Source organism: Schistocerca americana, chromosome 7 (genome assembly GCF_021461395.2).
Source record: "Schistocerca americana isolate TAMUIC-IGC-003095 chromosome 7, iqSchAmer2.1, whole genome shotgun sequence".
Taxonomy (NCBI): domain Eukaryota; kingdom Metazoa; phylum Arthropoda; class Insecta; order Orthoptera; family Acrididae; genus Schistocerca; species Schistocerca americana.
Window position 1 is genome coordinate 631,735,542 of NC_060125.1, and position 133,673 is coordinate 631,869,214.

Here is a 133,673-nt window from a genome sequence, read left to right on the forward strand (position 1 = left end):
AGTGGGCATGCGGGAGGCCGGGTGGACGTACCGCCGAATTGCTCAACACGTGGGGCGTGAGGTCTCCACAGTACATCGATGTTGTCGCCAGAGGTCGGCGGAAGGTGCACGTGCCCGTCGACCTGGGACCGGACCGCAGCGACGCACGGATGCACGCCAAGACCGTAGGATCCTACGCAGTGCCGTAGGGGACCGCACCGCCACTTCCCAGCAAATTAGGGACACTGTTGCTCCTGGGGTATCGGCGAGGACCATTCGCAACCGCCTCCATGAAGCTGGGCTACGGTCCCGCACACCGTTAGGCCGTCTTCCGCTCACGCCCCAACATCGTGCAGCCCGCCTCCAGTGGTGTCGCGACAGGCGTGAATGGAGGGACGAATGGAGACGTGTCGTCTTCAGCGATGAGAGTCGCTTCTGCCTTGGTGCCAATGATGGTCGTATGCGTGTTTGGCGCCGTGCAGGTGAACGCCACAATCAGGACTGCATACGACCGAGGCACACAGGGCCAACACCCGGCATCATGGTGTGGGGAGCGATCTCCTACACTGGCCGTACACCACTGGTGATCGTCGAGGGGACACTGAATAGTGCACGGTACATCCAAACCGTCATCGAACCCATCGTTCTACCATTCCTAGGCGGGCAAGGGAACTTGCTGTTCCAACAGGACAATGCACGTCCGCATGTATCCCGTGCCACCCAACGTGCTCTAGAAGGTGTAAGTCAACTACCCTGGCCAGCAAGATCTCCGGATCTGTCCCCCATTGAACATGTTTGGGACTGGATGAAGCGTCGTCTCACGCGGTCTGCACGTCCAGCACGAACGCTGGTCCAACTGAGGCGCCAGGTGGAAATGGCATGGCAAGCCGTTCCACAGGACTGCATCCAGCATCTCTACGATCGTCTCCATGGGAGAATAGCAGCCTGCATTGCTGCGAAAGGTGGATATACACTGTACTAGTGCCGACATTGTGCATGCTCTGTTGCCTGTGTCTATGTGCCTGTGGTTCTGTCAGTGTGATCATGTAATGTATCTGACCCCAGGAATGTGTCAATAAAGTTTCCCCTTCCTGGGACAATGAATTCACGGTGTTCTTATTTCAATTTCCAGGAGTGTATATGGGAACCAGTATACTGCTCCTCCATGTATGCGGCATTCTTTCTCCTTTCCAGATCTCTATTAGGATTTGGTCTGCCCCTAGGGCCTTCCCATTTTTCATTTTCTTCATTGTGTGTTCGACTTCTTCTGTACTTATGCTTTGGGTCATTTCTTCATTTATATCTCCATTGTCATACTTCTCTCGTACATTTTCCTCATTCAATAACCTTTCAGAGTATTCCACCACCTATTCAGGATTATCTGCCTGAGTGATGTTATGTCCTTGGTCGCCTTATCGCTTTAGCAATCCGTAGGAGTTGCCTGCCATTCTGTCTTATTTCCACCTCTTCGTACGCGTCTTCCATTGCCTCAGCCTTTGCCTTTGCCACTGCTCTTTTTGCCATCTTTTTTGCAGTCTTGTAGGCTTCCCTACTCTCCTGTCTTCCTGTTAAGTCTTCACTTTTATCGCTTTCTGAACCTCCTCATTCCACCACCATGCCTCCTTATCTTCTGGCGGTCCCTTTCGTGTTGTTCCACCCAGCTTTTGTAATTACATTGCTATTGTAACTCCACCACTCTTGCACATCCTCTGGTAATTTCACTTATCTTAATACTGTTTCCGTGAATTATTCTCGCAACACCTCTTCTTCCAGTTTCCACCACTTTATTCTTTGTTCTCCTCGCTTGATACATTTACGTCTTTTCCCCACTACCGTTTCATAATCGGCCAATACAAGTTTGTGTTGCGCAGCCACAGTTTCACTGTATATAACTTTGGTATTCTACATTTCCTTTATGTGTTTCCTTCTGGACAACAAGTAGTCTAACTGACTTTTATGGTCTCCACTCCCGTACATCATAAGTTGTCTTCTTCTACGACTGAAGTAGGTATTGGCGATCATTACATCAAAAGATACAGCGTGTTCTGCAGTCTTGTGCCCTGCTGCATTTCTTTCTCCATAACTCCATCCACCATGAATTCTGTCTTCTCCAATCCTCCTCTCACCAACTTGTCCTTTTAAATCTCCCCTAATTATCACCCTTTCATTGTCTGGTATTTCCATTGTTACTCCATCTAGAATTTTCCCAAATTCGTCCTCTTCCTCTGAACACCCTGTCTGGGGTGCATACACACTGTGATGACATCTGCTCCAATAGTAAGTTTTACGCTCATGATTCTGTCATTGATTCTGTCCACTTCACAGACTTCCTCTTTTAGATCTTTATCCACAATAATCTCTACTCCATTTCTGAACGCTTTGTCTGCACGGCTATAAAACAACTTGTATCCTTCTGCCAATAGTTTGGCTTTGTCACCCACTTGGTCTCTTGTAAGCACAGGATATTTACCTTCCTTCTTTGCATCATGTCAACAATCTCTCGACTCTTTCCCTTGTTTAAAGTTCCGACTCTGATTTTGCCCTTCATTCCTTCTTTTGCACCTTCTTCCTTTGTTGGATTCTTCACAAAACGTCTCTCCCAAAGATCCGATTGGGGGACTATTACTCCAGAACATTTACTTTGAGAAGTATCCATCATTGTTTTGGTTTTGGCCGGATGCCCTTCCTGACGCCATGTCAGTGCTATATGGCGATCTGTACAAAATAGTTTTTTGCCGCTGAATGTCTCGCCTGGAGTAAAAAAAGGCAGACAGTGCTTCCACTCTGGCAGCATCAGTAGTTTGGCGGGTTTCATTCACAAGGCATCCTTTGTGCTGGGGCTCAGGATCCTCTACATAGTGGCGAGAACGTTTGCATTTCAGAGATGTTTGTTGAAAGGATTTCCGGGAAGGGTAACATGTGATTGAATAGGGTGCCTTGTCAGGACCATCAGGAAGAATGCAATCGGTGTTATCCGGTCTATTTTCGTGAACAGGTCCTGTTAGGGCAAGAATTTCGATTCAGACAAGCCGAGAAATCACGGAAGCTCTTACAAAAGCGATCGTTAACTATTTCTGCAGCACTTGACAATTTCCCAGAGGTCGACTTAGCTCTTATTTTACATAGCCATGTGATGTCCGTATAACATTGAGAACCTTTTAGATGGTGAGTCGGCACTCGAACATTTTGTGGCAATGTGTCAGTAACGCTGGGCAGGTATACACACATGCACAGCTAGAGGCAGCTCGCTTGTCCCATTAGGATCGCTAGGAACAATCCAGACTGTGCTATTCTGGGAAGCATTGGAACAGATTTCAATAGCATGACCCATTACGTCAGTATCCATAGGTAGAGAGGTTTCGCACCAGCAATGGTAAACACACACACGCAGTCCAGAAGGTGACTTGGCTCTCATTTACATGGACATGTGCCGTCAGTATAACACTCAAAGAACTCTAACTTTATACTTGAATATAGACGCGGCTTTCATCTGCTGGCTGTAGGTGACAGCGGCGTGAGGGCGGTTGCTCGCGCCCCAGCGTTCGTCACCTCACGGGAGCCGCCAGTGCTTCCTGACTCCTGGCAGTGTGCCCCGAGTTGGCAGCATTGGCGAGGGTGCTGGCTGGTGGGATGTCTTTTTTACTAGCGATCTTTTGTTTAAACTATATTCCATCCATTTCCCCTAACAATACGATGCTGGGAATTAAAAAAAAACTACCCTATATATGTGAAGGATATCGATTCAATTAATTTGCATAAATTTTTTGTATCAGCGTGGTGTTAGCTGTACAATAGTTAAGGGGAGGGTGTGGGTGGTTGGATGACATGGGGCATAGCAGCAGCTTAAGTGCAGAACACAAGGTTAATTTGCATAATTAATGTGCATAGTTTTTATGTAAAATGTGGTACAATAGTTTAAGAGGGTGGGAGTGGGTGACAAAGGAGAGTGAGCCAGAAATGGCTTTCAAAAGCGAGTGAAATTCGAAAGTGGTGGGAAAACATAACTAATAACTTAATATTGTATCAAAGGCGGTACAATAGATTAAGGGGATGGAGGTTACATGGAAAGCCACTTAACAGAACAATAGGTTAATTGCCGACAAAGGGCCAAACATTTGGTTAAGACAACCGGACTACAGTGCTGAACATTAAGTTATGCAACATGTTTACCCCATGTAATTACTTCTTACAAGACTACATCTTTCCAGACAGCTGAGAATGATGAGCAAGAGATCTCCAACCCACGAAAACTGAATCTTTTATAAATAATCAATATACCCTTGAATTTCCTGTTACGAGATCCTGCCTCTCCACCACAGAACCACAAGTTTCCATATATTCCGTACATTGCCTTGAATCCCATAAATTGTTTAAATAAACAATATTCCACATATTGTCTAAATTGTTTAAACAATATTCCATATACTAAAATCGAATTCCCTCCAAATGAGCGATCAACTGAGTCTTTTTCCCGCCAATTTCAGGGAGGGAGGATGTGAGTGGAGGGGATTTACCAGAAGGGGAGACGTTAATTAACTGATGAATTTAATTAAGCAGTCAATCAAATTGATAAGAGTGAGAGGGGCTATTTCAATAACTGAGACCTGAAAGTGTACCTGTAGCAGCGAGGGGGGGGGGTTTCCTAAAGGGGAAGGGAGTGGGGGTGGGGGAACAATAGGTTAAGTGCCTGTCAATCAAAAGGAAGGATCCTTTTATCAGAACAATGGGTTAAGGACATGTGAATCAAAGGAGAACAATAGGTTAAGTACCTGTCAATCAAAAGGAAGGATCCTTTTAGCAGAGCAATAGGTTAAGGACCTGTCAATCAAAGGAGAACAATAGGTTAAATACCTGTCGATGAAAGGAGAACAATATTTGAAGTACCTTTCAGACAAAGGAGAACAATAGGTTTGTTCCTGAGTGCATACCTGCCCCTGATATAGGCAACCTACACTAACAAAATGGCCCATAACTAACTTTGTTCCACTACTGATACATACTAAACATGGTTATAGGAACAGATAAATGTTTAGATAATATAACGATAGCTGCGTGAACTGTAAAATATTAGTTTAGAGAATGCAGTATATGATTACTAAAGTGCCACTGTGGCTGTCTAATGAAACACTCTACTGTTAATCCTTCTCTCCAGAATCGAAAGTACAGATACACCTGCAAATAGAGCTGAAGGCAGCTCAATAGGGAGACAGATGACTGCCACATACATTACTCCAGAATGAAATTTTCACTCTGCAGCGGAGTGTGCATTGATATGAAACTTCCTGGTAGAATAAAACTGTGTGCCAGACCGAGATTCGAAATCGGGCCCTTTGCTTTCGTGGGCAAGAGCTCTACCTTCTGAGGTCTGCAGGAGACGTCCTGTGAAGTTTGGAATGTACGAGATGTGGTACTGGAGGAATTAAGGCTGTGAGGGCGGGTCGTGAGTCGTGCATGGGTGGCTCAGATGGTAGAGCACTTGCCTGCAAAAGGTAAAGGTCCCGAGTTCGAGTAGTTGGCAACACTGTCGCATCGTCCAGCGCATCAGAATGTACAAAGATACACGTATCACCCAACACCACTGTACCAACCGTCGTACCTGTCTGAGTAGACTGCTGGGACATCAAACCCACGTCCACCATGGAGCTATACTTCGAATCATTTTCTCATCTTTTAGACGTGCGTTCCTAGTTTTCGTTATATATAAACAGGACACCATTTTGTCACATGAAAATAGCCTATCAAATGACAGTGGATTCCATTAAACCGCGCGTATGGTCTACTAACCACGCAGTGCACAACCGTATCTGGTCCTGACAAGTTCATGTAGAGCGCCTTCCCGATGGATAAGTCGATGTGCTTTTGGTGCCGGGTGCATCCGATAACCAAGCTGCTTCTGCTGCTCGTGCGTATGCAACACATTACTCTCAAAGACGCCATCCCGCTAACAATGCTGGAGCAAAGTCTTCGGGAAATCGGTAATCTTCGTCCACAAGCAACGAACAGAGGTCGTACAAGGACTAGACGTACTCTACAGACAGAGGACGTGATTCTTGAAACCGTTCGCCAGTCACCTCGGTGAAGTACCCGTGATATTACAAGGCAGTTCCAGGTATTTCAAGGACTGGTTGTTGAAGTGTTGCATGATGAACAATTGCATTTCTAACGCTGCACGTTAACTCAGCTTTCGAAATGTGGTGCTACAGAAGAATGCTGAAGACAAGGTGGGTAGATCACGTAACTAATGAGGAGGTATTGAATAGGATTGGGGAGAAGAGAAGTTTGTGGCACAACTTGACTAGAAGAAGGGATCGGTTGGTAGGACATGTTTTGAGGCATCAAGGGATCGCAAATTTAGCATTGGAGGGCAGCGTGGAGGGTAAAAATCGTAGAGGGAGAACAAGAGATGAATACACTGAGCAGATTCAGAGGGATGCAGGTTGCAGTAGGTACTGGGAGATGAAGTAGCTTGCACAGGATAGAGTAGCATGGAGAGCTGCATCAAACCAGTCTCAGGACTGAAGACCACCACAACAACAACAACGTTAACTCAACGCCAGCGGCCAGAAGACCGCATTCGACGTGTACAGTTTTATGAATGGCTTTTGCACCAAGTGGTAGACAACGAAAATTTTATTAACAACGTGATATGGACTGACAAATCTTACTACACTCGTGAAGGTATTTTCGATCTTCACAACAGCCATTATTGGTCGGAACACAAGCCCCATGTTACCTGTGAATGTGGCTTTCAGGCGCGCTTTCGCATAAACCTGTGGGCTGGCATCGTGGGAGGAATGCTTTTCGGCCCTTGCCTGTTGCCGGACAAATTGAATGCGCCCCTTTATCGTATGTTTCCTTACTATACTTTGCCTGACACATTAGAAAACATTGTACTTGGTGTTCGTGGCAGTTACGATTTCAGCACGATGGTGCACCGTCACACTTTGGTATGGATGTGCGTAACTATTTAAATAAATCGTTTCCAGGTTAATGGGCTGGTCGTGGAGTTCACTGTTAATGCCTCCATGTTCCCCGGACCGAAGTCCACTAGATTTTCGTTTGTGGTCCGCAGCTCGTGGTCGTGCGGTAGCGTTCTCGCTTCCCACGCCCGGGTTCCCGGGTTCGATTCCCGGCGGGGTCAGGGATTTTCTCTGCCTCGTGATGACTGGGTGTTGTGTGATGTCCTTAGGTTGGTTAGGTTTAAGTAGCTCTAAGTTCTAGGGGACTGATGACCATAGATGTTAAGTCCCATAGTGCTCAGAGCCATTTTTTGTTTGTGGAGACACTTAAAGGAAGAAGTTTATGGTACTCCTCTCATGGATGTTCACGACCCAATAGTTCGCGTGCATACCACTTGGTGCTTTAATTAAAAAATATATGTATATTTGAAGCGAAGGCGACTGGAATATCGGCGAATCTGCGTGTGCGTTCCTCACGGCATTGCCTCGTCTCACCGAGGTAATGGGATACCTCCGGCACAGTACAGGGTTCATGCTACCTGTTCTTGGCCACGCTGCACGCAATTGCAGCATTGCCAGAGCGTCGTTTTCTAAATCGCATTTCTGTTAAACCTGTTGGCGGAACTGGGTTTTGCTACATATACTTTTGTCTTGAATTTGGATGAGGAATCATATGGCCACCGCCAAGTGCGACATTTTTTTCGTCAGCCTGTACAACTGTTTCTTAACGCTGCAGTATTTTCGTCGCTGTTGGCAATGTCCAATCAGCGATTCGGCGGAGAGGCGGACAATGGTTGCTATAAATTAGAGAGAAATTTTGTAATGTATTTCAAGTCTGTATTCAGACTGCAAGAGGGGGCAGGTTCTCCCTCTCGACCGCTCCCTTCCCCCCCCCCCCCCCCCACACCCTTCCCCGCCCACCATTAACTAACCCTATACAAATGAACTATCCTAAAATTAAAATTTTTTTATGCATTGAGAAACTCAGAAACGTAAAGCGTGGACTGCTGCATTGCAAAGATGAATAACTCATTGATACTGGTATGTAATTACTTCTTAATTTACTTTGATAACGATTTATATCTTGTGTACAAAGATATTTTGTATATACATCCTCGAAAAGAAGTTGGCTGATAATATCAAGAGTGATATTATGGTATTCTTTCATACCTCCATATCTCATCACTAGTTGTAGCCACTTCTGCAAGCATTGCGCGCACACACACACACACACACACACACACACACACAGGCACACAGAAACAGAGAGAGACATCCGCTGACATCGGGTCGTGTCGATAGTGCTACACTTCCATTACATCCTTCTTGATGACCCGCTTGTCTGTTTGAAAAGAAAAAAAAAAAAAGAAAAGAAAAACTGATCAGCATCCCTCGATAATGAATGAATGTGCAGCTCACAGTGACAACTGGACATTGTCATTATTTATGAGAGATCGCGAGAATTAGTCTCTCACACGTTGCGTTGTATTATGAAAGATATTTGTGAAGTTCAGAGGCTTTCAACTCTTAATTTGAGTTATATTTTTACCAGCCCCCTCTCTTAACTGTCGAAATAATCAACTACTATATAACACGCATTATTTAAAAGATATACGGTAAGTATCTTTAGTGGTTTCTCTCATATCTTTATTGCAATTGGTAAATTTATTCTACAATTCTAATCTTTGGTACGATACACTTTGAATGTAAGTGTAGTTTGGTACTCCTTTCAGTATCAAAGGGACATCTATCTCATTCCACAACAATTTGATAAAAGAATCATTCAAATGATCTATGAAACATGTAACTAAGTGATCACTCTAATAATGGTAGAAGTACTCTTATTCCTTAAACAGTTAATAACACCACAAAATAGACTTTTGCCCACGTTCCACAATAATGAGAGCTCCGATTTTGCGACACGAACAACTACTGGACAACTGCTTGTCACATGGGTATGTTCCAGTGAATCAAAATACCACAGCATCTAACAAGGTAGCACCCTAATTGATTTCATACACTGAGGTGAAAAATACGTCGCACTGGGCACCATTATTATAGTAAAAAGAAAAAAATACAGTATAGAGAAAAATAATACTTTCATCACTGCATAGAAACGGGGACAGCAACGATTTTTAGTAAGTGCTGTTCCCACTGATAATTACACTCATGCTTCCCAAACTGGATGTGTCGGTATATGCAGTCTTTTAAACTAGCGCAGCCTGCAGGCAGGTATTGTTCTGCCTCGGGCGGCAGCTTGTGCTGACACCTATCCAGCCGGCAGTTTGTGACTCTTGGCCGACGTCCTACTGATGCGGGCTCAAGCCACCCGCCCCTTGGAACCGCAGGCAGAGTCTCGACATAGGCCGCGCTGGCACACCAGCTGCTGGAGATACCTCAGAGCCTATGTCGAGTCTGCTTCCGGCTTTATGACGGTGTTTTCCTGTGACAGTGGGCAGAAGCTTCATTGGCCCACACGTCACCAGTTAAAAAGCTCGAGGCTCGGTCCGGCACACAGTTTTAATCTGCCAGGAGCTATCAGTAAATTCATCTATCATTTCTAGTTTCTCTCTTCCAATTCTTAGTCTTAAAAGTTCGTACTCTCCTTCAGCACAGCTTATATAGCCTATGTCTGTCTGAAGATTCATTTAGAAGAACATGTAAAAATTGGAAGCAAATCGATCAAGGACTTTTCGAGTTTTTTGATAACGACATTAACCCTTCATATATTACATACCTCTTTATATATTACACACACAATACATACAGGGTGATCCATTGATAGTGACTGGGCCAAATATCTCACGAAATAAGCATCGAACGAAAAAACTACAAAGAACGATACTTGTCTACCTTGAAGGGGGAACTAGATGGCGTTATGGTTGGCCCGCTAGATGGCGCTGCCATAGGTCAAACGAATATCAACTGCGTTTTTCTAAATAGGAACCCCCGTTTTTAATTACATATTCGTGTAGTACCTAAAGAAATATAAATGTTTTAGTTGGACCACTTTTTTCGCTTTGTGATAGATGGGGCTGTAATAGTATGGTATCACGTAACATTCCGGCAGTGCGGACGGTATTTGCTTTGTGATACATTACCCGTGTTAAAATGGACCGTTTACCAATTGCGGAAAAGGTCGATATCGTCTTGATGTATGGCTATTGTGATCAAAATGCCCAACGGGCGTGTGCTATGTATGCTGCCCGGTATCCTGGACATCATCCAAGTGTCCGGACCGTTCGCCGGATTGTTACGTTTTTTAAGGAAACAGGAAGTGTTCAGCCACATTTGAAACGTCAGCCACGACCTGCAACAAATGATGACGCCTGAGTAGGTGTTTTAGCTGCTGTCGCGGCTAATCCGCACATCAGTAGCAGACAAATTGCACGAGAATCGGGAATCTCAAAAACGTCGGTGTTGAGAGGAATGTCGTTACACGTATTGCCAAATGCACTGAGGTTGATGGACATCATTTTGAGCATTTATTGCATTAATGTAGTATTTACAGGTAATCACGATGTAGCAGCATACGTTCTCAGAAATGATAAGTTCACAAAGGTACATGTATCACATTGGAACAACCGAAATAAAATGTTCAAACGTATCTACGTTCTGTATTTTAATTTAAAAAACCTACCTGTTGCCAACTGTTCGTCTAAAATTGTGAGCCATATGTTTGTCACTATTACAGCGCCATCTATCACAAAGCGAGAAAGGTGGTCCAACTAAAACATTAATATTTCTTTACGTACTACACGAATATGTAATAAAAAATGGGGGTTCCTATTTAAAAAAACTCAGTTGATATCCGTTTGACCTATGGCAGCACCAACTAGCGGACCAACCATAGCGCCATCTGCTTCCCTCTTCAAGGTAGACAAGTTTCGTTCTTTGTAGTTTTTTCGTTTGACGCTTATTTCGTGAGATATTTGGCCCGGTCACGATCAATGGACCACCCTGTATATATATCCCGTGTTCGTCCAAAAGTTCATTACAATCTTGTGTCAAAATGGAAATTAAATCGGTCAAGAACTTTTCGAGAATTTTGGGGACAACATTAAACAACGACTTATCTTTATGCAACAGTATGGAGTTTAGTATTCTCTTTTAAGGTCGTCGTTCTTAATGTGATCCAATTTGCTACAACCATTGATTCCTCTCAGAAACTCTGTTTCCGTGGCCTGTGCTTTTCTACTGTCGTTTAGCATTCTGTTTCTGTACTTCGCACAGGCTGACCTAAAGTAAGTAAAAAAAAATAAACTTTTTACTGGCGTTTGAGTATTTCCCAGACAGCCGTCTACGTAAGGCATTTATGATCACGTACAACCGATAAATATACAAAAGCACTTCGATAAAAACATACACTAATTATGATGACTCAAGAATCAAAACAAAGTCGAAAGCAACTCGAAATAACATTTAGTTTACGTGAGTTAGTTCCTCTCTCTCTTTTCGCATCCGTTAGAAAGAAGTAAAGTTCTTCGTACACTACAAAGTCTTTGGTTGCCAATAATGTTGGCACAGTTGATAGTAACTGTTATTTCTTGCTAACAAGATTTCTTAGCAAAGTTGATGTGAGATTCCACCAACTGATGCGTCCAGAAATATGTGATTCCTAGTTTCCACTTATTAGCAGTGACTTTTTTGGTACCACGCTTGCCGCGCGGGGTTAGCCGAGCGGTCTCAGGCGCTGCAGTCATGGACTGTGCGGCTGGTCCTGGCGAAGGTTCGAGTCCTCCCTCGGGCATGGGTGTGTGTGTTTATCCTTAGGATGATTTAGGTTAAGTTGTGTGTAAGCTTAGGGACTGATGACCTTAGCAGTTAGTTAAGTCCCATAAGATTTCACACACTATATATATATATATATATATATATATATATATATATATATATATATATACCACGCTTATGCGGTGTAGGTGCTGTGCATATCGACAGTGTTTGGACTTTTGGACTTCAGCCGTGCTACGGTAACTGCAAATTTCCGTGAATACGTAAGTCTGTGCTATCAAGGACTGTTTGGTAGGACTGGAGTTATCTACGTATCGTATTTTCCTGAAGTTGTCTAAGAAGCTTTGCCATTCTTCGTCCCACTCGGCCCTAACATTCCTCCTGCAAATAGGTAAGAGATCTTCCGCTGGAATGTCTATACAGTCTACTATACCTGAGGTCAACGCTTTCGTAGCGTGCTTCAATCCAATATATAGAGATGCCGCGAGCATTCCCTTCCAGTTTGTCTATGTACGCTGTTAACTCGTGGGCTGTGGTTTGCATGGCTTCGCTGAAAATATTTGAGGAGAGTGAGCGCAGATTGATAGCCCAAAAAGGTAACAATGTTTCATCCCCCCCCCCCCCCCCCCGAGACTGCACAGCGGTACTTAGGGCTTCCTAGATCGTTGTAAGCTCTGCCGTCATTATTGTCATTTCCTTTGACAGCGTGTGTTTAAATCGTACTTACGCGCAACTATTCCAGAAGGCTCAGCCTGTTCCCTCGTGGTTCTCTGAGCCGTCTATGCGGAGTATCATCGCCTACCAACATTTGCCTCGGAGCTCGAGCCAGGCATGATTTGAAAAAGTTGAAGAAACAGGCAGAGCAAATCGCAAAATGGTTCAAATGGCTCTGAGCACTATGGGACTTTACATTTGAGGTCATCAGTCCCCTAGAACTTAGAACTACTTAAACCTAACTAACCTAAGGACATCACACACATCCATGCCCGAGGCAGGATTCGAACCTACGACCGTAGAGGTCGCGCGGTTCCAGGCTGAAGCGCCTAGAACCGCTCCGCCACACCGGCCGGCAGCAAATCGCACATCAGGTTCGCGACAGTTCATGAGTAACTTCCTTCAAATATGGGCAGTCGTTGTACGGAGGCGGCTAGTCGAATGTCCTCTGCTGCCTCTGTATATTCCTTTGTTAGTGGAGGCAGATGCTTACACAACCGATGATAACTAAACGTGTTAACAAATCGCAGGAAGTTTTCCGATGCAAAGTAACGGGGCGTCCTCTGAAAATAGCCCTCTTGAGTAGGAACTTTGTGCTTTACATAATGACGGCAGAGCTGGGCTGCAAGTGTAGGTCATGTTCGTTACTTTCCACAGATAGGGCGTTTGTTTGGTTTGACTTCATGACACCAAGACATATTCCAAGTGCTTTTATTGTACAAGCAATCCTGTTGGAAGAACATCCGCAACTGAGCATTATAGCAGAGGTTGAAAATAGCGCTTCAGTTGTAAATTACTTTATTTTCACACGACCGGTTTCGTACTGTTATAAGCCAATCCCCAGGTGTCGTACTGGAAATAGCAAAAGACGAGAGATAATTTTCACACGCCGCAATACACATAAAAGACAGAAAACAAATTTTTTTCTAAAAAGTTTTGAAAACTTTTAAGAAACATTTGAAAACCGCCGGTCGGGCTAAGTGCTGTGAAACCTATGTCAGTGCGCAAGTGGCACCAGACAGTACTACGGACGGCTTCCTGGGTAGGGAATATATACAAATGATATCACAACACTTAAAACTTACGTGTCTTATTGGTGTGTCTGCAGCTGAAGTGAATGTAACTATTTAAAAACCATCGTGCAATGCTTCACCGTGTCATTTTATGACATGTCTTAACGTCCATTGGGAAAAAGAACTTTTGCTTCAATGATTACTAATTCCTATTACACAGAGCATACGGCTGTGCCTTCGACATCGGATCCCGTAAAGTGAAAGAACTATACTGAACTAACGATCCCACTCGGCGCCGCACGGTGAATGTGGTGTCTGGCGGTGACACCACATTCCTCCCCACGGCGGGCGGAAGCCTTATAACACGACCGTTCGCCGATTTGCGGGGGAGGAATGTGGTGTCACCGCCAGACACCACACTTGCTAGGTGGTAGCTTAAATCGGCCGCGGTCCATTAGTACATGTCGGACCCGCGTGTCGCCACTGTGTGATCGCAGACCGAGCGCCACCACACGGCAGGTCTCGAGATACGGACTAGCACTCGCCCCAGTTGTACGGACGACGTAGGTAGCGATGCACACTGACGAAGCCTCGCTCATTTGCAGAGCAGATAGTTAGCATAGCCTTCAGCTAAGTCAATGGCTACGACCTAGCAAGTGTGGTGTCTGGCGGTGACACCACAGTGAATACTAAATATCTACGGGCGGACGAAATGTCTGGCGTGGAGGTAATAAATTATTCAGGATGTTAAAAAAAAGTGTCGAATATTTTGGGAGGTGGTTGTACCCACCAAAACAAGAAAAAAATAGTCTAATAGACCGGAAAATAGTCTAATAAAAATAGACCGGAAACGCATACTTTCTGAGATCTGCACACTTCTGCATACTGGCTGAAAACAAAAGTGTGCATTATTGTGAGAGGTGGTAGTACAGAATATGAAAAAGAGACCATCGCCCATGGGTGCCGAAACGCATACTTTCTTGCTACCTATTCACTTGTTGATTGGAGAGGTCTAATGTGACATCCATTCGTGGCACTTGCTATAGGAGGTGCTCAACGTGACTTCTGTCCATAGCAGTACATCCCTCTTCCCTTTTGCGTAAGGGATTACACACTCTTTTAAATACACCCAGTTCTTGTTGTAAGTGCTGACATACATTCAAGACACTATCCTGCAACGTCTCGACATCGTTGACTGCGGTGGCGTGGACTAATGCCTTCAGACGTCCACATACTCAAAAATAAAGGGCACTGAAATTTGGGGGACGGGGAGGCCAAGATGTGGGGGCCTCCTCGACCTATCCAGCGGTCCTAGAATGTCAAGAGTCAGAAGATCACGCACGTTGCCTAGGAGATGTGCTCCTGCACAGTCATGTGCAATCCATCTGCAGCTTTTGCTAACATGGCACATGCTCCAGCAAGGAAGGCAGTACCTTAACGAGTAACTCATGCTAACGAACGACATTTAATCTTGATGGTAGGATGTATAGTACTAGTAATTTATCACGAAGTACGCCTGGCTATATGACGATGGAGAAACTGTGTTAATGCCCTCTTTCTGCAACTGAATAGGGATTTTCGTCAGCGTACGCATGTTGGTTATGAAAGTTCACAACACTATTTCTTGTGAATTCCGCTTCGTCAGTGGTGTACGGGAAGGTGTCGTCATTGAGTGACTGTAGGAGGATAGAAGATGACTTGGACAGGATTTGTGATTGGTGTAAAAATGGCAGCTAACTCTAAATATAGATAAATGTAAATTAATGCAGATGAATAGGAAAAAGAATCCCGTAATGTTTGAATATTCCATTAGTAGTGTAGCGCTTGACACAGTCACGTCGATTAAATAAACACTGCAGAGCGATATGAAGTGGGACAAGCATGTAATGGCAGTTGTGGGGAAGGCGGATAGTCCTCTTCGGTTCATTGGTAATATTTGGGAAAGATGTGGTTCATCTGTAAAGGAGGCCGCTTATAAAACACTAACACTACCTATTCTTGAGTACTGCTCGAGCGTTTGGGATCCCTATCAGATCGGATTGAGGGAGGACATAGAAGCAATTCACAGGCGGGCTGCTAGATTTGTTACTGGTAAGTTTGATCATCACGCGAGTCTCTGGAGGAAAGGAGGCGTTCTCTTCGTGAATCGCTACTGAGGAAATTTAGAGAACCAGCATATGAGGCTGACTGCAGTACAATTTTACTGCCACCAACTTATATGGCTTGGCTCTGAGCACCAAGGGACTTGTCAGCTGAGGTCATCAGTCCCCTAGAACTTAGAACTACTGAAACCTAACTAACCTAAGGACATCACACACATCCATGTCCGAAGCAGGATTCGAACCTGCGACCGTAACGGTCGCGCGGTTCCAGACTGAAGCGCCTGGAACCGCTAGGCCACACCGGCCGGCCACCAACTTATATTTCGGGGAAGACCACAAAGATAAGATAACAGAGATTAGGGCTCATACAGAGGCATACAGGCAGTCATTTTTCCCTCGTTCTGTTTGGGAGTGGAACAGGGAGAGAAGATACTAGTTGTGGTATGAGGTACCCTCCGCCACGCACCGTATGGTGGATTGCGTAGTATGTATGTAGATGTAGATTAAATAAAATCTTCAAGGAAAGCAGCGGATCTGTGACACCCTTCTGCAAGAGCCACTGACAGAACTGCAGTGTGCTACGGTGGTTCTCTGACCTTAGTTTCTACAACCGCGGAAGATCGTATGGATAGAGCAATTGTTCCTCTAGCACCACCTTCTGCTGCTGTCAGTCGTAGCACACTGGTTCCAGGCCTTTCCTCCAGTAAATGTAGTACATGCTCCTCAATCTGACGTGTTCGACTAACTGAGGACATCCACCTGTGTCCCTGAGACGCTGAAAAAGTACCCCAAACAGCTTATCTGCGGCGTGGATATTTTTCCGCGTTGATGGTACAGGCTCGCAGGTAACTTCCATTTTCTAACCCGTTGCAGAGAATCATATCCACCATATCACTTGAGCTGTTCTGCGCTTGCGTTGCTAACGGAGGGGGGGGGCGAGGTGGGGGGGGGGGGGCGACGGAGGGGGGGGGGGCGGGGGAAAGAAAATATACTGAACCATCCGTGTACAGGAGAGTACAAACGTCACAAAGCAGTAAACATAACAATTAAGCCATTCACCGCAATGTCGGTTTTGGAAATGCGGCTCTGGCTCCCGCAATTTACCTTCACAGTCGGTTTCCGGCTCCATGTAAAAGCTCTAGCGCATCTGAGTCACGACTGCCATGTTGTTACTTACTTCCTAAAATGTTGCTTTGCTTTATACAGACGAAGTGAATTCGTGTGTAGAGATGGAAAGAAGAAGAATTCATCTGCCCAGGAAGTTATTCATTTCTTTAATTCAACTGACGAGAAGAACGTATTATATATATATATATTCTGTGTGGAAGCGGACTGGATACACTAGAAGGTTTCGGATGGATTATATAATGGTAAGACAGAGATCTAGGAACCACGTTTTAAATTGTAAGACATTTCCAGGGGCAGATGTGGACTCTGACCACAATCTGTTGGTAATGAAGTGTAGATTAAAACTGAAGAAACTGCAAAAAGGCGGGAATTTAAGGAAATGGGACCTGGATAAACTCAAAGAACCAGAGGCTGTAGAGAGTATCAGAGAGAGCATTAGAGAACGGTTGACAATAACGGGGAAAGAAATACAGTAGAAGAAGAATGGGTAGCTTTGAGAGATGAAATAGCGAAGGTAGCAGAGGATCAAGTAGGTAAAAAGACGAGTGATGAAAGGAGAAAATATAAAAATGTAGCAAATGAAGCAGGCGAAAAGGAATACAAACGTCTCAAAAATGAGATAGTGCATAGTGGCTAAGCAGGGATGGCTAGAGGACAAATGTAAGGATGTACAGGCTTATCTCACTAGGGGCAAGATAGATACTGCCTACAGGAAAATTAAAGAGACATTTGGGGAAAAGAGAACCATTTGTATTAATATCAAGAGCTCAGATGGAAACCCAGTTCTAAGCAAAGAAGGGAAGGCAGAAAGGTGGAAGGAGTATGTAGAGGGTCTATACAGGGGCGATGTACGTGAGGATAATATTATTGAAATGGAGTGGACGTAGATGAAGATGAGTTGGGAGACACGACACTGCGTAAAGAATTTGACAGAGCACTGAAAGATCTAATTCGAAACAAGGCCCTGCGAGCAGACAACACTCCGTTATAACTACTGATAACCTTGGGAGAGGCAGCCCCGACAAAACTCTACCATCTGGTGAGCAAGATGTATGAGACAGGTGAAATACCCTCAGACTTCAACAATTCAAGAATAATAATTCCAATCCCAAAGAAAGCAAGTGTTGACAGGTGTGAAAACAAGTCACGGCTGCAAAATATTAACACGAATTCTTTGCAGATGAATGGAAAAACTGGTATAAGTCGACCTCAGGGAACATTAGTTTGTATTCCGTACAAATGTTGGGACACATGAGGCAATACTGACCCTACGACTTATTTTAGAAGATAGATTAAGGAAAGGCAAACCTACATTTTTAGCATTTGTAGACTTAGAAGAGGCTTTTGACAATGTTGCCTGGAGCACTTTCTTTCAAATTCTGAAGGTGGCAGGGGTCAAATACAGGGTGCGAAAGGCTATTTACAGTTTGTACAGAAATTAGATGGCAGGTATAAGAGTCGAGGGCCATGAAAGCGAAGCAGTGGTTGAGAAGGGAGTGAGACAGGGTTGTAGCCTATCCTCAATGTTATTCAATCTGTATAATGAGCAATCAGTAACGGAAATAAAAGAAAAATTTGGAGTGGGTATTAAAATTCTTGGAGAGGAAATAAAAACTTTGAGGTTCGCCGATGACATTGTTATTCTGTCACAGACAGCAAAAGACTTGGAAGAGCAGTTGAACGGAATGGACAGTGTCTTGAAAGGAGGATATAAGACGAACATCAACAAAAGCAAAACGAGGATAATGGAATGTAGTAGAATTAAGTCGGGTGATGCTGAGGGAATTGGATTAGGAAATGAGACACTTAAAGTAGTAAAGGAGTTTTGCTATTTGGGGAGCAAAATAACTGATGATGGTCGAAGTAGAGAGGATATAAAATGTAGACTGGCAATTGCAAGGAAAGCGTTTCTGAAGAAGAGAAATTTGTTAACATCGCGTATAGAGTTAAGTGTCAGGAAGTCTTTTCTGAAAGTGTTTGTATGGAGTGTAGCCATGTATTTAAGTGAAACATGGACGCCGGCCGAAGTGACCGTGCGGTTCTAGACGCTACAGTCTGGAACCGCGAGACAGCTACAGTCGCAGGTTCGAATGCTGCCTCGGGCATGGATGTGTGTGATGTCCTTAGGTTAGTTAGATTTAACTAGTTCTAAGTTCTAGGGCACTAATGACCTCAGAAGTTGAGTCCCATAGTGCTCAGAGCCATTCGACAAAAAATCCGTTAATTCTTTCCGCTTCTATATTTTCTATCCATTTCAAGTGTACAAAACATCAACCCACTTCGCACTTTTTTTCTGAACCGCACGTATGGGAGGTGCGTAATAAAAGCATCGTGTAAAGAAAACTTTTAAAAAATCTCTGCTTATACAATTTCCTGCTCCTTACGAGTTCACTGGCAATCAGAAGGATATCTTATTCTCTCTACATTGAAAAACATTACGAAAGTGTAAACAACGTAAGTTTATCGTGCTGGCGTAGTCGGAACAGCTGATTTATAGACAGACTACCATTCACATAAAACAACTAAAGCTCGGGAAACTGATATTTCATCAGACAGTGATAATCGAGTCACGTTTAACATGTAAACAGCCGAGGGAAAATCGGTTTCCGAAAATAGCTTTTCATGCTACGCGTGTACGCGTGGCCCGTAAAGTGGAGCGTGAAGCAGGTAGCAGACCTTGACTCTGTTAGTTGTGAAGGCCACTTGGCCGGCGACAGATGTTGGCAGCCCTGGCTGGCGGCCGCTGGCGTGCCTCGCCGCGACTCGCCAGCAACCGACGCTTCAGTAGCGCGGCGGGCGTTCACGTGGAAGGAAGGGAAGCAGAGAACGATGACGTCGCACGGGGGCTTCGACGTGGACTCGATGACGCTGACGCGGTTCGTGCTGGCGCAGCAGCGGCTGGTGCCCGGCGCCACGGGCGACCTGACGCAGCTCCTCACCTGCATACAGACGGCCGTCAAGGCCTGCAGCTCGGCCGTCCGGAAGGCGGGCATCGCCAAGATGTGAGTGCGCTCCCTCGTCGCCTGCTCGCCCGCTGTAGCACTGTACAGGAAGAGGTCATACAATGGACCCCACTTGAGCACATACTACCACACGTCTTTAGCTCCGACGACACGGCTTGAACCTATTCATCACACAATTTTTGAGTTATTATGTACGCGGTGGTGGTTAAGGTCCTATGGGACCAAAATGATGTGGTCATCGGTCCCTAGGCTTACATACTAACGTAATTAATCTAAGTTAAACTAACTTACGCTAAAGACAACGTACGCACCCATGCCCGAGGGAGGACTCGAACCTCCGATGGGGGGAGCTCCGGGAACCGTGACAAGGTACCCAAGACCACGTGTCTACCCCGCGTGGCTATTATGTATGCCCAAAAAAAAGTAATTTGTTTCATGGAACTGTACACAAAGTGCGAAAGAAAAATTGTGCTTCTAGTACGCGCCCCCATGGGATAAATTCAAAAAATTACAAGAAATGCACTTTCATTAAGTCAAATAGCCGGCCGGAGTGGCCGAGCGGTTCTAGGCGCTTCAGTCTGGAACCGCGCGACCGCTCCGGCGCAGGTTCGAATCTTGCCTCGGGCATGGATGTGTGTGATGTCCTTAGGTTAGTTAGGTTTAAGTAGTTCTAAGTTCTAGGGGACTGATGACCTAAGAAGTTGAGTCCCTTAGTGCTCAGAGCCATTTGAACCATTAAGTCAAATATTTTTATTGTACAATGTAGAAATCTTCTTGAAGGCCGACTCCGATTTTTTCTGCATTTTAAGGCGCATTCTTTGCCTGATAGTGACTTTAAACCCATTATCATGTGTCGTTTATCTCAAGTCTTTCATTTTTTTGTTTTCTCCTAGTCGTTGACTCTTTAGGAGGCTTCTGCATCACAAAATTGCACATACGTTCTGTAGTCATTACAATTTGTGCTCTATTGTATAGGTTGTCCCAAGAGGAATGGTCAATATGGAGGGACAGGAAGAGCCATTTGGAGCAAAAAAGTCTAGTAAACGTGCATACCTTGAGAACTACGAGTATTTCTTCATCTTCAATATCATGAAACAAACCTCTTCTACTGTAGGCTCTTTCGCTTCCAAATTTTAGTAGGAGGCAGTATGAATCAAAACACGAAAAAGTTGTCTAGGAAACTAGGACTCTAAAATGCATACCTTAAGTGCTATGAGCACATCTTCAGCTTCGATACTGTGAAACTGATCTCTTCTAATGCAATCGCTTTGCTTTCCAAACTTTGTGAGGAGGTAGCATGAATCAAAACAAGAAACAATTGTCTAGTACACTAGGGCTCTAAAATGCATACCTAAAGGGTTATGAGCACTTATTCATCTTTGATACTGTGAAACAAATGTCTACTACTTCGATCTCTATTGTTTCCAAAGTTTGGGAGGAAGTAGTATGGATCAAAACAAGACAAAGTTGTCCGTAAACAATGGCTCTAAAATGCATATCTTAAGAGATATGAACACTTATTCAGTAAAAGATATGTTTCACAGCAGCGAAGATGAACAGATGCTCACAGCTCTTAAAGTGTGCATTTTAGAGCCCATGTTTACGAGACTTCTTTGCTTCGAATCAGCATGCCTGTCATATCCCGGAATACTGACCATAATTCCTGCGGCGCCCTGTATTGGGGGCTGATATTGTCAGCGCCAAAGGGGCTCATAATACCAACACTTCCATCTTTGTAAACAAAAATTTATCATCGTCTAGCGTTAAATACAAAGTAAAATATTAATAGAGCAACACAACGCTTGATAGGTGTGTAATGCAAGGAAAATATCATAATGAGTATTTACGTAGGTATAGCCGCAGCAATGTTGGCACAAACCGCTTCATCTAAAGTGATCCTCGCTGTTCACTTTAAAACCAGCTACTACGTCGAGGGTCTCCACTAGTAATTGATACGTTTATCACCAGAACGCACGACTTTATTTCTTAGACATTGAATGGACCCAGATTACTAGCAGGGGCCCACGACGCCGCCTTTAGCCCTGTAAGCCCCTATCACACGAGCCACTTTCCTTGTCTGCTGCAGCACGCCCCTCACGTACCATTCCTGTACCTAGACTCCCCTCGCCACGAGAGATCGTTTCTGTTTACAGGTCTGCGTCAAAATCGTGAATCTTCTGAGAGCTATATGATGTGCACTTTGTGCGCTTGAATGGCGAAACTGAAGATATGAGGCACTGTCCTTCCAATGAAAAGTCGGAATATAGTAACCGTATTAAAGAACTACCAACGATAACACGCACTATTAATGACCAAAGCAAAACTTGTAATGGATGTCGTTGACAAAGGTCGTATGATAAATTCAGCTAAAGTTAATTCACGTCGCTTGTTGTTGTTGGCAATTCGTTACCGTTGGTCGTAGCCAGTCGGGCAGTAATATACGGTACCCAATGACAATCACTATGTTACGCGTATAATCTTGATAGTTTCAAACATCTGACTTATTTCGGAATATATCGCGATTTCCGAAGTGTTAGGGTCGGAATTGGTAGTTAAGATTAAACAAAATACTAGTACCCCCATTTACGAAGCAAAGGAAATCACGAGCGTGCAATGTCAGTAGCTGCTCACACCCGCCTCGTGATTCGTCGTGTTCGCTTCCCATCACTCATCGCACAAACGGTTACCAGCTGCAGCATGCAACGAAAAAACCGGGCAACCCGTTAAGTACACTTTTACCGTAAATTCTCCACGTCTCTGAGAACTGAATGAATAGGGAAAAGGACGTCAAAACATCAACATTTATTTGCTCGAGAATACAAACACATTCAAGCACACAAAACAATATTTATAAAACTGTGTATAGCATCTTTTTAGTTTATCCTTTGCAGCTTGTTTTTCTTCTAAATACCAAAACATTTCTTTCTACTTCAATAGACCAATATTTTTCACTATTGAAACAAGATTCGTAAGAAACGGTTTTCATCTATTTATACTCATATTTATACACTATTGAGGCTCGCTTCTTTGTTCACACATTGTAAAAACATAATAACGTTTTTCTTTCAGAGACCACTCGTAGAAAAAGCAATTAACCATTAATTACCAAATTTTTTTCTTCGATCCACTTTTATTTCTGTGCTGCCTGATTTACATAGAGATGAGAAAAACGAATATAAAACAAAAAAATGCAATAACCTTGAAATAAACTATTTATTTTAATCGATTCCTAAATGGGGAACATGGCACATGCCACTCTCTTTTTACATTTTCTTTTATTTTTTTGTGCCAGACAACAAAACAATCAATGTAGAGTCCCCCATTGCACACAGAACACTGTTTCCTCATATTTTTCTTACAAATTGTACGTTTTCTTTGTTTCCCCAGTGTTGTCCATTCAATCACATGTCCGTTTCCAGAAGTCCTTAGTTCAATTGGAATTTTGGGTGTGATAGACGTCCTGCCCTTTTCGGATCAGAAGCAGCAGATGATTGAACAAGATAGGCCCTTGCCATCATCCTCCGGAATTGAAGCAGTGGAATATTTTCATTCGAGAAGCAGTAGATGACATGCGCTTTGAGCAACGCTGCATCTAAAGCATTGGTGAACAGTGGGAAGTACCATTTCTTACCTCGAATGCTCACACGATATTTGTGCACAGTCCAGTCCAGTTTGTCCACACCTCCCATATGACTGTTATATTCTGAAACCATTCTTGGCTGTGCGACTTGCACTTCTTTGTTCTCTGCTCTGCTCCATCTCTTTACTTGGCTGGATCCACTGTCTCATAGTTTAAGAGCTTTACACAACTGTTATCCTTCGATATTACTGCCATTGTCTTTGTGTTCTTGTCAAATCTATAGTCATACGCTCCTCTTCGTTTCTTCTTCATGCTGTTCCATTGGACAGTTATTCATTTGGTTCATACGGGCAGTTCCATCTGCCCTTACTCTCATTTCTGAGAGCTCTTTCTTGAAACGGAAGCTCACGCAGAAGTTATCAAAACATATTTTGTGAAATTCAGGAGTCTGCAGAAAAGAAATCATATTCAACACAACTGATACGCCAAGTCCCAGGATTGAAACATCACTCGTATCCTTCGATTTTCCTCCATAGACTAACATACGGTTACAGAAACCGCTTTGAGAACAGCACATGGCCCACTGTTTGAATACAAATCTCATTGGTTTCCCGCGAATGAACCGTTTTAGGTGATGGTATCCATAATATCGTACCATTTGCTCATCAATGCTCAGGCTGTCGGAAAAACTTGAAATTTCATGAAATTATTATTCAGTAAATCCATCAACGGACGAATTTTAAAAAGTTTACCGCTTTCGTCAGGTGGGATTCCATTCAGACGTGTGTTATCACTGAAATGAAGGTGGCGCTTTATTTCCAGATATCTGTTGCGATTCATGCACTGTCGTACATACCTTACATCAAAGTCTTCATCTTCATTCCAGTATAGCTTTTCCTGTGGAACAGAATGGGATCCAGTGAAGATTAGTATATCTATGAACTTTTTTATGCATCCATTAGATAACTCTTAGCTGTGATTATTGTTCTGTGTTATGTGTAGCACTTTTATTGACAATCAAGTTCCATAACTGTTCATCAAAAAATTCTTCAAAGAACTCAACAGCAGATTTTCCTTTTAGTGCTGCTACCAAAATGGATTTTCGCTGTTCAATTTCTGCTGTATCAAGATGCGTTTTAGAGTAAATCGCATCTTCTGTTGTCCAATTAGAAGTGATAATAGCTTTCACTTTCTTCTTTAGTTGTTCTGCATGTTCCTTATTTTCGTTTTCTCCACTGGCATGAATTTCCAAGGAACCTGGCACATCAGATGGGACAGTATTTTCAAACATGTTTTCGTCGGTATGTTCACAGTCAGACATCTCATGTACACGATCTGGAGGGAGCTCGACAATGTCAGTGGGCTCATTCACATCACCATCATCACCAAAAGAAGCCATGAATGTCGGGTCATATACAATTTCTTCAATTTTCCTCATAGAAAGTGCTTCATAGTGATTCACTGTGCCTGAGGAGCAAATAAAAGCAAAATAAAGTTTTACGTGGAAACTGCTATGAGTCCCAAATGGGGCTAGAAGGTCAGAAAGGTGTCATACAGAAATGAAATAGGTCCTTGAAATAAATGATCGATAAACATCTACTCAAACCATTAGAGAACATGCCTGTGCACAGAAGTCGGAAGTTATTTACATAATAATATAATTTACGCTGTTTTGAAAATGTGCAACTCCTGTAACGCTGAAAAACGTAGCTTCTTCACAGAAATAAAAGTGTACAGCTCAATTGTTTAAGAACAACTGACGAAATTTCAATGCAAGCGTTCGACAAAGGTCTGGACAACAATGGGGAATGGTAGCATTCGCTGCCAGCATTACTAGAATTGCAAAATTTCCGTTACAAAGACAAATCCCCAAATGGGGATCATAGCACTTAATGGGTTAAGTCCTCGCATAAAGTTTGCAACATGCCACAATTACCAAGCCAACAACGAAATAAAGATCAAGAAGACACATAATCCATTACTGTATTGTCAATTATGACGGCGCTAATGTGAATAAACCACGGTATCCAGTCCCCGAGAGGAGAAAATATCCGACCGGACCGGGAATCCAACCCGGGTCCCTTCTGTTAGCTATCCGCCGCCCTGACCTCGCATCTACCGAGGCGGATCTCCACATACGTAGGTATTATGCAATATACGAGTACCCTGAATTGTAGAATCCTCCATTACGCACAATCAGTCGACCATTGACGTCACCGAGCCACTTGTGACGTGTCTGGCGGGTGATTGATACTCTGGCATGTGATGCGCGCCCACGACGAGTAGCCGGTTTTGACCAGAAGTGTCGCTCCTTTGTAACTAAGGTCGCGTCATAAATTTTCCACACTGCTGGTAACTGAAAGAATAGCAAAAGTATATGCGACTTCAGTCTTTCTCGGCGTGTTCCACTGATTATTTCTTCTCGGGTTATAAGCCGAGTGGTGGCGTCGTCTTGTCGCAACGTTTCAATGAGTTTCGTACCCGTCATCTTCGCCAGACGAATTCATCAATAGCAAAAGTGTCGTCCAGACATTTCGAAATATCAACTTCCGGACACTGCAGACTACTGTGTAGTGCATGACAGAGAGTACTTTTCGTTACACCACATACTTGTATACTCTAAGACAAAAAAAAGGCGCACCACTAAAGAATCATGGTAGACGTGAAGCACATGTACAGACGAGCAAATGATTACAGATTCAGAAAACTTGGATGATTTATTCAAGAGAAGGGCTTCTCAAACTGACTAAGTCAGTAACGTTTTGGTTCTGCTCTGACCTTACGCAAGCAGTTATTCAGCTAGGCATTGATTGAAAGAGTTGTAGATGTGGTCCTGCTATGAAACGGAATGTCACTCCAGAGCATCACATCTGGCTGCCTGCCGCATGGTGGCTGACAGGTTGGTACCCCACCGCTGCCCGTGGCGTCTCCATACACGTCTTCCCTAGTCACTGAGACTCGGTTAGAAGCGGGAATCATCAATGAAGACAGTTCTAGCCCAGTCATTGAAACTCCACTCTCCGCTGCGTGGTTAGTTCGGCCGGTCTACCAGGCAAACGCGACACACTTAAACGAAGGACTGACAAGACACCTGTTGATTACTGCGGTTTATAGAGACCGGATCTTAAAAAGTAGTTCGCGGTCATAGCTAATAGAATCGTAATGCATTGCGTAAATATCGTGGCGATTAGATCAGAGAAAGTGAGTTGTGGCAGTACATAAGACCTCGTTCCTTGTTCTCATTTCGAGTGGAACAGAAAGAAAAGTCTGCTATATAGAGACAAAGCATCTAGCCTCAATACAAATAGCGATTTACAGAGCGGCACTCTAGAACTAACTAGCAACAATAGTAATTGTTACTAGTCGTATTAGATAGTGGACTTCTTTTCGTCGTTGCGATCAATCTGGCCAAGAAAGGAAGCAATCAGGGACCGTGTTAACATCTTCTTCCACATCACAGTTTGATTATTTTTTGCGGTGTGAATCAGAACTCCACCAACAAACTTTCATGGGTATTCCTGATACCCTCTGAGCACTTCAGTGACACACAGTCTCCGGCAGCTCATTACACAGCAACGATGTATTTATGATTTATTTGGTTTGTTACCGCAGTCACCCATCTTTCTATGAAAATACCTTCACAACTGTGAAGGAGCTTGTCGTAAGCAATGGCCAAAAAGTACGACATGCAACACAAAGTAACGTAACAACCCTGAGACGAAACACATAACCCTTATATCACAGTGTGTTCAATCCGTTTTTTCAGTGTGCGGTACAGCGCGTAACAAACGCAGAATTATGTATTCTCTAAAATTTCGGCCAACGCGACCACTGCACAGTGCACGGTTTCGCAGCGTCAACTATCTTACACGCTCAAGAATTCCAGTAGTTCCGGTCTTTACTTCTGCGGCTGCGGTAATGCTAGCAATCGGAGTCTCATAAATAAATGCAATGGAATATCTGAGACCAGTGCACACAAGCAATCTCAGTAAAATGGAATTGACACTTACTTCACCCAAAGAAATAGAATCCATCATAAAGTCCTTGAAATCAAAGCACTCTAGTGGCTATGATAACATATCAACAAAGTTAATAAAAGAGTGTTCATGTGAGCTTAGTCATATCTTAAGTTATTTACGTACTCAATCACTTGTCAAAGGTACATTTCCGGACTGGCCAAGAAATGCCGTCAAATTACCGACCGATTTCACTTTTGCCAGCTTTTTCAAAAATCTTCGAAAAGGTTATGTTCAAGCGCCTACTTACGCAAAAAAAAGTTCAAATGCTTGTGAAATCTTATGGGACTTAACTGCTAAGGTCACCAGTCCCTAAGCTTACACACTACTTAACCTAAAGTATCCTAAGGACAAACACACACACACCCATGCCCGAGGGAGCACTCGAACCTCTGCCGGGACCAGCCGCACAGTCCATGACTGCAGCGCCATAGACCGCTCGGCTAATCCCGCGAGGCCTACTGAAGCACCTTAGTGAAAATAACATACTGTCAAAATCACAGTTTGGGTTTCTTAAGGGTTTTGATATTGAGAAAGCTATTTACACTTACAGCGAAAACGTCCTTAATTCATTGGACAACAAATTAGAGGCAACTGGCATATTCTGTGACCTGTCAAAGGCGTTTGACTGTGTCAATCACAGCATTCTTTTAAGTAAATTAAAATATTATGGCGTCACTGGTAGTGCTGCAAAGTGCTTTCAGTCATATCTTACTAATAGAAAACAAAGGGTGTCATTACATAACACTTCAGCAGTAGGCAATCAGTCATCATCTGACTGGGAAGAAATTTACATGTGGTGTTCCTCAAGGTTCCATACTAGATCCGCTACTGTTTCTTGTGTATATTAATGACCTGTCATCTGTTACATTACCAGATGCCAAGTTTGTCTTATTTGCAGATGCTACAAACATTGCAATAAATAGTAAATCAAATATAAATTTAGAAAGGACAGCTAATCAAATTTTTACTGACATTAATAAGTGGTTCATAGCCAGTTCACTGTCATTAAACTTTGAAAAGACCCACTATATGCAGTTCAGAACTTCCAAGAGATTTCCTTCTGGTGTGTGTATAAAATATGATGACATGGAAATTCTTGGGATTACAACTTGATAATAAATTCAGTTGGGAGCAACATGCTAACGAACTGCTAAAGCGCCTAAACAAGTCTGTATTTGTAATGCGAATGATGTCAAACATAGGAGATATAAATATGAAAAAATGGCATATTTTGCTTATTTTCACTCCATTATGTCATATGGTATCATATTTTGGGGTAACTCCATAAACAGAGAAGAAAAGTTTTAGAGGACAGAAGCGTATAATAAGAGTAATGAGTAGTGTAAATCCAAGAACATCATGTCGAAACCTATTCAAAGAATTGGGTATATTAACCACAGCTTCTCAGTATATTTATTCCTTAATGAAGTTTGTTGTAAATAATACATCTCTTTTTCCAACTAACTGCTTAGTACACAGTATCAATACTAGGAATAAGAACAATATACATAAAGATTTAAAATCACTTACTGTTGTCCAGAAAGGAGTCCAGTATTCAGCAACGCACACTTTCAGTAAGTTACCAGCAACTACTAAGAGTTTAGTTTCAGACAAGGCACAATTTAAACATAATTTAAAAGAATTTTTGGTGGCCAACTCCTTCTGTTCCATCCATGAGTTTCTCAACGAGTGCAGTAGACCATTTTAATGAAAATTTATTATACTTTAATTTTTGACAATACTTGGTTGTAACAGCCAAGTAACTACCTACTGTATGAATAATGGATGTATGGAAAGCAGAAGTAAGTCTTAAGTCTGTAAAAAGTGGAAGTTTAACTTTAAATCTTGTACATAATCTGACTGTTCTTAACTGAGGATCACTGAAATGAATAATTTACTTTAATTTTTGACAATACTTGGTTATAATAGCCAAGAAACTAGCGAATGTCTGAATGATGGATTTAATGAAAGCAGATGTAAGTATTAAACCTGTAAATATTAGAAGTTTAAATTTAATTCAAGTACATAATTTTACTGTTTATCGATTGAGGATCATTAAAATTAATGAAACTCAAGTTTTTCTAATTACATGTTTGTAATGTGTTTATCTGACATGTTCCACACCCAGGAGGATTCCCTTTTTTATGGGTCTACGGAATGAATAATTAATCTAATCTAATATAGCCTCTTCACATGCCCCAGATGAAAGTGCCCATTGGTGTCATGATTGTCGACTCATCTGGTCATGGAACAGAACCATCGCAACCAATTCACTGGCGTCCTAACGAAATGCTGTAACTCTGTAACGAGCCGCCGTCGACCGTAGAGTCCCTTGTACCAAAATACTACTTTTTTAACAACGCGACCCCTTCGTTCGTCCCAAGAACAAAGTAGTCTACGGATACTAGTTAATTAATGCTGGCCGCTATTTCTACTACACATGAGACTGGATTTTTCCCATACGTTGATCAGGGGGCTTGACGTCGGCGTAGTGAACGGCGAAACTGGTCGCATTAGTAAAATAAAATTTGAAATATAGACGGCTGAAGGTGTTTTCGATTTGACGTTTTGTACTGAACAGCCGAAATCCCTCAACCATAAAGATGGACTTACATAGAAATGCATTGTCTGCTAATGTCCAGATACTTGAGAATGGAATAAGACAGAAACTGTACAGTAGTACAACAAATAAAGTAAAATTGACACTTGCAGGCGAAATACATTAATTTGAACAGTTTCTAAACGCATTTAACTCCCACAAAGATTTGACATAGAGCCAGATGCCGTTTTCAGAACTTCCCTAATCACAACTTATTCAAGCTTGTGCACTGCAACTGAACCGTTTGTCAAACAATACTGTATGAAAAGGGTGTTCATACATTGTTTATGAAATGTGGAGCTTGCTGAGTATTATTTGCAGTTGTCGGCGACGCTGTTCCCGATTATTCTGCGCCAGCTTTTCACGCACATGTTTCAGTTAAACCTACGAACGATGTTTCGATAGTACAATACTTCACATATTTTTAGTATGGAAACTCGAGCTTATTGGAGATAAGCCGCGAAAGTGTCTGAAAAAACGCGAGAAAGCCTTCAAGATACTGATAGAATATGTATTTTAGCACTGTAAGATTCTTTTCTGTGCCAAGAGCAACCAGATAATATGTGGTCACCGTCCTGTATCTCCCAACAGTCGCAATGTGTTGGCGGTGGTATGACTGACTTCCATGGAAATGTCGGTAGTGGCCGTGGTTGAATTACTGCCTGGCAGTGGTCAACACGAATCGCCTATTGTTCCCTCTGCCGCTAGAGTAACGCTTTATATCCCGCTTGTCAGCATACAATTGACGACATGGGCGGAAAAACGGGCTAACCTTCAAATGTAATAGCTTAGAGATGAGTGTTGCCATCTGTTGCTGGGTACGGGAACTATCAAAATTGACATTGGTCTCACCCCTAAATATCACATTAGGATATGCTTTCGGTGTATGCGAGTCAATTTGTTTGTATCTGGTGCCCCTGTGTCTGTGTTCTATCCGCTTCTGGCCATGTGTCTGACTACACCAACAGTTCCCCATCAGAAATGCCTCTCTCTTGTATTCCATTCTTTGCCACTTGGTGGTCCTCGTATTCCATAGTTCCGACAAACCTCTTCGTCAATTTCAGAGACACTTTTGCAGCACTTCTTCGTCGTTTTGATACAGTAACAGCCATTCGGCATGGCAAACAGCAGCTACCCTTCAGCCTTACCAGCGTATGACAGATTTATAACGTGGAGAGCGAGTCAGTTATTATTAGAATATGCCCAGCTTAGATCGTCGTACTATGTATATCATAGGGCTCATTCAGTAGCTAAAAGTTCCGCTGTAACTCCACTTTCGATAGACGAAATAGTTCGCTCTTTTCTTTTTTGGTATCATTAGCACATCCAAACCGAGAGGGATAGCGCAGTCGTTAGCACAATGGACCCTCATTCGGAGGAGGAGGCGGGGGGGGGGGGGGGGGGGGGACAAGAAGGTTCAAACCCGCGAACGGCCGTCCTGATCTAGGTCTTCCGCGATTTCCCTAAATCGCTTAAGGCAAACGCCAGAATGGTTCCTTCGAAAGGGCACTGCCGATTTCCTTCCGCATTCTTCCCTAATCTGAGCTTGTGCCCCAGCTCTGGTTCAAATGGCTCTGAGCACTATGGGACTTAACATCTGAGGTCATTAGTCCCCCGGAACTTAGAACTACTTAAACCTAACTAACCTAAGGACATCACACACATCCATGCCCGAGGCAGGATTCGAACCTGCGACCGTAGCAGTCGCGCGGTTCCGGACTGAGCGCCTAGAACCGCTAGACCACCGCGGCCGGCGCCCCAGCTCTGATGACCTCATTGGCGACTGGGCGTTAAACGCTAATCTCCATAAGCACATCCAAACGGAGTTGTCATATTTTGACGCATAGGTACACGAATACACATCTTACGGCCGTTTCCGGAGAGGTCTTGGTAAACTGCTGTCATTAATTACTGGGTTGTCAGAGTTTCTCTCTCTCTCACTCATTCTCTCTCTCTCTCTCTCTCTCTCTCTCTCTCTCTCTCTCTCTTTAGTCGTTCAATCGATTCCGACTCCCCGTGACCCCAATGACCCCATCTTCTTCTGTCCTGCATTATTTCCCCAGTACCTTCTAGGTTGGAGACCATTACTTCCGCTATGCCATCGATTCGTCACATCCTTTGCAACCCTTTTCGCCCTGAGTCTTCAATGTTCCCCAGCATTAAGGGGTTTTCGGGCGTATCGTGTCTTCTCGTCGTGCCCAAAGTAGATGCTTTTTTGTTTGAGTATCTTACATTCCAGGAGCGATCTGGTTTTACTTGCTGTAACACGTACCTATTCGTTCTCTTTGCATCGCACGGAACTCTTTAAGAGTTTCCTGCAACACTATAATTCAAAGAAGTCTGTGCTACAACGTTCTGCCGAATTTCACATCCGTACATGACAATTGGAAAGACCACAGTCCTTACTGTTCGAACCTTTGTTATTAAACCTACGTCTCTCTTCCTTAGTGTCCGCAGCTCGTGGTCGTGCGGTAGCGTTCTCGCTTCCCACGCCCGGGTTCCTGGGTTCGATTCCCGGCGGGGTCAGGGATTTTCTCTGCCTCGTGATGACTGGGTGTTGTGTGCTGTCCTTAGGTTAGTTAGGTTTAAGTTCTAGGGGACTGATGACCATAGATGTTAAGTCCCATAGTGCTCAGAGCCATTAACATTATCTAGCTGGGACAGTGTCCTTCAGCCATGTAACAAGCGTCTCTTGATTTCGTGGCTCAGTCACCATAAGCTAAAATCTGGGAGATGACATGGTTGAAAATAGAAACTTGCTCCATTGTTTTTCCTCCTACATGCGATGCAGTAGCTATAATTTTCGCTTGGTTGAAATTCCACATTAATCCAGCCTAGGACTTCCTTATTTCACGTTCGCTGAGGAGATACTCTCAATTAATAAGAACGACCAATACCTGGGTTTCCTGCAACACTATAATTCAAAGAAGTCTGTGCTACAACGTTCTGCCGAATTTCACATCCGTACATGACAAGTGGGAAGACCACAGTCCTTACTGTTCGAACCTTTGTTATTAAACCTACGTCTCTCTTCCTTAGTGTCCGCAGCTCGTGGTCGTGCGGTAGCGTTCTCGCTTCCCACGCCTGGCTTCCCGGGTTCGATTCCCGGCGGGGTCAGGGATTTTCTCTGCCTCGTGATGACTGGGTGTTGTGTGATGTCCTTAGGTTAGTTAGGTTTAAGTAGTTCTAAGTTCTAGGGGACTGATGACCATAGATGTTAAGTCCCATAGTGCTCAGAGCCATTAACATTATCTAGCTGGGACAGTGTCCTTCAGCCATGTAACAAGCGTCTCTTGATTTCGTGGCTCAGTCACCATAAGCTAAAATCTGGGAGATGACATGGTTGAAAATAGAAACTTGCTCCATTGTTTTTCCTCCTACATGCGATGCAGTAGCTATAATTTTCGCTTGGTTGAAATTCCACATTAATCCAGCCTAGGACTTCCTTATTTCACGTTCGCTGAGGAGATACTCTCAATTAATAAGAACGACCAATACCTGGGTGATATTTTCGCGCTGCTGCTTAAAATAGGCCAGCAGTCGCGTTTTTTAATGAGATTCTGAAATTAACTTATCGTTCAAAATCTCACCACGTGTGGTGGTTGCGATTCATCCATCCAATACGGGTGCTTGTAGCAGTATCTTACGGTAAGATCGGAAATTTTAGGTGCGAGCTCATCCCCTAAAGTTTTGTTGCTTTTTCACAAAAAACTTTTCTTATGAGGTACTTTCTGCGTATTGGTGAAGGTGCTGATGGTACCCAAAAAACGCACGTCACTGAAAAAACGCACACCGGTCGGGGCAGCGATTTTCGAGCGTCGCGGCGAGCGCTTTCGAGGCTACTCTACGGAACCGGTCTTCTCGGTCGCTGTCGAGAAGTCAGAGAGGGCTGGGAATGTTGCCTCCGCCAGCTCTGATAACACGGGCCAAGTCCGGAAGCCGGGGTCCACTGGACGCTTCGTCAGTGTGTATACGCCAGCAGTTATTCGAAAACATTTAGCAGCATTTCCAGGTGCGCAGGGAAATCGGCCGAAAGAACGGTTATTGTTCAACGCGCCTTCAAGGTCAACTAACTGGAGGGGACGGTCGACCAGACAAGACTTTGTCGAAGACATCCTAACGGCACACGAACTGATGTGGGGGAAATCATAAGAAAACGTACAACCATTTGTAATTTATTAATCAAGGTTCCCGTCAGAGCTGCAACTAATATTTTTATTAGTGACTAGTTCCGAACGTTTTCGTTCATTCTCAAACCATTGCTTATACTAGAAGGTACACTGTTATTAACAACAAGACCGCCTTCGGCCATTATTTGCGAAGCACAAAACATACAGCAGGTCGTTCTGAGAGTACTGTGAAAATTTTGCACTTGGCACCTAAAGGAATGAAGTTACACGTACTTGAAGAATGGGAAATAACAAATAAACAGAATATGAAGGAGCCGGACAAATTGATTAACGAACAGTTCGACTTAAAATACAAATTTTTTTGCTGTTTTCAAAAATAATTCATGATTCAGTAAAGCAGTTACCTTATGACATATCAGTAATTTATAAAATAGTGCGATAATGTCTGTGACCTTTATGATTACAGCATCTGTGTGTTTAGTGGTAACATTATGATCTCTGAGAGACAGAGCATATTTACGCTAACAAACAACTGAAGGCGCCTATCGACTTTTGGGTATAAACAGCTAAAGACTCCATTCGAATGTATCAAGACAACCGTAATACAGGGAAGTAACATTTGTTGCATTGATCTGATGTAAAAAGAGGAATATTACGTACCGTTAAACATTAAAAATTCTGAATGTGGTACTTCATTTTTTGTTAATAACATTGTCGCTTCTAATATAGGAAACGTTTTGAGAATGATCGAAAATGTTTGAAATTAGTGACCAATAAAAATATTATTTTCAACTCTCACGGGAACCTTAATTAATAAATTACAAATATGTATGAGAATGCGGGGTGTGTCGGCGAATTCCAATGATCAAGTCTTATTGGGTAATCAGCCGAGTCGAGGCGATATTCTACAGCAAAGCTTCGACAAGTTTCGAACTCGTTATCTTCAGCAGAAGCAACGGGTTCATGTTCAGATGCGAGCTGGACGTGAACCCGACACTTCACCTGAAGATGACAGGTAGGAAACTTGTCGAAACGTTTTTGTATGTTCAGCCTATTGACTGGAGATCTTGGGGACCACGCCCCTTCACTACTGTAAGAAAACGAAAAGCCTACAACCGTCTCTATGACGTCATTTATTGTGTAGCCACCGTTTCGGCGCTTCAATGCGCAATCTTCAGGCCGTAGTTGTTGCTGAAGGGGTTATCACGATCCATATATACACTCCATCAGTGGGCAACGTAGCTGGTTCACGCTGACTATCTGTCCCTGTGGTGTCAGCACTCCAACCATCAACTGCCGACTGAGTCAATTGGCAGTTGATGGTTTGGAGTGCTGACATCACAGTTACCATGTACAAAGTATAAAAAATCGTTTAACATTGTCAAAAATTCCCATTTTCCATGGGGAATGTGAGACTTGCGACTTTTGTATCGCGACGGTCATGAAACTCCAGAAAAATGTCGCGGAACAGCCCTGAAACTTGCTCCGGGGATCGTGTGTTCGGCGGCTTTTGTCGTTAGGTGTGTACTAGGCTTTAATCCTCTATGGTATGGTAGTACACACTTGAGGAGTATTCCAGGATGGGTGGCACGAGTGTCTTATAAGTAATCACTTTTGCAGACTGCCTGCATTTTCGCAGTATCCTGTGAAATAAACCACATTACCTGCGACTCGGCTTTTGGAAACATTCCATTTCACATCTCAACGAATAATTACACCCACAAATTTGTATGAGTTGGCTGATCCCAATCGTGGCTCATTGATATTGCAGTCATTGGGTAATACGTTTTTTTTCGCTTTGTGAACTGAATGTTCAGAGGTATATCTTTGAGGATTTAAAGCAATTTGTCAATCTTTGCACCAGTTTGAAATCTCGTCAAAATATTACTAAATATTTGTGCAGATTTTTCAGACAGTAATTCGCTACAGATAAATGCATCACCTACGAGAAGTCTGAGGTTACTACTGTCAGGGAAATTAATACGCAACACGAACAGTAATGGTCCCAGCTCTCAACACATCTCACCAGGGCAGTTTTTAAGCTACACCATTCGTCGATAACTCTCAGTCGAATATACTATATCATGCTGTGTCCTCTGTACCATGAAACCCCAATCAAAATTTTCGTTTAACACCCCCATATGCTCGTACTGTCCCACTGTTCTGATGAAGTCCAATGAAAGCTATCACATGGATTACACACACACACACACACACACACACACACACTCACACGCAGTTTAGCCACGCTTATATTTCCTAATTTAGCGCTATACAGAAGCCAAATTTTGAAAACAGATTTAACTGCGGCGATGCCACCACACAGCCACGCCCGCCAAGCTCCGAGTGTTTTCGTAGACGAAGCAGCGACGCATCCGGCTTATCGTATCGACAGGTCAGCGGTCGCAGCTGGAGATAGCTCGGCGCTCGGGACATGTTACATAACACCTGTCCCAACGAGCAGTCAACATGTTTACGTCAGCCAACTGTGGAACGCAGTGAGGCTACCTAGTCGTTCACTGCTAAGGCCGTCCGTTGTGTGTGTTCGCCGTGCCACAAATGGACGTTAAAGATGGGGAATCTGTGTTCCGGATGTAATACCGCTGTAGCTTTGAAACTTGTAGCCTTTGGCTTAGCATGCGCTAGCCAGTAAGCCTTAACCTTCTAGTGTTGCTCGTTGCTACGCGTCTTTTCTGGCTGTTGGGGCACTGTCGCGTCGCTCCGACAATGTCTGCAGGAGCGAGCACGCAAAGTCAGCAATTGTTTTGGGAGAAGTTCAGATCGTCTGAGTTAACATCTGGGGTAGAATCGCTTGAAGTGGGCACGCGAAAGTTAGGTTGGGAAGTGTTTCAAGACAAAAAAAAAAAAAAAAAAAAGTCGAGCGGTCTAAGGTGCTGCAGTCATGGACTGTGTGACTGGTCCCGGCGGAGGTTCGAGTCCTCCCTCGGGCATGGGTGTGTGTGTTTGTCTTTAGGGTAATTTAGGTTAAGTAGTGCGTAAACTTAGGGACTGATGACCTTAGCAGTTAAGTCCCATAAGATTTCACACACATTTGAACATTTTTGAACAAAAAAAAGTAAAAGAAAAGCTCACCACGAAGGAACTATCCGAATGGGATGGAAATCGGTAGATGTGATTTACATGCACAGACAAACAACTGATTGCAATTTTAAAAAATTGGATGAATTATTCAGAGAACGAGCGTCACAAATTGAGCAAGTCAATAACGCGTTGGCCCACCTCTGGCCCTTATGCAAGGAGTTGTTCGGTTTGCCATTGATAGATAGAGTTGTTGGAGACGTCCTCCTGAGGGACATGTCAGATTCTCAATAAAATGTTCTCAGGTTTCCAACCGCGTCAGTTGCTTAAAACTACACGAGCTTTCGCACTCCTTGGCCATTGTCAAGTGATATGACTGCCAGTGGGCTGTTGGTGCGCCCTCATATACGCTAGCTGCCGGCTGTGACGTCACTGGTGCCCGTGACATTGCCATATACGGGCACTTTTTGAGTCGGATTTCGATGTGCCCTCTTCAGCCGCGCGATAGCTGGATCCCACGCAGCGCTGAGCTGCAAGTCACCGTCTCTGTTCAGGGTGTTTGCGGTAATTTTTATTTCAAGAGCTTCCTTTATTAAACTGTGCCAGAAGCCGTTAGTGCGAGCCACGACAGAGGTATCGTCAAATTTTATGTGGTAACTCAGATTTCTCTGGATAGCGTAGGCGATAATACTCTCATGTTCTTTCCTGCATTGTTCCACAATGCGCACTGTTTGTCCGATGTACTTCTGGCTACACTCACAAGGTATTTCGTAGAACTACATCGGACGAACAGTGCACACTGTGGAACAACGCAAGAAAGGACGTGGAAGGTATTATCGCCTACGCTATCCAGAGAGCATGCGCTAGAAAACGGTCAGCACATAAAATTTGACGATACCTCTGTCGTGGCTCGCACTAACGGCTTCTGGAACAGCTTAATAAAGGAAGCTATTGAAATAAAAGTTACCGCGAACACCCTGAATAGAGACGGTGGTTTGCAGCTCAGCGCTGCGTGGGATCCAGCTATCGTGCGGTTGAAGAGGGCACATAGAACGCCGACTCAAAACATGCCCGTATATGGCAACGTCACGGGCACCAGTGACGTCACAGCCGGCAGCTAGCGTATATGAGGGCGCACCAACAGCCCACTGGCAGTCATATCACTTGACAATGGCCAGGGAGCGCTTTGCCGAAAGCTCGTGTAGTTTTAAGCGATTGACGCGGTTGGAAACCCGAGAACATTTGGTCCCATAGGAACTTACCATAAAGTTTCAAATTTGCACTATGAAATATATTGTGTTTATAGAACAATTATGGAACATATTTAATGCTCACGGATTTTTCGTTGCTGTAATTCAAATGCTCGCTGAACATAAACACACAGGACACAGCCAAACAATGAAATGTATCGTGTTTATTGTACAATTATGGAACATGTTATATGCTCACGTATTATGCGTTTTTGTAATTCAAACATGACCTCTCATAAATTAGTTTGGATTCGCCAAACACATATCAAGTGATGGTTCTACTGGCTCTGAGCGCTATGGGACTTAACATCTGTGGTCATCAGTCCCCTAGAACTTAGAACTACTTAAACCTAACTAACCTAAGGACATCACACACATCAATGCCCGAGGCAGGATTCGAACCTGCGACCGTAGCAGTCGCGCGGTTCCGGACTGAGCGCCTAGAACCGCTAGACCACCGCGGCCGGCATATCAAGTGAAACTCAGCTCACATGTAAAGGTAATTTAGGAGTGGCCCAAGTAACTATGATAAGGCCACTCTGTTTACCATGTACATCGGCTGATGAAAGAAAAATGGAACACCCAAAAGACATAGTCAGCTGCCAGTGTAACTTGGTAGTACCATACACACCGTCGATGGGCATGTAAATGATTAGAGCGACAGGCATAAATTGGAAATTTGTGGTAAGTTCCTATGGGACCAAACTGTTGAGATCATCGGTCCCTAGGCTTACACACTGCTTAATGTAACTTAAACTAACTTACGCTAAGGACAACACACACACACACATGCTCGAGGGAGGACTCGAACCTCCGACGCGTGGACCTGCGCGAACCGTGGCAAGGCGCCTCAGACTGTGACGGGTAAAACAGCCACCAGAGTGCATTAGTGTTGTTTCCAGACCTGGTACGATAAACAATGGACGTGAACAGCGTCAGATGTAATCACACGGGGGGTGATGCTGCGTACTGCGACTGGCGTGGTGCCGTGAAGCGTGCTCTGCTGAGGAGTGGCGTCGCACTTTGTTTAGAAGTGAACAGCTGCTCTTCACTGCCCCAGATGGCCATCACGAGCAAGTACTGTGGTGAGCTATGGAGAGGCCAATTCTGCCATGATCTTGAGATGCACAGCACAGCGATGTTACTCCCGGTACCACGGTGTGTGGAGCCATCGGGTATGACATCACGTCATGGCTGGTAGTGATTGAGGATACTCTGACGGCACAACAGCACGTCTCGCTCGTCCTGCGTTCTCATGAGTTTCCTATCATTTGAGAATATCGTAGTGCTATTTTTCAACACAACAATGCTCGTACACAGCCCTTGTGTCTACAGACTGCATGTGTGGTGCTGAAGTACTTCCGTGGCCAGAGAGGTCCATAGATCTTCCCACAAATGAACCTGTGTGGACCACCTCAGGCTTCAACTCCGTCCCACTGCGAGTATTCAGGATATCAAGAACTGGAGATAACAGTTGTGGGTCGGCTTGCCTCAGACGAAAATACAACGGCTTTATGACATCCTTTCCAGCGGAATCAGTGCCTGCATTCAGGCCAGAGAGCATGCAACGTCATACTGACAACTGAGCTCGTACTCCCAACTTCTTTCTAAATTTGACTCGATTTTGTATCTCTGCAACATCACACGTATGAAACTCAATTTCATGTAAGTTTGCAGGCTTTCGTGGCCGTTGCCACTGAAGTTAAAATCTTCTGGGTTATTAGGCCGAGTCATATTTTTACTAAAATGATCGACGTTTCGACCCCTCTGCTGGGATCTTCCTCAGGATCTTCCGGTGTCCAGTGTGCTAGAAAACTGAGACGAGTGTCGCGTCCTCTTGTAACGGGGAGTTTTCTCGCGTTCGTGCTGGAGAAGTGATAGTATTGTTTAAAATTCATGGTATCCACAGGAGATTAGCCAATAACGCCCCTTCTTCTACATCAGAGCGGGAATATTAGCCTATGACTATGGCCCAATGGTAGCCATATGAATATTAACCAATTGTAGAGTACTGTTCATCAGTCTGGAACTGTCATCAGAATGAATTAATAGAAAACATTGATGCGGTCCAAAGAAGAACAGTGTCTTTCGTCACAGCACGGGAGCGTTGGGGGAGATGCTTGGCAATCTCATGCAGAGATATACCAACCATCATTCTGCCACGCACCATTCGCAATTGGAAAGGGGCAATACTTAGTGGACCAGAAGTCCCCTCCGCCACACACCGTAACATGGCCTGTCTACAAGTAGGGTGGGAGAAGTGATACGCATAATTGCTGTTCAGTCTTGATTCACTTGCTCAACTGTTGCACGTCTATTGGCCCACACACATCTGTAGCCGTCACGCAGCCCGTGGTGCTCCACAGTTCCCTCAACGCCAGTTTTGGGTGAAGCCACCTTGTCATGCCCAGTATACTTTTAACCATGGCAGCATGTGAACAGTTTGCAAACCTAGCCACTTCATAAATGCTTCCACGTTTTGCCTGAAAGACGATGATCATACCCTTTTGGACGTCAGCTACGCCACTCTGTTTCCGCATTACAACAGCTGCCCTCTTTTTTGCGCACATATACCCTCCACAGCTAGTGCTGCCACTCGCCGACTGTGAGTGGCTACTGCACCCTTAGATCGAACGTAGGCGTTGATGACATTATATGACTGGCCTATGTATAATGAAGTACAATCTGAAAAAAAAAATTGCTCTAGTGTTCAGTCAGATCCTGGTAAGATTTCAAATTAGTGCAAAAACTGGCAACTTGCGTTAAATATTCATAAATGTGAAACTGTGCACTTCGCCGGCCGGAGTGACCGAGCGGTTCTAGGCGCTACAGTCTGGAACCGCGCGACCGCTACGGTCGCAGGTTCGAATCCTGCCTCGGGCATGGATGTGTGTGATGTTCTTAGGTTAGTTAGGTTTAAGTAGTTCTAAGTTCTGGGGGACTGATGACCTCAGATGTTAAGTCCCATAGTGCTCAGAGCCATTTGAACCATTTTTGAGCCAAACTGTGCACTTCATAAAATGGAAAAACGTAGTGTGCAGTGATTATAATATCAATAAGTCACCGGCCGGTGTGGCCGAGCGGTTCTAGGTGCTTTAGTCTGGAACCGAGCGACTGCTACGGTCGCAGGTTCGACTCCTGCCCCGGGCATGGATGTGTGTGATGTCCTTAGGTTACTTAGGTTTAAGTAGTTCTAAGTTCTCCGATGTTAAGTCCCATAGTGCTCAGAGCCATTTGAACCATTTTTTCAATAAGCCAGAGTAAGAATCAACCTATAAAACCCCCTACCAGCCGAGTGACAGTATATCGCTTCTCTGGTGTCTGCCTGCACGCGTCCGAAATCTGAAGGGGTGTCGAAGGAGTTGCCTATCTCACAGGCACCTAAGAATCAGTGCATGGTTGTCCCGGTACTGTTACATTTTTAAAGTGCGAAAAAGGTGCACGGGTAGCACCAAGGATGCTAACGGATTGGAAGGGTATTAGAGGGACTGCTAGCCGTTTTAGTTATACCTGTGTTAACGTGTCAATTTCGCATCCCCCCCCCCCCCCCATTCCCCCCCCCCCTCCCCATGTTCACGGCACAGGTCGGTGCGAAATAGTAGGTTAAAAAAATCATGAACACTCTTTCATTTTTAATTATTTATTTGTTGCCAAATTATAGACCTGTTACCTGATGTTTAAAACAGGTCGTACACCTTACAATTTTCGTTTTTCATCTTTTTACAGTTTTCTTTTCTTTTGTTTTATCTACTACATATACAAAAAATGATACTTTTCAAAATAACAATAATTTAAGGTTGAAACATAAATAAAATTTTGTTGTTTTTTAAGAAGAATATAAAAAGGTGATAGGATAGAGGAGAGATTTGTTAGTTCATCACCGAACACTCTTTGTTGCTGCGGATCATGTTCAAATGTAGCCGAATGGTCAATAGTGGTTCCACCCTGTACACCAGAGCAAAAATTGTCGCCGTGTTACGCTTCATTGGATTGAGGTCACGTTGAATGGGGGTGCAGCCCCGTGATGTCCTTAGAGGAGGGTTGAATAGTCTGGAGGTGTCAGCAGTGTCGAAGACTGTCAAGAATGTCCTCCTGTTGCACTCCGCACTACAAACTGGCGTTTCCGATTGTGAAATGTGTGGAAACGAATGCCACAAAGGAAGGTGCGCTTTCATTGACGGACTTTATGTCACCTCCTGAGGCCTTTTCGTGTCGATTGAGAGCAGCAATGTGTCAAATTTTCTTCGGCCACCCGTAAGACAACCGTGTGATTTCAAAGCTAGGCGTCGCAGTTATGATCTCCAGAGGCGCCGAGAAAGGTGATGAAATGAGAGAAGGAGGCGGAGTGACACGTTGACGATGATGTTTGGCGGAATTGTGGTGAAATTTAGTGCCATTTTGACGTCATTAACCCACCTTAAACCTCACATGGACTTCTGAGCTATGGCTTCTTTTTTTTCCGCATGAGTGAACGCGATGGTGTTTGAAGCGTCACCGAGATCGAGGGAGGCTGTAGGCACCTTTGAGCGAGATTTTAAACTTCTGCATCGCAATGGAAGAAAATGGCGGCGTTTGAAAACAGTGACCCTTTAATTCCGTTTTGCAGTATATGTTGGCATAACAGTTTGTTGGGATGTGAAGCGTACTGATCACAAGGACCCAGCCTTAGACGAGGCAGGTGGCAGACTCCACGCAGTCAATCTACAAAGGACGCTGCTTACTATCTTAGAGCGTTGTTCAAGTTTGAGAACCCATCCCGGACTCCCTGGAGGGACTGATGATGGTGATGTTTGGTTTGAGGGGCGCCCAACTGCGCGGTCATCAGCGTCCATACAAAGTCCCAATTCTTTCACAGTCCAGTTTTTTACGCAGTCCAATCGAGCCACTGACGAATGACGATGATGGTGAAATGATGAGGACTACACAAACACCCAGTCCCGGGGAAGAGGAAATCCCCAACCCGGCCAGGAATCGAGCCCGAGACCCCATGATCCAGAGACAGCAACGCTGGCCACTAGACCACGAGCTGCGGTCTGGAGGGACTGAACATGGACGAAAAGCAGCATGCATTATCAAAGGTGTGTTTGACCCATGGGGAAGAGTCATAGAGGGTCATGGGGATGCTGAAGAATGGGACAGCTAGACTCCAACTAAAATTTACAATCAAGAACAGCATTAAGCCAGGAATTTAGGAATGTACCACAGTCGCCTAGGTTTCTCTCCCATAGGGACTGTGAGACAAAATCATACGTACAAGGTGAAGAAAAATTCGCTCACTCGGACTTCGCAGCGCGATTCCTCACATACAGGCAATACAAAAATGTCTCTCTCAAAATTTCGTCTTTCGCATATTTCTGGCAGTAAATGGACATTAAAGAATGGCAGTCTGTGACACTATAATAACAATAAGACAACTACCTCTAGTCAGCAGATAGAACAGTGCTGTGCATTTCGTGCAGTGGACAGTGTTTTGGGTTGGCATGCAGGAGGTCAATGTTTCAACTCTAGGTTGAGGCATATTTGTTCCTTATTTGCTAAAAGTAGTCTGCTTGGTACGGTATCTGGCGTCTTAATCGTCAGTGGTCAGCTTTTAAAGAAGGGTTTTGCATGTCGTGGACGCGAGTTGTTTCATACCACTGCATCTACTAGATTCAAACCTGTTTTCTGTGTGCTCTCCCCCAATGGTCCCATCGAAATTATTTGCAAAGCACTTTGTTAGCCGTCCTGGTGACGTAAGGCCTTAACAGATTGTAATGGCCGGCCGCGGTGGCCGAGCGGTTCTAGGCGCTTCAGACCGGAACCGCGCGACTACTATGGTCGCAGGTTCGAATCATGCCTCGGGCATGATTAGATTAGATTAGATTAGATTAGATTAGATTAATTCTAGTTCCATGGATCATGAATACGATATTTCGTAATGATGTGGAACGAGTCGAATTTTCCAATACATGACATAATTAGGTTAATTTAACAACATACTTAACTTAATATAACAACTTTATTTTTTGTTTTTTTTGTTTTTCTTTATTTTTTATTTTTATTTTATTTTTTTTATTTTTATTTTTCTTAATATTTTTGTTTTTTTTCTTTTTTTTCTTAATTTATATCTAAAAATTCCTCCATGGAGTAGAAGGAGTTGTCATTCAGAAATTCTTTTAATTTCTTCTTAAATACTTGCTGGTTATCTGTCAGACTTTTGATACTATTTGGTAAGTGACCAAATACTTTAGTGCCAGTATAATTCACCCCTTTCTGTGCCAAAGTTAGATTTAATCTTGAATAGTGAAGGTCGTCCTTTCTCCTAGTATTGTAGTTATGCACACTGCTATTACTTTTGAATTGGGTTTGGTTGTTAATAACAAATTTCATAAGAGAGTATATATACTGAGAAGCTACTGTGAATATCCCTAGATCCTTAAATAAATGTCTGCAGGATGATCTTGGGTGGACTCCAGCTATTATTCTGATTACACGCTTTTGTGCAATAAATACTTTATTCCTCAGTGATGAATTACCCCAAAATATGATGCCATATGAAAGCAATGGGTGAAAATAGGCGTAGTAAGCTAATTTACTAAGATGTTTATCACCAAAATTTGCAATGACCCTTATTGCATAAGTAGCTGAACTCAAACGTTTCAGCAGATCATCAATGTGTTTCTTCCAATTTAATCTCTCATCAATGGACATACCTAAAAATTTGGAATATTCTACCTTAGCTATATGCTTCTGATTAAGGTCTATATTTATTAATGGCGTCATACCATTCACTGTACGGAACTGTATGTACTGTGTCTTATCAAAATTCAGTGAGAGTCCGTTTACAAGGAACCACTTAGTAATTTTCTGAAAGACAGTATTGACAATTTCATCAGTTAATTCTTGTTTCTCAGGTGTGATTACTATACTTGTATCATCAGCGAAGAGAACTAACTTTGCCTCTTCGTGAATATAGAATGGCAAGTCATTAATATATAATAAGAACAACAAAGGACCCAAGACTGACCCTTGTGGAACCCCATTCTTGATAGTTCCCCAGTTTGAGGAATGTGCTGATCTTTGCATGTTACGAGAACTACTTATTTCAACTTTCTGCACTCTTCCAGTTAGGTACGAGTTGAACCATTTGTGCACTGTCCCACTCATGCCACAATACTTGAGCTTGTCTAGCAGAATTTCATGATTTACACAATCAAAAGCCTTTGAGAGATCACAAAAAATCCCAATGGGTGGTGTTCGGTTATTCAGATCATTCAAAATTTGACTGGTGAAAGCATATATGGCATTTTCTGTTGAAAAACCCTTCTGGAAACCAAACTGACATTTTGTTAGTACTTCATTTTTACAGATATGTGAAGCTACTCTTGAATACATTACTTTCTCAAAAATTTTGGATAAAGCTGTTAGAAGGGAGATTGGACGGTAATTGTTGACATCAGATCTATCCCCCTTTTTATGCAAAGGTATAACAATAGCATATTTCAGTCTATCAGGGAAAATGCCCTGTTCCAGAGAGCTATTACACAGGTGGCTGAGAATCTTACTTATCTGTTGAGAACAAGCTTTTAGTATTTTGCTGGAAATGCCATCAATTCCATGTGAGTTTTTGCTTTTAAGCAAGTTTATTATTTTCCTAATTTCAGAGGGAGAAGTGGGTGAGATTTCAATTGTATCAAATTGCATAGGTATGGCCTCTTCCATTAACAGCCTAGCATCTTCTAATGAACACCTGGATCCTACTATATCCACAACATTTAGAAAATGATTATTAAAAATATTTTCAACTTCTGACTTTTTGTTCGTAAAGTTTTCATTAAATTTGATGGTAATACTGTTTTCCTCTGCTCTTGGTTGACCTGTTTCTCTTTTAATAATATTCCAAATTGTTTTAATTTTATTATCAGAGTTGCTGATTTCAGACATGATACACATACTCCTGGATTTTTTAATAACTTTTCTTAATATAACACAGTAGTTTTTATAATTTTTGATAGTTTCTGGGTCACTACTCTTTCTTGCTGTCAGATACATTTCCCTTTTCCGGTTACAAGATATTTTTATACCCTTAGTAAGCCATGGTTTGTTACAAGGTTTCTTACGAGTATATTTAACTATTTTCTTGGGGAAGCAGTTTTCAAATGCATTTACAAAAATGTCATGAAATAAATTATATTTTAAATTGGCATCAGGTTCACGGTACACCTCATCCCAGTCTAACTGCTGTAGGCTTTCCCTGAAATTTGCAATTGTTAAATTGTTGACTGAACGTACTACTTTGAAGGACTGTTTAGTATTGCTGAATGGAGCTATGTCATATATTGTAACTAACTGTGCACCATGATCAGAAAGACCATTCTCAACAGGCTGAGCATTTATCTGGTTAAACTTATCTTGGTCTATAAAGAAGTTATCTATCAGTGAGCTGCTATCCTTTACCACCCGAGTAGGAAAATCAATAACGGGTGTCAAATTGAAAGAACCGAGTAATACTTCAAGGTCATTTTTCCTATTACCCTCTTTCAGAGAATCTACATTGAAGTCCCCACAAATAATAATTTGCTTCCCCCTGTCTGACAGATAGCACAACAAGGAGTCCAAATTTTTCAGAAATAGATGAAAATTTCCTGATGGGGATCTATATACAGTTACAATTATAAATGTGCCTTTATTTAATTTAAGCTCACAGGCACATGCTTCTATATGTTTCTCTACACAAAACTTTTTTGTTTCTATACTTTTTGCACAATGATAACTTTTGACATATATGGCAACTCCTCCTTTCTCCATATTTTCTCTCATTACATGTGCAGAGAGCTTATAACCACTTACATTTACCTTATCCATATCAGTAACAATGTGATGCTCAGACAGGCATAGTATATCTATTTCATTCTCAGCTTCTAAATCTTCCAAACAAACCAGAAGCTCATCTACTTTATTCTTTAAACTCCCAATATTTTGCTGAAATATACTTACATTATTTTTAATTATACTTTTATGAGAACCTTTCCTTGTTCTAACATTTGCAGTACTCTCCTGTCTGAGTTTCTCATTGTGCTTAGGCCTAGTTCCTATACCAGTGGTCACATGGTGTTCAGAGAGGCAGATTATGTCAATTGGGTTGGGTGACTTTAGTTCATCAATGCAATTACCTAGGACTGAGATACAACTTGGTGGAGATAAAATTTCTGGTGATTGGTGAAAATTTATAATTGATAGCTGTGATTGGTGATCCAATGTGCTAGAATTGTGCTGTTGAATTTCTTTCCTAAACTGAAGATTTGTTTCAATCCTGACCTCTCGTAGAACTTGATATCTTTCTGTCTTACCTATCCTAAAAAAGGTGCTGCTCCAACACCTGTAACCACTGGTATTTTACCATTCATGGCAGTGCCTCCCCCCCTTAAATTTCCTGCTATTACCCCAGCCAGTTTCCCCTTCCCTTTCCTGTTGAGATGTAGGCCGTGCCTGGTATAGTCCCACCTACTGAGATAATCAACAGGAACCACACCAATATGAGCCCCCGCACCCGACACAAGCAGCCGTTCCAACTCCAAATTAACTCTCCCAACAGAAGAGTTCAGATGAGGCCGGTCATGGCGTCTCAGGACAGATACAAATTCAACATTGGTGTGTCTCGATGCCGACGCAATCTTTACCAGGTCACACTCTATACTGTACCCAGGATCTCTGTCGATGCTGTTCCCTGGCCCTCCCACAATAACCACGGTGTCTTCCCTGGTAAATCCTTTACAGAGTGAACCTAAATCCTCTGTCACCTGATCCAGACTAGCACTTGGTTTGAAAAAATTTGTGACCTGGTATTCTGTGTATGTGTATGTGTGTGATGTCCTTAGGTTAGTTAGGTTTAAGTAGTTCTAAGTTCTAGGGGACTGATGACCTCAGATGTTAAGTCCCATAGTGCTCAGAGCCAGCCATAGATTGTAATGGGCCTGAACGTGACGAGAATAATAGTGGGTACTAATCGATGGGACCATTGGAATCTAGTAGATGCAGTGGTGCGAAACAATTCGCGTCCACGACATGTAAAAGGTTTCTTTAAAATCTGACCAATGAAAACGATTGTATTTCCATTTCTGTGTTCGTAATATGTAGCTGCAAATGTTTTGTAGAAGACCTACTGTAATTGCTATATGACGATTAAGGCGCCAGATACTGTACCCATGCAGACTACTTTTAACAAATAAAAACAAACAATACACGACCAAGAATCGAACCCTGCTATATACTGACGGAGGTAGTTGTCAGATTGCTAATCTTAAACGCCCATTTGCTGCCCAAAATATGCGCAGGACGAAATTTTGTGACAGACGTTTTTGTGTTGTCAGTATGTGAGGAATTGCGCTGCGAAGCCCGAGTGCGCGAATTTTTCTTCACCTTCTATATAATTTCTCAAATCAACATCGATTTTACTCAACACATCTAATCGTAGTCATGAGCAAGGTATTGTTAGAAAGGTTTTTTAATCGGCTTCTGACATTGAATACCAATTTTGCGCTAACACTTACTATATGTGGCAAACTTTTAACATAAAACGTACTTTTAACTACCCTAGGCGAATGGGCACCATGGATACTCAGCTTCGTATCTGTATTTCATGAAGCTAACTTATTAATCGCGCGGTCGAAGGCGCTGCAGTCATGGACTGTGCGGCTGGTCCCGGCGGAGGTTCGAGTACTCCCTCGGGCATGGGTGCGTGTGTTTGTCCTTAGGATAATTTACGTTAAGTAGTGTGTAAGCTTAGGGACTGAGGATCTTAGCAGTTAAGTCCCATAACATTTCACACACATTTGAACATTCATTAATCGCAAATAATAGGTTCCGTTTTCATATTATCTTATTACAAATACCATTTTATTTGTTTTAAAGTATACATTAACTGGATAATTTGTATACAGGATTGCCAAAGATAATAATGGTGTCCACTGCAATAATCCAGTAACTTTGCCTGTTGTACAAGTTGATTTTTTTTTTTTTCAGAAATATACTTTCCGTAACGACAAACATTTCTGTCATTATCGCCTGGAATTGTGATTTACCTATTGTTACTACAGCCTAACGTACTTACCATAACTGAAAATGTTTCGATATAAAGTTATGGTTATGTGGCTCAACTGACAGTCCCTGGTCTCCGTCCATCGTACAAGCCAGGACAAAAATTCCGAACGCAAAACACATTACTGAACAAATTTTTGACACGAATATATATCCGTAATTGTTGCTTCTCTAATGAACTTACGTATTGCAACTACAACATAAAGAATGAAGCGCAATTAAGATCTCAAAATATAGTGAGAGGTTATTGTGGCGTTAGTGATATACCAGGTAAGAAGCGAACATTACATTCTAATCTACACATTCCGCAGAAACTAACGCTTCCAAAAACCGTCCTTCCTCACGGATAATTTTATGTACCCTATTCATAATAACTAAATCAAAAAGTGTACGAAGATTACATTCTTGCGTCAAATATCGTTTACACCGAGATAATGTAATGCTCTGTAAAGAATTTTGTTCAGAATGGTTCAAATGGCTCTAAGCACTAAGTCCCTTAGACTTAGAAATACTTAAACCTAACTAATCTAAGGACATCACAGACATCCATGCCCGAGGCAGGTTTCGAGCCAGTGACCGTAGCAGCAGTACGGTCCCGGACTGAAGCGCCTAGAACAGCTCTTCTACAGCGGCCGGCTCAAAGTTATGTGCTTGGATATGTTTATAGATGGTTGTATCATAAATTCATGATAATTATTTTCACGTCGCTCGGTACATTTTTAAAGATATTCTCTCTTCATTCCGATAACCATCCTTATCCCAACCACTATATTTATTCCAAATACTGTCATAACTTAAAACTATAGAAGTGCGAAAATTTCTCGCGGGCCCCCTGTTCAGATAAATGCAGCGCACTTAAGAAGCATGTAAACAGTCGTCCTTCTCGCGGCCCATGCGCGAATGGATAGGTCTGTTGCCCTTACGTGCAGCACAGTGAGAAGTACAGGAAGGTTATAATTAAACTTTAGCAACTTTAGAGGGCCCCCATGAAAAATAAGTGACCGTAGGACAATGAAACTTCATGGAAACATTTGCAAGGACATGCGGTGGAGAAATAACGAATAAACCATTGAATGAAACACACTTTACTATCCATATTGAGAGGGTAACATTTGTAAAACTGCTTACCGTGTTTACGATCTAGATTACAAACGTCGCTCAGTGTCACGACCACTTGCATCCACGACAGCCTGGAAAAGCACTGGAGATTGCTTTATGCTGCCCGAAACATCTCAGGTGGGACGGACCGAGGAATGTCCAGTTGTCGTGACACAGCAACAGTAATTTCTACAATAATGTATGGCACACTGAGCAGTCAGGCCCTCCCGGAAGCAATTCCCAATTCGCCAGTTATTTCCAACTTCCGAATCGTGTTCTTCGACCTCGATGCGGTGAGAGGACCTCTCCGTATTCCTCTAACGCGTCGATACCCGGTAAGAGCAGCGGCACTATTGTCGTTGTTTTGATAAACACGGCTTTACCTGCCCATCTTGTCTAGACCAATGTTGACTGACTGCAACTGTAACGCATTCTGATTGCTGCTGTTCGAACGCTGTGTCACCGTACCAGTATCGGCGCATAATGGCAAGTCACGGCAGTAACACCACTAACAACGCAAATCCTGCAGAGAGAAGCCTGAACATCATTCCTATAAAGGTGGGTGTCCATACGGTAAATACAGGTAGTTTTCCGATAGTTTAATTATAACCCCCCTGCGTTTCTTAAATGAAAGTAGCAGGCCCTAACGAAAGTTGTTACGCAGTGTCAAACAGAAGAGAATCAAGATTTTAAAATCTACAGACATGCCGCTTTTTCAGACACCTGGCTACTAGACGGAGCAACGGAGTAAATAATGTCAGTGCAGTCGTAAGAAAATCTCCTGTGCCAAAAGGAGACAATAGACCACAGCTCAAAATCCAGTTTACGTTCATATCAGCAGAGATGTAGTAGTTGGAAAACGACAGAGGAAGAAATCGTCACAGGCCTAGCTGAAATGATGCTGAAAAAATGTTTGACTTCGGCATTTCAGACTACCAACACTGTTTTTGCGGCGGAGTACTCATTTATTTTAGTAATTAATGTGGTCCCCTCTTCCACTAGTCATTCTTGCTTTCTGGAAGTTCTTCTAGAAAAGTGTGCATTGCTGTCACGGAATATCCTTTGATGCTTGGACCAAACCAAAATCTTCTGAAAGAAACTTCTGTGTGCCCTGGAAGTCTTCGTAAAAGGCAGTTAGCTTTCGGATCAAATGAAATCACTAACTGAGTAAAAATTTCTCGGTGTACATGCCGCGTCAAATCAGGATAAATCTCCAAGCTTTCGACCACTACCTCCATGGTCGTCGTCAGGGCTAAAACTGACTGTCGTGAGCTAGCGAGGTTCACACTTGTTCAAGTGTGAACCTCGCTAGCTCACGACAGTCAGTTTTAGCCCTGACGACGACCATGGAGGTAGTGGTCGAAAGCTTGGAGATTTATCCTGATTTGACGCGGCATGTACACCGAGAAATTTTTACTCAGGAAATACGTCGCGAAAGACTTCGTAGCCGAAATCACTAACTGCTTATGAGTGCTGAGGGTTAATCCACCAGAGCCTTGGAGCATACTAGATCCATCTTGCATGGAGGAGCTAGTGAACGCCTAATAGTCTCCATGACAAGAAATTACGCTCATGCCTTGGCAATCTCGTGCACGAACCTTAGTGTACGTAACGGGACGTGCCATCCTCCCTTCCCTCACTCACAAAAAAAAAAGAAACTCCGGAATGATAACATTCCGTACTACGAACTCATTCACGCAAGGCTCACAAATGATTTTTTATAAGCGGCTCTCAAAAATTTCGAAAGATACTCATCTCGTTCTGAAAACAGCTCTGTTACCATATTTAAAAACATGACTCTCTTAAGATAATGCTCCTGCTGTGTCATAAAACAGCAAGTGTTTTTTAAGATAAAAGTTCTCCCGTCGCACTGTGAAAAATACTGTCTCGAGAGCAGAATGACTATTGCTTGCCTCTGCGGTAAAGGAAGTACTGAAATACATAGTGTTGGACTGACAGAAAAGGTTAGTGCGAAGTGGTACGTGGAACAATCTTGGCTTCTCGTCGTGGAGACGTTCAGAACTATCTCTCCAAGACAGAGACTCTTTACTGTCCGGCTGGTCCCGGCGGAGGTTCGAGTCCTCCCTCGGGCATGCATGTGTGTGTTTGTCCTTAGGGTAATTTAGGTTAAGTAGTGTGTAAGCTTATGGACTAATAACCTCAGCAGTTAAGTCCAATAAGATTTCACACACATTTAAACACAGACCCAACCGTTGACCGTTGGTTCTAAGTCCTTCATTACTCTCTCTAGATGACGGATTGTCCCCACATCCCTCCCAAGTGACTCAGCATCGTTTCCAAGTTCAAATACTCGGCTGAATCGACGGAGGTTTCCTACAAATGAAGGTCTCCAGCAGGTGTGACGACATCGTAATGAATGGTGAAGCCATCATGTGCGTGAGTGATTTTTACCAGAAAAATACTAGGGAAGTGTAGTACATCCACGAACGAACTCTGATAAAACCTTGCCGGCCGGGGTGGCCGAGCGGTTCTAGGCGCTTCAGTCTGGATCCGCGCGACCGCAACGGTCGCAGGTTCGAATCCTGCCTCGGGCATGGATGTGTGTGATGGCTTTAAGTTTGTTAGGTTTAAGTAGTTCTAAGTTCTAGGGGACTGATGACCTCAGATGTTAAGTCCCATAGTGCTCAGAGCCATTTGAGCCATTTGATAAAACCTTCATAACACCATTTCTTCATTGCTGTTAGTAGGTCTGGCCATTAGCCAAATTATCTAAACAAAGGAGACAGACAAGGTCCAACGAAGAGTTGCGCGCGCTATAGCGGCTTTTTAGTCTGTACGGGAGCGTAACAGAAATGTTGAATAGATTCCTCTAGGAGACGCTTTTTTCATCGCACAGAGCTTTATTTTCAAGGGGGGAAGGCACTGACGAAGGGAAGGGGGGACGAATCATGTACGCTCCTAAACACTTCGTGCGAGATGTATACACTGTGTGATCAAAAGTATCCGGACACTCCCTAAAACATACGTTTTTCGTATTAGGTGCATTGTGCTGCCACCTATTGCCAGGTAATCCATATCAGCGACCTCAGTAGTCATTAGACATCGAGAGAGAGCAGAATGGGGCGCTCCGCAGAACTCACGAACTTCGATCGTGGTCATGTGATTGGGCGTTACTTGTGTCATCTGTATGTACGCAAGATTTCCTCGCCCTTCAACATCCCTAGGTCTACTGTTTCCGATGTGATAGTGAAGTGGAAACGTGAAGGGACATGTACAGCACAAAAGCGTACAGGCCGACCTCGTCTGTTGACTTGCAGAGACCGCCGAGAGGTGAAGAATGTCGTAATGTGTAATGGGCAGACATCTATGCGGGCCATCACACAGGAATTCCAAACTGCATCAGGATCCACTGCAAGTACTATGATAATTAGGCAGGAGGTGAGAAAAGTTGGATTTCATGGTCGAGCGGCTGTTCATAAGCCACACATCACGCCAGTAAATGTCAAATGATGCCTCGCTTGGTGTAAGGATCATAAACATTGGACGATTGAACAGTGGAAAAAAGTTGTGTGGAATGACGAATCTCGGTACACAATGTGGCGATCCGATGGCAGGGTGTGGGTATGGCGAATCCTGGTGAACGTCATCTGCCGGCATGTGTAGTGCCGACAGTAAAATTCGGAGGTGGTGGTGTTATGGTGTGGTCGTGTTTTTCATGGAGGGGGCTTGCACCCGTTGTTGTTTTGCGTGTCACTATCACACCACAGGCCTACACTGATTTTTAAGCATCTTCTTGCTTCCCACTGTTGAAGAGCAATTCGGAGATGGGGATTGCATCTTTCAACACGATCGAGCACCTGTTCATAATGCACGGTCTGTGGCGGAGTGGTTACACGACAGTAACATCCCGGTAATGGACTGGCCTGCACAGAGTCCTAACTTGAATCCTACAGAACACCTTTGGGATGTTTTGGAACGCCGACTTCGTGCCAGGCCTCACCGACCGACATCGATAACTCTCCTCAGTGCAGCCCTCCATGAAGTACGGGCTGCCATTCCCCAAGAAACCTTCCAGAACTTGACTGAACGTATGCCTGCGAGAGCAGAAGCTGTCATCAAGGCTAAGGGTGGGCAAGCACCATATCGAATTCCAACATTACCGATGGGGGCCACCACTAACTTGTAAGTCATTTTCAGCCAGGTGTCCGGATACTTTTGATCACATAGTGTAAGAGGTCTGCTCAAGAAATTCAGGAACTTTGTCCACAAAATTTTTCTTCGCTTACCTTTTACCTGTTGTGCATGGTCTCCTTCGAAATAGTCTCCTCCACAGTTGATACACCGCTCCCAACGACGTTTCGACTTCCGGCTGCTGTCTTCAACGACGGGTGTTCATCAGAGACAGGGATATCGTCTGTAGTGTAGCACGGAAGTGTGACAGGACCGCTTTGATTCTTTATATACATAAATGACCTGACGGACAGGCTGAGCGGCAGTTTATAGCTGTTTGCTGATGACGCTGTGAAGTACAGGGAGGTGTCGAAGTTAATTTAGTGTAGGATACAAACTGACTTAGACAAAGTTTTTAGTTGGTGTGATGAATGGCAGCTTGCACTAAATGTAGAGAAATGTAAGTTAGTGCGTATGAATGGGAAAAACAATCCTGTAACGTTGGAATACAACACTGATAAGTTGCACTCAAACAATGGAAAATCCAGGATGGAATGTAACAATATTATGAGAAGGAAAGTTGCTACTCACCTTAATAGCGAAGATGCTACGTCGCAGACAGGCACAACAGACTGCTGCTCGCAGTATGGTTTTAGTTGCCTGAAACTGCAGTCGTGTGTGTGAGTTGCGTTTGCATGAGTGTGTGTGTGTGTGTGTGTGTGTGTGTGTGTGTGTGTGTATTGTTGGAAAGGCCAATGGCCGAAAGCTTTATTTGTGAGAATCTTTTTGTTGTGCCTATCTGCGACTCAGAATCTCCACTATATGGTGAGTAGGAACTTTCCCTCTATAATACTGGTAATCTGAAGCTTGACACAGACAATTCAATTAAACACCTAGGCGTAACGTTGCACATGAAATGGAATGAGCGCTTCAGGTTGGCAGTAGGGAGGGCGAATGTTCGACTTCGTTTTATTTGGAGATTTTTGGAAGTGTAGCTCTTCCATAAAGGAGACGGGGTATAGAACGCTAGTGCGACCCATTTTTGAGTATTGTTTGAATGTTCGGGGTCCCCACAACTTCTGGTTAAAGAAATACATCGAAGTAATTCTGAGGCGTGCTGCCTAGATTTGTTACCAGTAGGTTCGATCAAGTATTACGGAGATGCTTTGTGAACTCAAACGGGCATCTCTGGACGGAAGACGATGCTCTTTCCGAAGGACACTATTGCACAAATTTCAGAACTGGTTTTTGAAGCCGACTGCTGGACGATTCTACTGCCGCCAACGTACATTTCGCGTAAGAAACACTAAGGTAAGATGCGAGACATTAGGGCCCCTACGGAGCGTCTCAGGTCGTCGTTTTTCCCTCGCTCTGTTTCCAACTGGATCAGGAGAGGAAATGACTAGTACAAGATACCCTCCACCATGCACCGGACGGTGGTTTTACGGAGAATGTGGATGTAGATATTCCTACGGTCGTATTTTGTTCATTAGGCATCAGTGCAGAACTATGTCGAAGCCATTGATCTCTCTGGTGACTGCAGTTGTACGGGCATTAGACCGTGGGGTAACTCTTATTTCTGGTTCTAACGCTTCTTCTCCTAATGGAGGAGACACCATCGGAGGGCCGGCCGAAGTGGCCGTGCGGTTAAAGGCGCTGCAGTCTGGAACCGCAAGACCGCTACGGTCGCAGGTTCGAATCCTGCCTCGGGCATGGATGTTTGTGATGTCCTTAGGTTAGTTAGGTTTAACTAGTTCTAAGTTCTAGGGGACTAATGACCTCAGCAGTTGAGTCCCATAGTGCTCAGAGCCATTTGAACCATTTTTTGAACCATCGGAGGCTATAAACACTCAGGCAGTAGTTTGAAGCTCAGCAAGCCAAACTGGTAATACAAGTCTACGCAAGGCTCTTTAACAGCCTACCGCAGGAAAATTACTTTGCCCAACGATAGGCCTACAAATACCGGCCGTGAAACCTGCATTGTATGACCGATCCGCTGGAGACCTAAATCGGCATGGCTGGATACAATTTTCGAAAACCGTTACTCCAGACAGCGAGTAACCATCATAGCACGTCACACGCTGACGTTAACCGATGTACACTGGGGAATTGGGAGATAATTCACCAGTGTGGTCCTCCCTCAGGCAAAGTTCAGTGTTATCTGCGGGTTGGGTGAGCGCCAGCTTCTTGTCGTCAGTTCTCTCCTCCGGGGATTTTCTACCAGCGTTACACGTCACTCAATTTAAAATTGTTGCAAGAAAAGTCCATACAGTCGCATCAATATCCCAGAATTAACTAGTTCATGTATATGTTAACAGTTGCTTGAATAACTGTTTACGAAACCTGTCAAGAGAATGCAGCCGACAGCAATCAGAAATTTCGGTGCGCAGGGAGAATCGCTTTAACTAAACTATGAATATATATACTATAGATCGATACGTACTTTAACGTGATTTGCAGATGTAGGTAGGTATGTAAGCCAACATTATCTAAAGTCTTTCGTTTTACACATTCGTAGCTAGCGCCTAGGGACTTCCACTAAGTGTACCTTTCTCGTTGCAAGCCGAGTCCACGCAGAATAGAAAAGTTATTTATGAATCGGACCTCTGGTCAACTTATTTTCGTTGCCACCGCGCTACAGCTTGACCTATTCACAGGTGTTTTGCCACCGATGAAGCACTTGCATTTGCATCAGCAACTCTAGCGCAATGCTAGATGATACGTCCTACGAAAGACAGTTTAAGCGATCACAATGCAGTTTACAGGTTCATAAAAGCACTTAGATATAAGTAGCTCGTGTTTATTGACAATTATCTTAGGTTTATCAACGTTCACATATCGTAAAACATTTGCACGTCGCGAAATACTTCCTTGCATTCATGAAAACACGCATTACTTTACTGGGAACACGGCTGGCAAAGATGAAAGTCTCGCAAATTGCCAGAATTATTTTCCTTGGAACCAGCAGTAGATAAAATAACAAATCTTTGGACTTGTATCCACAGAGTCACACGCATTTTGTACTCTAGAAATGAGGGACAGAAGCTGAATAATATTTACGATAATTTTATGACGACAGTTTTGTGAGAACATGAAAAATTGTTCTTAGAGTGCCATAATCTCCCAGAATTTTGCCAACCTTTGTGGAAAAACCTGTTATCAGCAGTCGCGTGTCAGTACTTTTGAAGGTGAATTACTGTCCAAGATTCAGCAATCACAAGACTTTCTTCTGCCGCATCAAGATCTCTTCCCATTTTTTCTTTGTTGAGGAACTGCACGAAACTGTACGTCTCGCTTCGAAAAAGTTGCTACTTTTCTCCGTCTACTAGCGATAAAGACTTTCACTTTTTTGTACCAGGATGTTGTACTTCGTCACGCAATCTGCTCGCCTGAGTTTACATATTCGGTGGCACATCCACGTTATAAACACAAGTCACCCGACTCATAGATGAAGTATCTCTCTCTCTCTCTCTCTCTCTCTCTCTCTCCACACACACACACACACACACACACACACACACACACACACCATAAAAAAGTCGCTGAAATTGTTCTGGAAAGCGTAACAACTTGAAAAAGAAATGATGTACTGTCCATGGAGATTAAGTAATTGAATCACTAAATTTGTATTGTTTTTAGTGTATTACTTAAACGATAAAAATTATAAGAACACAAGCTAAGAGTGCCAACCTCAAGTGTTAAGGTGCTTAAAAAGTATCTGTTCAGGATAGAAAGATGACTGTGTTCGATTATTATCGCTCTTGCACACAGATCACATTGTGTAGTGACTCTTGAGCAGCAGATTCCTTCAGCTCTTCAGCACTTCTCTTAGAGCGCCTGCCTTTCTACATGTATCTTTCATTTGCTTTCGCAAATGATCACCCTACCTAAAAGAACAGCCATTTCATTTCTGTGAGCAGCTAGATATGCAAATGTGTTGGGGATCTGCCCAGAGCTAGCAGATGTCCCACGGAAAAAAATGGTATTTTGAACGGTTCCAGGGACTTAAGAGGTAAACTGAGGGTAGCGGAAATCAAATTCTTTTAAGCCTGTGACCGCTTCATGTAATAGTTAGTACACTACTGGCCATTAAAACTGCTACACCAAGAAGAAATGCAGATGATAAACGGGTATTCATTGGACAAATATATTATACTAGAACTGACATGTGATTACATTTTCACGCAATTTGGGTGCATAGATATTGAGAAATCAGTACCCAGAACAACCACCTCTGGCCGTAATAACGGCCTTGATACTCCTGGGCACTGAGTCAAACAGAGCTTGGATGGCGTGTACAGGTACAGCTGCCCTTGCAGTTTCAACACAATACCACAATTCATCAAGAGTAGTGACTGGCGTATTGTGATGAGGCACTTGCTCGGCCACCAGCGACCAGACGTTTTCAGTTGGTGAGAGATCTGGAGAATGTGCTGGCCAGGGCAGCGGTCGAACATTTTATGTATCCAGAAAGGCCCTTACAGGACCTGCAACATGTGGTCGTGCATTATCCTGCTGAAATGTAGGGTTTCACAGGGATCAAATGAAGGGTAGAGAACGGGTCGTAACACATCTGAAATGTGATGTCCACTGTTCAAAGTGCCGTCAATGCTAACAAGAGGTGACAGAGACGTGTAACCAATGGCACCACATACCATCATGCCAGATGATACCCAGTATGGCGATGACGAATAAACGCTTCCAATGTGCATTCACCGCGATGTCGCCAAACACGGATGCGACCATCATGATGCTGTAAGCAGAACCTGGATTCACCCGAAAAAATGACGTTTTGCCATTCGTGCACCCAGGTTCGTCGTTGAGTACACCATCGCAGGTGCTCCTGTCTGTGATGCAGCGTCAAGGGTAACCGCAGCCATGGTCTCCGAGCTGATAGTCCACGCTGCTGCAAACGTCGTCGAACTGTTCGTGCAGATGTTTGTTGTCTTGCAAACGTCCCCATCTCTTGACTCAGAGATCGAGATGTGGCTGCACGATCCGTTACAGCCATGCGGATAAGATGCTTGTCATCTCGACTGCTAGTGATACTAGGCTGTTGGGATCCAGCTCGGCGTTTCTGAACCCACCAATTCCATATTCTACTAACAGTCATTGGATCTCGACCAATGCGAGCAGCAATGTCGCGATACGATAAACCGCAGTCGTGATAGGCTACAATCCGACCTTTATCAAAGTCGGAAACGTGATGGTACGCATTGCTCCTCCTTACACGAGGCATCACAACAATGTTTCACCAGGCAACACCGGTCAACTGCTGTTTGTCTATCAGAAATCGGTTGGAAACTTTCCTCATGTCAGCACGTTGTAGGTGTCGCCACCAGCGCCAACCTTGTGTGAATGCTCTGAAAAGCTAATCATTTGCATATCACAGCATCTTCTTCCTGTCGGTTAAATTTCGCGTCTGTAGCACGTCATCTTCGTGGTGTAGCAATTTTAATGGCCAGTAGTGTACATATGAAATTTTGGTAGTGTTATTTACCTCTTGACGTGGCCGGCCGGAGTGGCAGTGCAGTTCCAGGCGCTACAGTCTGGAGCCGAGCGACCGCTACGGTTGCAGGTTCGAATCCTGCCTCGGGCATGGATGCGTGTGATGTCCTTAGGACAGTTAGGTTTAATTAGTTATAAGTTCTGGGCGACTGATGTCCTCAGAAGTTAAGTCACATAGTGCTCAGACCCATTTGAAACAATCTCTTGAAGTGGTCATAGATCAAGAAGGATTTTACTGAAGTTGACTCCGATCACACAAGCCCATACTGAACTAATCCAAAGAAGTAAAATAAATGGAGGAACAATCTTTATGATGAGCCCAATCTCCCCACCCCCCCCCCCCCCCTTTCCCCCCGTGCACACACACACACAAAAAGATAAAAGGAAAACATGCACCACGAAGGAATTATCAGAATGGGACAGAAATTGGTAGATGTGATGTACGTGTACAGACAAAACAATTATTACAATTTCAGAAAAAATGGACGATTTATTCAAAAGAAAGAGCTTCATAAATTGAGCAAGTCAGTAAATCGTTGGTCTGCCTCTGGCCTCATTCAAGCTGTTTTGCTGTTTTTCGGTTTGGCATTGATTGATAGAGTTGTTGGATGTCCCTCTGAGGGATACTGTGCCAAATTTTGTCCAGTTGGCACGTTGGATCATCATTCTCAATTGGGGAGATATCCGGCGACTTTGCTGGCCAAGGTAGGGTTTGGCAAGTCTGGCGACAAGCGATAGATAGTCTTGATGTGTATGGGGGGCATTATCTGGCTGAAATGTAAGGCCATAATGGGTTGGCATGAAGGGCAACAAAATGGGATGTAGAACATCGTAAACGTATCAATTTGCCGTAAAGGTGCCAAGGATGACAACCACAGGGGTCCTGCTATGTAATGAAATGGCGCCCCAGACCATCACTCCTGGTTGATAGGCCATATAATGGGTGACAATTAGATTGGTATCCCACCACAGTCCGGGGCATCTCCATACGCATGTTTGCTGGTCACCAGTGCCTGGAACCTCAAAATGGGATGTAGAACATCGTAAACGTATCAATTTGCCGTAAAGGTGCCAAGGATGACAACCACAGGGGTCCTGCTATGTAATGAAATGGCGCCCCAGACCATCACTCCTGGTTGATAGGCCATATAATGGGTGACAATTAGATTGGTATCCCACCACAGTCCGGGGCATCTCCATACGCATGTTTGCTGGTCACCAGTGCCTGGAACCTCAGTAACTGGAGCAGAATTGTCTTCGGTGGTAAGCAGGCTTTGAACTGAACCCCAATGGCCAGAGAAGATGTGTCTGGAGGTGTGCTGGGCAGCTGTGAGGAGCCAACCTGGCTGTCACCCATCACATCATTTCATAGCAGGACCCTTTGGTTGTCATTCACAGCACCCTTACAGCACAGCAGTACATGGACGATATTGTACGCACCATTTTGTTGCCTTTCATGGCAAGCCATCCTGGGCTTGCATTTCAGCATGATAACTCTCACCTGCACTCGGTGACAGTTTCTACTGCTTGTCTTCATGCTTGCCAAGGTCACCGGGTCTCACCCCAGTTGAGAATGCTAGGAGCATTGTGGGTAGGGTCGTCCAGCCAGCTCAGGATTTTGACAATGTAACACACCAAGTAGACAGAATTTGGCATGATGTCTCTCAGGAGAACATCCAGCAACTCTGTCAGTCAATGCCAAGCCAAATAATTGCTTGCGTAAGGCTCAGAGGTGAACCAATGCATTATTGACTTGCTCGATTTGTGAAGCTATTTTTCTTGGATAAATCATTGAATTCTTTCTGAATCTCTAATCAATTTTTTGTCTGTGCATATATGTCATATGTACATCTGTCCCATTTGGATAATACCTTCATGACACATCCTTTTCTTTTCTCTCTCTCTTTTTTTCTTTTTCCTGCACCTTCCCTTGAGAGGATAATGGAGAGAAATGCTTGAACGACACTGGACACAGGGTGTGGCACAACTTCATGTTTTCAGATGAGTCCCAGTTATGCTTACAGTGTCATGACGGATATATCTGTGTGTGGAGACTCTGAGTAAAACTTGTAATGTTGGAAAAATTCATTTGTCATTGTCATACAGATCTAGTACCTGGAGTTGTGTGGGTATAATGTGCCACTAGGTACACAACATGATAACCACTAGTTCACATAGCCAGTAATCTGGAGAGCAGGTGTTACACTTATGGCGTGCTGAGGCCACAAGCTGTACCCTATCTTTAATGTCTGCTTGACATTATCTTTCAACAAGGTAATATAAGACTGCCTGTTGCTCGTGCTGCTCTGACCTACTACCTCTGTACAGGGGGTGTTTGAATGTTGCCCTGGCCAGCAGATTCTCCAGATCTCTACAGGACATCATTGCAGAACTGCAGTACAGATAATTGTGTGCATGGTGAGTTCCTCGAATGCTCACACTTGACATGAAACTGAGGAGTTTGGACATCTGTCAACAATTCCTTTTGTGTTTTGAGCATGAGATTCGTGGGTTCCTGAGCAACATGATGGTAGGTAATGAAAGCTGAGTTCACCATTCTGACCCCTAAAATAAGAGAGCTTCAATGGAGTTTCACCGCAATGGATCAGCAATGCCAAAATAGCTCAAGACTAAGCCATAAGCAGGCAAAGTCATGCTGTCAGTGTTCTGGAATGTTTAAGATGTGGTGCATTTGGAATTCATGTTTAAAAGCACCACCATAAACTCTGTGGGGTACTGTGAGACCCTCAGAAAACTGAAAGTATGAATTCAAAGCATTCGCCCCACATGGAGCACCATCTCCTTGAGCATGACAATGACAGACCACACACGAGCACTGTGACATCTGTCAATAATTTGACACCTTAGGTAGAGTGTTATTGGTCATCTTCCATATAGTACGAGCTGGCCCCCATCTGATTTTCATCTGTTTCCAAAACTTAAAGAACACCTTCAAGGACTTTACTTTGATAGTGACAAATTGGTGCAAGCAGAGGGGAGGTTGTGGCTCCGTGAACAAAGTCAGACATTCTACAGTGATGGTGTCAACAAACTGGTTTCTCCTTGGGAGAAATGTGTTCATCATCAGGGTGACTATGCTAAGAAATAAATATGGAGACACAAAGAATAAAAATGTAGAATGTTAATAACCTAATAATAATAATAATAATAATAATAATAATAATAATAACTTTATTCAACATCGAATGGTACACTGCACATGTACAAAGAAACAGTAATGATTAAAGTTATTTGTACAATACACAAGACACATTCTTCTGAATACGTCATTAATTTACAACAAAATTACAATAAGGTGTTTACTTATTTCTGTTCACATAATTTCACAAAGCATTTGTTGTTCTTCATATAATTTTATTTAAAAGACTTTAAGACTTTTTACATAAAAATTTCAGATGCTTTACTTTACAGCATACCTTCATAATTATATAAGAATGTAATTTAGGATTATTGACTCAAGAAAGACATCATTGATAATCATGTTAATAACATGAAAATATCTACTTGGCATATGTTAATGAAATATAAAACTACTGAGTGGAGAGCTACCACTCCTTTGCCATACAATTAATGTTCCGTGTCACTCACAAAACCTAATACTTGGGTTAGCAAATTCAGATATCACTTGCTGGGGACACTGCAACTATAGTACTCAGTATGCAGATGAAACAGCCACAGGCCAAGCAAAATTTGATTCATTATTACTGGTTTCACTTATCAACTGCCAGCATCATCTGATAATCATTACCCTGGTGAATGGGCATCCACAGAAATCTTTCCAAACAGGGGCAAACTTCAAAACTTGCCAATTTTGATGTAACTTAATCAGTGAGAGTGAAAATATATCATACCCAAGGAACTAAAAGTAGCAATACATACACAAAACTTAACTACATGGTTAACTACATAGTATTTTAAGATTTGTATTTTGGTAACACAACAATAAGGATATTTCAATAGTATAAGTAAGGTATATATTTGTACATTATTAATAGTAATATGGACGTCATTTTCACAGTGCAGTGATCACTTATCAAATCCTCATGTGATTAAATACAGGGTATCCAATGACTTATGAAATAAATCTAGCAACAATTTACAAAAATAGTTATTCATAGTCCTGTAATGTTAGGTTAAAATGGGAAACTAAAAGTATGAAATAGAAAATAAAAGTCAGAGTGATAGAGAAGACCCCACTGGACACCAACAAAAATGCCACACTTATATCTCTGAAGGATTATTCAGCTTTGATAACATCTATGAGGTCTGTCTAAAAAGTATCCAACCTTTGATTTCCCGTGCAAAATAGAGGCAATAGCGCAGTGTCACTGTACACAATAATGGAAGAGACCTTTATGAGCATATGTGAATTTTGTCCCCGCCTTGCAGCATGTCAGTTGCTTCCTGTTGGTCACTGAGTGAGGTGCTACACAACATGTTCATCGGATTACTGATTCTTCCAAGATGACTGAACGTGTTGAGCAAAGATACAGCGTCAAATTTTGTGAAAAGCTTGGTGATTCTCAAAGCAAAACAATTTGTAAGATTCAGCAGGTGTTTGGAGAAGATGCAATGGGTGTAACACAAATTAAGGAGTGGTTCAACCAATTCAAAAATGGCCACACATCAGCGGAGAGTGACCAGCATTCTGGCAGTCCCCAAACTGCTTGAAGTGCAGCTGCTGTTGAGAGGGTACAAAATTTGGTGATGGCAGATCATCATTTGACTGTGCAGGAGATTGCCCTAGAGGCTGGACTGAGTGAAGATTCTGCATATGCAATTTTGCGTGATGATTTGAACATGCACCGAGTTACTGTGAAATTCGTGCCCAAGTTGTCGCCGGAACGAAAGGACCTCCATTTTGATGTTGCACAGGACCTTCTGGACACCACCAACACTAATCCTGGGTTTCTGAACGCCGTGATAACTGGATATGAGTCATGAGTGTACGGGTACGACCCAGACACAAATAGACAATTGTCGCAATGGAAGCATCCCGAGTCTGCAAGGCCGAAGAAAGTGCAGCAGGTGTGAAGCAAAATCAAGGTGATTCTGACAGTGTTCTTTGATGTCTGTGGAATTGTGCATCACAAATATGCACCGGAAGGACAACAGTGACAAAGGAGTACTATTAAGATGTTCTCCAATGGCTCCGTGATGCAGTTCAGCACAAAAGACGAGACATGTGGGCGGCAAAAAACTGGCAACTGAATCATGACAATGCCCCCGCACATTCATCCCACTTGATCCAAAATTTCTTGGCCAAACATGGAATAACAGCCATTTGCCAAACTCCCTACTCTCCAGACATGGCTCCTTGCAGTTTCTGGTTGTTTCCAAAATTGAAGACGCCATTGGAAGGATCCCATTTTGAGAGAAGAGAAGAGATAATGCAGAACACGATGACGTAGCTGAACACCATTCCTAAAGAGGACTTCTGGATGTGTTTCCAGCAGTGGAAGGATTTGTGGGCTAAGTGTGTGCAAGAACAAGGGGCCTACTTTGAATGGGATTAGGGTCGCAACCCCATCCGGTACTCGAAATATTTTTTTTTTTTTCTGGCCAAAGGTCAGATACTTTTTAGACAGGCCTCATATAACACTTCATTTGCTTATAAAACTTCACATCTATTCACTTCAATTGTGTTGTTGCCTTACTTTTGATGAGTTCTATATTTTAGTGTCAACTGGCATAACTGAAGTTAAACAGAACTGCTAGTAGAATTAATTTTTATCAGCCTGGGACTGCACGTAGTTAATGCTCATCTCTCTCCACTTTCATGTTATTGTGCAACATGTCAACTGGAATTCAGAATTCGTACCTCTGTGAATTCATGTGGTGCAGTGTTGTACTCATGGATTTTGAGAAGATCCAAATCCTGGAGAGCAGTTTTTTGTTTTTGCTTCAAATTTCTCGTTTTCCCCTTCTCTTCTTGTGTAGAAAGTGATATTTTCCATTTTTGTCTGGTGTGTTTGGAATTAAGTACAGGTACAGACACTGACAATATAGCATGGCTGTGTTCTTCAAGTGTACTAAAGTAGTACTGTTGTGTGTGAGGGGGTGGGGGGGGGGGGGGGGGTGGGGGACATGACTTTCACATATGTTTATGTGTTGGGGAATCAATGATGGAATCCATGTGCCAGGGTGTTGCTCCAGCTCCTTTCTACAGACCCGAATGAGGAATTGGCCAAAAAAGACCGAAAATTTTTTTTTTGGCACAATTCTTTAAAAGTGAATTTGCAGTTCAGTGGCGAAACTGAAACTGCAATCATGACAAGGAATTGGCATAATTTCTCATGAATACAGTGGCAGTTAAGAAAACCAAAGTTACATGGCAGTTGATAAACCTGAAGAATTTCTTGTCACAATCCACAATGTTAAATCTATAGTTTAAGGCAGTTGCAGACAATGATTGTTACAAATTTGACAGAATTCTATAGTGAAGGAAAACGCTGTACCCAGATTCTAGAAAAATGTAAATGCCCTCTCATGCTCTCTCACACACATGTGTGTGTTCTGCTAGAAAAATGTTTGGGGCTTAATAGTACCATCAGAATCACAGTCAAATCAGGAATGTTAGTATGAATCAGAAATGAATGTGTGCAGCCCTACATGACTGTTAACATCTCGCTAGACAGCATACCTCTGATAATGCTGTAGAAGAAAGGGAGATATTTAGTCATGCAGAGTGTTGAAAAAAAAAAAATCTTGGATCATGTTCATGGTAACCCAAGCGAGTGGGCTTAAGTGATGCTACGAACAACAGTGCTAAAACCACCACCTGTCTGAAATCTAACACTACATACACTGTAAGTTAAACACATCATTGAGCCATGGGTGCACTCAAATTTTTGTGGTTCAGATTAACGTGTCCATTGCATGCAGTCCCCTTCACACTGTTCACCTGGAAACTGGTTTAAACGTATCTGCTTCACTGAGAGCAGCATTTCCAGGTCTGAAACCAATTGTCATTGACAAAGGTGTTACACTCACATCTAGTCCCTGTTGGTTAGGATCTTTTTTATGATTGCTGTTGTCATGCCAAATTACATGGCTGGGAGTGGTACACTATTCCTTGTAGAGAGGTTGGACAATCCATGTTGATACACCAAAAAATCAGGTACTGTTATGCACATTTAGTGACAGACATGTCCCAATGCAATAGTTACTTTCTGCCATTCAGTCATGGCAACCCATCTTACTGCACTGATTCCATACATCTGACTGGTACATACACACCACTTCATTGCTGTGACTTACATCAGTGGTGGAGAGGGTCACGTGACTGCCTGGAACCAATTCTGCACTGCCTGCAGTATTCCAAAATGACCAGTGTTTAAGTCTTGTTTGAAGATGGATGACCAGCTTCTTTTGAGGCAAGTTCATCTTTGTGATGTTTTAAAATTATCTTCTTGATAGTAGCAATTTGGACCTCAAGTGGATTCTTATCAACACCTTCTTTGTTGCAGAGCATAAACACATTTCTTAGAGCAAGTTCTGAAGTTGTAAAAGTACTGTGCTGAGGTACTTCTCCCACTTTTCTGAGCTGCTGCATTGTTTTACTAACTGCTGGTCTGCTTTATCGCCTCCATCCACTGTGTTATCATATGGTATTAACTTTGACAACTCTCCACCCTGTGCTTACATTATTCTGTACATAGAATGGCTGTTATGAAACTTCTTAGCTGATTACAACTTTGCAGTATGAGGATTCGAACACAGAACCTTTGTTTTTGCTGCTGCTGAAGTTTGAAAAATAGGAGAGATGTAAGGTGGAAGTAAGGTTGTGAGAGTTGTTCTCGGCTAGCTCAATTGGCAAGAACATTTGTGTGTCTAGATCTGCATACATAATCTTCCAGCCATAGTGCGGTGCATGGTAGAATGTAACCTATACCACTACTGGTCATTTACTTTCCTGTTCCACTTGCAAATAGTGCAAGGGTAAACATCCATCTGTATGCCTCTGTATGAGCCCCAATTTCTCTTATCTTATCTTCATCACCCTTATGTGAAATGTACAATAGCGGTAATAGACTCATTCTGCAGTAGCTTCAATGCTGATTCTCTAAATTTTCTCAATACTGTTCCTTGAAAAGAATGCAGCACCTTCCCTCCAGCGATTCTCATTTGAGTTCCCAAAGCATCTCTGTAATACTTGCAGGTTGTTAAAACCTACTGATAACAAATCTAGCAGCCTTCCTCTGAATTGTTTCAATCATACCTTATGCAGATGCTAAACACTCAACCAATACTCAAGAATGGGTCATACAAGTATCCTAAGTGTGGTCTCATTTACAGATGAACCACACTTTCCTAAAATTTTCCCAATAAACTGAAGTCAACTATTTGCCTTCCCTACTACAATCCTTATATTCTCATGCAATTTCATATTGCTTTGCAATATCGTGCATAGATATTTAATCAATGTAACCCTGTCAAGCAGTACACTACTAAAGCCAAATTCAAAGATTATAGGTTTGTTTTTCTTACTTATCTACAGTACCTTACACTTTGGTGTGTTGATAGACACACAAACAAACACACACACACACACACACACAAAATTCAAGCTTTCACAACCCACGATTGCTTCATCAGGAAAGAGGGAAGGAGAGGGAAAGACAAAAGGATGTGGGTTTTAAGGGAGAGGGTAGGGAGTCATTCCAATCCCGGGAGTGGAAAGACTTACTTTAGCGGGAAAAAAGGACAGGTATACACTCGCACACACACACATGGGATATTACACTTGCATACACTCCCTATATGGCATCATATTCTGGGGAAATTCTCCTCATAGCATAACCACATTCCGGAAACAAAGAAAGATTGTGAGGATAATGAAAAGTGCTAACAGCTGAAAATCATGCAAACAATTCTTTAAAGAACTGGGGATTCTACCCCTACCATGTATCTATATACTAGAAGTTGTAATGTTCCTAAAAAAGCATGCTAAAAAATGGAAATGTATTTATTCAAAATAAATCTGTACATGAACACCATACAAGGGCAAATAGGGACACACACAGACATCATTGTTATACCACACTGTGCAAGAAAGGTGTATATCACCCAGGTTCACATTTGTTTAATAAGCTGCCAAGTAACCTAAAGGCCATAAACAAAATCCATAGCTTTAAAAAATCTGTAACTTCATATCTCTTGGAAAACTGTTTTTACTCAGTAACACAGTATGTTGAAAAATAAGTTAATTTCGGTTGTAACAATATAAAAATGTAATGTAACAATATAGCAATGTAACAAGTTATAATTGTAATGTATACAATCAATGTAACAGTATATTAATGTAATGTCATTTTATCCAACATCTAAGGTATGGTATATGTACCTCAAAGATTCAGGACGTAAATAAAGAAATAAATAAACCTACTCTTCATTGTTGAGTACACTGAACATGCAGACATTTTGGGTTTTCTGTAGTGGCAACAAATACAACAAAATACTTGGTGCCAAGAGATAAATGTTGAAATGAATGATGTCACTTAATTCAACAGGCAGTTGTTACCATGGAACAATAACACATGGGTTTAAATTTTTTAAGGGTTCTTGCTAAGTTGGAAGAGGAGGCTGGAGATTTTTACATTTCCACTAACTTTTAAAATGTGAGATAACTTGTGACTTTAACTAAACAAGTTAAATTGACTGTGAACTATCCTGGATGAGAGATTACATGTGTACACCACACTACTCAAAAACTGGAAGTGAACTGATGCTTCGTTGTAGTGCAAAGACAATGATGGACAGTTGGTGCAAGATACTGAGGATTCCGATTGGAGGAACTAAGTACCAGGGAGTGAAGTGTCAACTAACAAGTAATTTTAATCAGACTGCAAGTAGAGTCCTTAGTATTATTTGAGAATGGTAGTCTACATATTAACCATCAAGTCTTGCCCTCTTTCTTGTATGATCATTATCAATAACAGAAGCAACATAGGGTGGGTTTTCTATTGATGCTGATGAGTCCATGGATAGAAATAACCAACATTTACAATCAAACACTCTTTCTTCATGCACAGCCACACGAAAATATAGCGCAGCATATGAAAACAAATGAAATCCCAATGTTTTCCAAAGCTCACTGCATCAAAGAAGAGCAATCTTCATTCCAGAGTCTGTTATAGCCATGGGTGATTGACGAGCAGTGTACGGCAGAGAAGCGAGATGCAAAGCCGTCAGCTGGGGAAGCCGCTGGAGGTATCATTAACAATGAACAGACAGGACAGATGAACAAATAGGGAATGACAAATGCTACAACTGACCAGGATACGACACGGGGCAATCAAGCAAGAACTGAGGTGATAAACATGGTGAGACAACACAACACAGGAACACTCCAAACACCAACAGTATGTATCTCGACACACAGAACTGGAATGCAGTACGGCCAAGATGCACATGCGAACTACGGTAAGTACCAGACTGCCAGGGTAGAGCCATGCAGCTGCCTAAATACATGACCATGGGAAACGTGATTGGCCGTGGACTTCACGTGGTATTGGAGAGTGGCACATTCGCACGGCGAGGCTTGCACCACAGGTGTGTGCTGGAGCACAGAGTCCCCTAGTGGGTATCCAGGTCCATATCCTCTGTTGCACATTCAATTTCTGCACTTTCCAACACCACAGAGTCTTTGACAATTGATGGTCACTCCAGAGTCCCCCCACTTGGGAGTGTGAGGAACTCGGCAGGAAAATGGGCATTGTCAAATACAGGGGTGTTATAGGCTGTGCAATGGGTGTTGGTTAATTGTGCAAGGTAGAATGGCTACCCAGGCCATAACTGATCTGAATGGAGGATATGGGTGGACCATTTCTCATGGATTTTGGGAGATCCATACTGGGTGGACTAGAGAAGGTATAGTCCACCATCCAATAAGGAGGGCAGACTGGTCGACTTGCAAGTGTGAACTGGACCAGCACAGGAGGTGGCAGTGTCAGGGGAATGGTATAGAGGGGGACACGTACCTTGAGCATCCCGTTGGTGCTGAGTGTCACTGTTATTCCAGCCACATCTACCTCATCTGGAGTGGGGACTGTGCACAGGATAATTACATGTGAAGTTGGTGTGGCCTCATGGAAAGTGCCGTCACAAGAATGACAAAGAGTGATCCACCTTGGAGCTGTAAGGAAACCTCATTGCACAGGAACCTAAAATCGTTTGACAGAAAAGCAAATCTCGTCAGTGGTAGTCATAGGGGGTGCTATGGAAGAAAGGGGGGGGGGGGGATGTTGTAGCTCTGGAGAAACATGAGAGCACATTGAGGGAACAGCAAGTAACAGAACTTGAGATGATTGAATGTCACCATCAGTGTGTGGATGAATATGAGGCAGTGCACCGTCACATAAAGAGTCTGAGTGAGGCAAGGAAGGAGGATCTTCACATGACGCCAATGAGCGACTGATGGGCGTAGGCTCAATGCATACAAGATCTGGTTGGTGCACAGACAGAGGGGTGGTATGTGTTGGTTCAGGGCCATTATGGGACAGTGGAGAAGTCGACTCAAGAGGCTGTGGGATGGGTTCCTTAATCATCCAAGCTGGTTTAACCTATGAATGTCAAACTGTTTGACATCTGCCATTGATGAGGATGTTCATAGTATTATTCATGCATGCCAATACCTGATGCAGGCCAGAGTAAGGCAGCTGTAGTGCCAGTTTTACAATGTCATCCAGACAAGTGCACCTAGACCTAATCGGGCCGTTAGCCATTGTCTGGTGGTTTCAGATATATCTTGTCTATCATTGACTTTGTTACATGATGAGTAGAGGCGATCTGTCTTGTGGACATAATGGCAGATTTGATAACATGAGCATTTGTATCTTCCTGGATAGCTGGATTAAGGTGCCCTACTTCCATCACCACCAATCAGTGTAGTCAGTTTGAATCACTGTTATTTAACAAACTCTGCACGCTCTGTGGTGTGAATAAATTTTGGTCTACAGCATAACACCTTCAGAGCAACGGGCTCATCAAGTGTTCGAACAGGACTCTGAAAGCAGCTCTCATGTGCCATTGTGATGGGTGGTTCGACGCCCTTCCCTGGGTCACATTAGGAACCCATATGGCTTGTAAGGCAGACCTCCAATTGTCACCTGCTGAGGTCCTGTATGGTGAGACATTAGTCCTCCCAGCTGATTTTATCGACGATGCTGCAACCATCGACCTATCAGACTTCCCCACTATTGTCGATCATCTTCGACTGCATATAGCTGCATTCCATATACCTCCTCCACAACTGCGTACCAACCCCCAGTTTTCATGGATTTGGCTCTCGACTTATGCGAGTTTATTATGTTACGGGATGACACAGTTAAACCAGCACTACTGCCACTTTACTCTGACCTGCATTGGGTATTGGTATACATGGCTAATACTTTGGATATCAACGACCAGCATCAGATGTTTTCACTTCAGTAGGTTAAACCAGTTTGGATGATTGAAGAATCCATCCCACAACCTCTAGAGTCAGATTCTCCAGCATCGCAGGATGGCTCAGAACCTGCACGTAGCACCCCTCTGCCTGCGCACCAACAGGACCCTGCATGCATTGAGCCTATGCCTGTCAGTCACTCAGAGGTTACATGTGATGATCTCCCTCTCTTTCCTCACTCACACTTTGTATATGATGATCTGCTCCCTCAGGTTCAACCACACACTGCATGTGACATTAAATCATCGCAAGTGATGTCACCTGCTGTTCCCCCAGAGTGTTCTAGTGTTTCGCACGAGCTACAATATTCCACCCCCCCCCCCCCCCCCTCCCTTCTCCTTCAGCACCCCCTGTGATTACCTCTGATGAGATTTGATTTTCTACCAACACTTCTGGGTGTCTGCGCAACAAACTTCCCTTACAGTTCCAAGGTGGATCACTCTCCTTCCTTCATGTGAGGGGTGCTTTGCACGAGGCCACACCCATTTCACATGTGACCATCCTGTGCACAGACCCTGTTCCAGATGAGGTGGATATAGCTGGAATAACAGCAACATTCAGAACCAATGGCATGTTCAAAATACGCATCCTCTCTTCGCTGCTCCCACGACACCGACACCTCCTGTGCTGCACCATTCACATGTGCAGGACAATCAGTCCACCTGCCTTACTGCATGGCAGACTATGCCTCCTCTAGTCCACCCTGCATGAACCTTCCCGACTACAAGAAATAGTCCACCCGTGCCTTCCATTCAGACGAGACAAGCCACGACATGGGTGGTCTTACTACATTGCATGATCAACCAGCACCCGTCAAGCAGCCTACAACACCCCTGTGTTCAACAATGGCCACTTCCTTTCTCCAGTGCTTTGCACTTCCCAGGGGGAGAAGAGGGAGGGAGGAAGAAGGGAGGACTTTGTGGTGACCATCGAATGTCAATGACTCAGAAATGAGGGGTGCTCTATCTTTGGATGCAGTGTGCTTTGGAAAACGTTGAGACTTTGTTTGTTTTCACATGCTGCACTATATTTTTGTGTGATCATACGTGAATAAAGTGTGTTTGATTATAAATGTTGGTTATTTCTGTCTGGGATCTCATTGGCCTTGATAGAAAACCTGCATTTGTTGTGTGTTCATATCACAACAGGGTCATCAATGTGAGTTTTCTGTCAATGCTGATGAGTTCTCAGATAAAAATAACCAACATTTACAATCAAACACTCTTTATTCATGCATGATTACACAAAAATATAGCACATCATGTGAAAATGAATAAAGTCTCAACATTTTACAAAGCTCACTGCATCTGAAGAAAGAGCACTCTTCGTTCCAGAGTCATTGGCAATGAATGATCGCCACAACGGTATACTCTACATACACTTACCAAAGTTAACATTTCATGGATACGTATCTATAGTGTCAGATACAAAAGTCATAAAAAGAGCATAGAGTTGAAATGCTTTTAGCAAGTAACAAGTCACATGCGAGATGTAGTAAGTAAGAATGTTAGCACTTCCTGAATCCTCGCACAGATTCCACAAAGAAGCCAAAGATCTAACTTTAAAAGGAATTGTTTTAATAAATCCATCAAGATCTATACTTTGAAAGCCACTGAATGGTGTATAGTCTTACATGCTTATCTTATCATTTCATCCATGGATGCTATTCATAAATGATGTGCCCTAGTCACTTAAATCTTATGAAAGTGTTATTTGGTCAGTATAATACATAATAAAGTACGATATCTTCTTGGACTTATCTATTACAATATATTCTTGATGTTTTAAAAGATAATGTCTATGTACAGTGTGACTTTTTTGGGCCTTTTTTCCTTTAGTCAGTCTCTTTAGAACTAGATGAGCAGCAATATTCAGTTAAATGGAGTAACAAAAAATCGTCCATCTAATCTGCATAATGACAGTACAGCAACACTATGAAGGTATATTATGACCTCAGACCAATCACAAGAGAGTTATGATGACACCTCAGAGCTCAAGTTATATCTTGGTGTATTGGAACACTAGAAGTTTGAAATCTGTTGCATCCTACACTCAAGCTGATATATGTTCAAGACAGCATGACAATACAGTACTATCCCATTTTTTCTGTGTATTATTTGTTAACAGTCTCAGTTAAACTTCCATAAAGGATTCTCTAGAAAGGACAGCAAATATGACCTATCAAATGAAGATCTTGCAGCACTGAGCGAGAAAAATTGCCCTGTTGATAAATTCTGTGATCTTGATGAATTGTTGAACTCTTTGATTGTGTGGTGTCCTAAACCAATAAACTCAGTTAAAACTATTCCAGTTTAATCTAATCTCAGCCATCTCTTTGGCAATAGAACCCAATATGAATGCACATGAGCCAACACCCCTCATCTTTTTAAGAGGGAAACATTCCAAGTGGAAAAAATGTATCTAAAAACAAAACACAAACATACACATGAAATTCAAGCTTTCGAAACAAACTGTTGCCTCATCAGGAAAGAGGGAAGGAGAGGGAAAGACGAAAGGATGTGGGTTTTAAGGGAGAGGGTAAGGAGTCATTCCAATCCCGGGAGTGGAAAGACTTACCTTAGGGGGAAAAAAGGGGTGTACACTCGCGCACACACACACACATCCATCCGCACATACACAGACACAAGCAGACATTTGTAAAGGCAAAGAGTTTGGGCAGAGATGTCAGTCGAGGCGGAAGTACAGAGGCAAAGATATTGTTGAAAGACAGGTGAGGTATGAGCGGCGGCAAATTGAAATTAACGGAGATTGAGGCCTGGCAGGTAACAAGAAGAGAGGATATACTGAATGGCAAGTTCCCATCTCCAGAGTTCTGACAGGTTGGTGTTAGTGGGAAGTATCCAGATAACCCGGACGGTGTAACACTGTGCCAAGATGTGCTGGCCGTGCACCAAGGCATGTTTAGCCACAGGGTGATCCTCATTACCAACAAACACTGTCTGCCTGTGTCCATTCATGCGAATGGACAGTTTGTTGCTGGTCATTCCCACATAGAAAGCTTCACAGTGTAGGCAGGTCAGTTGGTAAATCACGTGGGTGCTTTCACACGTGGCTCTGCCTTTGATCGTGTACACCTTCCGGGTTACAGGACTGGAGTAGGTGGTGGTGGGAGGGTGCGTGGGACAGGTTTTACACCGGGGGCGGTTACAAGGGTAGGAGCCAGAGGGTAGGGAAGGTGGTTTGGGGATTTCATAGGGATGAACTAAGAGGTTACGAAGGTTAGGTGGACGGCGGAAAGACACTCTTGGTGGAGTGGGGAGGATTTCATGAAGGATGGATCTCATTTCAGGGCAGGATTTGAGGAGGCCCAGAACCTCCCACAGAAGAACCCCAAAAGTGCCCCACTTATGAAAGGATACTTTCTGGGACTAGATCAGACTCTGAATGTGGCTCTCCAGCAGGGATACGACTTCCTCAAATCCTGCCCTGAAATGAGATCCATCCTTCATGAAATCCTCCCCACTCCACCAAGAGTGTCTTTTAACATGAACAGCTGCAGCAGCACTGACAATTAGATACATTTAAAAACACTGCTGAATCTCTAGCTAACATGATTCCTCCATCAGAAGTATCAGTAGCCAGTTGTACTGGGCACCACACCATGAAAGTAATTTGTCATGGGATGAAACAAAGGAGGAAGTCGTATCCCTGCTGGAGAGCCACATTCAGAGTCTGATCCAGTCCCGGAAAGTATCCTGTCACAAGGGGGGCACTTTTGTGGTTCTTCTGTGGGAGGTTCTGGGTTTGAGGGGATGAGGAAGTGGCTCTGGTTATTTGCTTCTGTACCAGGTCGGGAGGGTAGTTGCGGGATGCGAAAGCTGTTTTCAGGTTGTTGGTGTAATGGTTCAGGGATTCTGGAGTGGAGCAGATTCGTTTGCCACGAAGACCTAGGCTGTAGGGAAGGGACCGTTTAATGTGGAATGGGTGGCAGCTGTCATAATGGAGGTAGTGTTGCTTGTTGGTGGGTTTGATGTGGACGGACGTGTGAAGCTGGCCATTGGACAGATGGAGGTCAATGTCAAGGAAAGTGGCATGGGATTTGGAGTAGGACCAGGTGAATCTGATGGAACCAAAGGAGTTGAGGTTGGAGAGGAAATTCTGGAGTTCTTCTTCACTGTGAGTCCAGATCATGAAGATGTCACCTTCATAACCTCATAGTTCATCCCTATGAAATCCCCAAACCACCTTCCCTACCCTCTGGCTCCTACCCTTGTAACCACGCACCCTCCCACCACCACCTACTCCAGTCCTGTAACCCGGAAGGTGTACACAATCAAAGGCAGAGCCACGTGTGAAAGCACCCACGTGATTTACCAACTGACCTGCCTACACTGTGAAGCTTTCTATGTGGGAATGACCAGCAACAAACTGCCGCATGAATGAACACAGGCAGACAGTGTTTGTTGGTAATGAGGATCACCCTGTGGCTAAACATGCCTTGGTGCACGGCCAGCACATCTGGCACAGTGTTAGACCATCCGGGTTATCTGGATACTTCCCACTAACACCAACCTATCAGGACTCCTGAGATGGGAACTTGCCCTTCAATATATCCTCTCTTCCCATTACCCACCAGGCCTCAACCTCCGCTAATTTCAAGTTGCTGCCGCTCATACCTCACCTGTCTTTCAACAACATCTTTGCCTCTGTACTTCACCTAGACTGACATCTCTGCCCAAACTCTGTGCCTTTACAAATCTCTGCTTGTGTCTGTGTATGTGTAGATGGATATGTGTGTGTGTGTGAGTGTATACCTGTCCTTTTTTCCCCCCCAAGGCAAGTCTTTCCGCTCCCGGGATTGGAATGACTCCTTACCCTCTCCCTTAAAACCCACATCCTTTCGTCTTTCCCTCTCCTTCCCTCTTTCCTGATGAAGCAACCGTTGGTTGCAAAAGCTTGAATTTCATGTGTATGTTTGTATTTGTTTGTGTGTGTATCGACCTGCCAGCACCTTAGTTTGGTAAGTCACATCATCTTTGTTTTTAGATATATATATTGTTCTCTATACAATACTCAATGATGGCTGACTTCTCCAGATCTGTTTGCTTTATGTGACACATATGCTCAGCAAAAGGCTCATTCACAGGTGCTCAAAGACCTATGATATCTTTTAACAGAGTGTAATAAACCCCATATTTCTGGAGCATGCATCTTATTTTCTGGTCATCACCACAATACAGTATGGAAGACATGTTGCATCACTTGGAAGATTCTTTCAGGTGTCATTGATGAAGGATGCTTTATAATGCTGGATGATGACCAGTAAAGTAAGATGCATGCTACTGTAACTGAATAAGTACTTACTTCAGAATTATCTAGCTAGAATATCACAGAAAAGGGCCATAGAAATAAAATTAGAAAAACAAAGTCAGGACATTTTGCTGTTCTGGTATTTTATTCATTATAATAGGAAATCAATCAGAAAATAGTGAAGAGGTACATGTGTCATTGAGTAAAACAGAAGTGATTTCTGGCACTCCCCAAGGTAGTGTTATAGGCCCTTTGCTGTTCCTCATCTATATAAACAATTTGGGAGACAATCTGAGCAGCCATCTTCAGTTGTTTGCAGATGATGCTGTTGTTTATTGACTAATAATGTTTTCATCAGAAGATCAAAACAAACTGCAAAATGATTTAGAAAAGATATCTGAATGGTGCAAAAAGTGACAGTTGACCCTAAATAACAAAATGTGTGAGGTCATCCACATGAGTGCTAAAAGGAACTCATTAAACTTTGGTTACATGATAAATCAGTCTAATCTAAAAGCCATAAATTCAACTAAATACCTAGGTATTACAATTATGAACAACTTAAATTGGAAGGAACACATAGAAAATGTTGTGGGGAAGGCTAACCAAAGACTGTGTTTTATTGGCAGGACACTTAGAAAATGCAACAGACCTACTAAGGAGTTGCATACACTACACTTGTCCATCCTCTTTTAGAATACTGCTGTGTGGTGTGGGATCCTTACCAGGTAGGACTGGTGGAGTACATTGAAAAAGTTCAAAGAAAGGCAGCATGTTTTTTATTATCACAAAATATGGGAGAGAGTGTCACAGAAATGATACAGGACTTAGTCTGGACATCATTAACAGAAAAGCGTGTTTAGTTGCGACAGAATCTTCTCACGAAATTCCAATCACCAACTTTCTCCTCCGAATGCGAAAATATTTTGTTGACACTGACCTACATAGGGAGGAACAATCACCATGATAAAATAAGGGAAATCAGAGCTCGTAGGGAAAGATATAGGTGTTCATGCTTTCCGCGTGCTATATGAGATTGGAATAATAGAGAATTGTGAAGGTGGTTCAATGAACCCTCTGCCAGGCACTTAAATGTGATTTGAAGAGTATCCATGTAGATGAAGATGTAGATAGAAGCCCCACGAGAGGACAGAAGGTACAAAACAAAATCCTGAAGTAGATTTCTTCTCTTGCTTCTAAGCAGTCACATAATGCCTAACACACGCACACACACACACACACACACACACACACACACACACACACACACACACACACACAAAAACACACCTCATACACACGACTGCAGTCTCAGGCAATGGAAATCACACTTTTCAGTTTCAGTTGCCTGAGACTGCAGTCGTGTGTGTGTGTGTGAGAGTTGATTTGGGCGTGCACGTGTGTGTGTGTGTGTGTGTGTGTGTGTGTGTGTGTGTGTGTGTGTGTGTGTGTGTCATGTATTGTTGATGGAGTCCTTAATGGCCAAAAACTTTAATTGTGAGAGTCTTTTTGTTGTGCCTATCTGTGACTCAGCATCTCCACTGTATTGTAAAGGTCAGTACTATTCCTTCAAACAACACAGAGAAAGCTATGTCTCACCTTTTTTTTTTTTTAATGAAGGCTCTTTTTGTGCCCACAGTTCTAAATGTAAAATGAAATATGAAGGCTCTCGCTAGTGAAATGTGAAAACTGGTGTAGCTAATTCACTGGATGGAGTCATACCAAAGTCAAAGACGATAAATTTATGACCTTGGAGCTGAATGATAAACATTATCCATCCCACTCCTAGAGGATTAAGAAAGATACAATGGCAGCTGTGCTCTAAATGTTTACCAAAAGTTTTCTTATTAGTGCTTCCAGACACACGGATCAGTGCTTAGGGCCACATTCACCATTTTCTGGGAAGCAATTTTCTTTATTACGTTTGTGGTTGGAGGTATCAACTATCTGTTCCTTCACTATATATTCAGAATCTGAGCTTGTAATGAATGGATCATCTCAGCTAAACTGATACTCTTCTCGTGCTCAATATCAAATGTTAAATTCTGTCTCCTTTCTTATAGCTTTTGATTCCTTATTTCTGTTTGTAGGTATGGTATAGCTGGAACAACAAATGTCCAGGGTGAAGATGTGAAGAAACTTGATGTGTTATCCAATGAGCTGTTTATTAATATGTTAAGATCCTCATTCACAACATGTCTACTTGTAAGTGAGGAAAATGAAAATGTAATTGAGGTAAGTATTTCTAACATGTCAGTTTTATAAAGCTGAATAGTAATCCTGTGTGAACTTGTAACTAAAATAAGAGTTGATCTGCCCCTTCCATTGTCTGCTTCCTGATCTATAACTTGCTAGTACATACATGGAGCACAATATAATTGGTGGATTCCACATTTTGTGATAGAAATACTGGTGTGAGCATAAACAAAATGAATATACACCATCTAGAGATGTTATTTGAAGTAGAAAGAAGTTGTGTAAACTGGAAAACAACAATCTGGTGGTTTTAAAAATTGTAAAAAGCTAAGCTAACAACACAATTAAATCAAAGCTACTTCCACAAACAGAGGATGAAATGACACAGTTGTCAGAAATTTTTATCTCTCAGACTTTTTGTGATCTAACATTAAGAACGTGTACTATGTAGAACTGTGGTAAAGACATCATGGTATGATTCCAGTAAATTCCCATTCCAGCTAATTTGCTTTTCCTAATTCATTTCAGTTGAATGCCAGGACACCTCATATAATAAAGGTCATGGACAGTTATCTCCTCCATCCTTCTTAAACTGAGCTATTGATCTAACTCAGTGCCAATGGGACCTTGAATTCTACCTTCGTTGCTAATATCAAGCTAAGTGGGGAACACTGAAACTATAATATGATTTCTGTTAGTTAACAGCCAATGTTGCCAGGTGACATGGAGAATTATAATGTGTCCGGCACCATCTGCAAACTTTTTCCTTAGGGCTTGACTCTCCAGTTCTGAATTGATAAACTGAAGCACTTAAAGCCCCTGAATGCTTCATTTTCAGCAATTGTTAGCAAACAAATAATGTTGGTCAAGCACTGCAGCAGCCATCAGAAAATGTTAAATTGTGCTATCACTTTCTTCATTGAGAAATTAAGCAGTTCATAGTTCCCCATTGGCATTATCTAAAACACCTCAGAAAAGTGACTTCTAGTTTTGAAAATGCATGGTATTAATTTAGTCCATTCCCTCCACGTAATTAATGTTTTTTTGAGTGTGTCTGTGTTTGACAAGGAATCTAATACTAGCAGAAACAGACTACTCAAGAAGATCACACAATAAATTATTCATGAATTTTCGAGAATTATTAGATAATGATGGGTCAAGCAAGGCAAACACAGAAAGACTTGTTTTATGTGAAGAAATAACTTATGTACAACAGAATTTTGTAGAAATTATACAATTATTTTTGCACAAGATGTACCAACTAAATTTTTCATCAACAAGAGGACTGGAGGGCTGTAGAAGATTTGTTGTTTTGTTAAATATGTTCCCAACCTTGGACACAGCACATCAGCAATTGTTATTATTGATTTGATTATATAGTTGTGTATGTGTGTATTTGTGTTTGATTTCCTGGCAGTAGTTCCCTGTAGTACATACAAAGCACATAGACAAGAGTCACAAGAGTTCTTAACACATTCAAAGTTTGTCAACGGTTGAAACTTTTAGCTGTATAAGAGTTCTTTCCTAAGTTTATATATGCTACTTCAATCATTAACAATATTATGAGAACAACTGTAGCTACTCTCCATTTAGCGAAGATGCTGAGTGGAAAATAGGCACAACAAAAACTCTGCCCATCAAGTAAGCTTTTGACAGAAAGGTCCTCCATCAGAATTCCAGTTAAAGCTTACTTGGTTGATAGTCTTTTTGTTGTGCCTGTCTGTGACTCAGCATGTTCACAATATGGTAACACCTACCCTTTTCACAATATTGTCATTATTCCATTCTAGATTTTCCATTGTTTGATATTTTGTTTGTTGTTATTTATATACTTAGGTAATAAGTAATTTTGTTGATGAATTATTTGTATGAATGTGGTGAATTTGTAGGTGGAAACTGACAAACAAGGAAAGTATGTGGTGTGCTTTGACCCTCTTGACGGTTCCTCCAATATTGACTGCCTTGTTTCAATTGGTTCAATCTTTGCTATCTACAGGTATGTACAGAAATGTTTACTACAAGATCTAGTAACTAAACTCATCTCTGACAGGAAGATCAGCACTTGTAATTATTTGTAAAATGATATTGTCAATCTTAGTCTTAAAACATCAGATTATATAATTTATAGATGTGCGAGATTTGTAATAAAGAAAACTGGGGGGAGGGGGGGGGGGGGGGGGAGATAAGACATTCTCACATAAATTTGCAAAGAAAAAAATTGAACTGTGGAATTTGGATACAGTCTGCTTAAAGAAGGGAGATGATTCTCTAGTGTAAAAAAATGAAACTGGGGGAGGGCATAGCACAAGACACAGGGCAGCAACAGTGAACTTATTTATACAAATAGCAATGACACATCAATTAAATGTGGCAAGGAAAGTTCTGGCAGAATGCAAATAATTTAAGAGCAATGGAGACAATTCGCTTAACAGTAGAAACATTGAATCATCAACAGGCACACATAAAAGAATGAAAACTTTGCCAGCTTTCAGACAAATCCTTCAATGGGCTATAGTGCACACTATCACATTAAAAGATTTGTCTAAGAGCTAGCAAAGTTTTTATTCTTTTTTGTTTGCCTGTTGATGATTCAACACTTTACTATTAAGTGACTGTCTCCTTCCTCTCCTTCCACTTTACTTAGGTAGTCATAGTCAGTTTAGAGAATGCATTGTATAGAGTGGGCCATTTCAATGGAACTATAACTAAACATGTAAGCAAACACAGTTGTCAACCTATATTATTAGCTTTTATGATCCTACTGCAGATTAAAAAGTAATGTTAACTACATTTGAGAAGTAGAATAATGTCTACATATAATCATTTAAACATGAACTGTTATGGTGGTGTACAGATGAAAGAGAGAGGGAGTATTTTTAATCAATTCTTTGAGTGGTGCAAAGGTCTTCATAAGTGCTCAAAAACATATAGCAAAAAATTAGGATTTGCCTCAGATTCAAAAGAAACGTAAAAACATACCGGTAGCATATTAGCAAGTCCTACAAGTTAAACAATTAAGTAGATTCGAGGGGATAACTCCTTTTAGTTTCATGACAAGTAGCAATGTTCATGGTAAATAGGGAATGACCACAATGTTATATACAGATATAACATTGAAACATATACAGACATAACATTGTGGTCATTCAAATATTGATTTTGCAGTTGTGTACAAACAGAACTGTTTGTTTTCTAGGGCATTCATGGTAACCATTTATAATGTTCCCTGGGGCACTGTCACATGTGTAGAAATGGCACAATATTTCTGTAAGGCAGCTGCTCACAATCTTACGAACTTTTCAGAGTTTATTAAACTCATGGATATTGTTGGCCATGTACTCTCTGTAAAGGAGGAAGATGATGATTAGATTAGATTAGATTAGATTAATACTAGTTCCATGGATCATGAATACGATATTTCGTAATGATGTGGAACGAGTCGAATTTTCTAATACATGACATAATTAGGCTAATTTAACAACATACTTAAGTTAATATAACAACTTTATTTTTTTGTGTTTTTTGTTTTTATTTATTTTTATTTTTTTTTTTATTTTTTAAATATTTTTTCTTTTTTTTCTTAATTTATATCTAAAAATTCTTCTATGGAGTAGAAGGAGTTGTCATTCAGAAATTCTTTTAATTTCTTCTTAAATACTTGTTGGTTATCTGTCAGACTTTTGATACTATTTGGTAAGTGACCAAAGACTTTAGTGCCAGTATAATTCACCCCTTTCTGTGCCAAAGTTAGATTTAATCTTGAATAGTGAAGGTCGTCCTTTCTCCTAGTATTGTAGTTATGCACACTGCTATTACTTTTGAATTGGGTTTGGTTGTTAATAACAAATTTCATAAGAGAATATATATAATGAGAAGCTACTGTGAATATCCCTAGATCCTTAAATAAATGTCTGCAGGATGATCTTGGGTGGACTCCAGCTATTATTCTGATTACACGCTTTTCTGCAATAAATACTTTATTCCTCAGTGATGAATTCCCCCAAAATATGATGCCATATGAAAGCAATGAGTGAAAATAGGCGTAGTAAGCTAATTTACTAAGATGTTTATCACCAAAATTTGCAATGACCCTTATTGCATAAGTAGCTGAACTCAAACGTTTCAGCAGATCATCAATGTGTTTCTTCCAATTTAATCTCTCATCAATGGACACACCTAAAAATTTGGAATATTCTACCTTAGCTATATGCTTCTGATTAAGGTCTCTATTTATTAATGGCGTCATACCATTCCCTGTACGGAACTGTCTGTACTGTGTCTTATCAAAATTCAGTGAGAGTCCGTTTACAAGGAACCACTTAGTAATTTTCTGAAAGACAGTATTGACAATTTCATCAGTTAATTCTTGTTTGTCAGGTGTGATTACTATACTTGTATCATCAGCAAAGAGAACTAACTTTGCCTCTTCATGAATATAGAATGGCAAGTCATTAATATATAATAAGAACAACAAAGGACCCAAGACTGACCTTTGTAGAACCCCATTCTTGATAGTTCCCCAGTTTGAAGAATGTGCTGATCTTTGCATGTTACGAGAACTACTTATTTCAACTTTCTGCACTCCTCCAGTTAGGTACGAATTAAACCATTTGTGCACTGTCCCACTCATGCCACAATACTTGAGTTTGTCTAGCAGAATTTCATGATTTACACAATCAAAAGCCTTTGAGAGATCACAAAAAATCCCAATGGGTGGTGTTCGGTTATTCAGATCATTCAAAATTTGACTGGTGAAAGCATATATGGCATTTTCTGTTGAAAAACCTTTCTGGAAACCAAACTGACATTTTGTTAGTACTTCATTTTTACAGATATGTGAAGCTACTCTTGAATACATTACTTTCTCAAAAATTTTGGATAAAGCTGTTAGAAGGGAGATTGGACGGTAATTGTTGACATCAGATCTATCCCTCTTTTTATGCAAAGGTATAACAATAGCATATTTCAGTCTATCGGGGAAAATGCCCTGTTCCAGAGAGCTATTACACAGGTGGCTGAGAATCTTACTTGTCTGTTGAGAACAAGCTTTTAGTATTTTGCTGGAAATGCCATCAATTCCATGTGAGTTTTTGCTTTTAAGCAAGTTTATTATTTTCCTAATTTCAGAGGGAGAAGTGAGTGAGATTTCAATTGTATCAAATTGCATAGGTATGGCCTCTTCCATTAACAGCCTAGCATCTTCTAATGAACACCTGGATCCTACTATATCCACAACATTTAGAAAATGATTATTAAAAATATTTTCAACTTCTGACTTTTTGTTCGTAAAGTTTTCATTCAATTTGATGGTAATACTGTCTTCCTCTGCTCTTGGTTGACCTGTTTCTCTTTTAATAATATTCCAAATTGTTTTAATTTTATTATCAGAGTTGCTGATTTCAGACATGATACACATACTCCTGGATTTTTTTAATAACTTTTCTTAATATAACACAGTAGTTTTTATAATTTTTGATAGTTTCTGGGTCACTACTCTTTCTTGCTGTCAGATACATTTCCCTTTTCCGGTTACAAGATATTTTTATACCCTTAGTAAGCCATGGTTTGTTACAAGGTTTCTTACGAGTATATTTAACTATTTTCTTGGGGAAGCAGTTTTCAAATGCATTTACAAAAATGTCATGAAATAAATTATATTTTAAATTGGCATCAGGTTCACGGTACACCTCATCCCAGTCTAACTGCTGTAGGCTTTCCCTGAAATTTGCAATTGTTAAATCGTTGACTGAATGTACTACTTTGGAGGACTGTTTAGTATTGCTGAATGGAGCTATGTCATACATTGTAACTAGCTGTGCACCATGATCAGAAAGACCATTCTCAACAGGCTGAGCATTTATCTGGTTAAACTTATCTTGGTCTATAAAGAAGTTATCTATCAGTGAGCTGCTATCCTTTACCACCCGAGTAGGAAAATCAATAACGGGTGTCAAATTGAAAGAACCGAGTAATACTTCAAGTTCATTTTTCCTATTACCCTCTTTCAGAGGATCTACATTGAAGTCCCCACAAATAATAATTTGCTTCCCCCTGTCTGACAGATAGCACAACAAGGAGTCCAAATTTTTCAGAAATAGATGGAAATTTCCTGATGGGGACCTGTATACAGTTACAATTATAAATGTGCCTTTATTTCATTTAAACTCACAGGTACATGCTTCTATGTTTCTCTACACAAAACTTTTTTGTTTCTACACTTTTTGCACAATGATAACTTTTGACATATATGGAAACTCCTCCTTTCTCCATATTTTCTCTCATTACATGTGCAGAGAGCTTATATCCACTTACATTTATCTTATACATATCAGTAACAATCTGATGCTCAGACAGGCATAGTATATCTATTTCATTCTCAGCTTCTAAATCTTCTAAACAAACCAGAAGCTCATCTACTTTATTCTTTAAACTCCCAATATTTTGCTGAAATATACTTACATTATTTTTAATTATACTTTTATGAGAACCTTTCCTTATTCTAACATTTGCAGTACTCTCCTGTCTGAGTTTCTCATTGTGCTTAGGCCTAGTTCCTATACCAGTGGTCACATGGTGTTCAGAGAGGCAGATTATGTCAACTGGGTTGGGTGACTTTAATTCATCAATGCAATTACCTAGGACTGAGATACAACTTGGTGGAGATAAAATTTCTGGTGATTGGTGAAAATTTATAATTGACAGCTGTGATTGGTGATCCAATGTGCTAGAATTGTGCTGTTCAATTTCTTTCCTAAACTGAAGATTTGTTTCAATCCTAACCTCTCGTAGAACTTGACATCTTTCTGTCTTACCTATCCTAAAAAAGGTGCTGCTCCAACACCTGTAACCACTGGTATTTTACCATTCATGGCAGTGCCTCCCCCCCTCAAATTTCCTGCTATTACCCCAGCCAGTTTCCCCTTCCCTTTCCTGTTGAGATGTAGGCCATGCCTGGTATAGTCCCACCTACTGAGATAATCAACAGGAACCACACCAATATGAGCCCCCGCACCCGACCCAAGCAGCCATTCCAACTCCAAATTAACTCTCCCAACAGAAGAGTCCAAATGAGGCTGGTCATGGCGTCTCAGGACAGATACAAATTCAACATTGGTGTGTCTCGATGCCGACGCAATCTTTACCAGGTCACACTCTATACTGTACCCAGGATCTCTGTCGATGCTGTTCCCTGGCCCTCCCACAATAACCACGGTGTCTTCCCTGGTAAATCCTTTACAGAGTGAACCTAAATCCTCTGTCACCTGATCCAGACTAGCACTTGGTTTGAAAAAATTTGTGACCTGGTATTCTGGTCCTAATTCCTCCTGCAGAAGTTGGCCTACACCTCTGGCATGAGAACTGCGTAACAACAAAACTTTCTTCCTTTTCGATGACTTTCCTACATTCTTTTTCAATTTCCTATTGAAAGTTTGTTGTGTCCTGTCTACACCTACCTCTGCTTGAGGCTCATCAGTTTCTAACTGAAGCAACAGGTCAAACTTATTTTTGACATTCACCACAAAACTGTCAGACTTAGTTCTAGGCCTGTTCCTTCTGCTACCTGTTGCCACTTCCCACCTCTCTTTGCCCTTCTCCCTCCTTAACCTGTCCAGATCTTCCCTAGCCTGATCTAGCTCAGCCTGAAGGGCAGCAATTTTCCCCTCCTGTTCCACTATCTTCCTATCTCTGCTGCAAATCCTACATAACCACTGATGAGCCTGATCCACTTTCCCAACACCCACACCACTGCAGTCCCCCCAGTGAAAAAAACTACTGCATCCATCACACCAAACCCCGGAACTAACAATTCTACGGCAAGTCAGGCACTTCTCACTCATGGCAAAAATAATACTTTAGCTAGAATAAATCAATTAAATTACCGAAAATCAAAAAAGACGTTACAAGAATTTAGCCTATTCACAAATGTATATAAGCAAGTTTCTGATTTAAAATTCCGCTGTTTTTCTGAGACCTGTATTAAAACAATGAAGGTATACGCTATTTATTATATATTTCACTCGATGGAATGAAAAAAAGGACAATTAAACGAGATACTTTAACTTTGATTCTCCAAAAACGTTACGAGAATTAGGCCTATAAAGAAATGTATATAGGCAAGTTTCTGATATAAAGTTACGCTGTTTTTCTGAAATCTATATTACAACAATGAAGTTATACGCTATTTACGGTAGTTTACTTATTTGTTACCGAGAAACTAGTTAAATTACCGTGAAACAAGAAACAAACACGTTTACAAAATTTAAGCCTAAGCGCGACTTCGCGAAGTTACGATCTTTTCGTGTTTTCTGAAAAAATACGCAAAGAAAAGTCAAACCTTTAATGGCAAGACTAAACGATACACTAATGCACGTATTTAATTTGTTGTCGGCGTTAAACTAAATTATATTCCTGTCTAAATCCCTTAACTTTCTGGAAATGGTTTCTGGCGTCACTTACTCGGTGGCCATCTTCGCTTCCATGAACAAACAACATCCAACATTAGGCCCCAGAACCTTATAAACAGTATGTAGTGTGTGTGACTTGGGAAGCACATGCTAAATTCAACTTGTTTAAGAACTAACATTTCATTGTTTATATAGTATATATGTTTGGTTCCCAATTGCTGCTTATCTTTTGTTTAATGTATACCTTGGCTTGTTCTGTGTGCCTCAAGGTTCTTCTTCATTATGGGATGTTAATAACATGATACATAAATAAATGAATGAGAGTTGTTCTTTCATTTAGTATCTTGTTTTATGGAAAGAGAGGTGAAACTGGTGCTGTTTCCATTCATTTCAAACTTAATTTTGAAACATAGTCCTTTGTTTCTTACACAACATTTATGTTAAACTTTATAATTTTTAACTTTCAGGAAAGTAACTAGTGGACCACCTACTGTGGCAGATGCTCTTCAGCCAGGCAAGCAGCTTGTCACAGCAGGATATGCTCTGTATGGAAGTGCCACCATGGTTGTGTTAGCTCTTGCCGGTAGTGTTAATGGCTTCATGCTCGATCCTGTAAGCATGATCTATTACATAAATTTTCGTGATTTTTGTTGCTAATGCTAGAGTTTCAGGAAAGGCCTTCTAGCAAGGATGCAATACGCACTATAGAACATATATTTGTTATATTATAAGGGTCAGCCAAAAAGTAATGCTAGTTATTTTCAAGTGAAAATTTTGAATTTTGCACCATCCTGCAAAGCTTTTTCTCTTGTTCACTGTAGCAGTAACTTTTTGCGTCAGTGGATGCCATTTCTGCAGTTTCTTGCAAAATGGCCAACATCGATGTTCGTATAAGACAGCATTCTGTGACAGAATTCTTGAATGCAGAAGATGAAATGCTCACTCACATTGATCAAAGACTGAAAAATGTGTGTGGTGATGCAACTCTGTTAGACAATGTGTTGATCACTGTAATGAAGCTGAAGGGCAAACACCACTGGCTGACAAAACATGGAGCAGCAGGCCAGACACTGCAGTGAGCCTTACAATATTCAGCAAGTTGATGGCATCATTTGTGGTAACTGCCGTGTGACTGCAGATGATTTATGTTGCATTACCTCCCTCAGTAAAGGCAGTGTGATGATGATTATTCAACAACTGGGATATCGAAGGTTTGTGCAACTTGAGTACCAATACTGTTAACTGACCAGAATAAAGACACAAGAAAAACAGTTGCCTATCAACTCTTACAGGGAGAGGAGCTTCTGGAAGAAAACAGTGACCAGTGACAAAACATTAATTCATTTTTTTGAATCAGAACCAAAGAGGCAGTCAGTGGAATGTCATCACAGCAACTCATTGAAGGAGAAAAAGTTCAGAGCTGTGTGACTGGCAGGGAAAGTTATGGCTAAAATATTCTGGGATGCCGATGATGTGGTTATGGTTGATTTTTGGACTAGGGATGCACAATAAATTCTGTCCAGTGCATTAGAACCATCAAACGGCTTAAAGCCATATCCAATGGGTTCGCCCCACAAAATCAATGGCAGATGTTTTTCTTTTGCATGACACCAGTCACCACACCACTGAAGGTATTGTGAAAATTGGATGAGAAGCCTTGTGTCAACCACCATGCAGCCTTCACCTGGCATCAACAGACTTCAGACTGAATACATCCCCATGTTAAAATATGGGCCAAAATAGTGGATATGGACAGGGATTATACCGAAAAGTGATAAATTAACTTCAATATTGTAGCTGCACTGAAATTCTTCAAAAATAAAAATAGGAGGCACTACTTTGTGACTGAAGAAAGGTTGATATGTCAGATCATATTTTCAGGTGAATTATATCTCCCTTCATGGATAAAACCTTAAGGGCATTCAGCTGTGTCTCATTAATATACTGTTACTGGATTATCCAGTCATGTGGTTTATTTGTGTATTTAATTCACATTATTGATTTCAAAATTATGTAAGTTCGTCTTCATATGTGCTTGTAGTACTCCAGCTCAACCAAAATATTGAAGTAAGAGGGATGAAAAGTAATGCCTTCAAATTTTTTATGTGAAAACTCTTAAAGCTTTTTAAATAAAACAAACATTATTAACATTCTATATCTTTATTCTTCATGTCTACATATTTGCAGCCCTCTGCTTTTACAGAGCTCTTCATTGTATGTGTAATATAGTGGCATGTGATTTTACTGTGTTGGTGCATAAGGAACAGCATGTTGTAATGGGGTTTCAGATTTTAAGATTTCATCCACACATGGAGTACCTTCCCCTTCATTGCGACAATGCCAGACCACACAAGAGTGCTACGACAAGTGCAAAAGTCCGACGAGTTCACTGCCACCATTTGCCCTCCATACAGTTCTGACTTGGCCGCAACAGATTTTCATGTGTTCCCAAAATTTAAAGTACACCTTCCAGGACTTCACTTTGTTAGTGATGAAGTGGTGCAAGAGGAGGTGAGGTTGGGGCTCTGTTGAAGAAGTCAAATATTCTACAGCAATGGTATCAACAAACTGGTCTCAAATTGGGAGAAATGTGTTAGTCACTAGATGACTACAGTGAGAAATAGATATGTAGATATGAAGAATAAAGACACAGAATGTTAATAAACTAGTTGTATTTTTAAAAATTTATGAGTTTTCACATAAAATATTCAGAAGCATTACTTTTCGCATGCCTTTGTATATAACTTGTTCCAAAACTTAACCAAATCAAAAGTCATTGAACAAAGAAAAGTAAACTATTCACCTATAGATGACTGACATGTAGAGCACAGGAATAGAAAACAGTGTGTGACTGTGTACATTTGGGTGTCAGTATGGTTGTGTGTGAGTTTGTGTACTCTTACTACAAAAAGAGCAGTATTTTGAAAACCAGTGTTAACTGTTTCCTATTACATGTTTCTATGCACTATGTGCCAGTCCTCTATAGATAAGTGGTTGCCTTTCCCTTACTTTATGTAATTTTCAATCCAGGAAGTTCCATATTATTGTTATAGGACTCAAGAGTCAGTGGTGCTACTGTAAGCATAAAATAAGTCAGTTCTTGTGTGCAGCCAACATGAAAGCAGAACATTCAGTAACTGAATTTTAATGCCAGATTTTAACCATAAGGCACAGGGAGGGAGGTACTGGCGGAGGCATAAAGCACTTAATAGATGAAGAGTTCAATAAATGACTAGATGGAATTCTTAAAAAAATTGAAAAGGATGGAATAACGTCACTATTGTAAAAGGGATAGATTGCTACTCACTATATGGAAGAGATGTTGGACTGCAGACAAGCACAAGAAAAGTACTGAAGTTCCATCGTAAATGTAAAGATGATGATGATGATGATGAAATGGATTATTGTATATTTTAGGCATTACAGAAACAGAATATGCCAATACCCAAGCTGCTCTCCCTTACCAGGCAAACAGAACAACTCCAAATACTTGTAAAAAAATTTGGGACTATATTTACTTTCAGTAAGATAAAGCAGTATGAACAAGTGCTTTAGCTTATAACAACCATGACTGAAAAAAACATTTTTAACCCAATTGGAAGGTAACATTCATTTGCAGCCATAATATTATAGTTGGCCATTAGTTTGTAGATTACAAGCCACTATTACATCAGGAAAGATTCAAAGAGCACAGACTTTAAACAGTTTTCCAAAAATGGTCACACAAATCTCTTCATTCCTCTCGTGCTCATAAAAGATTTCACCTGAAAAAAGGTGCAAGATGTTGTTGTTGTTGTTGTTGTTGTTGTGGTCTTCAGTCCCAAGACTGGTTTGATGCAGTGCTCCACACTACTCTATCTTATGCAGCCCTCTTCATCTCTGAATAACTACCAAAATCCACATTCATTTGAACCTGTTTACTGTAATTGTGTCTTGGTCTTCCCCTGCAATTTTTATCCCCCCACCCACACATGCACTTCCCTCCAGTACTAAAGTGATGATTCCCTGATGTCTCAGAATGTGTTCCATCAAACAATCTCTTCTGTTAGTCAAGTTATGCCACATTTTTTCTCCTCAATTCTATTCAGTACCTCCTCATTAGTTACACAATTTACCTATAAAATCTTGAGCATTCTTTTGTAGCACCACATTTCAAAGCCATCTACTCTTTTCTTGTCTGAACTGCTTATTGTCCATGTTTCAGTTCTTTACAAAGCTACACTCCATACAAATACCTTTAGAAAGGACATCCCAACACTTAAATCTATATTTGATGTTAACACATTTCTCTTCTTTGGAAATGCTTTCCTTTCCGCTACCAGTCTACATTTTATATCCTCTCTACTTTGATGTTCAGCAGTCATTTTGCTGCTCAAATAGTGAAAGTCGCCTACTACTTTGTGTCTCATTTACCTCAGCATCACCTGATGTAATTTAACAAAATTCCATCAACCTTGTTTTGCTTTTGTCAGTGTTCATTTTATATCCTCCTTTCAAGACACTGTCCATTCCATTGTACTGCACTTGCAAATCCTTTGCTGTTTCTGACAGAATTACAATGTCATCTGCAAATTTCAAAGTTTTTATTTCTTCTCCCTGAACTTTAATTCCCTTTTCAAATTTCTCTTTGCTTTCCTTCACAGCTTAAACAGTGTACATATTGAATATCAATGTGCATAGCCTACCCCTGATACCTCCATAAATTTAAAGAATTTATTCCAGTCAACATTGTCAAAAGCTTTCTCCAAATCTATGAATGTTATAAATGTAGGTTTGCATTTCCTTAACTTACCTGCTAAGATAAGTCTTAAGGTCAGGATTGCATTGCATGTTCGAACATTTCCCGGAACCCAAACTGATCTTGCCTGGCATTGGTTTCTGTCAATTTTTCCATTCTCCTGCAAATAATTTGTGTCAGTATAATGCAATCATGACTTATTAAACTGATAGTTTGGCAATACTCCCACCTTTCAGATACTGCGGTGAATGTCTCAGTTTTAAAGGAAAAACCTAGTATATGTCAGGGGACTACGTGAAAGGAGGTTGGCTGCTCATCTGCACTTCCATCTACATCTCAACTCCATAATTGATTGTACAGTGTGTGGTGAAGGGTACTTTATTTACCAAAGTCATTTCCCACTTGCAGTAGGTTGAAAACGCAGATCTCTTTAATCTTGCCTTCTTGGCCTTTTTGTGAATGTATTCAAGAGGAAGCAATATATTTGTTGATTCTTCTAGCAGCATATGCTTTTGGAATTTTAACAGTAAACCATATTGTGCTATATAATTCCTCTCTTATAATGTCTGTCACTACAGTAGCTGAGCATCTCTATGATGCTTTCACAGTTACAAAATGAAGCTGTGATGAAATAGTTACTTTTATGGCTACGAAGGCTTTCCCAGTGTAATAATTGATAATATTCTTCTCGGGTATGCAGCCAGATCATAACGTCTTCATGACACAATATTTCCGCGGTCCATCTGGCCGCCATCTTCAGGTGAGAGTGCTGGTGCATGAACTCGCCGGAACTGACTTCCTGGCGCAAGCTGCGGCCCCTATATAGGCCAGCAGAAGACCCACAACGCGTGCACGAGAAGGTGCCATAACTGCCCTCTAGCGCAGTAAACATACCGCGCCGCCAGTGGTGGAAATAGGCGAAATCGAGATATCGCTGTCAAAAATTAAAAAAATTTTTATTCTGACGATCGAAACACAGACTGTTGTTTTTTGATGTCAGATAACACCGGGTCCCAAGTCTTACTTAAAAGATAGCCCTTGTCTCTATTAAGAAGATTGTCAGATAAACGAATCTCTATAGATTCTTTTAAAACACAGTCCCAATAGCGAGATGCAGGAGCAACCATTTGTGGCTTGTCATAGAGCATTCTGTGTCCTTCGGTGAGACAGTGCTCCGCCACTGCAGATTTCTCAGGTTGAAGCAGCCGTGTGTGTTGCTGATGCTCAACACATCGATCCTGAATGGTCCGGATTGTCTGCCCAATATAAGCCTTCCCACAGTGGCAAGGGATCTTGTACACACCGGGCTTCCTGAAACCCAGGTCATCCTTTACAGAGCCAAGGAGCGCTCTAATCTTGGCTGGCGGACGAAAAATACTTTTGATATGGTATCTTTTCAGAATTCTTCCTATCTTCGAGGAAATGCTGCCAGCAAAAGGCAGAAAGGCCACCGATTTGCAGGTATCTTCTGGTGGTTCAGGCGAAGGTCCATACTGGAAAGCACGACGGATCTGTTTATCAGTATAGCCATTCTGCTTGAACACAACCTTAAGATGGTCCAATTCTTGTGTCAAGCTTTCTCCATCTGAAATGGCATAAGCTCTTCTCGCCAACGTCCGCAGGACCCCCGTACACTGGAACGATGGATGACAGCTAGAAGCATGCAGGTAACGGTCCGTGTGCGTAGGCTTTCGATAAACACTGTGTCCCAGTGTCCCATCATCCTTTCTGTACACCAGAACATCCAGAAACGGAAGCTGCCCATCACTTTCCACCTCCATGGTAAACTTGATGCTAGGATGCAGGGAATTAAAATGATCTAGGAGGCGGTCAAGAGCTTCTCTCCCATGTGGCCACATGGGAAAGAAGGGCTATCTTTTAAGTAAGACTTGGGATCCGGTGTTATCTGACATCAAAAAACAACGGTCTGTGTTTCGATCGTCAGAATAAAAAAATTTTTAATTTTTGACAGCGATATCTCGATTTCGCCTATTTCCACCACTGGTGGCGCGGTATGTTTACTGCGCTAGAGGGCAGTTACGGCACCTTCTCGCGCACGCGTTGTGGGTCTTCTGCTGGCCTATATAGGGGCCGCAGCTTGCGCCAGGAAGTCAGTTCCGGCGAGTTCGTGCACCAGCACTCTCACCTGAAGATGGCGGCCAGATGGACCACGGAAATATTGTGTCATGAAGACGTTATGATCCGGCTGCATACCCGAGAAGAATATTAGTTACTTTTACTTGGATATTCTCTATCTCGTCTATTAGTCTTATCTGGTAAGGGTCCCATATTAATGACTACTACTCACACAATATCAAGTGTTTCTGCCTATTCATCCACTATACATCACAACTGGTTTATGTTGAGGGTCAACTGCCAATCCCTGCACCAAAGGTTGATCCTTTAGAAGTCTTGCTCAATTTTATTACAACAATTTTCTACAGTTGCAGCTTCTCTATATACTACAGCATCATCTGCAAATAGCCTCATGGAGCTTCAAACGTCATCTACTAGGTCATTTATACATATTGTGAACAGTAATGGTCCTAGAAAATTTCTGTGGTGTACAGCTGAAGTTACTTTTACATTTCTCTTCAATAAGAGTGTCTTGCTGTGTTCTGTTTGCAGGTAACTCTACAATCCTGTCACAAAGTTGGTCTGATATTCCATACTCATGTATTTTATTCATTGTGCAACAGTAGAAAACAGCACTGGACACCTTCCAGAAGACAAGGAGCATGGCATCAACCTATGCATCAGTATCGCTTGCCTTCTGGGACTTGTGAAGAAACATAGCAGTCTACATTTTACATGATCATTGTTTTTAGCATCCATGCTGATCCCCTTAGAGGAGATTTCCTGTCTCCAATAAGATCATATAATACAGAAGTAAAACACATTCCAAAATTTTACAGTGCACTGACATCAGCAATATAGGCATCTAGTTTTGTATATCTGGTTGGCAACCTCTCTTGAAAACAGAAATGGCCTTCCCTTTTTTTCAAATGCTTCACTTCTCCAATGAGCTTTTACATACCCTTTATAGAACCAGACAGGTATCCCAGCTCAGTTGTGTTTCCTCTCTGTAATATTAACAGACCAAGACACTAAATGGAACTATTCAAAAACTTGCTTTCCCATAAACATACACACACTTTCTTCTGTAGTAGTCTGGTCACAGGCATTTCCTACCTGATGTCAGGAAGGCCCACGTCACACAACAGCCTTGTTGCAAATACTGCAAAGTTTTCTACATGGAGATAATTTCTAACTATATGCATATTCACATGAATGGACTGTAAAAAAACTGTATCTAACTGCTAATTTGACTATATAATAATTGATAAACATTTTGCAAACAACGCTGATGACTTCAATGGTGACTTCACTGTATCTGCCATTTGTCACCATTTTAAACCTTTTTTGACACTACTGATGACTGTTGTCTCTACAATTGCACCTTTTTTTAGTCTTCCCTTTCCTGTCCCACATTCACTCATTCTCTGTAATTTCTTTTCTTATACCTTTTCTCTTCTGTACATTTTTCTCATAGCATTGCTGGTTATTTCCATTGTTGTACAATTTGAAAGCAGTAGTGTCATTACCACACAAGAAATTGCTGTAATGCTGACTTTAGACATGTTATTGTCCACAGACTATTGTCTCTCAATTGGCACCTAGCATTGTCTGACTGTTATAATCATTATTTCTGAACTGTACCTCTGCTCTACACAGTACACAATTCCGTAATTTTTTTTAATATCCTTCTGCATTTAGTATTGCCTTAAACACTATAAGGGAGCCACACACAATTCATGAAGGACACTCTTATACTGTAACACCACCTTCCTTCATTCTTCACCACTGTTAGCAATACACATGATGTCATGTAACATTCTCCATCCATTCACAAAAACCAAACTCTTCCATCAGATTTCCTCAGAGTATAGTGTGATTCACCTCTCCAACTCACTTGTTTCCAGTCTTCCACTGTCCAGTGGCATTGTTCTGCTCTTTATGCTACTTCAAGTGGTGCTTAACATAGACTACAGAAATGTGTGGTTTACGAGGAGCAACCTGGCCACTGTACCCCATTCTTTTTTCCTCTCTCTGTACAATAATTGTCCTAGATGGATGGCTGCTAGCAGTTTCATGCAGTTGTGTACAAACACCTCCCACAATGTCTGACAGCCTCTTGTCTTGGTTTTGCTGTGATTATGATGGACATGTTACTCAGGTGACATTCAATGACTCTGACAAACTGTGCCACAAAGTTCAGTACCACACATTAGTTAGAAGTGACATGGCAGTGGGCCATGAATTTCATTTTGTATATTTCCCAGCAAATCTTCACAGTTGGCAGCTTCATCAGTGAGACCTCCACCATGACTACCACTCCTGCTCACACAGAGATTCAGCGTAATCCTAGAAAGGTTACATACATAGCAGAGAAACTACAGTGGACTATAACAGGGTCACTTTCTGTGATTTCGTAAGATAAACAATTATGTTTTTGTAATTTCTGGGGCTTTCCATCTATTGTGCTAGGATTAAAGAGAATCTACATTAGTATTTCTGAACAGTGCAACACAAAAATGACTATATAAGACTGAAGTGAACATTGTTTTAAAAATCTTGTGCTTGACAATACATAAATGATTAAGATTACAGAATTGTACATGATTACTAACTCTGATTTCTTTCTAAGGTGCAAAAATACCCACATTCTGGAGTCAGAGACTCTCAATGTTACATACTTTCGCATTGAATTGGAGGAGGCCTTAGTATGTTAGTGAATAAAGTCCACATGATTTGTATGTGACTCCACAAAGAGTGAGCTATGGTTGCTGAAGGGCTATGACAAGTAAATTAGTGTTCTGTTGCATTGAAGATATTTCAACTAGTGAAATGTCATGCAGACAAGCAGGCCAGGGGTGTCCACTGTTCTTCTGTTATGGCTGGCACTATTTTGTTATATGTCTCTAAATACCGGCATGCTGATACACAGCATGTACCGTTGCATGGAAAGATAACAGAACTTTGAGTTCTAATTCTTCTAGAAAAGCTTAAGTATTGTGGTATGAACAGGACAGTGCACAAATGGTTTGCTGCCACAAAAATCTTTGGTCATTTGCCAAATACCATTAAAAGTCTGATAGATAGCCAACCAACATTTAAAAGAAAATTAAAAGAATTTCTGACTGACAAATCCTCACGTTCCACGTCATTACGAAACGTTATATTCATAATTTATGGAACAAGTATTAATGTATATGACAAATCCTTACATTCCACATCATTACAAAATGTTGTATCCATAACCTATGGAACAAGTATTAATGTGTGTATGTACACCTCCTGTATGAAGTGGTTGCTTTTTAAATTGCCTATTTATATATACTTCAAAGGTAAGGAAGGTAAGATCGCACATTCCACCTACTTTCACCCATTACCACTACATTTAGTGTTTCACAGTTGTGTCCAACATACATTGATTCGTCATCCTGGGACAAAGTTGGAAGTGTAGCTCATCTAAAAACACTACATTTTGTGTGTCAACTGTATTCTGAGAGGTGTTTGTGGTTTGTGGACAGTGATGAGAACAAGGTGGCTCAGTGGCTGTCACACTGGCCTCCAGGTGTAGTGATATTGATAGCACCAAACAGACATTTTGATTTAGGTTTTCCATGTTCTCCCCGATTTGAACCAGGTGAATATTAAGATGCTTATACTAGAAAAATATGGTCACTATCCTTCAGGATCCCTGCCTTATCTATTTTGCTTTGTGTCTTCTGGCTTTATGAGCGCACTATACCCTACTCTTCCTTCTTTGTTGGAAATGGAAGCCACCAAAATGACATACATGCACCAACACAGGGAAATCTGCAACTGTTCATCCACCATTGAGTCTACACTGTGGATGAATTTTTACGGTCTGTTACAGCCATGCACACAGGAGTTGGTCATTTCTTGTAGTGACTTTCTACAAGCCTCTTCAATCCACTTGTTTTACGTCATAGCAGGATGCAGTGAACAACAAAACTGTCATTCTATGAAAAACCAGCTTCCAAGGCTGCTGAACTTGGTAACATGATATCAATGAGGCTTCTTTGTGGTTGCTTTGATGTTTTGATTCTGTGTGATTGTTCATCAGTATCAGATTTGTGTGACACTAGAAAGATAAGTCTTAAAAGAGAGTGGGCTCCTGGGAATAACTAAGTGCATGCAGATCAGCTCTGCAACATCAGTCACTTAATTTGTACTCAGTTCAAGATCATTGGGATAATTCTTTATAGGTATTGCAATTTGTCTGAACATTGTGTAGTATGATACAATTCTGTGCAAGTTTCATTCAATGAATCAGGAAATTAGCTGTATTTCCTTCTCCTATGTACATTTACAAATTGTATAACTAATTTGTCTATGAGTCTGAAGCATAATATTCATCATTGCTACTAATAGTTCAGATAGGTTGCATGTTGAATAAACAGCTACCGTATTTCTCAAAAGTTTTCGTGATAAAAGCTATAAATGAATCCACATTTCATAAATAACATTACCATTTTAAAATGTATTTGGGCATTGAAATATAATTTTTATTAACTTTTCAGGCTATAGGAGAGTTCATTTTGACTGATCGTAATATGACAATTCCTAAAAGAGGTAAAATCTACAGTATAAATGAAGGCTATGCTCATAGCTGGGATCCTGCCATTCTTGAATATGTCGATAAGAAAAAGGATCCAAAGGTAAGTGTCCCAAATAGTAATGCCCATTCTTATTCTTTATATGATGAGCGGAAGTTTTGCTGTTGTCATTATTAATTCTTTTTAAGATTCAACAGCTCACTTTGTACTTGTTTATCTCACAACTCAGTTTGTTCGTATTGCTCTCAACTTTAACCATTTGAGACAAATTTCCACAAGCATTAAGACTCTGATGACACCTTTTATGGTAGTTATGGATCACCAAAGGTAAAAGCTTGGTGCATGGAACTCAATATCTTTTAACAGACAAGACTAGTGCAGAAAGCATATGATAAAGACTGGAAGTACCCACTGTTCAAGTAGTTTGAGTGCCATATTGAAATTCCATCCTGCCTTTCCGTCTAAACAAAACATGCTGCTGAATAGTGTTTTTAATTAAGGAAAACATATTTTACATATCATATTAAGATAAGAAGACTATGAGAAAAAGACCTTAATCTGACATTGTTGGTGTATTATCATGCCACATGAGAAAAGGGATAATTATATAAACTATGTAATGAAACATTGTCTGTTTTGTCACATGAGCATATATTTTCAGTACTGATTGTGAGTGACACGCACTACTTGACAAGAAAGTCACAGACAAAGGGTAACTTGAGCTGGCCAGGCAATGGCCCTTAAACAAACAGTTTTTACATATATTATTGTAATTACTACATTTCCAGATTTATAATGAAGACTAAATATTCATAAAGCTCCTGCATGAATGACAGAAACATCTGAAATAATACTTTTTGTTGGACATTTATTTGCTCCATGAAAAAAATTAGAGTTAGGGCTTGGAGATACATGAAAGCTTTTTCCCCTCAGACAGTTTGGTACTCTCAGATGATACAGAATTGTTTACACTAGGGGCAAAGTTTGCAGATAGTTACTGTCTGATAGTTCCTTGCTAGTACTTTCTGCAAATATCTGAGAGTCTCATGAAGGCAGATGTAGAAAGAGTTTACACACAGTGAATTGTGTATTGTGTTTTATTCATCTCATGACATTCATTTGCAATTCATTTGGTTTGTATACAGGAGACATGTCAAAAATTTATAATACAGTTACAAAGATTTTTACATTAATAAATAATAGCACTACAATAAATAATAACACTATAAGGATATTTCTTGGAATGTGTAACACTTTATATCCAGCTCTAATTTCCAGCTTGTCCTTATTAGATATTGACTCTAATTAGTCCTCTGAGAGATTATAAAGTTGACCTTTTAATCAAATACACAATACACCATATTGCTAGGAACACACATTTTTAGAGACTATTTATTCAGCGATGTTACATAATGAAGATCAAAGAGAAAACATAAACTACCATACATATAACACATCAAAGAGTAAAATATGATTGTTCCCAAAACTCCCACAAGTTCTCGAGATGTCAATTCGTGAACTCTGAAAGTCCCACAGCTTGACAGCACCACTGATGTTTACCTTTAGGCAGTGCCTTTGTCAAAAAATCAACTTGCTGCTTATCGGTACTTACAGGTTTCACACTGAATTTTCCTGTTTTAAATAAATCACGAATATAGTGGTGCCTCACGTCAATGTGTTTTGTTCGAGCATGATGCACACCATTGTGACTCAGTACAATGGCACCTCTATTATCACAGCATACACTTACTGGTTTTTACTATGCGTTACACACAATTCGCGAAGCAATCCTTGAAGGTATACCGCTTCTTGCGCTGCTGCTGATAGAGCCATATACTCAGCTTCTGTAGTTGATAGAGTGAGGGTTTGTTGTCGTTTTGAAGTCCAGGAAACTGCTGTCCCAGCTAACTTGAAGATATAGCCGGTCGTTGATAGCCGCTGATGGAGGTCTGATGCATAATCAGCATCACAGAAACCTTCAATTTCAGTTGTTCCACTTTTTCGGTAAATTAGTCCTACATTGACTGTGCCTTTAATGTATCGCATAATTTGTTTGACCACTTCCCAGTGGATTTTCCGATAATTAGAATTGAATCTGCTTAGAACCCCCACAGCATATGCAATGTCCGGTCTTGTACTTTGAGCTAAATACGATAGTGATCCTATGGCTTGCTGATAAGGAATGCGATGTAACACAAGGTTTTTCTCATCTGTCAATTTATTTTCACATTTTTGCAGCTTTGAACAAGGTTCAAATCGATATGCAACCGGATTACAATGTTCCATACCAAATTTCTTGAGTATGTTTGCTGCATATTTGCTTTGATCAAAACTAACCGTTCCTTGTTTCCTGTTTCATTTTATTCTCATACCAAGACACCAACTAAGTTCACCAAGATCTCTCATCTTAAACTGATTCATTAATCCTTTCTTCAATTCTTTCTTCCACTTATTATTTCTACTAGAGAAAATGATCAAGTCGTCTACATAAACAGCTATAATGAGTGTATTTTGTTTCTCAATTCTTAAGTAAATGCAAGAATCAAATTCTGACTTCTTTAGGTTCATTTTATGTAATTTCACATCTAATTTCATATTCCAAATGCGTGACACCTGTTTCAGACCATAAATTGTCTTCTTCAGCTTGCAAACCTTCATCTCCTCCCCCTTCTTAACGTAGCCTTCAGGTTGACGAATGTAAACTTCTTCATCGAGATCACCATATGGGAAGGCATTTGAACATCCATATGTTCAACGTCAAGGTCAAATTCAGCTGATAAAGCTAACTGGTTGTCTCTTATAAAATCCTATAAGTTTTGCCCATTAAACGGGCTATCCACATAACTGAAGAACTAAGCAGGGTCTAGCAATGTGGTTTCTGCAGAAATAGGTCAAAATTAGATCATTTAATTAGTCAAAGACAGATAACTGGGAAGGTGTGGGAATTCAATGTAGATGTTTACACATTATTCCTAAATTTTAAGTAGGTGTAGGCCAGCATACACTGACACAATCTTAAATACAATAAGGGAATTTGAAATACCCACAAAGTTAATCACATTGCCTAAAACGTGTGTGAACAAAACTTTATCACCTATAAGGGTGCCTGTAGGAGAACTGAAAATGTTAATGTGAACAATGGGCTGGGACAAGGGATGCCATTTCATCTATTTCATTTAACCTCATCTCAGAGATCAATAGAGAATTTACTGAAACTAATTCACAATGGATCCAACTGCAGGGGGTGAATGTTGCTAGACTTGCCTATGCAGACAATGCAGCATTAATCAGACTGATGCAAAATTATTACAAAATCACCGAGAAAACAGCATTGCAAGTTTATGAAGAAAAGAAGGCACATCAAGTGTTGCCTGTCTGCAACTTGATGTGTTTTCTTTAAAGTAAGTAGCAATCTGTCTTTTCCTACATTGTTGATATTTAAAATAAAATTTTTTGGACCTGTATGTGATGAAAATAACATGGACTACAGGATAAAAAAAAAGTTAAGAATTATGAGAAAAATATCGTAACATTACCAAAGTGCGAATGAAGAGAAGCCTGAATTGTGCAGACCATATAACAAGACTGACAGAGAGACTACCTATAATAACATTCTGGAGAACAATATGTGGAACAAGGGGAAGAGAGAGAGAGACTCAGAATTAGGTGGCAAGAGAACATTCAGGAGGACACAGCCAGGATGAACATCAAAGCCAAATGGACAAACAGTACACTCAACAGAAAGAAATGGAAGTGGCTCACAGACCAGGCATGTGGTCGATAAGGTCCTTGGCATATACAAAGTAAATGAGGTGCAGGAGGAAAGTAACGAGACTGAGAACACTGAGAGCAATCCGGGCAACACTGTGTCATACTACTTGTGCAGACCAGTGTGTTCATCCTTTCCATATGTTTAGTCTGTGTCTCAGCTCTGCACAGCAATCACGATTCCTGAGAGTGCCACCAATGAAGTTGTGTTTTCATTGTGCATTATGGAAATGGAACAGCGGAATTTAGAGCATGTTACCCATCAAGTTTTGTGTTAAACTTGGGGAATCTGCGAGTGTGACCTTTGAGAAGTTGAAAGAGGCCTATGGAGAACATTCCTTATCAATAGAACATATTTTTTGCTGGCACAAAACCTTTTTGGAAGGCCAAGAACACACTGAACGTGAACCTTGCTCAGGGAGACCAACTAGAAAAACCGACAAAAACATCGAATGAGTGCATGCTTTTGTGAGACTGTTCCTCCAGGACAAATTGTTTTACAAAGACACCCTTGAGAGGCTCAGCCAAAGGGTGAATTGAATGAGACTGGACATTACAGACAAGCGGATGCTGCATTGTGACAACACCCCATGTCACACGGCCACTTCCATCATGGAATTTCTTACCTCAAAAGGCATTCTTCTTGTTTCACAGCCACCCTACTCATCTGATCTGAGTCCTTGTAACCTTTTTCTCTTCCCAAAATTGAAAAATGTCTTACAAGGATGTCATTTTGGGACTCTGAGAAACATTCAAAAGAATGTGACCATGATGTTGAAGGCCCTACCAGTTGAAGCATTTCAGTGCCGCTAACAAGATGGGAACAGTGCCTCTCCAAGTGTGTAACTGCTGAAGGGAACTAGTGTGAAGGGGGCAATATTGTTAATTGAAAAAATAAATAAATAAAAACTTTGGTAGGTAAAAAATCAGTCTCATTACTTCTCTCATGCATCTCGTATTACAATATACAAAAGTATACTGGTGTGCAAAACTTAAGGACAAAAATAAGTTTTTCCTGATGTGTCACTGCCAAGCAACATAACTTGATGAAACTTGGGCCACACAAAGAAAGATCTGCTACAGCATAGTACAGGAAGTAACTGAAATAAATGTATAGTAAGATGAACAGAAATGATTCTCTTGTTCAAAGAGAGTAATTACACTGAAGTCATTGTGATTCAGGATGGCCCTCTGAACATTAAAGAATTGTGAATTGTGATTTATTAGTCTCATAACGTACATAATCTAAATCATTTGATTCAGCTACAGGAGACACGTCAAAATTTTGGTAAAGTTTTACCATATACATACAACACCTGATTTTAACAAATGGTACCATAACAATAATACAGTATAAAAATACACATACAATAAAAACTAGCAATTAATAACAACAACTGATTTTAACAAATGGTATCATAATAATAATACAATTTTGTTACACATATAATAAAAGACTAAGAATTAATTACCCCTTGCTCAAATTATCATGTCATCCTCTATGAATTCTTCTACTGAATAGTAGCATTTCTCCCACAGAATCTGCTGTAGCCTTATTTTTAGGCTCTCTGGCTTTATATTAAATATATTTTTGCCCATTAGCTTGTTATATATTGTCATCCCCATGTACTGTGGAGTTCATGCATATAATTTCAAATGGTGTGTGGGTAACATAAAATTGACGTCTTGGGTTGTCGGGTGTTCTGCCGGATATCAGCGTCGTACTTGCACGATATTTTGGTCATGTAGCTCGTAACCTTCATCAGGTGCAACCTGAGACTGCTCCTCGAGTGGACCTGGTCCAGTATTTATGCCTATGGCCTTCCCCCTCCACCAACGGCTGCAGCCGCTTCCTCTGTGGTCCGCGCCCATTCCCTGTGACCTGCTGGAGCGTTGCTGCTCAGTTTTCCGTCCGCTGTGGTTCTAGGTGTTCCCCCTGTGGTCTGCGCCCACCAAACCCACTCCTGGGGGTTTCATCTACGGTCTGGGGTACCAAGCGTTCCCCCTGCGGTCTGCACCCGCTCACCATGACCTGTTGGAGCGTTGCCACTCCGTTTTTCATCCGCTGCAGCTCTGGATGTTCCCTCTGCGGTCCGCGCCCACCAGTCCCATTTCTGGGTGTTCCATCTTCGGTCTGGTGCGCCTGGCAGTCCGTCAGGGGCTCGTTTTCCATCCCCATGTCTCTGGTTCTTCTGTTTGTGTAGTGTTGCAGCTGGCCCCGTTGCTCCTTTAACAATTCCAGAGCCGGATCTCAGGCTCTGCTTAGCTGGTACCCTGTGTCACGGTTCATAAGATCGTCAGCCATTTTAATTTCTATCAGTTCTCTTATAACACTGTCCCAAAATCTGGGTGTTTGTGCTAGAATCTTGGTATCCTCATACATGTTCAGCAATGGCTGACTTAGTCACCTGTCTTAATCTAGTGTGCCTCTGATGTTCTTTGCACCTGATCTCCACAGTTCTTGTCATCTGGCCATTGTAGGACATGCCGCATTGACAAGGTATATTGTAAATCCCTGGTTTTCGTAACCCCAGGTCGTCTTTGACACTCCCCAGCAGTCCCCCGATCTTGTTGGACGGACAGAAAACACACTTGATATTGTGTTTACGGAGGATCCTACTGATTCTGGCAGAAATAGAGCCAGCATAGGGCAGATATGCCACCTTCTTTGCTTCATCTTGGTCTTCTTCAGGAACCTGTGGTATAGTGGCTGGTTGGAGTGCCCTCTCAATTTGTCTGTCCGTGTATCCATTCTTGGAGAAAACTGTTTTGAGACGTTCTATCTCTATAGGTAGATTCTCTTGGTCTGACAGGGCCCGTGCTCTGTGGACCAAAGTCTTCAGAACCCCATTCTTCTGTGCAGGGTGGTGACAGCTGCTCGCCTGCAGATATAAATCAGTGTGTGTTGGTTTTCGGTACACACTGTGGCCAATTGATCCATCTGCTTTCCTCTGGATTAGTACATCCAGAAATGGCAGCTGGCCATTCTTCTCCAGTTCCATGGTGAACTCGATATTAGGGTGGCATGAGTTAATATGTTCAAGAAACTCATTGAGCCTGCCCATCCCATGTGGCCAGATCATGAAGGTGTCATCCACATACCTAAAGAAGCATGTGGGTTTAAATGTGGCTGTCTCCAATGCCCTCTCCTCAAAACTCTCCATAAACATGTTGGCAACCACAGGGGACAGTGGGCTGCCCATAGCTACACCTTCAGTTTGCTCGTAATATTGATTTCTGTACAGGAGAGTTTTGAGGAGAGGGGATTGGAGACAGCCACATTTAAACCCACATGCTTCTTTAGGTATGTGGATGACACCTTCTTGGTCTGGCCACATGGGATGGACAGGCTCAACGAGTTTCTTGAACATCTTAACTCATGCCACCCTAATATCGAGTTCACCATGGAACTGGAGAAGAATGGCCAGCTGCCATTTCGGGATGTACTAATCCAGAGGAAAGCAGATGGATCAATTGGCCACAGTGTGTACCGAAAACCAACACACACTGATTTATATCTGCAGGCCAGCAGCTGTCACCAACCTGCACAGAAGAATGGGGTTCTGAAGACTTTGGTCCACAGAGCACGGGCCCTGTCAGACCAAGAGAATCTACCCATAGAGATGGAACGTCTCAAAACAGTTTTCTCCAAGAAAGGATACACGGACAGACAAATTGAGAGGGCACTCCAACCAGCCACTATACCACAGGTTCCTGAAGAAGACCAAGATGAAGCAAAGAAGGTGGCATATCTGCCCTATGCTGGCTCTATTTCTGCCAGAATCAGTAGGATCCTCCGTAAACACAATATCAAGTGTGTTTTCTGTCCATCCAACAAGATCGGGGGACTGCTGGGGAGTGTCAAAGACGACCTGGGGTTATGAAAACCAGGGATTTACAATATACCTTGTCAATGTGGCATGTCCTACATTGGCTAGACGACAAGAACTGTGGAGATCAGGTGCAAAGAACATCAGAGGCACACTAGATTAAGACAGGTGACTAAGTCAGCCATTGCTGAACACTGTCTAGAACTAGATCATGCCATTAAGTATGAGGATACCAAGATTCTAGCACAAACGCCCAGATTTTGGGACAGTGTTATAAGAGAATTGATAGAAATTAAAATGGCTGCCGACCTTATAAACCGTGACACAGGGTACCAGCTAAGCAGAGCCTGGGATCCGGCTCTGGAATTGTTAAAGGAGCAACGGGGCCAGCTGCAACACTACACAAACAGAAAAACCAGAGACATGGGGATGGAAAACGAGCCCCTGACGGACTGCCAGGCGCACCAGACCGAAGATGGAACACCCAGAAATGGGACTGGTGGGCGCGGACCGCAGAGGGAACATCCAGAGCTGCAGCGGATGAAAAACGGAGTGGCAACGCTCCAACAGGTCATGGTGAGCGGGTGCAGACCGCAGGGGGAACGCTTGGTACCCCAGACCGTAGATGAAACCCCCAGGAGTGGGTTTGGTGGGCGCAGACCGCAGAGGGAACACCTAGAACTGCAGCGGATGGAAAACGGAGCAGCAATGCTCCAGCAGGTCGCAGGGAATGGGCGCAGACCACAGAGGAAGCGCCTGCAGCCGTTGGTGGAGGGGGAAGGCCATAGGCATAAATACTGGACCAGGTCCACTCGAGGAGCAGTCTCAGGTCGCACCTGATGAAGGTTACGAGCTACGTGACCGAAATATCTTGCAAGTATGACGCTGATATCCGGCAGAACACCCGACAACCCAAGATGTCATTAGATCGCCGGGAAAGCCTGAAGAGTTACAACATAAAGTTATTTTTATTTCTTGTGTTGTATGTGTGGTTAAAATGATTTTCCTCAAATAATTTTTGTCTGCTGTGTACAAAGATTATTTCCTCAAATAATTTTTGTCTGCTGTGTACAAAGATTATAATTTCATAAATGTATATGGAGGGAACTGTTAGGATTTGCAGGTTCCGAAATAGTGGGCGACAAGATTCTTTTTGTTGTGCACTACACATGTACCTTATAATTTTCTTTTGCAGTTTCAGTATTCGAGATACACTACTTGAATTTCCACAGAAAATGATATCATACCTAATGACAGATTCAAAATAACTATGATATGCTATTTTTTGTATACTCATGTCGGTAGAGTTTGCTAGTATTTGCATTGCAAATGTAAAGCTGCTTAGTCTATTTGATAGGAACTCAATATGTGTACTCCAGTTTAAGTTGTTGTCCATTTTTAGTCCTAGGAATTTGACTGTGTTAACTTCTTCCATAAGATGATTGTGATGATGTATTTTAAGATCCACACATTTCAAATGTTTGGTTTTGAAATGTACTATATTGGTTTTTGCAATGTTCAGTTTCAAGCCATTTAACAAGAAAGTGAGACATAATTATTAATGGGGTGTGTGATCACCATGGACATCAATGCATGATCTGTACCATGCTCCCATACTCGGCATAAGATTGATAAGGAGTTGCTGTGCCACGGTGTTCTGTCCCTCCACCAGTGCAGTTAACAACTGCTGGTTGACCATTGGTGCATGTGAACAGGCTTCAGTACACCTCCAGAATGTATCCTACATGTGCTCAATGGGATGTAAGTCAGAGGAATGGAAGGCCAGTTCATTCACCAAATATTCTTTCATTTCTAGAGCTCTTCCACCTGTGCTGTTCAATGTGATCACACATTGTCATCCATGTCAAGGCTGAATGCAGCCCTGAAATATTGCACAGGGGGAATGAGTGCAGAATGACAACAATGTTGCCCAGTGAGCCATGCTCAAACATCTGGAGGTCAGAATGTTCATGCAACATTATGCCTCCGCACACCGTAACACCTGGAGCACCAAAATGATCCTGTTCAACAATGTTCCTGGGTGCATTACATATTCCCACCTCTTGCCATATGAGAGTATGTCCACTATTGTTAAACATGATCCTTTTGGTGGTTACAGCACAGGGAAGCACAATGTTGCATGTGTATACTGATCTACAAATCTTTGACAGGATATACTTGCTGGTCAACATAACTGTGACACTGAACTCCTTCCCTATGTGCATTTTTTTAGGGATGCATTTGGCCCCAACTTGATATGGTGAGAGCTGGGAACAGATAATGCTCGTAGGAACATTGTTAAACAGGATCATTTTTATGCTCCAGGTGTCATGGTGTGGGAAGGCATAATGTTGCATATGACCACATCAAACAGCACAGGTTGAGGAGCCCTTGGAATAAGAGGACATTCAGTGAATGGACTGGTCTCCCTGCTCCAAATTTATATCCCTTTGAGCATGTGTGATATGCATTGTGGAGACGTATGCACCAATGACCACCCAGCAAATGTCAACCATGCTGGTGGAGCAATGGAACATACTACCTCAAGAACTTCTTACCAAGATGTGGCGGCAATGGGAGTACTTTGCAGATCATGTGTTGCCATTTTTGGTTATCAAACACCCTAATGAGAACCATGTCCTACCTCTTCCATGGTGACTTCAGTGTATTTATTACCTTTGAATAAAAGTGTCATTTCTGTTTGTCTCATTGCATATATCTTTGTTACCTTCTGTACTCTACTGTAGCAGTTCTTTCCATGTATGGTCCAAGTTCCATTGAGCTATCTATGTTATTGAGCAGTGACACATCACCTGAAAGTTACTTTCTTGCTTAAGTTCTGCACACGAGCATTCAATGAGTCAGCTATTAATATTAGAGCATTATATTTGTTAAGTTTCATTGAAGTTATATAGTGTGCAAGCAGCTAACAACTTGTATATGATATGCTTAAAAGACACTTATAAGAATATCCTGTATAAGTTAAAAATGAAAATAATCAGTTATTGATAATATAATGTAAATGGAAAGATAATAAAAAGAAAGAAATCTTCTCACAAAGCAGCAACAGGGGAACGCACACACAAAAGGATTTAACTTTCACAGGCTTTTGGAGCCAGTGTCTTCTTCTTCTTCTTCTTCTGGCAGAAGAGTTGAAGAAGAAAGAAGAGGGATGAAGCAAAAGGATTGGAGAGGTTTTGGAAAAGGGGTACAGTTTATAAAAGTCATCCAGAACCCCCGGTCAGGGGAGACTTACCTGATGGGATGAGAAGGACAGACTGATTGTTGAGGACTGCACCAGATGAGATTTGAAAACATGAGAGCTTAAAGGTGGGAGACAGGGTAATATGCAAGACAGAGATTACTACAAAAACATCGTGCACAGGTTAATTAATAAATAGTGGAAAGCTAAGTGGATTGCATGTAACAGAGATGGTAGGGGGATGGCAAAAAATAGACAAGTCAGAAAGTCTTCTGCATCTTTCATTTTCTGACTTGTCTATTTTTCACCATTCCCCCTCCCACCTCTGTTACATAATCCACTTAGCTTTCCACTCTTAATAACTCATGCACAATGTTTTAGTAGTAATCTCTGTCTTGCATATTACCCTGTCTTCTACCTTTAAGCTCTCATGTTTTCAAATCTCATCTGGTGCAGTCCTCAACAATCAGTCTTTCCTTCTCATCCTTTCTGGTAAGTCTCCCCTGACCCTGGGGTTCTGGGTGGCTTTTCTGGACTGTACACCTTTCCCTAAACTTCTCCAGTCCTTTTCCTTCACCCCTCTTCCCTCCCCTTCAACTCTTCTGCCAGAAGAAGGAGCCATTGTCTCCGAAAGCTTGTGAAAGTTAAATCTGTTGTGTGTGTGTGGGTGTGTGTGTTTATTTTTATTTTTTTTATTCCCCCTCCCCCCCCCCCCCCCCCCCCCCCCTTGCCACCGCTTGGTGAGTAGATATTTTTTTTCGTCTGCCCATGTGAATTATATCGTTTAAGTCAAGAAAGCTTCTTAAATAGTTTATGCCTTACAACAACCCTTCCTTCAAACATCATGGATTTCTATAAAGAAAAGTATTTCATACCACTCACTGTGTTGGACCTTGGCTAAACAATTGTAATCACTAGTGAATATTGTATTGCTGAGTTCATTTAATTATATATAAAAACAAAGATGAGGTGACTTACCGAACAAAAGCGCTGGCAGGTCGATAGACACACAAACAAACACAAACACACACACAAAATTCAAGCTTTCGCAACAAACTGTTGCCTCATCAGGAAAGAGGGAAGGAGAGGGGAAGACGAAAGGAAGTGGGTTTTAAGGGAGAGGGTAAGGAGTCATTCCAATCCCGGGAGCGGAAAGACTTACCTTAGGGGGAAAAAAGGACAGGTATACACTCGCACACACGCACATATCCATCCACACATACAGACACAAGCAGACATATTTAAATATGTCTGCTTGTGTCTGTATGTGTGGATGGATATGTGCGTGTGTGCGAGTGTATACCTGTCCTTTTTTCCCCCTAAGGTAAGTCTTTCCGCTCCCGGGATTGGAATGACTCCTTACCCTCTCCCTTAAAACCCACTTCCTTTCGTCTTCCCCTCTCCTTCCCTCTTTCCTGATGAGGCAACAGTTTGTTGCGAAAGCTTGAATTTTGTGTGTGTGTTTGTGTTTGTTTGTGTGTCTATCGACCTGCCAGCGCTTTTGTTCGGTAAGTCACCTCATCTTTGTTTTTATATATAATTTTTCCCACGTGGAATGTTTCCTTCCATTATATTGAGTTCATTTAATCTTAGGCTTAACTTTATTGTTTGTAAAACACCATATTATTAGAGAAGCAGAGTTAATGAACACATAATTATCTTTACCATGGAACTAAGAAAACAACAATCTATTAATTTTTTTTTAGATTTGATGATAAAGAATGACAATGGTGCCCACAAATTCAGAAAACTTTGGGAACCAGTCTACATTGACAGCATAATCTACGACACTTCTGCCACACAGAAATTCAGAGGAAAGCAGTTTTTCACTGCATGACCAACAGAATCATTAATCTCCCATTACAACAGAATGAAATTACTGAAGAGTTATGTATACCAAAACATACAGCAACAAATAAGGACTTCAATGCTGATATGGTAAACAAAATGTATACTACAAAATTAAACAGGAAAAGGAGTGATGTAGATAAAGTAATAACACTAACAAGAGAAGCAGAACCAGAAACAATGAAATACGTTGCTTTTCCTTGCTATGGTGCCATATCAGACAGAATAGCCAATAATTTTTGTAAAACTAATGTATGAGTCAGATTCTGCACAAACAATAAAGTAGGGACAACAGTCAGACACAACACCCAAAAAACAAAACTGTTTACACAATCAAGGATTTACAAAATCAAATGTGGTGACTGTGAAAATTTCTGTGTTGGGAAAACAGGTAGATGCCACTTCATCCAATTTAGAGAGCACACACATGTAAGCAAGAACCGTAAATCTATGAAACTACAATCATAACACCAGCAGCATTGAGGAATCTTTAAAGGTACTACGTAGGGTAGAGAAAGGCAGATTAATGGACACTCTACAGGAAAATGAAATTTATAGCACCTTCCAAGAACAAGCACAATACCTACTCAATGAAAAACGGACCTCAGAAATAAAAATGTTCTTGATTTCTTTAGACATTTACCCCAACATACTGTAAGTGCACACTCTTAGTGTCAACCTCTCATGATATATACAAATCATTGCAGTACATAAAATGAAATATTGACTAATGTCACTGACTAGTTGCTCTTTCATGTATATCTTACATTGCTATCTCTGCCTAACATAAACCTGTATGTCAAAATCTTGTAAGTATATGAATGTCAACAAACTGCTAAATTGCTTGTACTTTACATTGTTGTCATTACATTGTATTATGTTTTGTAGGTGCTTGAAAATAGCTTAATGCCAAAATTACAAGTGTAAAATAAAACACTAAGAGCTGAAAGCAAGATGACATCATTTAAAAAATAATTATCTTGTTTTTCAGCATGGAAAACCATATGGTGCACGTTATGTAGGATCTATGGTAGCAGATATTCATCGAACACTGAAGTATGGTGGTATTTTTATGTACCCAGCGACAAAGGATGCACCAAGTGGAAAGGTAACTATTAGATTTAACACTATTCATTAAATAACCTCATAAATTTAGTATTTTATTCATCTTCAGCAACTGTACTTGTATTTATTGAAAGAATCAGCAACCAGCTGCACAAAAGAAATTGTATTTCTGTAACCAGTTTCAGGTACTTAGTGCCCTTCTTCAGAAGGTTATAACTATCCTATTATTTATGACTATTAAAAATAAGATGCATGCAGCATATTGCTGTGGTCCTTAAAAAACACAAGGACAATATGTAATACAATAATGAATTCATTAATACAAAAAGGGCTCATAGAAGCTTATATGTGGTTCGTAGAGCTTGTACAAAAATGGTATAAGGAAGTCAAACAAGTGCAGACATCATGCCATAACTGGAGCTAACAAGTTGAAGGGGAGTAGTTAATCGAAGCTAAGTCCATGAGGCTGGTGGGCTGTGAAGATATGCTGGAGAGCAATTTCTCATCTCCAAAGTTCAGGGAAATTAGTACTGTATGAGAGGATCCAAGCGGTTTGTGTGATGTAGCAAACAATATGGTCCCTTGAATTATTGTGTAGAGCATGCTGAAAACCTGGGTACTGAAAACCATTCCAGACAGACAGTTCTTTTGGGTCTGCTCACAGAGTCAGTGAATTTAATGGTGATCATTCATTTATAAGTAATTATGCAGTGAACACATGGTCACAATTTAGGCTTGGGCAATTATTTAATTGTACTTCAGTTCCTGTTTTGCACTTCTGATCATTGTAGCTAAGTAAGACTAATTGTTTTTGCATGCTAAGGAGTGTCTTGCTTTAATTGTAAGATGCTTCAGATGTCAATGTCTTCTGTTTTAAAAAGAAGGGTTTTAGAATCAAGCTTGCCTAATACTTTTGATAAATACTAAAATATCACTTTTGTTAACTGTTTACTTTTCTCTAGATTTAATTTATGGTTGAGGCATTCCATAATGACTGGGTTGTGTATGTAGATGGTAGTATAATTCATGGAAAAAAAATTAGTACTGTGCTACAAGAATCTCTGTTGTAACCGCTCTTGCTGAGTGTGAAAATCTCCATATTCATTGTTGGTCACTATTACTATTTCATGATTGGGGAATTTACATGAAACTCTTTCTGTAGCAGGTAGTCACTTTGATATTTTATGCAAGTGGCCAATGGAAATAACTGATTACAATCTTTGGCTGACATTTCACATTATCTTCATGCAAAGTATTTCACACAATGAATCAGTTTTTATCTCGCTACTAATGGCTACAATGTATGAGCAATTAATAAATCCTCAGCTTTTCACACCAAAGATTTGTGGGTATTATTATCATCAGTAAGAGACAGTGCTTTTGGGACCTTACCACAATATCCTTGTATTGCCATGATACCAGGTTTACATTGCCCTTCAGTGGTGTAGAAGAACATTCTCTTCCGTAATTAATACAAGCAAACAGATGTCTGCATGTGGACTACTAACTATGGAAGCAGTTATATAATAATTTTCTGAGAGCTCTACATTGCCTTTTGGATGGTCATTACCATTAACCAACTGTCTGTTCTGGTGAATGGCTGTGCACAAACAGAAACAAAGGGCCACTGTAATTGCCCCACTGGAGAGTAATTTGTTCAGCACATCACACCAAAGGAGTTCAGTGGACATTTCACAAAAAATGCTGTCAGGACCTCTCCCTTCTCTCCTATCATCCCTAGCCCTTTTTGATGGCTACTTCTACCTGGTTACCTGTGCATTCCCACAATATTTTACACTCCCCCCAATTCCCCCTCCATTTTTATTCTGCAGATGCCCTTATTCAGGACGTATTTATCCCTGCCTGTATGATGTGCCATGTCAGTTAGCACTACAAATGACTGAAATTAACCTTTCTTAAAACTAGTCGCAGATACATTTAGCTGGCAAATACTTAGCGTTACACTTTGTGTTTATGAGACAAGCTGCTTTTGTTTCACTCATAAAAAAAAGTAAAATAGTCCTGCTGTGATTTCCTTTCACTGTGTGAAATAAATGATATTGTTGGCTTTTAAGATACTCATTCATTAGTATTTTCAGTTGTTTGCTCATAATCATTTTCTCATGCCTTCAGAAAGTCATACATCTTACATCAGAAATCCATACTCAGTTGTTTAAAATAACAATTTAAATGTGAAGGTTGCTTCATAAACAAAATATGTCTTGACACCACATTTTATGTGCAGTAAGCTTACAAAGACAATAATTTCATACAGAATCAATGTTAATCCCAGTTGTTCTTACATTGTAGTTGCGGCTTTTGTATGAGTGCAACCCCATGGCTCATGTGATGATCACTGCTGGTGGCCTTGCATCCAATGGCGAGAAATCAATTCTGGACATCATCCCTACGAAGATTCACGAACGTAGCCCCATTTTCATGGGGTCTCGTGAAGATGTTGAGGAACTGCTTGAAATAATTAAAAAGCACAAGTCATAGAAGTCTCTGAAGCTTTATTTACAGTGCCTGAATCTCATGGGTACAAAATTAAATTTGTGTAAAATCATATTTGACAATCAAAGAACATATATTATTTTGTAATATGTCATGAAAAATGATAATAAATAATAAATCAGAGCATGTAACTATATTTGGTAATCCACCATTCATAATAAAGTAATCCTGAGTGTGTCTCTATGTTCATAATGGGTTAACTGGAAAAACACTCACAGATTATATGGATTCAGATGTGAAATCAGTGTCTCTAGCATTGAATACTATTTTAGAAATTTCTTGTTATGCAGTCAAAAGACAAAAACTATATTGTAATAATGAATATGTGGCATAAAACAATGTGACTACATCAAAATACAATAAATATTTTAATTTTCAGTGTATTATTGAGTCATTCATTGTGTTCCATGAATAGATTCACCAAAACAAAGGTTAAAATAATACCTGTGGCTGACTGCTCACTTAAAAAATGGGATGAACCTGGCACCCCTACCACGCATTCAAATCTTCCCCCCCCCCCCCCCCCCAACAGTTTATGGAGCGGATCCAAATTTTCACAAAATCTTAAAATGTGTGCATTAACCCCTTTTCATATACTAAAATAAAGTGCAAATCAGCTGGTAAAAGAGACTATATTTTTATCTTATTAATACACACTACAATCATTTAGAAATTGCTGCACTGGTACTGTACCAAAATATGTTGATTTCAGGGACTGCACTTTCATGGATCATATCGATGAAGCAGGAAATCTGTATCATTGGACTGTGCACTACTTTTATAGATATGTGAGAAGGACTTTATCTCAGCTGAGTGGGACATAACGGCTGACCCGATAATTTCAGCAGATGCAACTTATTGTCTGTCATCTCCCATTACTCTTCTTCCTACTAATGCACGACTGTGCTAAAGCAGAAATGTGATATCATGCACAACAGTGGCATATAGAGCCATATTATTCACCAATCTTGGTTACTTAATTCCTGTGTGCCCTAGCACCCACTGTCCCCATTCCCAGCCTCTGTAAACAGAGAAGGGAGTTCACATTATTATTTGTATCTACACTACTGGCCATTAAAATTGCTACACCACAAAGATGATGTGCTACAGATGTGAAATTTGACCAACAGGAAGAAGACGCTGTGATATACAAAGGATTAGCTTTTCAGAACATTCACACAAGGTTGACGCCGGAGGCAACACCTACAACGTGCTGACATGAGGAAAGTTTCCAATCGATTTCTCATACACAAACAGCAGTTGACCAGTGTTGCCTGGTGAAACGTTGTTGTGATGCCTCGTGTAAGGAGGAGAAATGCGTACCATCACGTTTCTGACATAGATAAAGGTCGGATTGTAGCCTATCACGATTGCAGTTTATCGTATCGCAACATTGCTGCTCGCATTGGTCGAGATCCAATGACTGTTAGCAGAATATGGAATCAGTGGGTTCAGGAGAGTAATACAGAACGCCATGCTGGATCCCAACGGCCTCGTATCACTAGCAGTCGAGATAACAGGCATCTTATCCGCATGGCTGTAACAGATCGTGCAGCCACGTCTCGATCCCTGAGTCAACAGATGGGGACGTTTGCAAGACAACAACCATCTGCACAAACAGATCGACAACGTTTGCAGCAGCATGGACTATCAGCTCGGAGACCATGGCTGTGGTTACCCTTGACGCTGCATCACAGACAGGAGCGCCTGCAATGGTGTACTCAATGATGAACCTGGGTGTACGAATGGCAAAACATCATTTTTTCGGATGAATCCAGGTTCTGTGTACAGCATCATGATGGTCGCATCCATGTTTGGCGACATCACTGTGAACGCACATTGGAAGTCTGTATTCGCCATAGCCATAATCACCCGGCGTGATGGTATGGGGTGCCATTGGTTACACCTCTTGTTCACATTGATGGCGCTTTGAACAGTGGACGTTACATTTCAGATGTGTTACGACCCGTGGCTCTACCCTTCATTTGATCCCTGTGAAACCCTACATTTCAGCAGGATAATGCACGACCGCATGTTGCGGGTCCTGTACGGGCCTTTCTGGATACAGAAAATGTTTGACTGCTGCCCTGGCTACCACATTCTCCAGATCTCTCACCAATTGAAAATGTCTAGTCAATTGTGGCCAAGCAACTGGCTCATCACAATACGCCAGTCACTACTCTTGATGAACTGTGGTATCATGTTGAAGCTGCATGGGCAGCTGTACCTGTACACACCATCCAAGCTCTGTTTGACTCAATGCCCAGGTGTGTCAAGGCTGTTATTATGGCCAGAGGTGGTTGTTCTGGGTACTGATTTCTCAGGATCTATGCACTCAAATTGCACGAAAATGTAATCACATGTCAGTTCTAGTATAATATATTTGTCCAATGAATACCCGTTTATCATCTGCATTTCTTCTTGGTGTAGCAATTTTAATGGCCAGTAGTGTAATTAGGACATGCACTGTAGAACCTGAAGGGGATCTAGATCTACATCCATTCCCTGCAAACTTCTGTGCACTGCATGGCAGAGGCCATTTTCCATCGTAACAAATACTAGCATTTCTTCAAGTCCATTTGCATGTGGAGCACAGGAAGACATACTTTTTAAATCCTCTGTGCATGCTGTTATTAGTCTTATCTTTTCTTCACAGTTCTTAAGAGAATGACATGTAATTCTTGAAACTTCATAAGTAGTCTTTTGTGGGATAGTTGGTGTCTGTCTCCAAGAGCCTGTCACTTTAAGTTTTTCAGCATTTTTGTGACACTTTCCAGTGAGTTTAACAAGCCTGTGACCATATTTAATCTGCATCTGCTGCAAACCACTGTGAAGTGCATGGCAGAGAGTAAGTTCCATTGTACCAGTTATTAGAACTTTTTCCCGTTCCATTCCAATATGGAGTCTGGCAAGAATGATTCCTTAAATGCTTTTGTGCACACTGTAATTATTCTAATCTTGTCTTCATAATCTATATGACAGTGATACACAACATGTTGTAATATATCCCTAGATTTATAACAAAGTGGGTTCTAGAAACTTTCCAATTAGTTTGTCACAGGACAGTTTGTGTCTGTCTTCAGGAGTCTGCCACTTCAGTTCTTTCAGCAATTTTGTGACACTTGCCCATGGTTTGAACAAACTTGTGACCATTTGTTCTGTCCTTCTTAGTGACTGTTCAATATCCTCTGTTAGGCCTGTTTGGTACAGGTACCACACTCTTGAGCAATATTCCAGGATGGATCACATGAGTGTTTTGTATGCAGTTTTCTTTGCATTTCACTAACATTCAATCAATGAACTGCATTCTGCCACTGCTTTACCTATGACCAAGACAGTAATTTATTAATGAACCAATGTGTGCATATGTGATCACTCTAACTGCTACATTTGGGGATTTGTATGAGTTGACTGACCCCATTTGTGACTGATTGATGTTGCAGTCAGAGGGTACCAAGGGTTTTTTTTTTTTTTTTTTTTTTTTTTTTAATTGAGTGCAAAATTTCACAGTTTTGAACATTTAAAGCAAGATCTTATCAAGATATGATATGTATTGCTCACATAGAGATTGTGAGGATAAGATTACAATAATTACAGCACACATGGATGCATTCAAACAGCCATTCTTCCCATGCTCCATACATGAATGGAAAAGGAGGAAACCTTAACAACTCGTACAGATTAGATTAGATTAGATTAATACTTGTTCCATAGATCATGAATATGACACTTCGTAATGATGTGGAACATGTCAGGTTAATAAAAGATGTCTGTACAAGATATTACATTACACAAAATATTGCATGACACTAATGTTTAAGTTTTTTCCCTTAATTTATATCCAAAAATTCAGCCAATGAGTAGAAGGAGTTGTCATCTAGAAATTCTTTTAGTTTATTTTTAAATGTTAGTTGGCTATCTGTCAGGCTTTTGATGCTGTTTGGTGGGTGACCAAAGACTTTTGTGGCAGCATAATTTACCCCTTTCTGTGCCAAAGTCAGATTTAACCCTGCAAGTGAAGATCATCCTTTCTCCTGGTGTTATAGCTATGCACACTGCTATTACTTTTGAACTGGGTTGGATTATTTACAACAAATTTCATAAGTGAATATATATACTGTGAGGTTACTGTGAGGATCCCTAGATCCTTAAATAGATGTCTGCAGGATGACCATGGGTGTGCTCCAGCAATTATTCTGATTACACGTTTTTGAGCAATGAATACTTTTCTACTCAACGATGAATTACCCCAGAATATGATACCATACGAAAGCAGTGAATGAAAGTAGGCATAGTAAGCTAATTTACTGAGATTCTTATCACCAAAATTTGCAATAACCCTAATAGCATACTTAGCTGAACTCAGACGTTTCAGCAGACCATCAATGTGTTGCTTCCAATTTAACCTCTCATCAATGGACACACCTAAAAATTTTGAAAATTCTACCTTAGCTACAGACTTCTGTTCAAAGTCTATATTTATTACTGGAGTTGTGCCATTTACTGTACGGAACTGTATATACTGTGTTTTATCAAAATTTAAAGAGAGTCCGTTTGCTGAGAACCACTTAATAATTTTGTGAAAAACATCATTTACAATTACAACACTTAGTTCTTGGTTTTTGGATGTTATTACTATACTTGTATCATCAGCAAAAAGATCTAACTTTGCATCTTCATCAATGTGGAGTGGTAAGTCATTAATGTACAGTATATCAAGAACAGTAAAGGACCTAAGACCGAACCCTGTGGGACCCCGTACTTGATAGCCCCCCAGTTTGAGGAATCAGCTGTTGTTATAACATTACATGAAACACTTATTTCAACTTTCAACAACACTGCCCCCCTCAAACCGTAATGATTTAGCTTATCTAAAAGAATTCCATAATTTACACAATCAAAGGCCTTTGAGAGATCACTAAAAATACCAATGGGTGACGTCCAGTTATTCAGAGCATTTAATATTTGATCAGTGAAAGCGTATATAGCATTTTGTTAGTAGTTTATTTTTACAAATATGGGAGGCTACTCTTGAATACATTACTTTCTCAAAAATTTTTGATAAAGCTGTCAGAAGAGAGATTTGGCGATAGTTGTTGACATCCGACGTATCCCCTTTTTTATGCAATGGTTTTACAATGGCATATTTCAGTCTATCGGGGAAAACACCCTGCTCCAAAGAGCTATTACATATGTGGCTGAGAATCCTACTTATCTGTGGGGAACAAGCTTTAAGTACCTTGCTGGAAATGCCATCAATTCCGTAAGAGCTTTTACTTTTCAGTGAGTTTATTATTTTACTGATTTCAGAGGGAGAGGTTGATGGAAATACAGTTGTTTCAAACTGCACAGGTATGGCCTCTTCTATTAGTAGCCTTGCCTCTTCTAGTGAAGATCTAGATCCTATTTTCTCCACATTTAAAAAATGATTATTGAAAATATTTTCAATTTCTGATTGTTTGTTAGTACACTTGTCATTCAGTTTTATGGCACTAAAGTCTTCCTGTGCTCTTGGTTGCCCTGTTTCCCTTTCAATAATATTCCAAATTGCTTTAATTTTATTATCAGAGTTACTAATCTCACAATGGGACATACCCAGTTCTATACATTTCATGGTGGTTTGAAGAGTGTAGAGGGAGATGTGGATGTAGACCGCTGTGCATTTGTGCAGTATTTTTCAGTTAGTACTTGATTACAGATAACCAACTCATCTACTAACAATTTGAAATTATTATTCATATTGTGTGCCAGGTCATTTACATAAAACAGAAACAATAAACATTCCAGTACATTTCTGTGGGGCACGCGCAAAACTACTTCTATTTCTGTTGGTAACTCTCCATCCGAGATAATGTACTGTGTCCTCCGTAGCATCATTCGTTTGATTCTACAAAAAGTGAGTGTCAAGGATACTGGACATTAGTTTTGTGAATAATTTCTGCTGGCATTCTTGTAGACTGCTGTGATCTGTGCTTTCTATACAAACACTGGACTTTTTCCCCTTCTTCTTCTTCATAAGAATATATGAAGCAATGGAATATCCAGGATGGAATGTAACAATATCAGAGAAGGAAAGTTGCTACTCACCATATACCTTGCGCGCGCGCGCGCGCGCGCACACACACACACACACACACACACACACACACACACACACACACACACACACACGCTGACAAAGGCCTTAATGGCCGAAAGCTTTAATTGTTTGAATCTTTTTGTTGTGCCTATCATGACTCAGCACCTCCACTGTATGGTCATAAGAATATATGGTACATTACAATTACGAGGAGCGAACTCAGCAGCAAATTTAGTATAGAATTTCACAGGGATTCCATCAGGCTGTGGAGCTATGTCTAATTTTAGTGATTTCAGCTGTTTCTCAATGCCATTCACTGGCTCTAATATCTATTTCACTCATCTCTGCACCAGGGGCGCCGACTTATAAAAAATATTGGCGGGGGGTGGGGGGGTGGGGGGTGGGGGGTGGGGGTGCATACTGGGGGTCCTGCTCCAGGAAATTTTTTAAATTTTAGATAAAAGAGAGTGAGTTTTAAAGTTTTTTAAGCATTTTAGAGTCATATGATCAACATTAGAACCTCGAGAACTGGACTCTCAATAACTCAACATCTGGGAAACTCGACAAGCCTGACACATTTTTCGGCTTTGAAAAAAGAAACAAAACATAAACATGCATGGCATTTTCATAAAAAGATAATTTAATTTAAAGTAATAATCATGTTTGTAGAGTATTACAGAGCAGTGAATATATAGCTCTGAAAAGATGGAAATTATATTTAAATAAATCCTAAACTATCATTAAAAGAATAAAACATAAAATATTTTTGTCACACAGTAATGGCACTTTGATTAATAAGTGAAATAGCTAATTTAAGCTTACTTCAAGTAACACTCATGGTTCATTAAATAAAAACAATATCTCCAAAGTTAATGCTTTAATACAGTTAATAAAGTTAATGCAGTACACTTAATACTTTCAGTCAAAAAGTATTTGTATAGTGGGTTTTAATTGGATCTTACACCCTAAAAATATTTAAGTATTTGAAAATAACTAATACAGTACTATAGTAATATAGTAATACAGCACTAAACTAGTACTAACATTTCGAAACTGAATATTTAACATTACATATGTATTTAATTCTCTATTTTATAAAGATGTTTAATATTGCTCTAAATGCCATTATTAGGGCTAGAGGGTCTTTAGAAAGGTGCAAATGTCAACTGTCTGACTGGACTTCTGATTATGAAGTCATTGATGACTGCTGGGATACCCAATTCATCCAAAACTTCTCGGTGGGCATGAAGAGTAACCAAGTTGTTCAATCGCTTCAGTCCCATTATTGAACAGAGATATGACTTCAGACATCTAAGGGTGGTAAATGACCATTCTGCTGTTGCTGTCATGATTGGAACTACTCGGAGAAGCTTAATGCACTTCACTACTTCACATAACATTTCTCAAACTGTAGGCTCTTGTGTAATGTACTTTCTTACATCACACATGTTTTTAAGACCAGTTGCTTTTTATTAGCAATATCGCTAACATATTCAAGTGTAAGCACAACCTCTCAATGTCTAGGTCATTTTTGGAAAAACTCAGTCGATTTTTCCAAATTTGTTTCACCTCTGTTTAATAAAAGCAAGCACTCTTGTTCAGCTGAAGTGACCTGAGTGAGTGCAGTTGAAGCAAACTGCTCGGTAATGCAAGACTGCACCGTTTCACAAACTTCAATGTAAATAGCTTTGCAGTATTCTTTTGGGGTTTTGAAAGTGTGCGGTGAGCTGGCTTCATTGTTTTCATACTTCTTTGGTATACTTTGATTCCAAGGAAGCAAAGGATCATCAACTGGTGAAGGTTTTTCTTTTAAACACAATTCCCAAAAGTGTTCAAAACTATCACACCTTCCATTCAATGTACAAATCAAGCCCTCATATGTTTTTTCCAGAGCAGCAAAACTTAGATCAGGGGATCGAATTTTTTCATTGACATCCTCTACTGGGTTCAGTGCATAGCAATAAAGACATAAAAAGAAATAAGTCTTGATTTGTAATATTGACTCAAGGTAGCCTGCACATTTGTAACCTGCCTCTGTTTTGTTCTCTGTAGAAAAATTTTCAAAAAACTCTAGAAGTTCTTCAAAGTTTTTCATTATTCTCAATATACTAGAAGCTCGCATAGTCCATCGAGTCGGACAAAGGGGTCGTAGACCGCTTGGTCGTTGGCGCTCTCACAGTGTATGCTTCTGAAAAGTCCCATCCTTTTGTTGAATTCCCTTACGTTGTTTATTAAATCCTTGGCTAAAGCCATAATATCCCTCATAGACATAAGATGGCAGAGACTGTTCACAACTGCCAAGTCTAAACTGTGAGCAGCGCAGTACACATCACGTACTTTTGGTTGTATATCCAAAATTAACTTTTTTAGTCCTTTGAACTTACCTTTCATATTCAAGGCACCATCATAGCACTGTCCTCTTAAGTTATCCATTGACAAATCAAGACGAGCAAAAACATTTTTTAAAATACTAAACAGAGTTTATGATTCAGTGTTGGAGGTCTAGTATAAGCCAATAAAATCTTCGTTGATGATTAAGGAATCAACAACAGTACAAATACAAAATGACACTTGTTTGTGAATTGAAGAATCACTTGTTTCATCAACCATAATAGAAAAATGTTTAGTCTTCTTGATTGAAGCCAATACCTTTCTCAACACAGACTTTCCTAGTAGATCAATAATCTTGTTTTGAACATCGTGGGATGTCCACTTATACCCTGGATGCCATAACCAATCTTTAAACTCAGGTATGTTATTCTTTCAGAGTTACAACAATTGAAAAAAAAAATGAGTTTACATCTTCGTGCCCTCTCATTGTAGTCCTTGTCAGCATATAAATTGCATGGTAGTAAAAATTGTCTCAAGAGCTAAACGGCCTTCCTTCATATCACTTTCTAACTGTTCATTCAGTTGGGAGACCACACTTCAGTTAGTGATAGAATTTAGTTTCAGAACATCTTCATTATGCATAAATGTATTTTCATGAAGACAGAATTTTTCCAAAGCCTTTTTCCAGTTAGAAAACCCTAAGGACATAAATGCATCTTCTTTTTTTGAAGAAAATTGTAATATATATTTTTAGCATCTGCCTCTTCGCAGGTTTTGCAAAAAACTTTTTCAGTAGAAGCTTCATATTCTAGCCTTGAATATTTGATCAATCAAGACTTCTGAATTGACCTTCCCTTACCGGATTGTCCAGGTTTCAGCTGTGAACAGTTCTCGCCTGAAGACAACAAAGCAATTGATGACACAATAATTGTTAGAGGTTGACTTGCAGTATTATCAACTTCCAATTGCGCCTCTTTTGGTAACAAATTGATCCATTGCAAACTTACTTCACAATACACTAAGAGACTAAAATAAATGAATAAAATATAGACATATAAAATAGTCCACTAGACACTAAAGTTGGAACACTAAATACTTCTGCAGCATGCACTGGACAAAACTATCCACACTGAATGACTGCCACAGCAGGGTGGGCTTTATATAGCCACAGCATCGCAATGCCTCAAAGCATCAAGGTGACGTGAGGCGGAGGGTTCCAGGCGCTTCTGCTCCAGTCCTTTTGATGTTGCTGTGGCCGCAGCACTGGCCCACCGGCACCAGACTTTACTTGAAGGTTCGCACACCGGTACAAATTCTAAGTGTGCCCGCAGCACCATAACACTATCATGATTCACACAACTCGTTTTCAGTTAACCTGCTTACTATCATAATAAGTATTTGTTTTAACTCATTGCTGAATGTATTTTAAAAGGTAACTATCGTTAAACAAGGATTTTACAAAGCATAATATAACAAATTTTTGATGGGCTCGGGCCCCCTCAGGCTCCGTGGAGTCAGCGCCTGTGCTCTGCACTGATCTGAGAATTAAACTGGGGCAGTACTCTTGGATTTCTCTTTGTAAAGGAAAATTGATAACTGAGTTGGGCATTTCTGGTTTGGTTTGCTCTCTTCAGTTTCAATTCCAATTGTATTTGTGCATGTCTGGCCATTTAATTTGCTGCCATTAACAGCCTTGATGTATCATCAGTACTTCTTTGGGTTTAGTGGGATATTTTTCAATAACACTCTAATAAGGCAACTGTTGAAGGATTCATGCATTGCCTTCTTGATGGTAGGATGTGTTAAATTCAGCATCTCTCTATAAAGAGCCCTATGCTCTCTTTTAGATCTATTATGTAGTGTCCATTTCTTTACAGTAACATTATTAACATGGGGAGGGGGGATGCTGATTGAATACTTGGAATACAATACCGAAGCAAATCCGCATGGCACAGATTCGACAGGACCTTGGTAGATTTCCTAATGGATGTGGCAGTGGATGTCTTCATGCAGATCATGCAATTCCAGTAAACTATGCACCAGGAGGTTGTGGGTATGGAGCTGATGCCCGATTCCATCCCAGATGTGTCCTACAGGTTCAGATCAGGCAAGTTTGGTAGCCAAGTCATCAATGTGACTTCACTATCATGCTTTCAAAACCATTGAAACCACGAGTCTGGCTTTGTGACCATTATCCTGCTGGAAGATGCCATTGCTATAAGGGAAAGCATTAAGCATGAAATGATTGAAGTGACCTGTAATAATGTTCACGACTGTTGTGGTATCTTTGATTACTGCCGTCTGCTGTCCATAATCTATATAAAAGAAAAGGATAGACTGCAACTCACCATAGAGTGAATGTGTTGAATCACAGACAGGCACAATGATCTTTCTATTACACCTGTCTGGGATTCAACATCTCCACTATATTCTGAGTAGCAATCTATCCTTTTCATAATACTGTCATTGTTACATCCTGGTTTTTCCAGTTTTTTATTTTATTTTTCTTTAATTTAATTTAATTTTTTTTTTTATGTTGGTGTTCCAGTTGCTATGGGTTCATTTAAGAACTGTCAGTTTTTATTTTTAGTTCACTGCTACAGTTTGAGTTTACATATTGTCATTTGGAGATAGTGATGGGAGCTGTGGATGCTAGAAAATGGAATACCAACCAGAGAAATCAGAACATTTCAGACATTTTCTTCTGTTTGAGTTCAAGAGAGGGGCGACAGCAATGGATGCAGCCAGAAACATTTGCACCATGTATGGGGATAATTCCATTGGACAGTGAATGGCAAGAAAATAGTTTTCTCATTGTAAGGAGGATCCTTTTGACATTATTGATTCTGCACGTTTAGGAAGACCTTCGGGGTTTGATGAAGATCATTCAAAAGTGTTAATATACAATGCTCCAAGGCAGTGTACTCAAGAACTGGAAAATGTGATGATCTGTGGTCATTCTACCATCGTGGGACATTTGCATGCAATGGGGGAGGTTCAACAATTGGGTGTATGAGTACTGCATGCTCTAAGCCAGAATCACAAAAATCAGCAGGTGGCCATATGTGCATCTCTGATTGCTCATCATCAATTGGCCCATGAAAGACACTGACCATTCCTATCGTGTATCATTACTGGTGACGAGAAATGGTGTCTTTATGCTAAGATAAGAAAAAGAAGGGAACGGTTGAGCCCAAACAAAGCAGCAACTCCCCGTATAAAGACCTGCATGTATCCACAAAAGATAATGCAGCTTGTGGATTAAAGACCATATGGTGTACTACGAATTGCTTCCCTGAGGCTTAACCATCACAACTGACATTTTTTGTCAGCAACTGAGATGTCTTGCTGATGCAATCCAATAACAATTACCAGAAAGACTGCATGAAGTGATACTATTCTGTGATAATGCCCACCCGCATTCTGGTAGGCTGACAAAAACACTATTAGAGTTGGGTTGGGAAGTCATTCTGCACCCTTCTTATTCACATGATCTTGCACCCTCAGATTTTCATCTTTTCCATTCCCCATTGAACAACCTTCACGGAGCTTCGCTTCTGGATGAAAATGCACTCTGAACAAAAACAATTTCTTTTCTTCAAAACTATGTGGTTTCTACAGTTGCGGGATTGGAAACTTACCCTGGTGTTGGCAGACTGTTGTAAATGATGAAGGAGAATATATTAATGATGACTAAAGCCTGTGTTATGTATGTCTGTTGTGTTTATTAAACTTAGGGGAAAATACTACAAACTTATGCACCAACCCAATAGATAAGATATCTGTATGTAGCAGAAAGTGACAATTGCCCTAATCAATTAAAAGTGTGAGGTTGTCGATGCATACTAAAAATAGAAACTGTCAATGCATACTAAAAATATCCATCAAATTTTGGTTACATGATAAACCATACAGATTTAAAGATTGGTAATGCAACTAAATACCTAGGGATTACAATAATGAATAACTTAAATTGGAATGATCAGATAGATAATGGAGCGAAATGACAAACCAAAGACTTCATTTTATTGGCACAACACTTACAACATTCAACAGATCTACTAAAGAGAATGTCGGCATTATGCTTGTCTGTCCTCTTCCGAAGTATGGCAATCATCAGAACAAACACGTTTTCCACTGTGGTGAGTTCTTTTCTTGAAATTTCTATCACCAACTTTCTCCTCTGAATGCAAAAATATTTTGTCGGCTCCCACTTATAGAAGGAGAGATGAACACCATTATAAAATAACAATTACTGGAGCTTGCACAGAAAGATTTACAAGTCAATTTTTCAAATGTGCTATTCGAGACTCAAGAAATAGTCTGAAAGTAGTTCTATGAACCCTTTGCCCAACATTTGTGTGAGTTGCTAAGTAGTCATGTAGATGTAGGTAAAGATGTGAATAGCAATAACAGAGTTATCCAGACAACATTGTCTTGTTGGTTTAATGGTACCACCCTCATGACATCATGTGGAGACTGTGCTAACTTCCAGTTCAGAACTTGATTGAGGACTTCTACACTTCCCATTTTCTTTAACCTAATTGCAAATGGGCAAAAAGAAACTCAGTGATGTAAATGTAACAAAATTTCCATGTTTGTGCTGCTGCTGTTTAGACTGAATTATCAGCTTTTGATTATTTTAAATTTTCTACTGTATCTGCATCTACATCTACACTCTGCAAACCACCATGAAGTCTATCACTTGATTTAGCTGTGATTGACCCTATGTGATCATTCAATTCCATATCACTAACAAAGTGTTACACCAGGTATTTGTATGAGTTGACTGATTCCAACTATGACTCACTGATATTATAATCATGTCATACTATGTTTTTTTCATTTTGTGAAGTGCAGAATTTTACACTTCAGAACATTTAAAGCAAGTTGCCAATCTTTGCACCACTTTGAAATCTTATCAAGATCTGTATGAATATTTATGCAGTTTCTTTCATACAGTTCTTCATTACAGATAACTGTATCATCTGCAAAAAATTTGAGGTTACTGTTAATATACAACATGAACAGCCTTTACAAATAGCTTCAGGTGCATCAATATGTCACTCACTTCACCAAAAGAAATAACTTCCATAATAAAATCTTTAAAAACAAAGCGTTCTAGTGGTTTTAAGGAATGTTATTGTGAGTTTCGTACAATTCTAAGTTACTTGTGTAACCAGTCAATTATAACTGGGACGTTTCCTGACTGGCTAAAATATGCAGATGTTAAGCCTCTATTCTAGAAAGGGGATAAAGAGATACCATCAAACTACAGACCGATTTCACTTTTGCCAGCATTCTCAAAAATTTTAGAAAAAGTAATGTACAGGCAGCTTCTCAACCATCTGACCACAAATAACATATTATCAAGAACACAGTTTGGATTTCTGAAGGGTTCTGATATCGAGAAGGCTATTTACACCTACAGTGAAAATGTACTTAATTAATTAAATAACAAGTTACAAGCAGCAGGTATTTTCTGTGATTTGTCAAAGGCATTTGATTGTGTGAACCACGACATCCTTTTAAATAAATTAGAATTCTATGGTGTCAAGGGCAGTGCTGCAAAATGGTTCAAGTCATACCTCGCTAACAGGAAACAAAGTGTGTCAGAGCAAGGGACTAGTGAATTAAGTCATCAGTCATCATCAGAATGGGAAGAAATTACATGTGGTGTCCCACAAGGATCCATCTTAGGGCCATTGATTTTTCTTGGGTACATTAATGATCTCTCATCAATTACACTGCCAGAAGCAGAGTTCGTTTTGTTTGCAGATGACACAAGTATTGCAATAAATAGTATGTTGAGTGTAGTTCTAGAAAGATCTGCTAATGATATTTTCATGGATATTGATAAATGGTTTAAAGCCAACTCGCTGACATTAAACTTCGAAAAGACTCACTATATGCAATTCAGAACCTGTAAGAGGTCTCCACCCAGCATATGCATAAAGTATGAAGAAGAGCAGATAGAAGAGGTTGACAATCTTAAATTCCTGGGATTACAACTTGATAATAAATTCAGTTGGGAGGAGCACACCATAGAACTGCAGAAACACCTTAACAAATCTATATTTGAAATTCGAGTGTTAGCAGTCATAGGCAACATAAGAATGAAAAAGCTTGCATACTTTGCCTACTTTCGTTCCATAATGTCATATGGTATAATATTTTGGGGTAACTCTTCAAGTCAAACAAAAGTTTTCAGAGTCCAAAAGTGTGTAATACGTATTATTTGTGGAGTAAATTCACGGACGTCCTGTAGAAGCCTCTGCAAAGAACTGGGTATACTAACTACTGCCTCTCAGTATATTTACTCCTTGATGAAATTTGTCCTAAATAATATATATCTTTTTCCAACAAACAGCTCAGTTCATACATACAATACCAGGAACAAAAATGATCTGCACAAGGATGTAAAAGCACTTACTTTAATTAAAAAAGGGGTCCACTACTCAGGAACACTCTACTTCAATAATCTGCCAGCAAACAAAAAACAAATTAGTTACAAATAAAGATCAGTTTAAAAGGAGCCTGGAAGACTTACTAGTAGCCAACTCCTTCTACTCCATTGACGAATTTTTAATAGAAACAAATGATGTATATAATCATACTATTTGTATTGTTATTTCAGCTTTTTTTAAAAAAAAAAAAAAATGATACGTTCCACATCCATGAGGATCTCCTCAGCACGGATCTATGGAACAAAAAACTAATTTAATCTCAGCAAGGGTCCCAGCACATTTCCCTGGAGCACACCCAAAGTTACATCTGATAATGACTCCCCATCCAAGATAACATGCTGCATCCTCCCTATCACACAGTCCTCATTCCAGTCACAAATTTTACTTGATACTCCATATGATCAAACTTTTGGTACTGAGTCAAATGCTTTTTGGAAATCAAGAAATACTGCATCTACCTGATAGCTTTGATCCAAAGCTTTCAGTATGTCGTGCAAGAAAAGTGCGAGTTCAGTTTCATGTGATCAATGTTATCGGAATCTTTACTGGTTGGCATGGATTAGGTCATGCTGTTCAAGTTACCTTATTATGTTTGAGCTCAGAATATGTTGTAAGATTCTACAACAGATCAATGTCAGAGATATTGGATGGTGACTGACATAATTTTTTATTATTTTGCGCAAGTCAGTGGCACTGTATATGAGAGTTTCTTCTACCCTTGTTCCCAATGTAAACAGAAAATCTTACTTGTTGCATTTACTTTGTGTCACTGCTGTAGAGAACTTTGCTCAGAAATCATTTACAGATCAATGATCAGTGTTTATAGGCTTGTTGCATCTCCTGGTCTACTCCAATAGGACAGCATGTCTATGTTATTCAGAAGTTGGAAGAGGACTCAATTGTGCGTAGAGTCCACCTGTACTCAGTCAGCATAAACAATAGTATTCAGAGACAACTAATAATGCCCAGCCTATCATTGATTTCAAATTCTTATATTCATAAGGAAATTTTCAGAAGTGCATGTTTGTGCTTTATAATGTACTTACAACTTAGGAATTTTCTTTTTATGAACAACTGAAGACTTAGCAACAACAACAAATAAAAACAATCTGGAGCCTTGCTAACCAAAAAACAAATAAAAATGGTGACATGCTATTCCCAGACAACAGCTGTGGAAGACAAGATGACACATTGAAACTACTGACTAGCATATTCAGTTTCAAAATACTGACACAAGTTATTTACAGAATAATTAAAAAACTGGCAGAAGCCTACCTCAGTGAAAATCTGCATAGGTTCTAGAAAAATGTAGGAACTCATGACACCAAATCGACTCCAAGGCTTACTTTAGAAGATACACTGAAGAGAGGCAAACCTACATTGCATAAGTAGATTTAGAGAAAGGTCTTGAGAATGTTCAATGGAATACACTTTTTGAAATTCTGAAGGTAATGTGGGTAAAATACAAGGAGCAGAAAATTATGTACAGTTTGTACACAAAACATACTGCAGTTAAAGATTGGATGGGCAAACTCTCCTTGATGTTGTTCAATCTGTACATTGAGCAAGCTGTGAAGTAAACAAAGGATAAATTTAGAAATGGAGAAGAAAAAGCGACTTTGTGATTTGCTGATGACACTATAATCCTGTCAGACACAGCAAACGGCTTCCGAGTGCAGTTTATTTTTTTATTTACTTTACATGTTCAGGCCATGAAATTATTACAATACTGGTGTATCACTAATAGCATATACCCAGAGATTAATTACATACAAAAAAATCAGTTACACATGAAATTCAATAAAGTAATAACAATAAAAATACAAGGATTAATATGTACAACAAGAATTTATAAAATAAAGAAGAAAGATAAAAAATGAACAAACAGCAAGATAATTTTAAGAACTTTAAAATGTAACCTTTCAAAGCTGGAACTGTCACAATTAATAAAATATTCTGGGCTATTATGCCTTAGTCGAAGAGATTTCACTTTAAAACCTGACATTTCGTCCCATTTACGGAGGACATTTTCAAGGGGGATCGTAGCTTTGATGAATGTCTGATTCTGATTAGTGAGCTATGGTGTGAATTGGACAGTCAACAAGCTACGATCCCCCTTGAAAATGTCCTTTGCAGATGGAGACAAAAAATCAGGTTTTAAAGTGAAATCTCTTCGACCATGGCATAATAGCCCAGAATATTCTATTAATGTAAGAACTGTGTTATGCAATACACAGCTGTAATGGTATATTTTATTAGACATGAGCAGTTTCAGTCTAGGATCACAATATTGTCAGGTGTGCCATGTACATTGTTCTATCATTGATATTAGCTGTATATATGTAACATTATGTCCATATAACATCACAGACTTTTTGTGGGGAAAAAAAAACTTTTTGCACAAAAATGTCTATGAGGTTAAATGGACATAATGTTATGTGTAGCAGTTAACATCAATGTACATCTGATAACTGTTATTCCAATTAGGCAAACGCATGACTGAAATGGTTTATGAACCCAATGATGGTCTGTTCCTAGACCAAAATTGATCACCTCAAGTAAAATATACCATTACAGCTGTGTACTGCATTTGTGATGAAGCAACCAGGGATATTTTTACTTCCCCTCTTGTTTTGCCATCTGTCTCCTTAAATTTGTTTTTTCACTTTTAACTAACCATTAACATACATCAGTATAATCTGCATCTTCATAAAAGAGAAAGGTCGGTCCCCAGTTTTAAAGGATATAACACCAGATCTAATTTTGTGCTTAGTTTTATGTATGTAATTGATTTTCTAATTTATTTTGACTATTCCTAGTT

At 41.0% G+C, this 133,673-nt stretch overlaps 1 protein-coding gene across 1 annotated transcript; it reads left to right on the forward strand.

Moving 5' to 3' along the window:
• Positions 1-19,406: 19,406 nt before the first annotated feature.
• On the forward strand, positions 19,407-116,358 carry LOC124623179 (fructose-1,6-bisphosphatase 1). Its single transcript, XM_047148983.1, has 7 exons — positions 19,407-19,631; positions 79,853-79,997; positions 81,848-81,954; positions 88,831-88,975; positions 99,713-99,850; positions 113,388-113,504; positions 115,772-116,358. The coding sequence occupies exons 1-7, from the start codon at positions 19,459-19,461 to the stop codon at positions 115,958-115,960; spliced, it is 1,014 nt and encodes a 337-aa protein (XP_047004939.1). The 5' UTR covers positions 19,407-19,458; the 3' UTR covers positions 115,961-116,358.
• Positions 116,359-133,673: the final 17,315 nt, after the last annotated feature.

What these genes read in the sequence shown, in the direction of transcription:
- LOC124623179 (XM_047148983.1), top strand. Translation starts at nt 19,459, where the DNA reads ATGACGTCGCACGGGGGCTTCGACGTGGACTCGATGACGCTGACGCGG. An exon ending in AAGGCGGGCATCGCCAAGAT is followed by an intron (nt 19,632 to 79,852) that starts GTGAGTGCGCTC and finishes TTCTGTTTGTAG; the next exon opens with GTATGGTATAGCTGGAACAA. An exon ending in AAAATGAAAATGTAATTGAG is followed by an intron (nt 79,998 to 81,847) that starts GTAAGTATTTCT and finishes GTGAATTTGTAG; the next exon opens with GTGGAAACTGACAAACAAGG.